The sequence below is a fragment of the Acipenser ruthenus genome, chromosome 47, assembly GCF_902713425.1.
Source record: "Acipenser ruthenus chromosome 47, fAciRut3.2 maternal haplotype, whole genome shotgun sequence".
Lineage (NCBI taxonomy): Eukaryota > Metazoa > Chordata > Actinopteri > Acipenseriformes > Acipenseridae > Acipenser > Acipenser ruthenus.
The window spans coordinates 4,150,480-4,280,113 of NC_081235.1; the positions used below are offsets into that span (position 1 = coordinate 4,150,480).

Below are 129,634 nucleotides of genomic sequence, written 5' to 3' on the forward strand. Positions count from 1 at the left end.
TTCATTTTAGGAACTTTACTAGGCTGAGTTTTAGCATTTGCACTCCTAAAAGAAAATAAATGGCAATGCATTTTAAATAAGCATCCATATTGCATAACAATAAATCAGTCATGGGAGGGGAAGCACGTGTACACAGAAGTATGTGCTGCATATTGCAGATGCTTCTAATTGTTTGGCCAGCCTATATTTCCAAGGTTAAGGTGGTTTGTTAGAGCTGTCAGAGAGCATCTTTTTCACAGACCCTCCTTAAGTCACCAGCAAGGATCAGCACTGTATAAAGCAGAATAATTTTAAATGGTTTGAATTGTGATTAGATTCACCGCGTCCCGGACTAACCGGCTTTGAAAACCGGGGCAGTTATCTCATTTCCACGGCAGAGAAGCACTCTGACAGCCGTCTTCCTCCAGGGACTGTAGCTCTCCGATCTGCGTCACACACAGCAGGTTACCACAGCAACCGTTAACAACCCTCGGGCTCCCAGCAGGACCTGCTAAGCGACTCCGACGTGGCCAGTGAGTATAATAACCCACACTCTTACCGTCACATGCGTGTTTATAATCTTTATCATGCACATTACTAACAGTTTGTCTTCATTACTGAAAATAAAGACCGTTCAATTGGTGTTGGTTGACTGGCTTTAAATGTTAAATTGAGTTGACTTGTACAATTAATCAAAGGATGACGTCATATAAATTTTTTAAAAAGTAGAAAACGAAAGGGTAATAATTAAGGCCTGTTAAAAGTGGTCATTATAATTGCTGTTAGTCAGAATTGAAAACGGTAAAGAAAGACAAGAAAGTTAATAAATACAGTATAATTATATTGTGTAGTTTTTAAGTTTAGTGGTCATCCATCAATTGATATATTATTATTATTATTATTATTATTATTTAATTATTTATTTCTTAACAGACACCCATATCCAGGGTGACTTACAATTGTTACAAGATATCACATTATTTTTACATACAATTACCCATTTATACAGTTGGGTTTTTAAGAGAGCAATCTAGGTAAAGTACCTTGCGCAAGGGTACAGCAGCAGTGTCCCCCACCTGGGATTGAACCCACAACCCTCTGGTCAAGAGTCCAAAATTTTGTAATGTGTTAAAGGGGATCTGAAATTCTGCAAGCAACAGCACTAGACTACATTAGAAGTAGAGAAAAAAAAAAAGTTACAGTGCACAGTTATTCTGTAATTACCAAAGCTTGCCTAATAAAACCTGATTAAAGCCCAAAGTGGTTTGCTCCACCTGGACAGATCAGAGTCGCACACATTCCCAGACTTCACTCAGTTTATTCCCTTCTTGATTAGACTTGTGTTAATTATGCCCCTACCGCTCTGGCACACTGTCTAGTTTTTTTTTAGTGCTGCTAATTTGATTTTTCAAGTTCAAGCTTCTTTAGAGTTAAGAATCCAGAGTGATCCCTGGGTTCCATCAATCATAATTATCCCAGCTTAGTTGATTTAACTGGAGACTGCATACATATATATATATATATATATATATATATATATATATATATATATATATATACGTTATGTCATATCAATAAATATGTCATGTTCAAGTCAATAAATATACCACTCCACAGACAATTGAAGTCAATGGGATCAAGCTTGAAGAAGTCAATAACTACATATACTTAGGACAGTTAGTTTCGGCAACGGAGAACCAAATGTGCGACAGAAGAGTAAAAATGGGTTGGAGTGCCTTTGGAAGATTAAGCATGGTTCTGAAAGGGAAACTACCCTTATGCCTCAAGAGGAAAGTCTTCGAACCTGGACCTTCAATGCAAAAATGACTCAAAACTTACAAACGACTCAATGGAGTATGGAAAGATGCATGCTGGGAATAACAAGAAGAGACAGGAAGAGGAAGGAATGGACAAGAGCGCAAACAAAAGTATGGGATGTTATTATAAGAGCGAAAAAACTGAAATGGCAGCGTGGGGCGGACATGTTGCAAGAAGAACAGACCATCGCTGGACCAAGGAGATACTAGACTGGATCCCAAGAGATATAAAGCGACCAAGAAGAAGACCTCCAGGAAGATGGCAAGATGAAATTAGGAAACACGCCAGAGCAACGTGGATGAGGGACGCGGCAGACAGGCTTGTGGAAGAATCTTGGGGATGCCTTCATCCAGCAGTGGATTGAAAAAGGCTGAAGATGATGATGATATAAATTATATATATATATATATATATATATATATATATATATATATATATATATATATATATATATATATATATATAGTTTGTATCCAATGGAAATGACATCACATTAAGAATGTGTTTGATATCAGCCTTATTCTATATGTTATTTTTCTTTCTGTTAAATAATAATAATAATAATAATAATAATAATAATAATAATAATAATAATAATAATAATAATAATAATAATAACAAACCTCTCTCTTTGGTTATTGTTGCCAGGGATATGTAAGTATAATACATACACAGACAGCAGATACATCTTTCAACATAGAGTTCCTTGGTAATTGATTTTTTCCTCACAGCACTGAGCCACAAGCACTCTCACTAGCTGACTGAAAGAAATCGTTTTTGGAAAAAGAAAATGCTTCGGGATCAGCATAATTTCACGCATGAGAAGAAATGAGGGCGATGCAGTAAAATTCCTTCTATAAATAACACCATTGGCGAATTAGTCAACATAATAACAAGATGTGGTGCAATGAGCGCCCATGCAACTCGGTCCAGACCCCCAGCACACAGCAATCTCCCTGCAAGACTGGGGAGATGGCACTGGAACCAGTCAGGCCCCCACAGGAGATTCTAGCCCCTCTGAAAGCGGAGACTCACAATTCTGCCAAATCGTAGCCTATGTCGATTTTACTTGAGCTAGATTGAAAACCCAGACCTCCTTTAGTAAAGGTATAAGAAGCTATTAAATAAAACAGCATTTCCATCTGCAGCCTGAAACCAGCATGTAGAAATCTCATCTCGTTCCCAGTTTCAAACTGGGGCTGCAGCCGGTTCTGTCAGCAGTTTACAAAATACAATCCAATCTGTGGATTACTACAATCCAAATGTGCAACCTACATTTTCTTCTGCGGTCAGAGATTTAAAAGCTGCCTCTTGCGTCCTTTCTTGGATGCTCATTAGGTAACCATTGTGGAGAGATGGAGTTCTACCAATCCTAACTGGGGCTGACTGACAGAGTCCCAGTTGAAATGGATTTGAAAGGAGAGGGAAGGGGGGCTGTCTATTCTGACCCGAGTCTATAAAGTTATGCACCAGCAGAGATCTGAAACAAAGCACAGCGAAGCAGATGCAGCTTACGAACAGCTAACTGCTTGAAATAATGTCTCTTTAACCAGCAGGGCGTTTGCAGTCTTTCTGAGTAGTTCTGTTACCACTTTATTACACGCTCTCCTGCTGCACCTTTTCACGACTTTACAGCCAGCTGTGGCCATCCAGTCTTTGATTTCCTCATTCCAAAACATAACGTGATCTCCGGTGGCTCCACCTCCTCTGCGCTATACTGACTTTTCCACCGTTGGCCATTCAAGGTCCTCCCTGGGCTTGCTGTTGAATTAATGTCCTGAACATCACACCTAGTGTTTTCAGAGCAATCATACAATCACATAATATATACAAGTCCTTTATCTGGTGTTGAGTCAGATTCCTTCTTTCACTGGAGCTGTTGGCTCGATTCACAGAAGCTGGCATGCCCACTTATCTACACTGGAACCCCGTTGTGTGCATTGAAAGGTCACAAAATCACCCCAGGAAACCGAAGACCACTGTGTCATCACGAGTCATTAAGGACTGGTCTGGCGACCATCAGTTTACTCCAGCATGAGATAACATGGGGGATTAATGGGGATCAAAATCTAGGACCTAAAATAGGATCAGATTAGCCAGTCATACCCATGGAACTCAGTTTGGGGGGAAAAAATCAGCACACAGCATGACAAACCATTGCTGAAGCACGAAATGACTGCACTCGTGCATAATGCATCGTCTCTTCCCTGGGAATCTGACAGAAATATCTCAGCTTTCCAGCCATTTACGCCATTGAACACGCTCTTGGGCCGCGGCGCTTGTCATGTGTGAGCAATAGGCTTGGGACGCGTCGAGTACTGCTCAGCGCGCTCGGAATACCGAAGGGGCTCTTCCTAGACCGCGCGGCCCCAGCATCACGAGCCAGCGGCGGGGTAAACAAGGTCGAGCACAGCCAGGGCTGCAGAGCGACAGCCGAGATGCAGGAGATTAGCTGGGAGACGTTAAGATCAATTGCCACAATAGTTTGCTATAAGCAAAAAGGTTGTTAATAGGATGCGGTAAGACCTCAAAGTTTTGCTCGGGGTCACATTATCTGCAGTACTAATGTATGTATCGGTAAGGGAATTCAAGTCCTTACAACCTAACACTGCTCTGAGCTTCCAGTCGCAGCTTTCATGCCATTTGATAAATCTTGATTTTAATGCATTTTTATTCCATAATTTGGAATAAGTCCGTTTGGAATAGTTTGTAAAAAGAAATGATCATGCCCTCGACCTTCTGACAAATACAATGACTCTGAGGGTTACTGAGTAGGTATATATTTGACGTGATAAATTCGCAGGGGATAAAGTGATCATTTCTCAATGATTACATTTTACAGCCAACTCTCTCAGAATGACCCACCAGTAATTACTTTTGAAACAACTTTAGTGAAACATCAGTCATTGCTGTCGTATTAGATACAGAATCATCGGTCATGACTCATGACTAAAGACATGAAGCTTTAATATTATAGAATGCATGTCAGGGATGCCATTGGTAAAATAAAAGACTCGCGCGTGCTGTAACGTGCGTGCTAAAGATGACTGTGTTTATATATATTGTTCAAGCCCTGCACCTCATGCTCCAGTGATCTTGCATAGTACTGCATTAAAAAGCAACTGCGTCCAAAATACTGCAGCTTAATGCAGTAAAACTGCAAAAATACTGACGTTTATTGTAGTTATTCGAGAGAAAAAAGTATTGTATTATGGTAATTTGACCAAAAATACTTCAGTTTTTTTTTTAATTTACTACAAAAAAACGATATCATATATTTTTTTTAATTATTATTTATGTCTGCTATATGGAGATATTTTGCAGCACTACAGATAAATCACTGCGACAAAAATACTCGAGTCCGGTATTGGTAGACTTTAATAGCTGTTGCTATAGATTTCATAAGGTACTGGTGCTTTAAATTTAAACTGACGTTTATTTTATGCTTCAAGATACCCGTGAGCACAGGACTTGTCTAGTCTCGGTGGGTCTTTCCAAGTAAACCCTTTAAATAATTGAAAATAAAAATACGAAATAAATTACACTGAGAGTGTATCACACAAAACATTCTTGAAAGGGACGTGAGAGTATTATTTTTTTTTATTTAAGGCCTATATAAAATATCCAGATTAGTTACAGTCTCGTGAAACCTGCTGATTACAACCTCAGATATTTACATTTTCATTTCATATTACAGCACGTGCGGTAAAGACATTTAGCAGTACAGTGCTTTTTCCAGACTCATTGTGTTTCATTACAAATGTAGTGTCTACAACACATTCATTACACAAGCCTGTATTGCAGGTTATATTTCAACCCCAGTGTCTTAGGTTTTGTAAAAAGAAATCGACATGTTAATGTGGACACCCAAAATTTTCTCTGCCACGGGCTGATCACAGCAATGAATCCCGGCGAGTGATTGCAACCCCAACCCGCGCTGTGACAGCCTGAGCGTCGTTTCAGCTCCAGGTGTACTGCAGATCAATGCTTTCGCGCACTCACAAGTCTTCGCTAAATAATTACATCGTACGAGAGCTGAATTGAGAAGCACAGCTAAGAAAAAGCAACCCCCGCCGCCTGCCTGTCCTTCTCTCCGTTTTTCGTTTTATTTCTCGTCAAACTAATATTCACAAAACGTTTTCTGCAGCTGGTCATTTTGAACCGCAGGGTAATAAAGCTTATGTAAGATCAATGTTTGCATGATCAACATATGATTGCATTTACACTCCATTCATTGATAGGTTCTTAATTCAAGTAAATGAACCAATGTTGTTGTTTTCTTTGTCTTATAGGCCGTTTTAATAATTTAGGTCAGATGTACCCCTCTTTCTAAAATCGTGTTGACCAGCATTGCAGTTTTTGAAACTCGGGACCTATGTACTTTTTAAATAGTTCAATGGTGTACAACCCCTAACAGGATATCCTCTCAAGAGACTGTCTGGGTCTGAGGCAAAAGCTGACAAAGTGCCCAGAAAGAGCGAATTGTTTTTTTCTGGGCAAAAATGCTGACATCAGTCCCGAAGACAAACTGTTTCTGAGAATCTGAGAAGTGCCGAATGCTTTTAATTCAAACCTTATAACCACAGACAAAAATGCTGGTGTTGATTTCTTACAATGGTTCTGCGGCTGCCTTGAAGCTCAACGAACACGAAATGTAACCCAGCTTTGTGTCTCAAACATAGTCTCTCCTAGCGCTGTGTTCAGGTGCTTTGCCTCTGAGTTCAGGAGCTGCTCTTCGGTTTTAGTTTCCTGTCATAGACAGGTGTGTAATGCAGGCTGGATCAGCCAATCTTTATATTAGCACGCGCCATCACCATCTAGTGCACAGCGGAAAAAAACAAAAAAGAAACTTGATCCACAGTGGCAGATCACTAGATGGCGCTAGATCTTATTTCTATATACCTTTGCTGATCTAGCCTAAGTTGCATATATCTATGGCACGCAACTAATACCGAAGATCAGCTCCTAAATGCACAGAAAAGCACCACGACTTTAAAAAAGCAAAACTAGTATTTTGAGTAATTTCACTCAGAAGCGCAGAATGATTGCAAACATCATGCAAGGTAAGACAGTGACTTTTGAAGTTTCCTACACTTTGAATATAATCCTTCTTCAATAACAAATCCAAAAACAGCAGCATCGTTAACACAAGCAGTGTTGTACCGGCATGCCTCCTCTGTAGGAGAAATCCTGTCCCTGAATGCTCTAGGTCCAGATCAGGTCGAAGCCTCTCTATCACATCACTGAGGTGGCATTGAGGACCGCCCGTGGGGCAGGGTTTTATATTCAATTATTTGGTTTATGGTTTCACTCTCCCTCCTCGGGGAAGCCATTAGAGACTCTGATTTCACTCCCCATACCCCCTGGTCTTTCCTGTCTGAAAAGGCACTCAGAGCAGAACGCAGCGGCAAGCCAACAGAGCCCACGGCACAGGTCTGCCTGTTCATTCACACGGGGGAACTGTCTATCAAAGCAGACAATCTCCTTCCTAAAGACTTCCTCATAGCACAGGCTGGTTAACACAATACAACATGCCATTATTCATCCAATACTGGAAGGCTCCCACAGCCTTATGCAATACATGGGATTTAAAAATGCCAATGCATTTTGTGCAGTTACATCATTTCACTGCCTTTTGAATGTGTAATGACCCTATGAATAAGAATACAGTATAATGACACGCACACCTTTACCACAGATCTATCATATTGAAGTGATGTTTCTGCAGCTGCTATCATACATTTTGTTATGACAGCATGGTTCAGACTACAGGTCAGGTAGCGAGAGTCTACTGTATATGGCCACTTTATTATGAGCTCTGCCCATTATGAGGATTGTATTTTCTTGGAGATATTAACGGTACCTCCACTTGGGTTTACATGAAGTGGAAATTAGCCGTGCACTGCAGAGCATTGCCTCTAGAGGGCAGTGTTGTTGTTAAGTGGAGATTCTGTGAAATGCATGTTCTGCCTTGTACTTGTGGCTGGACCAAGCAGAGGAATCATCGATCTATCTATCTGTCTTTATGCCTGTCTGTTATCAGACGGTCTGTTTCAATGTGTATTATATTTTGTGTATAATCATCAGTCACCTGTTGTGTGTACACATGCATCTTTTGTCATGTTTCCAAAACTACACGACTCTTGTCTTGGCAATTATTAACGTATCCAGTTGCTATGCCTACCGTTAGCCCCTTAGGGCCACATAAACAAAGCATTAAACCGCTTTCAATTAGAAGCAATTAATATGCACGCATGAACTCTTATTTATTGGAAGCTTTTAAATATTTTTTTTAGAAATAAAACAGATGTAGCATGGTTGGAAATGCTTGTAAATATCAAGTAAAGAAAGTAAGTTTGTCAACTTAGATACCCTTTCGTTTGTAAATAACATGTCGATCACTTTCACGTGCAGTCGGTCATGACATGGGGCAAGTTTCACAAAATAAGTTGCTTTTTTCATAGTCGTGTCCTATGGAAACTATCCACGTCCCAACAAGGACGCAGCACACCTGTAGCAATACGACCACTTTGTTAAATAAACTATTGCAACGTGACCAAACACCTCAAGAACTCCAACAGGTCGGCTTAGCTTTAACCCCGCCCCCACATCGTTAGAAGGGACTCGGGGAGACGTCACTGGCAGCTCAACCTACCTCGCGGCTCCACTCGATGCGGATAGGCTAAGGAAAACACTGTTTGAGTATAGATTGGTCAAACGATCTGAGAATCCGCCTCAGCCTCCCAGCCACGCCCTGTCCCTTCTCTGCTACGCGAAGGAAGAAAACACGCCTGGTTGAGAGCGCGCTGTCACAGGGGGAGGGGGGAGAGAATCTGGCTATTTAAACTACATGCATTCGGGGGTAAGTAGACTACACGGTGCTGTTTATTTTTCATTGCACAGGCGTCAAAAAAAAAACATGCATTTATTTCGTTATTGTCATCGTATTGACTTGGGAAGACGAGGCAGTGGGTTGTCGATGTGAACGGTGTAAATCGGGGGTCGCGATTCGTTTTTCGTTTTAATGTGCGGTGGTGCTGTGTGAGTAGGGGAGTGTTTCACATCAAGCGGTCATATGGACATTCACAATGTACCTTTTATTTATTTATTTTTTTAAGAAAAGAAAAACAGCATTTAGTTTAACGCACAGGGGAATGCCTACCTGTATTTCAAGCAAGAACCGCTTCCATATGTGTGTGTGTGTGTGTGTGTGTGTGTGTGTGTGTGTGTAGGTGCTCACAAAAAGAAGTTCATTATGTGTGTGCAAAGATGTCTGATTGAAATTGGTGAAGTGGGGGTAGGGTTTGTTCTGTAGCGTATGTGGGAGAGACATGATCGAGAGTGGATGCAATATACACACAGGCATTGCTTCCCTGGGAAAAAAAAAAACCCGAAATAAACACGATAAGGTCTTGGACAGAGCTAGGCCACTCAAGAATGATTTAAGATGCAGTTTTGTACAGTACCTGAATCAACACACGAAGCGTGATGTAATAAAAACGCCCTACTGCAGCTAGCTGGTGGATTATAATTTTAAAAATGGTTAGATTACATCTATTCACAATGTACTGTCAATAATACTGTCGAGCTACTGTAATATAGTCTTCTAACAGTACTGCTGCAGAGATGGAAACGAGACCCATTGCACAGCAGTTTGATCCATTCCTGGTTTTACTATGAGTTTAATAAAACAACCCTAAGCTTGTTACATATACACTGTGGTTAACCAAGCTCGTATTAAAACCTGGAATGGGTGAAACTACTATGCAATAGGAGTCTTATTTCTATCCCTGTACCCCAAGGCTATATCTGTAATGATTTATATTTTTAAAAAATAACTCTTAAAGGGAAGGCATTTTAGCCATATGAAGCAGGAACATCTCCGTTTTGTATTATCATATAAATAGACTTTTTTTATATAATGAAATGCTACTGTATATAAAACAATATAACAGATATTTAGCTGTGTATTTTGTGGGGGATTACAGGTGTGCTGGAATTGGCTGATATTTAGTTATTCAGCTTTTCTGTTTAGTTCTTGGTATATCAGCGGGTATATCTCATATTTCACTGGTGCCCTTATTGTAGCTAATGTATAACCTGTTATGTCATACCAGCAGTGTTTACTGTAAACTGTTATTGATATAAACAAACAAAAAGCAAGACTTTTAGTGTTACCCTGAGAACTTTGTGAGTTGAGAGCTGTTCAGCAAGGGATGTTGGGTTTTCAGCTGCGTACAGGACACCACACCTTTCATTGAACTGCATGTGTGCGCTGATGAGTGTGATCCCTCTATGGCTCTTGAATGGTGCTCTGCTAGGCTTGGCTGCTGTACAGTACTCACTGTCTTTAATTAAACCACTGTTGCACATGCCTGCCACAGGGCTTGCACCCTGCACCTTCTAATAGAAAACAAGACCCATGCTGCTGGAGCTAAAGGAACTATCCTGCTAACTCGGGTCAGCACACAAACTCTTAACCCCTGGGAGATTAATAGCAAGGTCGCAGTCTGCATTAGTTAGCTTGCTGGGTTGTCAGATTTTTAAAAAAAATAATTTTTTTGCTAGCTGATTTCGAATTCCCTTTTAAAAGAGTTTTATAGTGCTGGGAGAAACATTAGATTTTCGCGTTTTGAATATTCTTTCAGAATTCTAACTTCTATTTGAATATGTAGTTCATATCATGTTAGAGAAACACTCTTCTGTACTGTAGGGTGTGTTCTGCAGTATTTATTTCAGACGTCATGTATGCGTTGGGTTTTGTTTTGGATGATGTCTTTGAAACAGTCATTTATAAATTATTTTTCTAGGAGTGAATGTGAACATGCTAATTTCTGCCTCAAGCTGAAGTAAACTTTTATAAGAGTGGTTCTTTGCGTAATGGTTGAGACTCTTGCTTGCAGTGCAGGGAAGGTAATAAGACTCCTATTGCATCGCAAAACCCTGTTCTGGGTTTTAAAATGAGCTTGACTAGCCCTAGTGTGTAGGTAACAAGCTCAGATGTCTTATTGAACTCCTAGTAAAACCAGGAGTGGACCCAACTGCTATGCAGTGGGAGTCTTCTCTCCATCCCTGCAGTGTTCACAGGTCTGCACGAAACCTCTGCCCTGTCCACCAGCATGAAGAGGACGGCATAAGCCACAGCTGGATTTTAATAGAGCATTTTACAGCACTGAAGGCACAGCTTCGACTGCGTCAGTCAAATATCTGGGACTTCATTGGGATGTAGTGTACACTTGTCTACCATGGAAACGCATGCTTGGGTTATCTGAAACCACAAGGGGGCAGTACACATTAGCACCACCAGCCCTGGTGTGAACAGAGCCTTCAGCCCAGCAGTGGGTTAACGCTCCGGATGGCTGGTGATTTGACTATCCCGAGTATTGAGAGCTTTCCTGGAGGACACACTGTGGATTCTTTCTCATTTGCTTGATATTTACCTGCAAACTGGTTTCAGAGAAGCTTTGCTTCATAAACGATGAATCATTTGTTTGGAGCCTGCGACTGCTTTGTGCAAGGTAGTGGAGTTTGAGGAGCTTGATTGATGTCTTGTTCATAGGTTGCGGTCCTCTGCAGCCGTCCTCTTCCCTGTCAGTCACCTGATCCTTCTGACTCCGCTTCCACCTCCCGGACAGTTTTCCGTTCCTTAAACCCACAAGCAGGGTTGTTAGTTTCCTTTAAACGTGAACACGCTGGGAATGTTTGTAACCAAGCAGGAAAGCTCCAAAGAGAAGCCCTCATTTAAAACCATGTCAGTGTATATGGAAAAGACAATGTATTATTAAGAAATACTGAATAGGAATAAAATCTGGCTTACACTGAACACTTAATACTATGTCAACACTAAGGTGAACACCTACATTTAGCCTGCATGTTTTTGACAACAATTGAAAGATTAGGCACAATTTGAAATGTTTAACACTTGGCTACTGACCCCCCTGGCCCAACGGCTAGTGATTGCCTCTTTAAACTCTGATAGGGTTAACAGCGAATGCATTAGCCCTTCTAACTCTCAGCATCACATGCTCCTCACATGACGTAGCTGTGCATTTTGTGTACATGAAACAAGGGTCTGTGACTGCATTAGTCTTCGTCGGCTGCGCAGTAATCAGACGGCACGTCGAACAAGTGCTTTGGACCCAGCGTTCCTGTGGGATTGTTCAGTATATGTGGGGTCTGCATGTGCGGCAAGGCTAGTTGTATTTTTTAAAACCGATCCTTTTCTGATGAGAATGACATTTACACAGAGCCCCTGTGCTATCTGAAGTATTACCATAAGCTGTCCTCTTTTTAATATAATCTGCTTAAGCTGAAAACCAATTCTGTTAGGCTGTGGCTAATTTTCTTGCGATCTGTTGAATTGGCTGATGCTCCCAGCTTGTTGCTATCTCCCAGCAGCTCCATACTGGGTAGACACTCTGGTATATCTCTCATATGTATCCCTGAAGGGTTTCTAGATTGCTTTTCTGTGAATTTAGCCAGCTTGGTGCCAGCAAGGAAAGCTTCCCCTCACTGTCCTGCAAGTGCAGGGATGGAAACTCCTATTGCATGGCAGTATGATCCATTCTTGTTTTTACTATGAGTTTCACTGTGGCTGATCAAGCTCGTAGTAAAACCTGGAATGGGTGAAACTGATATGCAATAGGAGTCTTATTTCCATCCCTGGAGTGAGTGAACCCTGACTTGTTCAATGAGTCCATGATGAGAAAGAAGGGGCTGGGCAATGTCCCTCTGAAAACTACCCTGCCTCTAGGTGCATATTGCATTTGGCAATTAGTATTCTTATATTTATTAGTAGTTCCTGAGTACCAGATCTGTCTTTTTTTTAATACATTGTGTGTAGGATGCCTCTTGTTATAAGACACATCATTTCACACAGTTTTGGACCCCCAATTTATTGTGCAATAAGAGACCCTACACAGAATTTATTAGCTGCAAAGAAATTGCAAATGCAAATTTATACATACCAAGCAATAACACAAACTTTGATACCTCTGTGCAGTTTATCAGTGCAGCATACCTGCTGTTCAAACACTCTCCAACATGTAATAAGGCATCCATTGCCCCAGTTTTTGGGGTGCTGTATAATTGTGCATGCTATCTTTTTAATAAGAAGACCCAAGTGATTTTTTGAGTAAGTTATTTTCGTTTTCACTCCCAAGTTGACCTCCGCTGGGAATACCTCTGTCCTTTAGAGGTATGTTAATCTTTAATGAGCTGAACGATATCAGAACTCTTTTTAATAGGAGCGCTCATCTTGGCAACGCTCAAAGCAGAAAAAGGATGGAGAAAAATGATCCTTTTTCTACTGCTGGATCACAAATTCTGCAAATATTACAGCTACTTCGGGTTTTACTTAGACACCATGAAGTAGTGATGCAACAGATAATGAACTGAATCGATTACTGATGGCCATGACATTGTCTGATCGATTATTCACCCTGGTGTCCTATTTGGAGCCTCGTATAGATTATAATTATGAGCACAGGCATGTTTTGAGTTGTATTTGAAGACTTTCATGATAATATGTTTTTGCTTCTTGCTTTCCCAGTGCGTAGATTCCATTACTGCGTATATTAACCCTTTCATGCATGGCGACCTCGTATGAGGATGGATAATAAAAACCTTTATATGGGGACGCATGGAAGACGCACATGCATGGCGACCTCGTATGAGGATGGATTATAAAAACCTCTTCTAGTCTTTATATGGGGACGCATGGAAGACGCACATGCATGGTGACCTCGTATGAGCCGGATGGCATTTTTTCCCCATAGAAATCAATGGAAAAAAAAAATCAATGAAAAATATAATTATTATGTGTCCCAAATGATTTTTTTTGTAGGCTGCTGTGGAGAGCCTGCAGGTTTCTTCTTGGTTTTGAATATAAAGAGTTCTCGATCGCTGGCTGCAGCTCTGCCTACAGTGCTGTCGAAGTCTATGACAGACTCTGTGTCCGATGAATCTAGACCAGCGTTAAGAGTTTCACGGCACTCTTTCAAAGCACCAGCCCAGCAAGCTAAACGCCTCGAGTCGTGTCTGACAATCAAACACCGGAGTGGGTTGGGGTCAACATCCTGGCATTGTTTCTCGGGGGCCCTGGGGGGGTGAAGGGTCAGCAGTAAACAGGTTTCTGAAACTAGGGTTCATGGGACTAGTCTTTCATCTCTGGAGGCCTGACCTTGATCAAAGTAAAAATGTGTCAAAGCCAGACACAAGGCATCGCTTCCTTCAGTCTAGGAACTAGTTAGTGGCTGGTTGTAAATCTGTTTCTTTCACGAATATTCAAATGATTGAAGCAACTTAGGTTTGTGTAAATGTACTTACAGGGACGTACAGTAACAGCTTAACTGTGTAAGCTACTCCAAACTGCCCAGCCTCATTTTGAGTGGACCCGGTTTGGTCAGCTTTTCTAAAACGAAGCCCTTATTTCTGCGTGGTAAACCCACAGTTTTTGCTTGCCATTGTCTGCAATAGAAACAGCTCAACTTCAGTTCAGTTACAGTCATTTAGTATTAATTTATCAACTTTAGGAATATCAAAGCAATCATAAGTAAGCCTCTCAAGTTGCTGTAATAACTGGTAGGGTCCTTCATGGATGAGGAACCATCCTGTCTCCAAGAACTAGCTCTGTGTATTCCTATTCGTTCTTTGAGATCAGAAGATGCAGAACTCTTAGTTCATCATAAATGAGCTCTGGGGTGCCTTGGCGTGAGGGTGCTATATAAAAAGGCATTTGTGGTCAGGAGTGGCTCCTCAGTTCTGTGGTTCTGCAATACAGTATAGTTCACATGCACAGTTCCAGGCGTGTAAGGATACCGTTTAAAACCCTAGCCTATTCCGATCAGTCAGTCTGTCCCCCTGCATCAGTAATCATAAGGGTAATAGCAGCCTGTGTGTGTAGGGAATCCCTTTGCAACAGGGGTGACAACAAGACTCCTTTCACCCATTCCAGGTTTTATTACGTGCTGGATGATCCACTGTGTCTAGGTAACAAGCTCAGGTGTGTCTTATTAAACTCCTGGTAAAACCAGGAGTGGATCAGAGTGCTCTGCAACAGGAGTCTTATTGCCATCCCAGCAGCGATACTGTTTGTCTCTCTGAGAACGAGGTGCTGGAAAGAAAGGAAGGCAGGGTTTACAATGTGAGTTGAATCACAAGCTGGGAATCCCAGACAGTACAGTGCTGGCCAGGCGCCACCTGCTGGAAGCAGGTGGGTGCAGCACGATAAGAGGGTGTAGTAGACCTTTGTTTTATTCAAGCTGTGTGTCTATCTTAAACTTAAATTGAAGTGAAGTAAGCCAGGAAAAAAACAGCATTAAACAGACTTTGGGATTTGGCAGCAATACAGAGCATTGTGCCTTCAAAAATACATGAAGAAATACTGCTTTCCAGGCTTGCCTAGAAGGCGGCTCTATAGCCAATGTTGCTGCCTTATCATTTTTCTCTTGCTGAAATTTAAATTGATCCACAGAAGCTGATTTTCATTGATCTCAGTCCTAACAGCCCAGCCTGGAGCTGCAGTTTGTGAATGCTGTCTTCTAAGTGCAGTGGAAACCAATGCAGATTTCAAACATTTAGTTCCTGTCTGAAACACCCGGACTGTTGTCTAGTCTAGAACAGGAGGGCCGGTGCTCCAGATCCTCTCCAGATATGAGCGAGGTATTGTCCTGTATGTACTAGACAGATCCAAACTCCTCATCATCTTACTCCTGTCTGTCTGTCCCCAGGGGAGCTCCTGAAGTCAGTAGCCCAGCTGAAGACAGATCTCCAGAGCAGTGCAAGATCCAGGTAGGGAAACAGCTAAGAATCCTGTTCAGAATGCGCGACACAATGCAGTGAGCTGTCATTGCAGTTCAGTATGTCATTGTTAAGCATGCAATTCTGTCACAGTGATTTTTAGTACATGAAAAGGCCACCAAATAATGTAGGTTTAGCTGCATTCATGTTCAAAATTAAACAGAATATTTTTTTTTTCATCAATAATAAGAACGAGACGTTTAAATTGGTGGTTTCTGGGTAGCCTACAGAGCACTGCCCCTTTAAAAATAAAAACAAACAAGAAAACAGGGAGTTGAAAGGTCAAATCACACAGGCAGTGTCCAAGAAGCGGGGCATCGCAAAGACCAGAAACAGATAAACCTCTCGTTTTATCTACAGTTTGCAGGAATCTGAAATATTTTGTTTAGCAATGATAAGAAGTGAGCATTTATTTTCAACAGACTACTTGGGTAGCTATGAAAAAAAAGTTTCAAGAAATGTCATTAATATTTTTTTGAAGATGCAAGCCCACTTTGTTTCAAAAGATAAATGAACAAGCGCTGTATGCATGCGAAGATCACAACCAAGAGTTTACAGGAACATACGATCTGTTCATTTATATGCTTGCTGAGCTACGAAATACAAATCTCATTCGCTGACCTGCACAGCCACACGTAACTGCTGCGTGCAGACACAACCAGACAATGTACAGATCCTCGCAGGTTTTCAGTGCATGAACATGCTGCGTTTTAAAGGAAATAAAGGCAGTGCCTGACCAAATGTGTTTTTACATCCATTTCCAAGATTTCACAGACTTTTGTTCAAATTCACGATTTCTTTGACAAAATCGTGTCCGTGGTCATTGTAAATGTGTCGGGAGAGAGCGTGCTTGGAGTTGCAGGAAGCAGTGGATGCAGCTTGTTGGAAATGCCACACTTGGGAATTCACAGGGAATGCTGTCGGTTTGAAGAGTGTTTGATAAAAGCTGCAGGAATTCACCTCCAACAGTTTCCTGTTCCCGAGTTCAGTAATGTTACTCGCTGTTAAGTCGGGTTCTGTTTGATGCATAAGATAAATAAGGCGGCACCCTTATAAAAGTTTACCGCAGTAAAAGCAGAGCAGAATGTAATAAACCTGGTGAAAGCATTGTAAAAAAGGCAAGCCATGATTATTATTTATTTCTTAGCTGACGCCCTTATCCAGGGCGACTTATAATTGTTATAAGATATCACATTATTTTTACATACAATTACCCATTTATACAGTTGGGTTTTTACTGGAGCAATCTAGGTAAAGTACCTTGCTCAAGGGTACAGCAGCAGTGTCCCCACCGGGATTTGAACCCACGACCCTCCAGTCAAGAGTCCAGAGCCCTAACCACTACTCCACACTGCTGCCCTGATACATGCTTAGTGTAACCATGATGCATGGTAAAACTACACAGGTACCATGGTAAAGCAGGCACTAGTGACACTAGTGTCTATGAGCCTGTGGACCCCAAGAAACCGGACCGATCAACCCCCCCTCCTTCCCTTTCATTCAGTCCCGGGTCCAGTTTATTTGTCCCTGAATTGTATGGCTGGGTTTGCTTTAACCCGCTGCATCTCATGGCATTGCTGTTGATAATAGGATAGCAACGTTGGTTCTAGGATACCCTCGTGTTGCTGTGGATTCTCTCATCAATAGCTCTAGGTTAATGGACTTTTTTTTTTTTTTAATAACCCAGGCTCAATGCACCGAGTAAGAAAAGCATCTGTGATGCTTTTACACCTTACCTGCAGACATATTTCTTGCCACACGAGGGCACCATTGCTCTATGAAAATATTAGATGCCACGTTAGTAAATGAGCTCAAAGTGAACCCATGCCTTGGTATTATACTCCTATAGGCACTTGTTGTTTGTGGATCCTACCAGTATTTTAAAATCCACTTTTTTTGGCAATACAATCTGGTCTGATTTGTATATCCTTTAATTGTGCATGTGCAGCTATTTCAAAGGCAAAGCTGTATACAGAAATATGTGTGTTTGCTTTTGGGTACCAATTTACAAAGACACTCTCAAAATGACCCAGAGTGTCATCACTTTTGAGACAGTTGCTTGTCAAATGTCAGGTCAGTCATTTTGTGCAGTCTTGGATTGTGCTGGAGAAATGTGCGTGTTTGTGCGTGAGTGTTTCTGTGTGTGTATGCTTGTTGCACTGCTATGATTTATCATATTTTCATATACACCAGCATGGGTCTGATCTGACGTAAATAGGCAAGAGCCTGCATGCTTTGCAGAGCCCACAACGCCAATTAAAAATGATTAATTTTGAGAGATGTATTAATTTTGAGAGAAAAGTTTATTGTATTGAACCCACCCTTACTCCCTCCCAATAAACATCATTCCATCTAAAAGTGCTTGAACTTTGCACAAGAACCAAAGATGTTTGCAAATGATTACTTAATGATGAATTATTAGTGAGGGTGGCAATGGAGCCGCTTCCCTGCTCATTACTGCCTGTGTCTGTGATTTAGCGTGTTTATGTAATGCACCACAGTGGAGGATAATTAGTGTGACATTAACACAACAAACACCCAAGCTCTGAAAGGGAGATGCTTTTCCAGCCCTGTGTGAATGGGTTCTTCTCTTCCTTATTCTCTGTTTCTCTGCCTCTCCAGTCTAGTTCATGGTTTCTTTTTTGTATAATGGTGACTAAGAAATCTCTCTTTGCTGTAACATTGTGTTCTTATCCTTTTAAAAGTGCAGGGCCCTGTTAAATTATTGATCATCAGCTAACAGTTCTAGAGATGTCCAGTTTAATTACTCTCTTTATTGACAAATCTAGACAGAAGTGCAGTTGATCCTTTGTAGCTTCACTGCCAGTGACACCATTTTTTCCGACTAGTACGGTTATTAATAATCATTTTTCAGTACAATAAATAACCCAAGCTTAACAAATTGGCACAAATATCATTATAGATTATTGTTCCAGTCCTATGCTACACTGCAGATTTAGCTCAAAAATAAAATCGCTGTCTGTTTTATTACTTTTAGCCTGACTTCCGTACACTCTACTGTATCAGAAAGCAGACTAGGTTACCTGACCAGTTTGTTTACATCTGCTCCACCCCTAAACATGAGATTCTATATCTCAAGTTTAAAAAAAAAAAAATTTTAATCATGGTTTAAATGATTTCAAATAAAAGGTTTTCACAGCAGGAAAGTGTTCTGTCTGACATCACGTTTTGTTTGTTACAGAAGGTACAGTCAGCTACAAACCCAATTTTAAAGACATTTACAGGCAGAACACTGCCATTCAGCAGCTGAATAGCCTTGCCGTTTTTTTGAATTTGATGACGAATGTGAGCTTCAGGAAGGTGCTGAAGATTCAACTCCTCCTGATGCTGCGGTGCTCTGAATATTTCAGCATTTCAGCTTTTGTATTTGAATGCATTTGCTTCAGTCCTTCTTCCAGTAACTCTTTCCATTTAATCCGGGAGTACTGTAATTGAATTGAGTTTTTAGTCGGGTATCGTAGTTTGATACCGGAGAACGCAGAGCAGTAACCCATTTGCACAGCCCAGCATACACGCTTTCTGTAGGGTTTCCATATGTTTTGCAATGAGGTCACATTCACAGATTTGAATGAGATCATTTGTTCTCAAATATGGCTCAGTTTAATTCCTCACCAGAATTAGCCGATATTTAGTAGCTCGTGGCTGAGCAGCTAACATGACAACAGATTCAAGGTCATGCTCTGTTTTTTCTGTTTTTTGTAAACCTTTATGGCTGGTTTCACAGACCTTGATTAGCAGTAAACCAGCCCTAATCCACGATTAGTGCTGGTCGGGGTGTGTGAAACCAGCCGCTAAGGGTTCGTGATGCTGCATTTTCTGAACTGCGTGCTGGGATTGGAATAGAAGTGCAAGGATTTGAGAAGTCCCGCTTTGTAATGGAGAATTTGGTTGATTTTTTTTAAAAACCGGGTTTTGTTTTAAATGGGATTCATAGAACCTTCTGCCTCCGAGGGTCAGAGGGCTGGATGCCTTGATACAGGATACAGGTAGTGAATCTCTCTGCCTGGACTACCCTGTACAAGAGATTTGTGAAGCCCAGGCGTGGGTTAAATAATAAATGTAGTTGCCCATGCACTGGCTGGCTGGGGGCCTCTCTGTTGTTCATTTGTAATACAGTTAAAGTTGCTGGGAGGAGTACCTGGAGTACAGAAAGTGAACATAAATACATTATTGAGATTCTTGTGTAGAAAGAACAGGACTGAACTAGACCCTGACAAAAACAAGCGTCCTCGCCAGCTGGATTCATTCTCAGCCCTCGCCCACCCCCTCCACACACTTTTCTAGTAAATTTACAATATATATATATATTGCACAAGACTGCCCAGAGCCTGCACCACTGCGAGCAGCCAGCAGAGGGACACTTCCACGAACTTGAACAACACAGCATGTTCCAGAAATGCTTGGTGTAAACTTAATAGGCTCTGATTTGAATACAGTGAAATACAACCATTTTTTTAAAACTAGCAAGAAATGGCTCCTTTCTGCAACTAAGTTTTTTGTTGCGAGTTTAATGCCATTAGTATCGTTTTCATTGGCCTCTGCTATCGGCTGCTAAATATGTTTTAATCATAGTAAAAATTGCATGGAGCAGAAACCATACTATGATAATAGCAACACAGTTCTACCTTGTGTAACTTCTGAACTGTCATTCAGAAGCTGCAGCGCCCCACGCCTTTGTTTAATTGAACATTAAAATATAATTCATTGGCGTCTGTTTATATTCCATAGCCTCCTTTGAAATGCACTTAATCATAAAACTGGTTGATGGTCTAGTTTGTTTAAATCCCCCCCCCCGAAGATGTTTCAGCTGTAATGCGCTGTAAGCTCCTTCCCCTCCTACCTCACTATGAGCCCAAAAGTCATGCAGCAGCAGGAGGTTATAAAGGACACCTATATGTACTGTTTAAGTAAAAGCCCGCCCCCCCCAAGTGATCTACCCAAAAATGTATTTGCAAAAATATTTATTAATTGCATGATAATCACACAATGTTGTTTTCAAACTAAACCTTTGTACTAGAAAAACAAAGTCAGTGTGTGCTTGTTCCAAGCCTGCTGTTTCTCAGTGTGCTTTCGTTTGATTTGTGTAACTCAAGGCAGCTGGGAGCATAGCAGGCTGGGTCCCACACAGCACAGAGTTGGGAAAATACTCCAGAGGTCAGGAAAAGGACACACTTGTGTTGTTTTGCCTTGTAAAACCCTAGAGGCCTTTACCACTGCCCTGAGAAATTCTCTGCGTCTCCTCAAAATTTGAAAGCAGCCCTGCCCTGGTCCAGGTCACGCGATGAGCTGGTTAGGAACAGACGCACAGGACTGACGCACTGAGACAGCTCGGCTGGCACAAGGGACAGAGCCCGGCTCGGCTCCGACTGGTTCGAGGGGTTTATTTTATGGGTGCTTGGTGAAATGTTTTTACAACTTGTGCAACTCCAGCCATAAAAGCACACTGCATCATCCGATTTGTAAGAGTTTGGAATAAGACATTTGTATTGTAAGTGGAAGGAAAAGAGAGGGCTTCTCCCCACCTGCCACATCCTCGTTCTGCAGTACTGTCACACACTCCCATTTACATCAACTGAACATGCAGCGCCACGTCTGTCAATTCAGACTTCAGTAGCTGAAGTCCATGACGTATTTCTGCACTAGGAACAGAATAGTGTTGAATAAGAAATGGCAACAAATTGTTTAATACACATTGCATTTAAGTGGTATTTAAGACCTGCTGTAGGTGTTGGTGTCATGGTAAAGTATATTAAAATGATCTACAGTATGTGGAATAACTTCTTCTCAAGGTACATGTGGGACAGACTGACAGACGCCTCCATATATCATCACAATCTGATACTCCCAGTAATGGCTACTAAATAATTCTAATACCAAATGTCATCGCAATTAAATAAATGGTTTTTCAGATATATGCAAAAGTGTGACATCCAGATGTCAAGTACAAAACTAGTCTTCAGATCACATACCGTATTGTGATATACATGCTGTTGTCATTTACTGACCTGTCTAACCAAACAAGGAAACCAAACCATGAAATCGGACTCTGGAGACAGGCTGCGTCTTTGCCTGGCTGAAGCTCGTCATTCCCGACGCAGTAAAATCAGTTTACAGTGCGAGATGAGAAACAAAGTGGTGTCTGCAACTTGTAAATGTGTGGCTTTGGCATGCCCTTAAACTCTCTCTAAGTGGATCCATCTTAAGAACAGAAGCTGTTGATTACCCGCTGTAGTCTGGGAGTCCTTTTCTGTTCAGACCCACCACGCCCGCACTCTTGTCTGCCTGCAGTTCATGGCTCCTGCATTAGCAGTTAGCTGCTGAGTTTCAGTTCTAGTTGGGAGTCGCTATCCCCACATGAACAGTGGCGGAGACCCCTTTGTCATTGTGCACTGTAGAATTTCTTCTTGTTACAATTACAATGATAGTGACCTGCTTTTTCATAGCCACCCGATTGGCTGAGTAGGGAGACACTTATTTTTCTTAAAACTATGCAAGTGTAGGGAAAACAGGCTGACAAATAGTTTTTTGATCAAAAACACTTTATATGAAAGAAAGGTGTACCCCCAATACAATCACATATTGCTGTGCTGTCTTACACGCTGGGGGCGTGCTGTGCAGTCTGTGGTGATGTACTCTTTCATGATACAAAATACCCAAATGGTTCAGCATTGTGTTGCATTACTGGTGTTTTGTAATGAGTAGAGTAAGGGATAAGCTTGACTCTTGCTGAGTGGCATGGGGTGGGAATAAATCCAATTATCTTATTCTGCTTCACCCAAATGTCTTATTTTTCCTTTCATTAACTTCGTCTATCAACATGGGCTGGAGGGATCTGGCAACATCATTATTCTCCTCCCTGACTCCCGAGAAGCCATGTGTTATTGTGCTGAATTCCAGAACACTCCCGAGTCCCGGCTTCAGCCAGTTTAAATCTGGAAGTACCCCTGCCCTGCCGCAGGGTTACGTTACAAGCATGCTGATGACACTGCGGTGCAAGACCATCGCTGCTAACCACCCTCCCCATCCCTCCCACTGAACCGATGCATTGAGAGCACTGTCGTATTCCAAAGCAAGAAGCAAAACATAGGCAAAGACGAAAAGCCTTCAACCGGAAACACGCATCAGCATATGATTGTACGCGCCTGTAGTAATAGTACAATATATGCATTTCTCAATGTTGTTATCCCGATGCAAGAAGCAAAAATATGTTTGTGAAAGCCTTCAAATACAACTGGAAACATGCATGTGCCCTCAGTATAATATAATATAGCACCAGGACGATTAATCGATCAATCAATGTTTAATAAAAGCCATGGCGATCAATAATCGACTACCTCGATTATGTGCTTTTAAGGTGTGGGCTATATCATTAAAACAGTTTTCTTTTATTTCTTTTTTGGAAGGTTTTGTAAAAAAAATATGCATACCCTCAAAATACTGAATGACTAACTTTAAGTGCATGGGTGCATTCTAAATATAAAGCATGACCTTTCGGTGTATCACAATATTGCAGTTAATAAAAGCAATGCAATCGTTTTTATTTTCAACACTGTCGTTTCCTCTGTGCTACAGCTCAAAATGAATTCTATTTATATACAGAACTATGATTATTAGCAACTCTTAATAGCACTGAATCCTCCAAAGGACCATTGCTCTTTGCTGTTCCTCTGCTGGCTGCTAAAATCTTCGTCAACACGTCATTGATGCTAATGCAGTGTAATTATCAGACGTACTCCTTTTCCAAAGAGAACAGAATGGTTGAAAAGGTTGAAGATTCCCAATGCAACTCCGACTTTATCTTTTAAGCAATCTTCAGGGAGGAAAGAACCAACGTTTGAACTATTAAAAGCAAAAAATAATGCATTTGCTTTTAAAATAGAAATGAAAATCACTGCGTGTTGCTGGGGAGATCAAGATTTCAACCAGACTAAGACTGGTTGAAATAAGACCGCAGCATTAACGAACACTGGGGCTCAATTCATCTGGCAAAATGGCTGTAGATCTAACTGCAAGTCAGACGTGATCGGCATCATTATTATAATGTTGCTTGTCTCTGTGTTTCTTTCATTTGTGAAATGTCTTTAAGCAAAGTGGATTGAATTGAGATCACTTTGATGTTCCAGTTAACAGGGCGTGGGCGCCCGATTTAACAGAGAACATCCTGATTGCGTAGGTGTGCTTTTCACTGCCTTGGTACACAGATGCCCTTCATCTAAACCTCAGGGGTGCGAGCAGTTAACTGCTGATAGAACATGGGCTCCTTCCACCCCTGTGATTTCAGAAATACTGAAAGAAACTCCATCAGTGCATGTCTTCATTGAGACATCTAGCTGACTTCTGGTTGAAGTGTTTGTCATTGACTTCATGACGTTTCTTTTGTTGTTTCTGAGTTCAGCCCTGCTAAGTATGTCATTGCTGTAGATGAACCCTGTGACTTGGATCCAGTTGAGTCAGGCAGGGTAGCAGCCCGCCCCAGTGATCACAGACTTGGGTTTTGTTTTCCCCTCAGGGCCCCTGCCATTGTAAACATGTTTATTTGTTTGTACCATTCTCCTCGGCTCTGAGAGCCCCCGGGTGGGTGGGCCTTCTCAGCCATGTGTTCCCTTGGCACTGCGTCCGTGTTTACATGTGTGTGCCGGCTGTCTGCCAGGGTGGGCTCCCGCGCAGGGGGGCAGAGTGGGAGGGGCTGGAAAATCTCACTTCACTGTTTCCCTACTGGAAACTTGACATGAATCCATTATCCAAGAGAGCCGTGCCACACCCTGCTTATATATAACACTCAGCCTGGGGTATAAAACACGCAGCTGTGCTAAATTTAGAGATGGTGAAAGAAACGAAAGAATACTTTTTCAAGTCTTAGACTGAATGTCTGTTACTATTTCTGTATCTATAACCCCTTCGTAACATACAGTACTAAGAGACGGGGTGATGCTGTTTTTAATATTGCACTTTTAACACTGTGCTTCGTTCTGGGTAACGAGTCAATGCTCACATGATCGCTGTTGGTTGGGGTTGTTTGTGTTTGGACCAGCAGCTGTCAAATTGTGCTTTTTTTCTGTTTTGTTTTTTTAAACAGGCTGCTTATTAAGTCCAGGATTGATTTTGAAATATTACTGCTGATATAGAAGGCCTTGAATGGCTTGGCATCAAGCTACATCTCTGATGTGTTAACTGAATATATTCCTGTGCGAAACCTGCGATCTGCTGAAGCTGGGCTCTTAAGAGTCCCAGAAGCTAGGCTGCAGTGTGTGGGAGGGCATTTTGCTGTTATGCACCCAAGTTATGGACTATGAGATGTGCTGCATGGATTGCGCTATATAAAATAAAGATTATTATTATTATTATTATTATTATTATTATTATTATTATTATTATTATTATTATTATTATTATTATTATTATATTAAATATCAGTATAAGTTATATCTGAGCTTTATGTTATCTTTCACATAGGGTCCTGTCTAACATGCAGGACAGGCTGCAGTACAGTGTGTGTGTCTGTGTGTTTGCAGTACAGCCTGTGTCTGTGTGTGTGTGTGTGTGTGTCTGTGTGTGTGTGTCTCTCTTTGTGTGTGTGTGTGTGTGTGTGTGTGTGTCTCTCTTTGTGTCTGTGTGTGTGTGCGTGTGTCTCTGTGCGTGCGTGCGTGCGCGTGTGTATGTCTGTGTGTGTGCATGCGTGCGTGCATGTGTGTGTGTGTGTGTGCTGTTTCTGTGCAGATGCTTTTCATACTCTATCTTCTGTGAGAGCAGTTTGCCACAGTCCAGGGTGTGCCTGCTGACAAGTCGGATCGTTTCCATGGTGTTCACTGAACTGCTCAACCTGTATTGCAGTGCTCCTTCCCATCCCCCAGATGCAGAACATACCGTGCGTCCTCTTCTCTGCTGAAGGCATTGTGACTGCAGGGAGGATGGCATATTACCCAGCATGGTCTGTGAAGTCAGGTGTGTTCCCAGACCCTCTCTTAATGATGTGTGATCAGGCTGCTGCTGCAGCAGGCACATTGTGTCCTCTACAGCACTGCCCGGGAGAGTTCCAGAACTCCCCCTCCCTCCTGCCCTCTGATTGGCTACACTGACGTCGCACTGTGCATGGAGAAGCAGTAGAGCGCCTCATCATCAGCTCCTTAAGGAGCGTTTCCGGACAGAGGAGCTGGATCTCACTGCTGGGAATGACAGCCACAGCTCACTGCCTGCCAACCTGCCTCTTGTTCCGAGAACCGGCATTTTTCTTCATGCAATACTTCCTGGCTTACCATAAGAGAGGCAGAACCCGATGCTTTGAAATGTATGAATAAATGAATAAAAAATGCAGTTCCCAACAATACTGCAGCAGGCTGAGTCATAGCACTGCATTCTCTCCTCCTTGTGCTAGAGTGTGTGGTTACCTGTAGAGCAGGGATTTGTACTGTATGATGCAGAGTAGCAATATACAGGATATAATACCATATATTGTAGAGTTTCCTTCATAATCCATTCAGTAAATTGTATTACTTATCCCTGCCGATGTAGATACAGAGGCAGCGCTCCTATTTAGTCATATGTATGTGTATGTGTGTGTGTATATATATATATATATATATATATAAACTTGGTATGGATTTCTGGCTTCTAATCATTTAGGCTAAAGAAGGCTGTATCGTCAGTATCCATTGCCTAAATTAATCATTTTCCACAGACATTTGTTTTAAGAAGTTAATCTACAAATTGTTGGTGGATCTATGGAACAAATACTAAATGAAGGAAAATGCTATATTTTAAACAAGATCGTGGCAAAGCATAGTGAAAGCATGGTAAAGTACAGGTAAGCACGGTGTTATCATGGGAAAACCGTGGAAAAAGTGTAAATTACCCTGCATTTTCACTGTGAGCGACTTGTGTAAGAGAGTCTCCTATGTGCTTCAGCCTCTGCTTTGCAGGCTTTCAGAATAGTATGAGGCTTCAGCGTCTGGCCGTGTCCCTGAGTGACCTGACTCCTGGCTGGCACTGTCCCAGGGTTTTGAGACAGGTCAGTCTTGTATACCGCCTTCCCGAAATCCCAGAGAAGGAAAGAAACAGTAAGAGCTAAGATGCGGAATTGGCAGAATTTCCGACAGAGCACAGGGTGAGCTTGGCAGAGCTGGCATTGCGGTAACAGACGCCACAGTGCTGTGTTCAGTTGTCTTAAACTGGTTCCACGTTCCAATGCAGGGGGAACTGATGCAAGGACAGCTTCCGCTAGCATGTTTCACCTGCCTGCGATTTTTTGATATCATTTTTTTGTAATAAACACTGAAAAAGATGTTGTGCAAAGGAAACCAATCCATCGATGACGTACAGAATATCTAGCACACATTCTACTGCACAGGGAGCTTGCTTGCTTGAATAGGCAATTTGAAGGAGTTCCGTATTCAGAATGACTCATTTAAATATTCAAAGAACACAACCTTGGTTCATCGCAGCATGGATGCATTTTCTGGAATAGTATATGAAATAAAAAACACCACAAATCATGACGTTTAAAACTGTTCTGAGCTCTAGACCAGATGAGGGGGGCGGGGAGCAACCTTTAGGAGGAATTTAATTAAACTTCACTGCCAGCAGGGTCTGTTGTCTAAAAGCAATTTACACAATGGCTAAACTATGCAAGAACGTAGTAGAAAAAATGACTAATTCACATGATTTGTAAAACACCTGCAGCTTTAGTATTAAAATACTGTGCCATGCAATTGACATGCAAAGCCACTAGATGGCAGCACCAGACCACATACGAGCTGTGCTGCTGCTCTCCCCTCGTCTCCCTGGGCTGCAGTCTAGACTGGCTGAGCGGCAGAATTCTTTCAGACTTACATCAGTTTGGCTCAGACACTGATTCACTCAGCAGTTTTAGACAGTCTAACGTCTCCAGACTAGCCTTCAAGGAGTCCAGTTCATGAGAGACTTTTGTACCCTTGGCAAAAAAAGAAAACATGATTACATTTTTAAAGAATGTGCATTCCAAAGAAGCAGCACCTTTTTTTCTTGCATTGTATGTATTCAGTTGGTCTAATCCATGCATGACCTCTGTTTTACTGATCTGCCACCAGAACAATTTCAGATACTTGTATTACAGTCTAACCTCACACTTGCAAACTCATTGGGAGTGTGTTCATCAAACTTTTTTTATTTTCAGTAATTTCATGCATTTGTACTAAATGAAAAGAAAGCCTGCTCACCTCTAACCCGAGGAAGAGGAAAGCAGCATGTATAGATCATGCCGGTGTTGCAGCTGTGTTCGTATGGTAAATGCTCTTTTTATGCAGCAGCCAGGATCCTGCTTCATGTTTCACCTGGTGTGCCTGGTTGACCAGTCTCTTCACAAGTGTGGGGTTTGCATCTGTCTCTAGATGTATCCCATGGTTGATCTTTAGACAGCTTGGATGTGGACGGTACTGTAGAATCAGACACGTGTCTGTTCGATGCTTGCTTCCAGACATACTGTGTGAGAGAGTTGGATTCTAAGGGGTTATTAATAATGATAACTATCGGTTCTGAACGTGGTCTGCCACGTGCTGCAGGTGGCTTCTTATAACTTCAGCCTTGGACTCCCAGAACTGGTGCAGCTTATGAATGAACTTTCCTATGAGAATGCAAGCGTATGAATGCAGCCTGCTCCTTCCAGGGCGGTGTGACACTTTCTACACCAGCTGCACAAACGTGTACTTTCATAAAGATTCCAAATGACTGCTTCCATATTCATGAATATTTTGATTGAAACATTTACAAAAATACAAAAAACAATCTGATCAAGTACATATAGGTTCTCTGCTTTTAATGCACAGTATACCTTGCATATATATATATATATATATATATATATATATATATATATATATAGATATATAGATATATATATATATATATAGATATATAGATATATAGATAGATATATATATATATATATATATATATATATATATATATATATATATATATATATATATATATAGACAAAACTGTAAATAGAAAATCTGCTGTATGCACATATTCCCTTGCAACATTCGCATTTTGCTTTTGAGTACCTGGATATTTTGAGTAGATGTATTGCAGCCTATTATTTGTACCAGAATCAATAACCCACCAGCATTCCAGTACTAGAAATATGTAGTGCTCAAGTACTTGACTTTTGTTTGTGTTTTTTTTTTTTTATTATTTATACAGTGAAACTTGAATTGATCGCTCACCAGGACTAAGTCCTGCTTGCACAAGGCTTCATTCAAAAGAAAACCACTACATCTGGAATTAAATACTGTGAATTTAAACTGCTTTTCAAATTAAGCAAAGGATGCTGCAAGAATGGCTTGCTAATGCTGAGTTGCATTTGCCTCCCTCCCTCCCTCCCTCACACCCACACTCCCACCCACACATGTAGCGTAACCTTTTCTTCCAGTCCTCCGTTGAGTGCGGACCCCTACACACCCGCACACTCACACTGCACAGAGAAGGAGAGACGTAAACACATCGTGGTTTCCTTGTTTCTGACCTTTTTACTGGGACCAAGACAGTCTAGATGGAGCTTCTTGTTATAAGCTGAGTCATGTTCTAGGATAGTAAATAACCTGCTGTGCACATCCGGACAAGAGCAGCAGCACAAGGTCTGTTAAAACTAGCAGAGGGGGGGTAGGGGGGTAGGGGGGTGGGGGGTTGGGGGTAGGGGCGGGGTTGTGTCCATACAGCAGTTTGGGGAATTCTAAACAAAACTATAAAACAGGTTGCAAACTAAACATCGAAGAATTCTTACAATATTTGTCGTTTTTTGGTTAGTAGGCTGAAATGAAGGAATGCTTTATTGTGGTGTGTATCTGGTGCTAGTGATATTTCCATACAGGAATATTTTAGATATACTGTATATACTTTTCCAAATGGTGTGTATCCAGGTTTGCTTGCCCCCCCTCTCTTCCTTGCTCACACGGTCCCAGATATACCCTAAACAGAGAATTGTGAGGGTCTGGAACCAACTCCCCAGTAATGTTGTTGAAGCTGACACCCTGGGATCCTTCACTAAGCTGCTTGATGAGATTCTGGGATCAATAAGCTACTAACAACCAAACGAGCAAGATGGGCTGAATGGCCTCCTCTCGTTTGTAAACTTTCTTATGTTCTTATGTTCTTAAATACCCTCAGAGCAGCTCGGTGGACATCACATTCCTTCACACTGCTAGTATAGCGCCGCCTAATCTCACCCTGATTATAACAAGGTTAAAAAAAAAGAAAAGTCACTATTGGGTTGTATATACTATACACTTTCATACCAGAATCCAATTCTTTCATAGCCAGATCATGCATTCAATACATTCATTGCATTCCAGGGATCATCTATAGCACCTGTGATGTAGAAATATGACTACAGCCTTGTCTGGAGGGATGCATTGTACAGTTCCAGGTATAGGGAAGTACTGCGTGCCGTATCTAGAACACCCTCGGGGGCCCCGTGCCTTTATCCCAGTTAAACCATTTCTATAGAAATCCCTCTGCCAGGGAGAGTAACCCTGCTGTCGATACCTGCTTGTGTTTATTGCCTGGGCGCCGCTGACACTCCTGCGGTTGTTTGTACTGAGGGTGGATCGTACGTACTGTACCTTACCTGGACTTTGAAATCCCTGCCAGCTCTCCTGCATTCCAGCAGGCTGACATCTACATTCCTGAGGTGCAGAGTCTCACCAGAGCAGTGCTGTTAATAAGTAACAGCAACCCTGGGGTCTAGAAGCCAGAAAAACAGAAGTTAGTGCACTGAAGCCCTGGCGTCCAAAGTGGAACACCCTGTAATAAAACAGATACAGGGACTATATCTGTTATAGCCCCATTGAATTTGGTTATGATCATCTTCTTGTACCATGCATATACTATACATTTTTGGCTATATCTCGTGAACTATATTTTTCCCCCCCAAAAAAAAGATTACTGCTTTGGGCAATCAACAGAAATTTACTTGCCAGGAGAGAAACTAAAGCCCTGTTTAGAGCTGGCTATTAGACTACAGCTCTGGTGCAGCTGGTTAAATATGTTCAGTTCAGTTTTACAGTGCAAAACAAGACTTTTTTTTAAAGGATGTTATTTTCAAAACATGTACTGTGGTCTTTAATTAGCTCCTGCTATTCAAAAGGAAACAAATTCCCTGTCACGGCATTAAAACAACTTGAGAGTGCTTCAGAGACCTTGAATTATAGTGCTTAGTTGTTTGGTTCGAGCCTTGCAAGATTGGAATAGATGTTTTTCATTTGCAAAGAAAAAAGGAATATATTAATAAACGCTGAGCTATAGATATTTTTCAACATTGATTTTCTTTAAATAGTTTTTTCCACACATCATGCATGGGTCATAAATCAGCTGTTTATGTAATAATAATAATTTTCTGATCAACACAAGTAACCCACCATGTCACTATATCCTGTCTTTATATGACAAAATAAAACAGGTAGAGAAATCCCTTCACGATCAAAATGTGTGTGCTGTTGTCTACTACAGTACATTGTCCTTTTACACGCTTAATGATTTTTTTGTGTGTCTTGTTTGTGAATTCCACATCGATGGGTACTTTGGGTGAACTTTGAAAACGTAAAATTAAGAAACAAACAAACTAGGATCTGCATTAACAGATTTGAAAAGCCAACAGCCCCAGCAAGTTCTGAATCCTACAGTTCATCGGCCTTGAGCTTGATATCAATCAGAACAGATGTACCGTGAGGATCGTATCACTTTGCAATCAGTTGTTACTGACAACAAAAATGGCATCTTGAATAGTTTGAAACGAAAACAATCTCTGTGTACAAAACAGGTCTGGTAGGGGTCGCACAGATTAATTGCTGAATTTCCTATAGGACTCCAAGCTCTTGGAAGATGCAGTTAAACCTGAACTAGTGCTTGAACCTGCCAGTTGAACTCAGATCCGCAGCGACCGTGTCCTGTCGTTGCTGTTCAGTGTACGAAACCAGAAAATAGGGATCTTGAAAGTCTGACATATTTTCCATTATCAAATAGGTCAGCTGTGGTGTGCATATAGTGTGATGCAATGTATGGTTGTTATGCATTCAATATGTATTCCTGCAGTGTAGTGCGTATGTAGTCTTACCCACATCAATGTTGTAGTGCAGAGATTCATTACAAGCTAGTTAATCCTAAAGTTTTAACTTTGGAGCCTGTGTCAGAGCTGCAGTGCCTGAGAGTTTGGGAATACAGCGCACAAATAAAACTAGGATTAAAATACTCTGGAATTGGTTTCATAACCTTTTATAAAACAGTTACTGCAGTAAAATCCTCCCACAGTAATATTGGTTTCTGTTTATTTTGCTTGCTGGCATTCAGTAAGAGAACAGGCAACATGCACAGCCATTCAGCCCAACCGCAGTTAAAAGCATGCTCTAAAACCCAGCTCTCTGCTCTTTTAATACGGTGGTCACCTTTATTAAAGTTTCCCCTAGTAAAAGCACAGTGCAGTGTAATAAAGCGTAGGTAAACCTATGGTAAATGCATAACCATAGGAAAAGCATGGGAGAACTACAGTGCAAATATGCCGTGGGAAACTTTTCCAAGGGCATTTAGAGCTCTCTGCAGCTTGAATTCCTCACTTATCTGTTTATTTTATTGGTCTGGAAAAGGAGAAGAAGAAAACTTCACTACACTATAACTTCAGTCCTTCACCGCCTCCATTAGTTACAATAACAAGTACTATGGCCCACTGCTGATTCCCACTGGCTGTATGATGGGGTCCCATCAGGACTGGAGCTGTGTTGTGTATTATTACCCACCCCTACCCCTCTCTCTCACACACTGTCTCCCAGGTGTGATACCCACGGGGGCCTGCCCCAGCACTGCCACCCAGAGCAGGCTGTTAGATTTCACACCTTGCCTGTCTTGGCTGGGCGTCTTCCCAGGGCAGTTCTGAATCCATGCCCCTGTGAAAGACATTAGGAGATCAGGAGAATGGGGTTAACCAGAGGTGAGATGACCCTCAGCAGTTCTGTGTATAGGTCAGGGAAAGAAAACTGCAGAGTGCTCTAGTAGTGTAGGAAAGAGAACTCCACTCAACACTGCAGACCAGAAAACTAATATCATTTACAAATATGGATATCCCTGTTAATTTTTTTGGTGCTTATTTTTCAGTGCGAGACACTGTTTTGTTGGCATTATAATATGTAAATAGATTTCCGTTTTAATATCAGCAATTTGAAGTCGCTCATCGCAGTTCAAACCAAATTGTTCAGCAGTAAATGTAGGGACTTTTTTTATAAATCAAATAAAAATATGCAAGCAATAAGAAGAGCACAGGCTGCCCCAGAGTTCAGAGATAACGCCTTGCTGTGTGCAGTCCCAGGACCTTTCATTGTGCAATGTAAAAACAGGCCTTATCTTCATTTGGGACCCCTATAAACAGGAGCTGGCAGTGTCTATGCTTCCCCTATCCACTAACCCACTACTCAGCAAAAACACTCCAATGAATAAATAATAACAACAGCCTGTATATTGTATTGTAATACACAAGCAATGTTCAATACAAAAAAGATGTGGATTCATTTAGTGAGGTGTCAATAGAACCCCAATCCATACTACTCTTCATTCAAATGCAGTGCCTGCTGAAGATGCACTGAATTGGGTCCCAGGTCATTGAATGTTTTGCCACGTGGCTGGTAATAATGCTTTTGAGAATGCACATTGGGAATGTAAAGGCAACACTTCTGCAATAAACAAGAGGGATCTGGAATGTCCTGCCCAATTTTTCACACCTGCACCCTGACTGGTTCACAGCCAGAGGTCTGAAGGGGTCACAGAGGTTAGCAGTGTGAATCGCCTGGGTTGAAAGTGGAGGGGGTGTCCTCGCACCAGGAGGAGGTGTGAAAACTGTTAATGTGTTATTATGCCAGCTAATGACACACTGAGTGACTGCGCTGCACTGCTGAGAACTGGGCTGCTGTGTGTGCTTGCACAGTGGCGCTCTGGTTCACTTGTGTTTGCTGGCTGTGTATTTGAAGGTAGGCTCGTGCCTGCTCCTTTCCTAACATGTTGCGGCATGTCCGCTCTGTGTGTCACCTGACTCCGCCCCCCTGTGCTGGAGTGAGGATCATGGGAAAGGCACAGAGTCGGCACCGTGCTGTTCTTTAACCCCGTGACCTCTGTGTGATAATGCACTGCACGCTGTGTGTCTTTTTATTGCGATTACTCAGATGCTGTTTTTTATTGTTAAGCTTGTAGTCTGTGTTCAGGTGCTTTCTCATGAGATCAGGAGCTGCTCTTCAGTTCCAGTTGTCTGCCACAGATATATGTAACATGGGCTGCGTTAGACAAAGTGTCGACGGCACTGAGAACCAGCACCACTTTGGCTCAAGTTTCCTTTTGCTTTGCTGCCAGTACACTGCAGTGGTGTAGATGGTGCAGGTGCTGATACAGTATAAAGACACTGATCTAGCCTGTGTTACACATGTCTATGGCAGGCAACTGTTATTATTATTATTATTATTATTATTATTATTATTATTATTATTATTATTATTATCATTAATTAATAATTAGCAGACGCTTTTATCCAAAGTGACTTACGGATACTAGGGGGTGAACTATGCATCACAACTGCTGCTGCAGAGTCACTTACAATAGGACCTCGGTTTTACTTCTCATCCAAACTAGAACTGCACTCTCCTGAACTCCGATGAAAGCACCTTAAAACAGATTTATCAATACATAAATAAATACAGAAATTGCAATTAGAATTACTCAGAATGGTTGTAGACATCATGAAAAGATAAGGGCATTAATAATTTAAGTCTAAAAAACACAATTATCAACAATGAGTTATTGCAAAAAAATATATACATATATAATGTTGTTCTTTTTTATTTTTTCTTACTAAAGAAAGGTAATACTGTAATAAAGTTCATGTTCTTTACTTAATAATTTTGTCCGATGGGACATTTTGGAGAATTTCTGTCCTTTTTCAAAACCAATGTCCCAAGGTCAGGGTGTGGGTTGAACCCTCCTGCACTGCTCTTGTGTAAGCAGGACCTGTATATATATATTTATAGACCAGTGAACAGTTTGTACCTTTTTATATGTCACGGGAGCACTATTCACATGACCCATATTTCTACTAGAGGTGAACTGATACTTAGCCAACATGTCACATGCAGTGTTTCTCCATGAGGCTAGTGGCATTCCTCTCCTGATCTAACCCCTGATCAAGGTGTCCCTGATATGAGAGCCCTGCTGTGATTGGTTATGTTTACAGAGGGCTGGTCCCCTGGTTGCAGTCAGAGCAGTTCATTGGCTGAGGCAGCTCAGCTGCGTGAGAGTCTCCTGTTCAGGTCTCTGTGTGCTGGCTTGTGAAAGTCCTTGGTTTTATAGTGGGAGGTCAGGTGCATTTAATCTGTGAAGGTTGCTTTTACTATCATAACGCTTTGCAGTGATAGTGCATTGTTTCCTCTCTGTTGTCATTTCTGTATTCGTTTTTATTCCTGTTTGAAATGGACAAGCCCACAGTTCAGAGGTGTAAAACATCTTTGTCTTTTTATAATGTGCAGTAAGGACTTGCATATGAACTGCTGTCACACAGTAAGTGGGTTCTGAAGGCTTTATTAGGAGAGCCCACAGTATCAGGAAGTGTACAGAGCAAAACGAGCTGGTGCAGCTTTCAGATTGTTCCCCCTCTCCCCAACGTTTCCCTCTCGCACTCACTAAACGAGCTGGTGCAGCTTTCAGATTGTTCCCCATCTCCCCAACGCTTCCCTCTCGCACTCACTTCATTCCTCCCCCTGCCCAAAGGTCAGTGCAGACATGGCAACCCAAATAGTCCAAATGCAAAGGCAGCTCAGACCTATCATTTTAAAGGCGTGGTGGTCATGTTTAAAACACAGTGTAACAAATACAAGTCCCACAGTAACTAGCTTGTTGAAAACAAACAGCGTTGCACTTTTATAGCAGGGATCGGATCATGTGGAGAGCAGTGGGGACGATACAGACGACCGGAAACTGAGTGACTGAGCCTTATACAGTACATTCAGTTTAGCCCTTCCTATAGCGGCAACGGCAGACCCTAAACCTGGCTGCCACACTCCCCCGAGACCAGGTGGCTCCTGGCTGCTGCGGAGCTGCAGAGTGTTTGCTGAAAGGGAGAGGGGAGAGCTTGTGGGGTGTGTGTGCTCCACTGAGCTGTTAATGAGAGTGCAGGCAAGAGTAGACTGGTGCGAACAGGAGGCCAAGTCCCACTGCACACTCAGAGAGGAGCCTGTGACTCACGTAACCTTTCAGTTCACAATGACACACCGTGGGGGAGAAGGGGGAGCCACGTGCAGAGAGCCCAGAGAACGGCTTCTTCTGCAGGGACCCGTGCTGCCTGTGATGTTCCTGAGCGTGCCCACACGCAGGGGCGGCAGGAAGCTGGTGGTACACTGCAGACTGCACATGCGAAGGGGGGCTGTGGACACAAGGATCATGCAGTCCCCAGGATGGACACTTGCCTAGATTCCAATCATGTTCACTGTTTTGTGAGTGTTGTTTTTTTTTTTTTGTCTGTGTAATGATCCTGTACTGCACCAGCAATGTGTGCAATCAGGGCTCTGCATAACTAGAAACAAACACATTTTAAATGGGAATAATAATAATAATAATAATAATAATAATAATAATAATAATAATAATAATAATAATAATGCACTTATATAGCACCTTTATAATAATAATAATAATAATTAATAAATTTATATAGCGCCTTTCATCATGATGCCAATGTAAATAGGTAAACAGTAGGAGCTGATGTTTCAAGCTGGGGGGTTTACATATAAGACAATGTCTGTGTACAATATTGCAACATGGAACATACACAAAAATGACCTGCTGTTCAGGATCTTGTGAGTTCATTTGTTTTGTTTTAATGAAGTGAATAAGTTTAGAGGTTCCCAACATGTGGTCTGTGAGCAAATTCAAAGTAAAATACTGCGACTGCATGCCCCCCCCTCCCCCGTACCACTAATCTACTAACGGCACTTGAACAAACAACATGACCTTCGAGAGCACGCTTGTGGTTCTTTATCTGTACATTGGGAAGGTTTGGAGATGTTTCTCATTGCTGATATGTAACCACAGGCCCTGTTCTCCATGTGCTCTCATGACAAGGCATTTACTGTTTTGATTTTACTAAGGTCACAGGATGATGTTAATCACTCTTTCTGTAATCACAGACGTTTTTACTCCAGACCCTTAATGTCATTTTCAATGACAATGTGCAGAAAAAGAAAGCTTGCTAATGTTTTTAAAACTCTTAATATTTCCAATATCTTAAACTGGTATCACAACTGTATAGTCTTAATATCCATAACTATTAAAATACTCAATAGAAGAATTTGTAGTAATACTAAAAAAAATGTTCTGAGTACAATCCTTTGACAAACGTTTTGACTAGAAGTTTTCCCAAATGACATTGAAAAAGACTTCAACTTTTAGTATTACTATAAATGCATATACAGAGTAAATCAGGCATACGCAGATTAGGGTGTCCCCTGTTAAATCTGCAGCACACATCAAAGTGATATGAATTGGTTTCTCTTTGCTTGAAAACAGTTTGCACCTGTATAATGCTCTAATGCTGGTAGTGGTTTATGGGAAAAATCCTCACTGAATTAGAATGACATGTAATCTCGTTCTTAACTGATGAGACGAGGCTGTGGGTTCACTTTCGGGGCCGGAATTTTAAGTTGACTCACTGAGGTTTAGGGTGGGAGTCTTGCAGCACAGACTTAGTAAAAGTGAACCTGAGATGGGCTTGCTGATCAAAGGAGGCTTCAAGCTGGTGCTGGGGGAGCAGGGATTTCAGAGTCCCCCCAGCCTGCCCCAGGCTCACCTGGCGATCAGTAAACCCACTGTTTATAGAAAGCTGACACTTGTGAATGCAGTGGCATGGTAAATTACCAGAAACATTTCTGGAACTGGAATTCACCGTTAAACCAGGATAACCTGTCCAGCTTCAGCCTTGTCAGCACATTGGGGGTACAGCGTGGCCCCCAGGACTTTAACCAGCATAGCCGTGGGAGCTGTCACCACCACATTCTAACACTGTCAGCGTGCTTACAGGACATGCTGCAGGATTGAATGGATATACTGGCATTCCTTCAATCAATAGGTAATGAACCATTCCGTGCCAAGAGGACTGAAGGTGTGCTGGCTCAGTCTGCGCAGTTTTCGGGGTACATGAGAAAATGCTGAATACAGTATTACATCTGTCAACCACAGGTGGTTCCCAGCAGAACCTCATTTTAAAAAAAAAAAAATTATATTTCTGGTTTCCTGATGGTGATGCTCAGAATCAAAGTTGTGGTAATTGGTTTGTCCCAGTGAGCGTCTCCATACGTCTTGCCATGTGTGATGCACAGTATCGGATGAAAGCTTTTTCAAAGGTCTGTGCTATCAGAAGCAGCTGATTCCAGGGGTAAATCTGGACTGTCTAAAACAAAAATGTAGCATCATGCACAGCTGCTTGGGTGTCTATAGTCTTAAGCAATTGAACTGAGTGACACGTGCTACCCCCTGAGACACTACACCCTTACAGACTCCTCATATATATGTTATAAGTCAAGCCCCCATTGGAACCTGTTCGCAGAACACTTATAATGTTGCTGAGTGTAGCTCTCGCACTCAGAATGTCAAAGAATTGTAAACGTTTAAACCACAACAGAAGCTACATAAACAGATGAAATAAGTTAATGTGAGCTTTTCAAAGTGTGCACAAGAAATACACTGTCAGCTTGATTAGAGGAAGCCACCCAACACTTAGGAACATACCTTCTGAAACCCTCAGTACCACCAGGGCAAAAAACTGTGCCACAGCTTCTCTGTTCTCAGCTTCTCCAGGGCTTCTCAGTTTCTATTGAAAGTAAAGGCTGCCTTCTTTCCAAGGGAAACCTAGAGTCTTTAAGCACACCTTTCAGTTACTATATAAAATAACCTCTAAGGACGGACTACAAAACCAGGTTAATAAGCTCAGGAGCCGTCACACGTCTCTATGGCAGCAAGACAAAGGAGACCAACACAGAGAGGCAATCCAGGTGACAGCATAGTTTAAAGACCAATAAAACAATGCTTTAGCGCTCGGAAAGCAGAGCAGTATTGCATGCACACTTTGCAAAGCTTACGTGAACGCGCCACTGCTGTAAGTGCCCACAGGCCGGGCCCGGTACAATAGTGTTGGAGGTGGTATGGAATGTGTGTATGTGCCCCGGCTAGTGTTACTACCTATTCACTGGGCTTATCACCTGGTTCAGGGCTGCAGGGCACGCTTGTTATCACTGACAGGTAAAGAAAGGCCTTTGTTTGTTTTTTAAATTTACAAGCTCATGGAAGATTCCTTTTTTTTTATTAGTTCTGTAATCTGCCACCTTCCCGCTCGTCAGCAGCGGCAGGTCTGGGAATGAAGCGGGCCTTCCCTCCCTGGCTCCCTCTCTTTCAACCCGCTCCTCCTCCCTCCCTTTCTCCCCTCTCCTCCTCCTCCTCCCTCCCGTCCCCAGGCTTGCACATTGTGATACAGGCGTTTTAGATTTGCATAATGGATAATGTCAGTCTAACAGCTTTTTTTTGGCTCCGGTGAAAAGTTTGCGCAGTTAAATGTTTCAAAATCTGAAATACTGAAACAAGCTTTCACTGCTTAGACACTTTTTTTTGTTTTGTTTTGCTTTTTTATAACATTTAAATCCAGTTCAATGCAGACTTTTCTAAAGTTTAGTAAATCTGTCACTTTAACCATGTTGTATAACTTTCTATTTATTTATTTGATGTTAAATCTCATTATAATAAAATAGACAATCTTATAGGAGCAGATTAGTAGGTTGGAACGCTCACATGCTCACACACACACACACACGCTCACACACACACACACTAGTGCAGAGTAGACACGAATTGCCTGTTATTACGTGTGTTTGCTTACATCATAGTTACTGATTTTAAAAACGTTCTTGTATGGCAGGATCTTTTGGATGTTTTGGATGTTTTTGCTTCTGTTAATCTTTTGAATGACTTGTTAGATTGATTTGAAATGCGTGCATGCCTTGGTAATCTACACAAATGCAGATTGTTAATACTAAGCGTTCTCCACAACACCCATCCTCAGACTACAATTACACCTGGTAGCATAATTGCTTTTGAGGTCACGCTGTCGTGATGTACTCCACCAGGCAAGCATCCCTCTAGTTACTAATCTTGTGAGCACCTCAGACTCAAGTATGAATGCATTCTGCACATTCCATGCATCACAGAAAACCTTGCTAACAAAAGCTATGCAGTAGGCTAACCCGTTTCTATGCAAAAATCACCTGATATCTTTGAATAACAGAAAGCGGCGGGCTGTGCGGTACACTGTATTATAAATAGCCTGTTCCATTGTTAGCGAGTAGATTTGCACTCCACACTAAAGAGCCATTCAATTCAGGTCTACCCTGCGTTCCTTTCTGTTCCAGTTCATCTGGGAATGAATGGTTCTCAATAGAGACCTTATTGACGTGAATATCTGTGTTATTTCTGTGTTCTGTACAGCAGCTGCTTTTCCAGGCAATCGCTGATGAAGGCATCAACTGAAACCGATTTGATCAAACCACAGCTGGATATTCGTTGAGCATTTTATAGCACTACTAGGTATTCCCCCCTGGATTGCATCAACCACCTCATCCCGGGATAACCTGGCATAGGTGCCTGACGCATTGCAGGACGATTCCCTAGTGCCTGTAAAATTCTCTGAAAAAATCCCCAAAAGTCCAGCTTTGGCCCACCCCGACTGGCCATTCGTAGTGAAATCAGCCTCCTAGTTTCTTCTGGTAATTGACTCTCTTTTAAAGCCCCCTGTATATGTGGATCCGTATCCCATTAGCACATTAATGTCAACCTGTTGAACTGCCCTACAATGATGAGCACTGATCATGATGTGTCAGTATTATATGTAAACAACACGGCTGTTAACAGAGAGACAGGCGCCTCTCCCCTACCCCTGCCTGCCTCGCATGAAGCTTTCTGCAGACCGCGTGAACAGGAATGGATCGAAGGCTTTTCACCTTGATCAGGTTGAGGTTCTAGATAGGCGGTGCGCCTAACAAGAGCTGGTCCCCCCTCGACACACTAGGCTTTCACGGAAAACAATCACCAGCAGCTGATGCTCACTTTCAAAGTCAAGGCAGACCCAATTAATGGGTTATGCAATACACAAGACTGTTCCTCAATGCATTTCAGCTGGGGATGGTTTTCTGTTATTGTCATGTGGGGTTGGATGGGGTGGGGAAGCCCATTCGTCCAGCCAGTAGATCTTTTTTTGATGTAAAGCTAAATGCAAATAATATGTGAACAGCAACAAACTAGCAAGAAATCACTCTGAAAAATATCGGAACTGCTTCTTCCTGCAACTTCCTTATTTCTGAGTAGTTAGCCTTATAAGACCCTCGTATTGTTACCCTTGGTTTCCTGTTGAAATGTACTTTGTGTGCAATGTGTGTGAAAGGATGTAGTAGGGTGACACTTATTGTACAATCAAAGTGAAGACAGTCTTTTAGTGTAAAGACAGGGTCAATTGTATCAGCTGCTCAGAAGAGCCATACCGTTTGAAGGTTAAACAGAAAACGGGGTTTCAGTAAACTAGTAAGGCGTTAGTGAGGGCTGCATGCATACAGCATGAGCAGGCTGGGCCATGCACATGGCTGATGCTTTATGAATACAACCCCACCCCAGCCTGTTGAACCAGCACAGCATCTGTGTGTAGCTGCCTGCTCTGCATGGATCTGAGGCAGCTGGAGCATCTGTGTAGGGTTTCTTTTAATATGACTGCAAGAGATTTGCATGTGAGCCTTCTGGCGATCTCCTGGGTCTCCCACGCTCCCTTGAAACCCCTTTGGCGTGCACCGTGCAGATGCCAGCAATGATTCGTTTGCATTTTATAAAAGCACAAAATGCACAATGTTCTCCCAAACTACCATTCTGTGCAGATCAGTAGTTCTCTGAAGTAGCCGTTGGATTGCAATTGCTTGCTTTTGGACAGTGATTCTGCATACAAAACATGCACAGAGCGTAAGGGGTTAATACCGTCCAGCCTTCCCTCCTCTTCAGCAGCTCAATGAAATGATCTGATATTAACCTGGACAGAGCAGGCAGTGTGTGTACAGTAGGTCTCTCGTGTGTGCTATTGTATGTGCAGCAAGTGGGCTGTAGAGAAGGGGTGGGGGCTGTGTCACTATGAGGCATCAGAGCAGTGATATCTGTACAGGATCTGTGCATCTCCCTGTTACATCAGCAGTGTGGAGGTGGGCTTGTGCTGATGGTAAGGAGAGTAGGGGGGCTGTGGGGTTTTTTTTTCCGGTAAAGGCATGACGTTCTACTTTTTATATTGCTCACTGGAAGAATTCAAATGTTTGTGACAACAAATGCCAATGCTGCCCGCATCATTAATATTCAAGAGAGTAGCTCAGTGGTTAGGGTGCTGGGCTGCAGTGTGGAAGGTCCTGGGTTTGAGTAGCTCAGTGGTTAGGGTGCTGGGCTGCAGTGTGGAAGGTCCTGGGTTTGAGTAGCTCAGTGGTTAGGATGCTGGGCTGCAGTGTGGAAGGTCCTGGGTTTGAGTAGCTCAGTGGTTAGGGTGCTGGGCTGCAGTGTGGAAGGTCCTGGGTTTGAGTAGCTCAGTGGTTAGGGTGCTGGGCTGCAGTGTGGAAGGTCCTGGGTTTGAGTAGCTCTGTGGTTAGGGTACTGGGCTGCAGTGTGGAAGGTCCTGGGTTTGAGTAGCTCTGTGGTTAGGGTGCTGGGCTGCAGTGTGGAAGGTCCTGGGTTTGAGTAGCTCAATGGTTAGGGTGCTGGGCTGCAGTGTGGAAGGTCCTGGGTTTGAGTAGCTCAGTGGTTAGGGTGCTGGGCTGCAGTGTGGAAGGTCCTGGGTTTGAGTAGCTCAATGGTTAGGGTGCTGGGCTGCAGTGTGGAAGTTGTGGGTTTGAGTAGCTCAGTGGTTAGGATGCTGGGCTGCAGTGTGGAAGGTCCTGGGTTTGAGTAGCTCTGTGGTTAGGGTGCTGGGCTGCAGTGTGGAAGTTCCTGGGTTTGAGTAGCTCAGTGGTTAGGGAGCTGGGCTGCAGTCTCTGAACTCTGTATAAAGTTGTCTCACTGTATAGATGAGCAACCCTTTAATTAGTATGACACATAGCAATTATCTTGCTCGATAATGATGCCTGAAGTCATTTTCTCCTTTGTTATGTTCCCTATTATTAGTCAAAGATCACCCTGCCTATGTATCAGCTACACTGTGTAACCAATCAAGCAGCTCAGTTACATTCACTGAAACTAGGGCTTTTTTACCAGCATTGTGCAAGCCTGAATTGATTAATCTGCACAGCTTTGAAGAAGAGAGACAAGCAAAGGTGTTAAAAGGCTGCAGCTGTCTGTGACAAGCGCGTTTCCGTGGTAACAACAAAGGCCCTATCACTTGTGCAGAGTGAAGTGGAATTCTCCTCTTTGATGTCTTGTACGTGTGTCAGAACCGGACGCACGCTACGCTGCGTGTGTGGGAGAGAGGAGGGGGAGGCCGGTGACGAACCGACGTCGAGTTTCTGATTTGCACATTTTGTAAGTGGCTGCCTCGCTCGCTATGGGCAACAACGCATTTCACTTCCGCTTGTCTCCTAATTACCTGTGATAACTACAAGGAGATCCTCTGAAGGGATCCCATCAGAGTCAGTACTAGCGAGGGAGGGAGCTGTGTCCTGGTGCACTACATCCTGCATCCTATAGCAAGGGCTGCTAGTGTATGACAAGTGCTTTGATCTTTGATCCTGATTTTGTAAAAAACAAAATTAATAATGTAGTCTGAGTTAGATCGCAACCGAATGAAGCATTTGGAGGCAGGTTGCTCTGCTATGCTGTGCCTGTATTGTGAAGTGCACAGCGTCCTGTACATTGTGGGAGATACTGATGAACTTTGGCTGGGCAAGAGGACTGTGAAGCAAAACTGAGTCCATCCAAAGTGCAGAGAAAACACTCTGAAACCATAAGAGACATGGGTCAACTGTACATTTTGAAACATAAAATCCCTTTTATAAATCACGCTTTAACACAAAAAAGATCCACAGGGAATCCCATTATCCGCGTTACTCCTACGACGCGGAATGGAATGTTCTGAAATCGGGTGCTGTCATTGGCTGAGAGCTTCACGATTTATAATATCGGATTCGTTTCACCTTACTAAACAAATAAATAAATAAATCCTGCCTTGTCATTACAGCGCAGTCGTGGGAGAAAAAAAAAAAGGCAGCAGATTAAGTGGACGTTCTGAAATGAGGTTGAGGTTTATTATCATAGCAGCTGCAATGAGAAGGTCCTGTAGTTCTGTACAGTAGGAAAGTGTATCCACTTGAGAATGTGCAGTCCAGGGAGCCTGCCTGCCTGCCTGCCTGCCTGCCTGCCTGCCTCACAGAACAGAAGGGGATGCTGTGTGGGTGAGTGCATTGTTCTGTTCTCGTACACAAGCTGCTCTTTGCTTCAGGCCGCTCACCCCACCGTCGTGCGTAAGGAGGGTCTTGTAGTGCGTTACGGAAAGAGGGGGGGGTGTTGTCATGGTGATGCTGTGGGGGGGGATTACCCTGCGTGTGGGTGGAAGAACGAGGAGAGAGAGAAAGAACCAGAAACTCTACACTGTACAGGAGAGGCGTGTTGATTGGGCTTGTGAAACGTGTCTTTGTGCTGATTTTTTATCAGAGGGGGAAGACCGCAGGAGTGACATTTATCTTAAGGGTAGCATTGTTTTCATTCTGTGTCAGATTGGCTTTGTGGCTAGTGTGGTACACCTGCGTGTAGGTGTGGTACACCTGCGTGTAGGTGCTTCTGAAGTTACGGGTCAGGCAGGGACTTGCAGGACAATGATCTGGGGGAGCTCCTTCACTCTCTGGGCTGGGTTTGAATCAGGCTGGTGAAATTAGTTTGACAGTGTTTACATTAGAGGACAGTGGTCCATGTCACATAACCAGCACGTAATTCAGGACTGTAGTATGTTTTTTTTTGTCCACTAAAGCATGTGAACGTACAGATTTATACCAACAATTTTTTTTATATTTGGCAGATTCATAATTTACTACAGGTCAGCTTCTCCAGTTTTACACAGACAGTTGTTTTCTTTCATAGCGGATAGAGGCAGGTGTGGCCCCCAGGATTACTTCGGATATTCGATTGGAAAACAAAGTCTGTATGAGCAAAACGATTTACAAGCACCACAATTAAAACAAACTAAAACCAAATCATAAACTGAGCCCCTGCAGTAGATAGTGATGTTGGAGACGGGACTGGAGCCTCCTGTTCTCTCTGCCTGTCTCAAGGCCAGTTCAATCTCAGAGTCCCTGGACTGATCTGCCTGCAGCAGACAGGCTGTGTTGGAATAGCTGGGTACAGCAGATTACTGCAACGTGCTGCGTCACTCGGCTACGTCACACCTGGACACCCAGCCTGCTGTTTCCTACTGGAACTCCCATTCTCTTAACCCTTTCAGTGCACGAGCACCTGTGAACACACCTTGCCCTCGAGCACCACGTTTAAATGCACAATCTACTTGGACTCAAGATCCCTAAAGCCTCTAGATGTGTCGCGTCCTTTCAGAGGAAGAACCGAACCCTGTCTCATTTACAGTTTCATTAGAGCAGGGTGGCACTTAATGTTTTAAATAGAGTTTTAAATTGACATGGAAAAACAGTACGGGGGACTCAATACTGGTAGTTCAACTGCACGATAATAAGGGGAGCAGTGAAAATGGTATTGATGTTTATAAAAGGACTGCGCCTGTCTAATATCAGGAACCTGATGCAAGGTCTCTTTAAGTAGGGCTATTTGGTGCTGGAGGGCAGAGATCAAGTATTTTCTATTGAGATCGCATTCCTTTCAAAGTGATTATCTGAGTCTTTGAATATTCCTATCCCCTTCTTACACCAGGAAAGCCCAGACTGAAGCGCGTATTGAAAGCTGCACGTTTCCACTGAACTCACTGGCAGGTTCCTCCTCTGCCCTTATTTGGTCATCCTGTAGTTTCTTCTTCCTGAAGTAGGCTGCCGACACTGTGTGGCAAGATACTGCCTTGGAGTTATGTTACGCAGTACAGTGCCTATCAAATCTGAACCATGCTGTGTATCATAATGAGAAGCATGCCGAATGCAGCTGCAGAGTCCTAGTGCTGCCTGCTTTTATTGCAGATAGAGAAAGCTACAATGACGAGGCAGATTCTCAGGAAGGCATTGGTACAGATTAGGAGCCGTTCATTACAATCACTGATATGAACGAGGGCTTCTTTCCTGCCATGTGATTCTGCATAGTCAGAGGCAACTGTGTCTTCACAAATGAGCAGATAAAGTGGCCTCTGAATTGAAATCTTGTGCCTACCCCTAATCTCATGCAAAGAGGTTTATACACTACAACCCCCGTGCTTTAGTCCTAGAATCTTGTTGCCAGTTTAATTGTCGCTGCAGTGTCCTCCAATCAGTTTTACACAGGCCTGTCTTAGCTTGGTGTATGTTTTCTGTCTTCTGTGCAGTAGATCCTATTGGCAAACAGGCGTTTCTACAGGAAAACGGAGCTGGTATTGTGAACATAGGTTTATAAGGCAGCAACCGTCTAAATGTTATATGCAAACTGATTTTTAAAACTGTTTTAGGGGCACTGGCCTGATTTCATTGACGCTCTCCGCATGACCTTTGAATCTAACAATGCTTTCAACCCAGCAAGACTTGTACCAATGACAATGCACCTTCTGACCTGCTAGCATTTCTATTAATGCCAATACACTTTACCACACTGCAGCAAATACAAATTCACCCCCCTGTGATCAGTACAGTGCTCTTGGAATGAAGCTCCTGGGCTCTGAATCTCTTTCTTTCAGCCTGTCTGGATTCTTGGCACAGGGCAGGTGTGTATTTCACGGACACTTGTGGTGGCTGTCAGTTAACGGCTAACTATAGCGAGTTAGCAAGCTTTCCCTTTCCAGATAGCTGTGTGATGTGTTTCCTTCTGTATGCCTGCTAATTGAAAAGTGGAGTTTCAGTGATCTAATCCTTTTCCACGAAGCCTTCCTAGAAACCCAGCTGCCCCCAGAGGACTGATCCCACCCGCTCTAAAGCTTGGCTTGTGTAATTTAATAAAGTCAAAAGATGATGCAAGAATCCCCCTTTCTGGAATTTTCCTAATTCTCTTGAATGACATTATTTTATATTGCATGCCACTTAATGGAAATAGAGGAGCATTTTAAACACAACCTGAAGAAGTTTCTAGCTAATGAAATAGACTTGTGCACTGCTCTCTCCCTCTCTCGCTCTCACCCTCTCCCTCTCACTCTCGCTCTCTTCCTCCCTTCCTCCCCTCTCTCGCTCTCTCCCTCTCTCTCTCTGTCTCTCTCTCTCTTTCACTCTCACCCTCTCCCCCTCTCTCTCGCTCTCTCCCTCTCTCTGTCTCTCCCTCTCTCGCTCTCTCCCTCTCCCTCTCATTCTCTTCCTCCCTCCCTCCCTCCCTCTCTCTCTCTCTCTGTCTCTCTCTCACTCTCACCCTCTCCCTCTCTCTCTCGCTCTCTCCCTCTCTCTGTCTCTCCCTCTCTCACTCTCTCCCTCTCCCTCTCACTCTCTTCCTCCCTCCCTCCCTCCCTCTCTCTCTCTCTCTGTCTCTCTCTCTCTTTCACTCTCACCCTCTCCCTCTCTCTCTCTCTCTCTCCCTCACTCTCTCTCTCTCGCTCTCTCCCTCTCCCTCTCACTCTCTTCCTCCCTCCCTCCCTCTCTCTCTCTCCCCCTCTCTCTCTCTGCCTTTCTTATTCAATAGGGCAGTAGGCAGCAGTGCATTGTGGGTGGGTCCTTGAGGCTCATGGATCACAGTGTTTTTACTGAAGAGCGTTTGGCGCGCGCGCGTGTCTTTGTTTCGCCGCTCTGAAAGCAGCAGCCCACGTGCTCTTTATCCACTTCACGTCTTTGAAAGGTCAGTTTCCGACAGCCTATGTGTCTGACACTGCACTGCTGCACAGCGTAGTGAGCATTCACCTGCTTGATCCCTGCCCATGATAACGAGCTTCCTTATCCCAGTCAGGGAATGCCTGCTGCAGAGGCTGGGATGGCTGCTACTAGCAGATAATTAAAAAAAACAAAAAAAACCATTTCAAATATTTAAACCTGAGCCGCTCTTAAAGTTTAAGCAGGCGAGATAATCACTGCTGTGATCGGGTACTATAGGAAACTAGAAGAAACTATAGTGTTGCTTAGAATACACACATGCACAATCACACACAGATTCACAGACCACCCCCCCCCCCCACTTAGACACACACATACCTGAATACACACACACACACACACACACACACACACAGCCTCAAAAGCAAGTGCACAGTGTTTAACAGTGGTGGTTTCACTGGGTGGTCACACATCAGACCCATCTGTGTGGCTTCCTTCCTTCCTGCGTTTGTGGCACGCACGAGTGCAGTGCGTCACCAGCTCCACTGGGACAGATTCCAGTGCCTAGCCCCAGTGATCAGGCAGCAGAACCCACTGGGCCTGGTCATGGCTTTGAGCTCCCCCACCCTCCCCTGGCATCACTGCCCTGACCCCTGATGGCTATCGCAGGTAGGGGGGTTGGGTCTGCTCAAAGCCTAGAAAGCTGGCCTATGTTGCCTCTCTGTTTTGGAATATATGAACACCCTGTACTGTACATTTCCAGCCCCTGTTTTTGTTGTTTTTTCAAAACTTGGTGGTCAGTGCTAAAAATAGAACCAGCTTGTTTTCTAAAACTGGTCCCCTCTCTCTGACAGCTTGTGGGTGGAACTGTGTGTGTCAGGTTGCTGTTTCCTCGCTGAGGTGGGGGCCCACGTTGAGTGAGCACGCACAAAAAAGGAAGTCTCCAGGAAATGGCTGAAAATGGAGGAGTTTATTCTTCCACTCTGGAAAGAGCTTTGCCTGGTTTTCCAAAATAGAACCATATAAATGTACTGGGTCAGTTATGAAGTCAGAGCTTACAGAAGGCATGCCTACCCCCTTACTGCTGCAGGTAGTGCCAGGGGGATGACCCATTTAGACAGCTTCAAAGAGGGAGTGATGTAAACAAACTGGACATCCAACAGTGTGTGTCTCTGATGAAGCAGCGAGCCCCAGATATAACAGTGCGTGTCTCTGATGAAGCAGCGAGCCCCAGATTTAACAGTGTATGTCTGTGATGAAGCAGCGAGCCCCAGATATAACAGTGCGTGTCTCTGATGAAGCAGCGAGCCCCAGATATAACAGTGTGTGTCTCTGGTGAAGCAGCGAGCCCCAGATATAACAGTGTGTGTCTCTGGTGAAGCAGCGAGCCCCAGATATAACAGTGCGTGTCTCTGATGAAGCAGCGAGCCCCAGATATAACAGTGTGTGTCTCTGATGAAGCAGCGAGCCCCAGATATAACAGTGTGTGTCTCTGATGAAGCAGCGAGCCCCAGATATAACAGTGTGTGTCTCTGATGAAGCAGCGTGCCCCAGATATTTTCACAGGAACCCATAAAACACCTTGATAAGTAGCATCCTTCAATATTTTTTCTCACAGCGTCCTTTTAAAGTAGTCAGCTGACATTTTTTAATGAAGCTGCGATCATTGTTATTGCAAACCCTTTTCGAAGGGAGCGTTATATTAAGAGGGCTGGGTGAAGGGCTGTATTGACAAGCCACTCTCTTCACTTTCCATAGTGTGGAAAGGTTCCATTAGTGAATAATATTCAGTTCTTCAATAGATAACCATCTAACACCCCGTCACTGTGTGGGGACAATAAGGGAGTAGGCTTGGCATTCTCGCCAAATGAGACATCAGTGAGGTCCCATCTGTTTGCGAATCCCACAGTGCTTTTAAATCTAATTAATACTCTACCATGGGTACTTCCAACGCTTACTTTCAAGTTACTCATATTAATCAGACATTCTGCAGTGTGTAGCCTTCGTAGAAACTGATCCATTTTATTGTTCCACTAAATTACAAGTGTGAGTGTGCGTGGGGGTGGGGTCTGTCTGTGTCTGTGTGTGTGCGTGTGTCTGTGTGTGTTACTATCAGCCCCTGTCTGCTCTGGATGAATAAACTACAGAGATGTATAAGCAGTCTAAGTGGAGGTGCAGCCTGATCCACTTTTGATGCTTTCATCCCTGCACTTTCAAGCCCCTTAGCTTTCATATTCATGTCGGCCCCAAGCTGTTTCACGAGACATGGCCTCGGAGAGGTTAAAGCTCGGGTATCCCCACACCTCCTGTGTGAAAGTCCGCTGATCTCACCAGGGAAGGTGTTGGAGGAAATGTCCATTCTGTGCCAGCTGCAGATGGGGGCCAAACAAAAATGTGTAAAGCCGTTATGATCAGCAGCATTGTGAAACGTGTGCTAATGACCCTTCATTCTCATCTTGTGCTCGCAGCAGGGAAGTTGCTCTGTGTGTGTTTCTCAATGTCAGTTTCCCCACACTGCATGTGACATATTAAGCCTCCTAGGTCTGATCCACCCTGCTCCCATCAGGGAGGCCTGTACGAGCCTGGGGCCAGCGAGTCTCTCTGGAATGTAACATCTATCTCCTGTTTTCTTTCGTTTTTTAGGAACCGTCCGACAACGATCTGACAAAGATCCAAAATGTAAGTAATCGATCTCAATTGAACGTTGTTTCCGGAGTGCATGTGAAGATGCTGAGTGTTTCAAGGTGTGCTCTCGCACTTCCTGTTAGTGTTTCCTGCAGCCAGGGAGGGAGAGTGTGTCTGTGGGGTACAGGGCCTGCTGGGAAAGAAAAGAGCACGAAGACGCCTTCCTTGTTGATACTGACGTTCTGCACGGCTTCCTGTGTGAACTGCAGTAGACAAAGTGCTTTTATTAAATGTGGACAAATAACTCCAGCCATGACCAGAAGCTTTGCATCACCTAGAATCTTAGGATTTGAGACATTCATATAAAACCAAAAAACTATATCAACATAATTTAGATCTTTTTATTTAACATCATGCAATCAAAGAAACTACAAAACGATATTGCGGAAGCCATAAAAGCAGTACAGTAAGATTTCAGAATTTCGAGTTTTCAATTTGTGTCAGTTTTTCGTTAAGTATATGGGAAAACTACAAAGCGGTATGTAATTTAATATGTCAACGTAACATTATTCAGCAGGCTTCATTAGACTTTATGAAGCTAAATGTGTTAATTGTTTAGGGTGATGCAAAACGTTTGGACATAGCTGTACTAAGTGGGTTAAATGCTGTTTAAATACACTGTAAATGCAAGTTACTCTGATGATGTTAAAACAGCTATTAAAGTTACAGGGATCCTAAGTTTTAGGCGGAGGTTCCGGTATATAAACTTGAGGTTAAATTTAACAGCACTGGAAAAGGAAATGCTTCCATTTCAATGCAGATGGCATTAATACAACTATCCATTGGTCACTGTGAGCAGATTGGAAAATGTCATTTATTACAGTCCTGTAACGAAAGCTGCAGAGACGTGTTCGTCTGGAATACAAACAAATCCTTTGGAGCTCGCACAAATAAAAACAAACATGCAGTCAGTCCTCTTCTGTCTCTAACACAGTAACAGGTGTGTTTATTTTTTTACTTGGATGGTGATGGTGGGGTTGCAAACTCTTATCTCATGACACAGGTATAGGTGAGGACCCCTGTTTTTTTTCTCTAATATGCTGTAAAATAAACAGCTGTCCCAACTTCATAGGTCTCAGATTGAATCAATGACACATCTGCTGTTAAGAATAGGCTATATTTAGGCAGAAATAATGTGGACATTAAGGTTAGTTGCATTCTTCCCTGTTATTTCTTGCAGGTGTGCACATACTGGGCTATTTTTAAGCTATCCCGTTTCTAAACTAGATTTTAGGTAATAGGTCAAATACTTTCTCTCGCTTGGTCTGTCTTTATTGTACCTCACGAAGTGTAAATAATAGGTGATGTTTTTAGTGGATCAATCAATAGATTTGTATTTAATAGCCTAAACGTTTTATTTAATAGCCTCACCTCTGCTTGTCTGAGCAATGTAATAAGGAAGAAACGGTTTGTGATATCGGTCCATTTCATGTGCTATACAGCAAGAAAAACGAATCATAATGGAGTCCGAGGTCAAATCCCCATTGACTATCATTGAGCTCGAAAACAGCCTGTTTGCCAGCAGTATCTATGAGGTTAAGAACCACGGCCCAGGCGAGCCGGAACACGCATAATAGTCAAGCGAAGTCACGTGACTCACATCTCCCCACACGGCTGTCTGATTCAGTCAGCAGTCCTCTTGATGTAATGAAAAGAGCATTAGGAACGTCTTCTAATACAAACTGCTTTTTTAAGACGACAGCAACGGTGCTACAACGATGACTGTGTGTAGAAATGTGATAAATGCATTACCAATGTTTTATATGTGTTACTAGACGATCAGTATACAGATACAATGGGAATTGGTATACTAATTCTTGTTTAAGAACATCCTATATTTAGGACTTTGATTTAGGACTACAGCACTGGTTTTAAAGTATATGAATCAAAAATCATTTCAACATTACAGGCATTGAAAATGACTTCTAGTCGAAATGTTTGTCATTGCACTTTAGTACGTTGCTTTTAGTATTTCTATATTTATATCCTTTTTTTTTTTTCTGTTTTTTTTTTTAATCTGCTTGTTTTATTTTACCGGTAGCTTGCCATTCAATCAGACCTTTTCAGATAGAGCTCCTGAAATACCAACGCATCACGGGACACGATACTTCTGTTTTAGTGAGTCACCGCACTTCCCCTGAAATCGGGGTAGAGTTGAATTACAGTGTAATTGGTGTGACAGTTTGATGACACACAAGTTACTGACGCAAAACTGATTTTCACTTGTATTCAGCTGCCATTGTCCTTTTATTTTAGTTGTGCCGTCGTTGATATAATGTAGTTTGACGAGGGCACCTGTGGAAACGAAGAGAGCTTCTCAGTGTGGAATGAAAGAGAAAGCATATGTATTGGTAGTTATTATACACTTGTATGTATTTCGCTCTGAAGCAATATATATATAATATGAGGATGAAGACTATATTTGCATCCTGAGCCATTCGAAAAAAAAGGCATAATACCACAATAGTCAAAAAGTGATAATTCCTCTAGAGGAAAATATACTTGAAGTTTGACCCATTCGACTCCTTGAGACCATCACTTTCAATTCAAACAGTACAGAAATGTTCATTAATGATCAACAAAATGAGAATACGTTTTAAAAAAAAATGATGTAAAGCTGTTACATTCGTATCTCAGAGAAACTGGAGAGGAACGGGAAATTAAAACAAGGTAAAGGCAGTCATCCAAATAAAGCTGAAGCACTAACGGATAACGAGATAGAACGCCTGTACACTGAAACACTACATTTAAAAAAAAACCCAAATGTTCTGCTGAACCTCGTCTTCTTTAAAATTAGCATCACAAGGGTATCCATGTATTATAAAAAATAATAGATGGACCTCTTCAGTGAGTTACAGGAAAACATTTCAAGCTCGGGTTTCTGTGATCAGCTATTCGTCCTTCGGTCTCGTAATTTATGACGTCACAGAAACCCTAGATGGAATAATTTTCTTCTTATATGTGTGTGTGTGTGTAATCCAGAGACCCTCAGTAGCATTTAGAAGCACTGTGTGGATGAAGATTCATTTCTCTGCGTGTCAGAGTGGCTTCCACATGCATGCACATACCTGTGCATCTCACTGTGAGCTGCCTCCCGGGCTCTCTGGCAGCTTACAGTATGCAAATCAGACTCCTCTGTTGATTCTCCACGCCCCGGCGTTTTGCATTTTCCAGGCACTCCTGTGCAGTGTCTGAACAGAGCTGTGCGCTGACCCAGTCACTGCAAGATTTAACACTTCTGTTCTGTTAACAGTCTGAGCCTTTCCACATTTTCCTTTGGGCCTGAATTATAAGTTACCTGCACAAAAGGTGCCTAAAAGCCACTAAAAGTTGTAATGAGTCAAACTGCTCTGCACTGGGAGTCTTGCATTATATGCTGCTTTGGTACTATTAATGCATTGAGTCTAACATTTCAACATTCAGGCTAGTTTGTATGCTTCACTTTTGATTTTTGATGGTGGATTGAAGCTTTTTTAAATTATCATAGTCATTTTCTTTTTTGTTTTATTTATAATTTTATAAGGCATATGCATTAATTTGTGTTGAAATAATTCATTATTATCCACTATGTTTTATTCAATGCTTGATTTCCATTAAGGTTTCTGATATCTGGTACCTGGCACCTAAAAATGTATGTGCTGCATATCAATTAAACAGTAAATCAGTAGAATTTTCTGACAAAATTCCAGTCTGTCTTGTCCTGTGTACAGATGCCATCCCGTGCAGAGAACACCACAACTAATTCCAGTGTTCAAAAATTCATTCTTTCTTAAAATGTTGATGAATTTGACACTAGTTGCTCAATTGAAAATATTACCGAAATTGCTACAAACTCATAAAAACACAGTTTCTCCATCTGTCATTAGCCAGCACGTCACCACAGGGCAGGGCTACCTGTGCAGGTATTTCTCAGCAGCGGACATTTCCAGGGGAGCAGGTGCAGGCAGGCAGGCAGGCAGCTACACCATTCCAGAGAGCACAAAGAAGATGCCCCAGAGATGCAGCCCTGCCTGCAGTGCATCACCACATTCCTATTCAAATCACCTGATGCAAGTCTGCAAACAAACGATCTCCTGAATCCTACACAGAATATCGCTTTATAAAGGCGCCATGCACAACACAAGAAGATATAGTTTTAAGCTGGACAGTCCAACTGTACTCCTGTGTGTCCCGCTGCATCAAGAACTGCCTGCTTCCAACACTGCATGCCTTCTTAAAACCAATGCAATCCACACCATTGGATGCAAAACTTAGATGCATGCAGGAGGCGATGCAGATTGATGGCAAAGTTACTGAATTATGTACAGTAACTCTGTGCCTAAAACTTTCTCCAGCTTCAAACTGCCTTCACATTATACTTAATGTTATACTCAGTGTCATTCCCACCCTATTATACTCCATGTGGAACCCAATCAGCTTGTGAGCCAAATACATGCCTGGTTTTGGACGTACTGTAGCTTCCATGCAGAGTACCGAACTGGTTGAACAGGTGAAACCATGCTTATAGTAAGACCAACATAGTCGCATCATATTCTTGTCTGTTATATATAGATAGATAAAGGAAGCATCCTGGGGAAGAGAGCTTTGCCCTTGTTATGAAAGCCCAAGGCTTGGCTTTAAAGGCATCGCTGCAGTTGTGGTGCTGTTAGTAGGCTGGGCACACATTAAGAAACTTAAGCTCTTGGTTATTAATTCAATGGAATAAAACGTGGTAATTACGCAACACAAAACAATGCACCCCTCGGTTTCCCTTGCTTGCACAATAAGAGTATAAAAACACTCTGGCAGTGCATACTTCTTGAAGGCAATTACTCGGAGAATGCAAGCATCAGCACAGCCCTAGCACGCCTAGTTTGATAATCAGGAAAGCGTATGCTATTGTATTTAAGCCATCAGAGCAGCTCAGGCTTAGGGAATAAGGTCCACTGTGGAGGCTCTGTGACACTTTGTTTCCACGTTCTGGCTTCCTGGTTTGGGATTTCTTCCTGTACAGTGCAGGTCATTTTCTTGTTGCTCAGCTGACAGCCTGGGGTTTCCCAGAGAGTCGAGAGCTGAGCTAATAACCTGAAACTCAAGGTATGTGGAAACTGAAACCAGTGACGCAGATGGGAATCCTGTTTACTCACAGGCTTGTTTAGAGAGGAGGCTGTGTGGTCCAGTGGTTAAAGAAAAGGGCTTATAACCAGGAGGTCCCCGGTTCAAATCCCACCTCAGCCACTGACTCATTGTGTGACCCTGAGCAAGTCACTTAACCTCCTTGTGCTCCGTCTTTCGGGTGAGACGTAGTTGTAAGTGACTCTGCAGCTGATGCATAGTTCACACACCCTAGTCTCTGTAAGTCGCCTTGGATAAAGGTGTCTGCTAAATAAACTAATAATAATAATAATAATAGAGAGTGGGTAGGTACAGTAATCCATGCTGCTGTTTGATGGATACCATCTGTCTTTAGGTGTTGTAACTATAATAAGCACTCGGAGCACTTATGTGTAGGGCCCTATCCATGTTTTGTGTGCCACGTTTTCATGTTTTTTTTACAAAAATTCACATTTCTGTAGCGCCTTTCATCACAAGGATCCCAAAACGCTTCACACACAGAATAATGAACAGTTAAACCATTGCTTTTAAAAACAGTCTAATACAGAATTTGATCAAATCAGAAACCAAACAAGTCATTTAAAAATGTGGTTTTAATTGTAAAATTTGGGAAAACCAAGATAAAAAGCTAGTCTGTAGAAATAGAACAATTAAGAGTCTAAAACACACATTTTTTCAAATTGGAATTAATTTTACGTTGCGAAAGCACGCTTAAATACCCATTAACACTCAAGTGTTGTTTTTGAGTATGGGTTAGAGCAGTACATGCAGCCCTTGTACATAGTGACCAGCTTTAGCTGAGGGGAAGAGTGATTGCTTTATATGCAGGTTTGCATATGTAATATACATTTATATATGAATGACACAGCTGTGTCTTGCACTTGCTTGTTTCACACTGCATGGTGAAGCCCGCTGGTTCTGGATGAGGTCCAGTCTGCTGGAAGCACAATCCAGTCCGAGCTTGCTGCTGATTCTGCTGCTGCTGTGTCAGAAACCTGGCTCCAGGCCAGGCCAACATGACTTTGCTGTTCCTGTTTCCCAAAAATCAAATCATGTAAGCAGTGCTTGTATTCTGACTGCGTTTACCAGAAGAGTGTGGGTGCTGACATGATATCTCTGCCTCACATGACTATGCTGCAAACTCATTGTGCTACCCTGGGGCTGTGATGTGATGCAGGGGGGCCCTGTGAATACACACGCTGCTTGACAAAGTGCAGTGTGTTATCAGACACACAGAGACAATAAGAAGATTGTATGAGTTTTCAGGAGAACGGCAGGCATTGTTGGAACTCCAGATTGCTGACAAGCAGTAGTATCACAGTTTTATCAAATTAACATTTTCAATCTGTGTTACAAATGATAATTTAGGGGATGACACACACACAGACACAAGTGTGCACTGCTATTTGGGGGACAGTGCATTCACAATCTGTCATATTTTTAGGAATCTTAACCCCAAGCCATGTCCAGAGCTTTGTTTTTTCAGGAGTCATTTTATTTGTATGTAATGCTTCTATAACCATGTGACTTTCTTACGGCCAGCAAACTCTCATTACACATCTAGGGGCATTTGAATTGATTCTAAAAATAAGTTATTTTGGAAGATGGTGTTTTTTTCAATTTCAAAACATCCTTCCCAGGACCTCGTGTTTTCAAACAATGCTCTCGCTTTGACCGATTTCCCAAGGAGTGTGTGGGAGTGGGCAGCGGGCCCAGGCTCACATGACTCGGACACTCGCGGCTGGTTGAAAGGTTTGTTCACGTGGCCCAGATCACTCGGAGTCTACACATTGTTCAGGATTTATAGAGTTCTGCAGCATCCTGTCTGTTTTTTTTTGTAGAATGACCACCCCCACCAATATAATGTCCTAAAAAAAGAACTAACAACGTGATGAACTGACAAAAAGAAAATGTAATTAAAATGAACCCAAATAGAAAAAGTCCTTTGCAGTAAGACTAAAAACATGAGACACTGCACAAGCTTGATCATTGATGGTTGATCCTATGCTTTGACAGATCAGTGCATGGCTCAGCACTACCACATTTGAGGTTGATTTTTATTCAAGTAATATAGTCTACTGTTTACTTAAACATTCTTCCACGGTTCAGCCTTCTGGGTACTTTATCAGAAAGAAAACGGACCTGGTTGACAGTCCAGTTTGTTAAATTTCCCTATGCAGCGGTAGTTTCAGCTTCCTCCTCTCTGTGGGATAAACAGGCATGCTGCACCTTCCCAGAGCAACTGCTTGAAAAACACGAGTTTCCACGAGTCTGGTTCCTCTGTGACCAAGACCTTCCACTGCATGCGAGTGAAGATTGTATTGCATTCATTTACTGTCTGTATGTCCCTTAAGTATGCGGCCTTGAAATACACAGTCGCCTCTCCAAATAGTGGAAAATCTTTTCAGTACTTGCTTCTAGCCACAAGCTGAATAGTTCAATGAGTGCAGAATAAGATGAATACACAGAGAACGAACCTCTTGCACACTGAATGTCTTGATGCCTCTAAATAGATCACCATCACCTTGCTTTTAAGATCTGTCAGCCCCACAAGTGCTGTTTCCCCGCTACGCTTCCTGTTCGCTCCCTGTATGGAAGATTTTTACTGAGCAAGAGGGTAGTAAAATAGGGCAACAAGAGCCCCACCTACAATCTAACTGCAGGATATCATAGTTGTTGCCAGTTAAATGCTGTAAATTAAGGTACTTTTGTTGGACTTTGAAACTAAAAGCCCAGAATGTCCCCCTTTTCAATATTTATAATACTGTAAAACATATAAAAGAAATCCCCTAATAATGAAAGCACACTTAGAATCCCTTTCAGTGTGATTCTTTAACATTCCCTTGTGGGTTTCCCCAAGGACTTCTGCATCGCCCTTCAGCTAAAGACCGTCGTTCTCATACCTGGACACAAACCTCACAGTTGGAGCTCTGTTTGGTTGGCATTGATGCAATGCTGCCCAATGCAGTGCTGCCCGGTGCTGGAGCAGGCTGTGTTTGTCTGTGGTTCAGTAGCAGCTGAGCTGGCAGCTCTCAGGTAGGTCCAGCTTATGATCCTCTCAAGCATTGAGGTTTTTGGGGTTTTTTTTGCAAGCCTATGGAAAACAGTTAAAGTTTTTCTTGTGAAGTCATGGCTTTCCCTATTCTCAGCAAACACAGCTAGAGATTGAGATTACACCACAGGCACCCCTCTCTTTCTTATAAATAGTCACTATTCCCTGACGCACGCTGACCCTGTAAAACAGTCGCTGTGTAAAGAGACTCAGGTCTCCACAGGCTGGTTATAAATAGGTTTCATTGTATCGAGTAGCAATGGAGGGAGGGTGTAGGGTAAAAGACTCCAGACAAACCTCCCAAGGGCAATAAACAAGACCTACAAATACTTCAGCACCGGCAGTAAACTGTTCAAGGTCCTTTTGTGCACTTGAGTTGTTTTTCCTGAAGAACAGGATCATGGGGTTAGGGATTAAAATGCAATACCCTTTTTTTCAAACTTCTGTTTTGATTCCTGGTCTAATACAAGTCTTGTATAACCTCCTACTGCTGCAAGTCGGCACAAGAGCATGTCCGTCTCGCAGAGTACTGCAGTGGCAGGTTTCAAGGGGGAGGGAGGAAAAACATGTGTCCCCACAGGGGAATGTAAACAAGGTGGACTGTCAACAAAGGCTGCTTTCTGGTACAGTGAAAAATAATTATATTCATTGTTAATAATAATAATAATAATAATAATAATAAAATATATATATATATATATATAAAAAAAAAGCATTAACTTGTGTGTCATACTCTGTCTTTATAAAACAAAAAGGAAAGTTCAACAGTGTAATGATTACTAAGAAAAGGGTAGTTACCTACAGAGTCACAATAGATTCTTTGACAACTGCCTAAGCAGTGTGGCTGGCTCGGCTTCCACTGAAACTGCTCCCTCTCAGGACTGTGTAAAGCAATAGTAGTTCACATGAAGTCATTAACAATACAGCCCCTTTACCAACTTTGTATATATTGTAAAAGCGTAGTATAAATGTAGACTAGCACCGCTAAGCACAAAGGAGCATAGCATGGTATAACACTGCCATAGCGGCTCCGAGCATGTCTGTTGGTGTTGATTGTGACCAAAACAGAGCTACACTGTACCCCTGTATGAGGCAAAGTGACGAGCAGACACCCTCTGCCCTGTGTGCTGCTGCTTGCCTGTTTCATTTGTCTGTGGTGCATATCTGTACCCTGGACCATACTCCAGGGAGTAAAGCCAATTGACGAACCCATTCCAGATGAGTCAGCTGTCATCTGTCTTCCAGGAACCACAGGGTCCTGTCTGTGACAGTAAAGCCCACCTCTCTCTAGATCTGTAGTTGGCTGTCACCCTGGTGTGGTCATAGCTTATGGTTTACAGTCAGGGACAATGATCTCAGCTACGGAGCTCACATGACTGCATCTGACTAACAAACGACCCCTGACCCCCCCCCCCCCACTCCCCCCCACTCCCCCCACTCCCCCCCACTCCCCACAACCTTTCCAACACAGAACACTTTCCCAGAAAACAAAGCAGGCTGCGGATCGTAGAGTTGGGGTGCTGAGCAGTGTAATGTAAATCCTTTGCCACCATGATGTCACATCCTAGTTCTGTGGGCTGAGCTCAGCTGTTTGGCTGCTCAGCATTTCAGATCAGGAGACGGTTTGTCAGCAGAGTTGATGTCATGTGGGGTGGAGCCACAGGATCCACAGCCCCATTGTTGTTTGAGGGGCCTTGCCCTCTCCTGGTGGGACATTTCACTCGGAAGAAAGTTTTCCTTTTTAGGTCAGAAAAAAAACAAGCAACAGGATTTTTGTTATATAATTCTTTCTGAAGGTATTGGGTTCCCTTAATCAATAAAGAGGCTGTTCTCTAGCCTGTCCTGCACACATGATCTTCAGTAGAGGGGCTAAAACACACATGGAGAGTAGAGACGACAGTAAAACAGATCGCTAGGTTAAAGTCTACAATATACTATTTATTTTTAACTCTATTACCATGCCAAAGCAATCTAAACAAATTAGATTAAGTATTCATGTCAGACACAGTCGTCTCTCATTACCTGCTAGATAATTGACTGCAGCGACAGGTGAAAGACAAGGTCAATCAAATACAGTCTATGTAAATAAATATTTTAAAAAGTCTTTAGGCTGGATCCCTTAGGCTGCTTGAAATTTACATTGCCATTTAAAGATTCTAAAGTGCTGTTAGCTTTTCGAGGGCCTCTGTCGTAGGGTGACTGCTCTGCTGGGAACCTCATTGGCTGAGAGGTTTACAGTAATGTGGGGTGTCCAGGTGGATTGCATTCTGCCTTCTGCTGTATTACTTTATGAAGACTGTAAATGATTTGCATTTTGACCAAGCTCCGGCCAGGCCATGTGACTTCTGGTGCCAGGAAACACTGCCTTCTTATGGAGGGTTGCAGTTATGAGCCACCTTGTATTTACTGAGACCGGGTGCTGGTTTACCCTGGAGACTGTGAGCTTGGGTAGCATCCCCTTCCTGGCAGGTTGCAGGAGTCTTTGGGTCACTTCCGAGAGAGAATTAAAGTCTGAATAATAATAATTAACAAGAAAACAACAACTTTGGAATGGAAACCTTTGGCGATTGAGCTAATCCTTCTGCGATTCGTCATGCCGCCCTGTGCAGAAAACATGCTGACTGCTTGCTTGTGTGTGCGTAACGGAAGAAGCGGTTAGCATTTCACTGGCAGTTGCAGAGCGGGCTCATGGCAACGGTGATGCAGGGAGCACTGGAGAGTGGTGATGGCAGGAATGCTGCTGTACTGTGAAGCCCTCGCAGGAGGAAATTGCTGGGATTCTATGCGGGGGCAGGGAACGCAAGCAAATAATGCAGCAGAAAATGAGCACTGCACAGCACCCCTGACTGAGATAAAGAGGTAGAGCCCTGCTGACAGCAGCAGGAGGCAGTGTGGGCTGCAGGGGCTGCAGGGACAGAACACTAGGCTCTGAAGAGCATCTAGGGCTTCCAAAGGCAGCAAGGACAACAATGAGTCTGCAAGCTTTTGTTCTGGAACTGTAATTCACCATTCCATAAACTTATATACTGCTTCTAATTGCTTCTGGGAAGTCAGGGTGGAGGCTATTCTTTGAAATATCAGCACTTTTATCAAAGTCGGTCACATGTCCTGTCTTGCCCATCCTGATGCAGATTTTATATATGACAGCGGTGCCTTAACATCTGCATAACAAATAATCCAGTCATGGATATAAGCAGGAACTTCAAATAAGACCCGGTGCACATAACTGGCAGGTTGTAAGGAAGTGAGCTCAGCGATGAGACAGGCGCTGCTCTGCTCACTCAGTCAATTATCCACACACCCTGCCACAGTGACTGCAAGATCCTGTTCTGTCAGCAGCAGCTACTGAGTAGTAAAGCAATGCTTCACAGTAACCTGTAATATCAGATTGCTAGCACATTCAGTATGTAAAAACACACAATCCTTTTAACAGCCCTACTTGTTGGCGGAGCCTGTAAATCAGGGTAGCTACTGCAGTAATATTTCTGTATTTTGGACACAGTGGGTTCAGTTTTAATACAGTAGACCCTCGGTAGGGAAAATAACCGTTATACCGAGGAGACTAAAAAGCATGTGCTTTTCTTGCACAAATAAAACACAGTGCATGTTACGATACTTAATGTGTTTCCTGATTCCATTTATTGAACACTGCAGCAAATAGCCTGCATTTGAAAAACAAAAAATAAAGGTACTGTATAACTTAAATATGAAATGCTAAATCGGTATAGAAATATACATTTCAACGTAACACAGCAGAAAAAAATGTATGCAATATGTGGCTTACTGAAGCTGTGTTTTTGCTGTTCTTTTTTAAGTAACCAAAGTAGTTTACACATTATTGATGAGTTGCATGTAAGCTCTCTGGTTCGCTGTTTGCTTACTGCATCGGAAACCAGGAAGAGCACGGTGCAGCAAATCAAATACGAGAGCCAGTTAGTGCGCAGCTGCCTTTATACTCATTAGAGCAAGAGAAATGGTGAATAGGTTACAGTAGAACACAATCCACAGAAAGCAACTTTGTAACCTTGTAAAACCAAATAATTTGGGAGGCATGAATCATGTGCGTTATAGCCAAGGGTGCGTTTAATCTACCGAGGGATTACTGCACTAAATTGAAAGTTTTGCTCCACCTTAGCAACAACTCCTACTACTTTTGTAAATGTCATTTTGTTAAATCCATTTAGACTTTGCACTGGAGAAAACCCTTAATAAATCTGATCATGTAACTTTTCAATACCACCCCAAAGAACCTCTGGTACTGAACCTATTGCAGTGCCTTTTTTATGGATTCATTGCACTGCATTTTACTGAATTGCAAAGTTACTGTGCTCCAAATACTGCAGCTTTTCAGAAGTCCTAGCCCTGTCAACTTGACCTGACCGCCCTGCCGTCTTAGGCTGGTTTTCTCCCTGCTCCTTGTGAAACAGTCCCATGACGTGATTAAACCAGCTTTGTTTCCGCTGCTGTTTCACTTCTCTGTTGCACAGGAACTCAGTGCCACAGCGCTCAGCAGACAGACAGGCCGCTCCAGTAACACCTCTGAGATTGTGGGAAGCACAGGGCTTGAGCAAGGGGGAGCCACAAGAGCAGGGCAGTAAGAAGGAAGCAACAAGAATGTTTTCACACAGTCAGGATGACTGCACACTCTCCCAAGCTGGCAGTAATAAAAATGGAACAAATTAACACGCGGACGTCAGCTGCCTGACCGCCTCTGACAGTGTGGTCTGTATTCCAGTGAGAATGTGACTTCTACGCTGTTGCACATTTATTTATCCACATAAAAAGTAAAGATTGCTTTAAGTCAGGGTTTTCAATCTGCTCAAGTTAATATTATAGTGTGCATTCAGCGTGCACTGTTCTCCCGGAACTTAAACTTTAAATGACTGGTTTCACAGGTCCCAAATAGATGTAAGCAAGATAGTCAGAGATTAGTGTCAATCAGTGTGAAACCAGCCTTCCATGTTACGAAACTGACAACAAACACGATATTGCTTGAAGTTTGCATCGGTACATGAAACTCCACTCTTTACCCAGTTAGGCTGTCTAAAAGAGGTGATCATCCTCATCAGAGCCATCACTACAGAGAGGCAGTGCTGATAAATAAGTGGCCTTTATTACGTCTTTGACTGGATTTCCATGTGCTTTTTTATTTATCTGTCTCAGGGCAGAATTTGTATAAATCCTATTTTGAGATAAAGGCTGCACAGACAAGCCATTACTGAAAGTGACTCATGGTAAAATGCTACTGCTGTTACAAATCAGAGGTCACAATCCCTGCATTTGCAAAACAGAGCGACAGTCAGTGCAGAGATCCAGTGACCCGAATGAGCCCTGGAGAAATCCTCAGCTTGCTGGAAACGTCAGGGAGCTAACTGGCTGTTGAACTGGGCAAGGAGTCCTCTCCAAGCCTACCTCAGAAACACCAGCCTCTCCACAGATAGAAACACGTCAAGCCTTCACAACACAGACGTCAGACGGGGGTGGTTCCTGTGTCCTCCCGCTCGTGAGCCCCTTGATCACTGGATTGCAGCAGCAGTTACAGGCCAGGATACTGATGCTTTGACTAGTCCAGCGCTCACTATTACGAGTTTGTTGGTTACATTTTTGTGCTTGCCGTTTACATTTTGGCTGCAAAATAAATTGGTTTTGCTTGCAAACCAACATTGTCTTTTCCGTTCTAGTTTGGTGCTCGTTTTGCAACGTTAAAGCCGCAGTGATCCACTAAAATACAATTCCTTGCTGTCTTTTTAACTTCAGCTATGGTCAAAAGTTTTGCATCACCCTGTAAAATTTTGCTTCATAAAGGTCGAATGAAACCTGCTGAATAATGTTACGTTAACGTAGTGAATTACATACCGCTTTGTAATTTTTTTTTTTTTTTTAATTGTCTCAATCCTAAAATTCTAGGTGATGCAAAACTTTTGACCATAGCTGTACGTTCCTTTATAGTTTAGATGTCTCTGCATTACAGTTTCCCCAAATTTCCCAACTTGCCAATATGTTTTTTCTTAACAATGCAGAAGCTTAAGCAAAACACCAACACATATGCATGTATTGCAGTTGAGAAACATATTCTTAAATATAGTTTAGTTATGTGGATGCAGCCCTTGTTCTCAAGGTGCATGCTCAGTAGAAGAGAAGGGTTTCTTATCTGGGAATTTTCCAGCTGCAGGGGTGGCTGTTTTCAAACAAGTCTCTTCTGTTGTCCTCCTTTAAAGAAAGAAAAGAAACGAAATGTTAGAAAGTGGATTTCAAACACATCCGGTGCTCATGGCAACTGTAACCAGCCCTGCAATTCAATCCACCCTCCCTCCTGCCTAAAAGCCTGTCTGTGTGCGTGTGAGTTCAGAAAAATATTATATAAATGCCAACCAAGGGCCAGCTGTGCCAAGCAGCTCCAGTGAAAAGGAATAAACATTTAAAAGGGGTGCAGCACGAGATCCTTAATCTGGTGCAGTTTAGAGTTCAGAATATATATTTTAATGCATGGTTATGGTTTGGACAGGCATCTACTGTACAGCTATTGTTTGTTTTAAAATATATATATATATCGCATTGGTTCCATTTCCAAGCACACTGAGCAATGGAGTCAGTCCCTTATGAGGCCTGAGTTTCTAGGAAAATCTGTGGAGAAGGTGAAGGGTCAGGACTGAACTAAAAGCTGTTGTCTGTTTGACTCAGGAAACCGACAGTCATGCTGCAGTCTGCAGTTGCTCAAGTAATCAGCCTTTTGGAAACTATTTTCTTTCAGTTGATGCTTGCATTGCATGCTTTTTCTGCAGAGGGGCACATGGTCAGGTGTTTTCTTTCGGTTGGTTTCTAGGGTTTCCTAGTTTTCTGGTTGGGTTGGTCTTTACAGAGGGTGAGTGTTGGCAGTACACTAGACTTGTCCCTTCAAAACTTCTGATGCATTAGTAAACCATTTAAAACTCAACGCAGCAACAGGGGGACCACTGTGATTAATATTCAGATTACAGAAAACTATTTGGATTTGCCTTTGTTTAGTTGTTTTCTATTTCGATCAACTGCTGCAATACTGTCATCTGTTAGGAGGCTGTGTGGTCCAGTGGTTAAAGAAACGGGCTTGTACCCAGGAGGTCCCCAGTTCAAATCCCACCTCAGCCACTGACTCATTGTGTGACCCTGAGCAAGTCACTTCACCTCCTTGTGCTCCGTCTTTCGGGTGAGATGTAATTGTAAGTGACTCTGCAGCTGATGCATAGTTCACACACCCTAGTCTCTGTAAGTCGCTTTGGATAAAGGCATCTGCTAAATAAACAAATAATAATAATCTGTCACATGTGCAGGACAAAAGCACAAGGGAGAGATGGGCTTTCATTGCTCTAGAATAATGTTTCCCTAATTATAAAACACTTTCTTCATTTGAGATTTTTTCTTCTGGGGGAAAAAAAAAAGCATTTTATATCTAGGTTATTATTGAAGTTGCTATGTTCAGATTAGTATTTAGAATTGCCACAAGAGTGCTTCGGCACTGTGAAAGCAGACAGGAGCTCTCCACAGGACTCCCAAGCATCTCCAGTGACTGCAAACGCTTTCTGTGAAGACCCCTAAAATGTGTAAGCCTTGGATCCAGCTTATCCTGCACGGGTTTGTTTAAAAAGAAGAGCCGATGATAACTTTAAAATGAAAGGGCAGTGTTTTATTCCATACAGCAGAATAAGCAGGACTCACTGTACCTTACTTCTTCATTCCCAAACAAACAACACACAGCGCACCAGCTCATCAGACAGAAATCATCCAAAAATCATTATGAACTCTATCACCAGATTTGTCACAATACAGATAAGTGCGATACTGACTAAAGTAAACACACTTTCTACTGCAATGCTGTTTTAAACCATACTCATTCATATCTCTACACGGTACATATATCTTATACAGGTAATAAGTCTGTATCACAGAAGTACACCATAATTGGGGCATCATTTTCCCCGGTTGTTTTTTTTTCCAGTCTGATACGTTACCGAAGCTTTCCTTTATGGAAACAATCTCATTAAAAACAGCAAACGCAGCACAGCGATGATGATGATGATAACGCTGCAGATTCACAGTGCACAGCACAGAAGATGTTAGGGAGTGGAACGGGTTATTGTTTGGTGGATAATGGAGATGGAAAGCGCTCTACCTTGCCAACAATAACAGGTGGGGTGGCAGCACAACAGGGAAGGGTTTCTACCAGCATCCTTTCAATCGCTGAGGCCCTTCGTGTCGGGTCTCCTTTGTCTCATTAGTGACAATAACAAAATAAAAAATTGGGACAAATAGAACAGATTTTTGCAGACAGATTTATAAAACTTTTGCTCAGATCCAAACAAACTTGTTTCTCTTACAAAACACATGCATGCAGTAATACAAGGTCAACTCAAGCCAACCTACTTGTTCACGATCCTGTTATCTGCAGTATAATATTAATACTACAAGGCCGTAGATATGTATTTCAGAGGACCCTTGTATTAAAACACTGTGCACAAAAAAGCCAGTACATTGTGCCTGCTTTCCACTGCAGCGTAAGGTGTGATCCTTGTTTTACGTTTGTACGTTGTGAGAGATGCACAGGCTCATTATGCATCCAGGTCACAGACAGTTATCTCTGACAGTTCTGTATTAACCTCCTTGATCTCCCTTTGTGAAAGACACTTATCTAACCCTGCAAAGAGGAGACGGAATGTTCAGGCCACGGATTAATTACATTGAGCTTGTCTTGCTGCTGGAGAGCAGCCCGAGGCTGTGTGTGCCGCCTTCTGAGGCATGGCATTGTGAGTGAGTAGCTGAACACAGTGTGCTTAGGGCTGGTTATGCATTGTCCACTTCACATTAATGGGCTGCCATGTCCACACCCAGGCCTCAGAACTTTATTGTCAGTACCTGTTTCTCAGAAGCAGCATCCCTGTCTGTACATCAACAAGGCTTGCATTAGCAGCCACACCATAAGAACAACTCGATGGGTTGGGACATCTTTACAGGTGTGAATCACGATAGCTGTGAGAGTCCTGATGGGATACTTGTAAGATGCATAATTGGATCAAATGATGAGGGGCTATTTTGTTAAAAGACAAACAGCTTATGAATTACAGAGAGTATTTATTCATGCCAATTTATAAAACACACTTATTCTTCATTCAAAAACCACATGGTGAATTGTAATGAGCTCTGTTGTGATTCTGGTCTTGTATCGCGATACAAAGGATTTGTACCTCTATTACGATATGATACATCCTGTGAAGAAAGGATCCCGATTCCTGGATACACGATAAATCTCTATATTCCCTGAGTGTTAAGTTTGCACATTTGCATTGAATGCTTTGTAAATATGGGCTGCTGTGTTTTCTTTCCCTTCATTTTAAATATTAATTAAATGTGTCTGGGCTCCCCTTGCTTTCTTTGCCTGACAGAGAGACTCCCTTTCCAGTTGGAACTCCATTTAAAGTAGTTGTAGCGATAAAAAATATATATATATTTTGCATTTCCATTCACTATATACTTTAGGTCTCCAATGTGCAGTTTGAAAGAAACACGTATAACATGGGTTTTCATTTTAAAACTCTTACTACACTCGGTTAATGAGATTTCTGTTTGCAAACCTTGCTTTTAGCGAGTGCCACACTTGGTGACTTCTCCAGTGTGTTGGAATAAACAGGCTTTACATGTTAGTGTTGTTTTTGCAGGATATACTGTAGGGGGTTGGTGTGCCTGTTGCAGATAGAGAGAGACCCCTGGTACTGTGAGTTCTTTGTAAAGTCAAGATGATTATAAAGCATAATCAGAGACTGTCTAGGTCGACAGTGCATCATTACACAATACTGGCACAGCTCTGTGCAATTAAAAAGATATCGTCTGATTGATAAATGCTCCTCCAGACATGAACAAACCTCCAAAAACCAAACAAAAGATCTATGTTTAGTCGTTGGGCGTGTGCAGAAGAAAGAGAACATCAAACCCTTTGTGATCGCGTAATACAGAAGTGCCCCAGGCTGCAGCAGGAAACCAGCACAGGCACACAATCATATCATTACAGGTTCATTACAGCAAATAAATCCGGATTAAAATCAGAAGACGTCCAGGGGGAAAAACGGGCAGCATTCAGGTACACAGCTACTCTGTAAACACAAAGCTGCTCTTATAGAAGTCTGTAAACAGTTTTCAAGAGGTAAATTTGGATCCGGGAATAGAAGTTCCACCAAAACACTACAATAATGCATGCATTTAACCAGGCGTGGGCAATTCTGAGTGTCAAGAGCAATGCATTGTACTGACATTGGGATTATCGTCCTACAGTATAACCTCAAAGTTACGGAAACATAGGAAATCACGGGTGTTAATTAGACTTAATGAACAGTTAGCATCTTTTAACATAAGGAATAATAATGAAAAAAACATAAAATAAGTATTTAATCCTTTTAACTACAAGGGACATACGTGTTCTACAAATACAAAATAATGCTAACTTTCTTATTTTTGAAACGAGGTGAACGGATCAGGGTTTAAAATGTACTGACAGGTTGGATCTGGTCATCCGAATGGTCAGTTTCCTCCTCGTGATGCTTGAGTCGCTCGCAAATGTATTGTAAGAAGAAACCGTTTGAACAACCACTCAATTCCTTGTGTCCCTTAAGGGGTTAACTGTGTTAAAATCCACAGTGTCTTCAAGTATTTTACATGTTGCTGTGACGGCGTGTTTAATTAATCACATTAACTCATTTGAATTTGACAGACTAAAAAAAGAATGCAGTATGAATGCAAAAAACAGGAATTATCCGGATTAATCTTTGGTGCTGCTTGCTGTGTATCTGTCTGAGTTACATTGACTTTCATTCTGTCTCTCTTTAGTGTTTTCTCTACCGCTGGAGCCTGGAACTGATGGCAGAGAATGTCAACGAATAATAATATAGCACAGGCCAGGAAACTGGTGGAGCAACTCCGCATTGAAGCAGGGACTGAGCGCATCAAGGTGAGGGGACTGTGAGGGGAGGGCTCCACCCCAATCACAGTGCATACAAACCAATCATACACCACCTGCATCGGAGCTAGCCAATCATACACCATCTGCATCGGAGCTAGCCAATCATATACCACCTGCATCGGAGCTAGCCAATCATATACCACCTGCATCGGAGCTAACCAATCATACACCACCTGCATCGGAGCTAGCCAATCATACACCACCTGCATCGGAGCTAGCCAATCATATACCACCTGCATCGGACCTAACCAATCATACACCACCTGCATCGGAGCTAGCCAATCATACACCACCTGCATCGGAGCTAGCCAATCATACACCACCTGCATCGGAGCTAACCAATCATACACCACCTGCATCGGAGCTAGCCAATCATACACCACCTGCATCAGAGCTAGCCAATCATACACCACCTGCATCAGAGCTAGCCAATCATACACCACCTGCATCTGAGCTAGCCAATCATACACCACCTGCATCTGAGCTAGCCAATCATACACCACCTGCATCATCCACCCCAAATTTGTTCCCATCTCCTTTTACGGATCAAGGTTTTGGTTCATCTCAGAGTTTGCTAATCCTAATCCATTGTTTAATAATTGCATGTTAAATGCTTTTTAATGAAATGGAATACCACACTTGGCGCACCATTGTGAAGTAAGTTCATATGAAGGCACATTTTCAATATATTATATCTAAAGCCAGTAAGATGCTGCCCCTCGGAATAATATTGTAACAGCTCCTTCCTCCTTCTAGTTGTTTTATTCCTCTCGGAGAATGTGTCTTTGCTTCTAAATGTGGCCCCCAGTTTTAGCACTGGCACTCGGAGTGCAGGGTGGGCTGTGGAAGCGCGGCTCCAATCCCACTGGAGGTGAGCTGCCGATCTCTGAGGGGACCCAGAGGGAGCCACGCTCTGACGTTAGCGTTCACGCAGGGTTAGGGAACAAAGCAGACAGGTGGGAAAGAAGGACGTTGGCTTGAGAGCAGGTCAGTGGGTTGCTGTTCGAATTGCATTGAGAAACTAACGGGCTGCTCTTATGATTGGCCCAGGTGTCGAAGGCGGCAGCGGACCTGATGAATTACTGCGAGCAGCACGCTCGTAACGACCCCCTGCTGGTAGGCGTGCCCACCTCCGAAAACCCCTTCAAGGACAAGAAGCCTTGCATCATCCTATAGCTCCGCCCCTGACCACGCCCCCGAGGCGGGCTCTGGGGATCTCCAATCAAGACCAACTGCAGCAACAACACAAGTCATTGGACGAAGGGAAAATATCACTTTATGTTGAGTTTCGATAGTGGGAATCTAAACACACACACAAATATATAATAATACAATTTGCTGAAAAGGTGAAGGTGTGTTTTGGGAAATCAAACGGGTTCATGTTAGTGCTAGAAAAGGATAAATAAAATGAGGGCGGGTCGTTTTTCTTTTTTAAAGTGAAAATATTCCGATGATAATTTTTAAAAAGCATGTGGTTTTTCAGCTGGGGGCGGTGCTGATCCAGGAAGTTGTTTCGTTCCGATCAGGGCCAAGTGGGGGAAGAACCCTCCTTATCGCAGAGCTAGTTGGGTCAGATTATGATTTGGTTGCTTCGCGTTCAGTTCTTTTCTCCGTTAGTTTGTTTTGCACGTAGCTTTTTTGTGAAAGTGTATTGCCAAACTGTCGAAGATGCAGCATCCCTTTTTAAAAGGAACTTGAGAGAGTGGTAACACGTTGCAGCGTGCGCCTCTGGAAGTCATGGCAGTCACTGCTTCTGTGCTCTAAAGAGTCACACACTAATTCAAATGGAATCAACCCCTTTTTAATATATATGTGATGGTAATAAGAATAATAATGATAATCCCTAAGAGAAAAACAAAAGCCGAAACTTAAAAACCTGAATTGACTCGACGAGGTGCTTTCTGTAAAGTGCTGCCTGTATCATAACACCTTATATCTTGTGAAGGATGAAACTGGGGTTAGTTTTATATTTGACTAGTTTTTTAGTTGTTGGATGTAACGCAGTGAAATCCGCATTCATCATAATCAATATTATGCTGTTTTTATTATGCTATTGATTCAAGCAGATGGTACCCTCTAGTCCTGTTGATATATACTGGATTTTTATGTATTTTTTAAGCAGTTTTTGGAACCCCCCCCCCCACAGACACAGACACACACACACACACACACACAAAGTGCAATTCAGTGCTGAGTGCATTTAGCAGTTTGAAACCTTTCCCCTCTGGTCTGCCATTCCAGTTCCAGCCCAAATCAAACCAGAAGTCATTTCAACATGATGCTATTAGGGGGGCCCTTTTGAAATGAGTTCTGGTGGTTCTTAACAAGACCTTAATGGGCAGGAGCCCCACGTCATAAAACCAGCATCGCAGTCCTAGGCATGGTGACGAGACCGGGGGGGGGGGGGGGGGTGCACTAAAACCAGCAGCACAGCGGGCATGGATAGGCTGTCTGAAAAGCTGATGATTGCAGTGGGAATGAACTACCCTCCCATACCCTGACAGGTGGGGCAGCAGCGTGGGGGCTAAAGTTTTTTTTTTTCTTCTCTTGAGCACAATGAAAAAGTCGTGCTTAGTTGCCCAGTTCAAATTTGAATTCTTTCATTTGCAAAGCAAAATATGCCGTCACCCATTTATTCCCCTCGCTATGTGCTTCATGCCACGCTCCGCTGCAGCTCTGACGTGAAGACCATCAAATATTAAAGCATCAAGCGACTTTTTTTTTACTGCAGAGACTTCCGTCCTCAAGCCTCTGCAGTAATTAAACTCCACCAAAAAAATAATAATAATAATAACAATTAAATCCCCGTTTTCTGTTTTTCAAGTCCCACTGTTTCATTGTAGATAATAATTGTTCTTAAAGTGTAAAAGCTTACCTGACAGATGCTGCTCGGACCGAGGGTTGCTGTTCCCGATAGCAGGATGTTCAGAGTCATAATGAAGACTGAAATGTGTTTCGTTTATTCATAACAAGGCTGCCACTGATCTGCAGGTATTCAGGTGTAAGTGAGTCTGCTTCCCAAGACAACAGTTCACATAAGAAAGCTGCACAGACACAGGTTGAATCCCACATATCTCCCAGTTAGTAGTAAGGATGATACATTTATAACCATGTAACACTATGTTATAGCATACCATAGCGATTTCATTTATATAGCGTGCTATAGTGCAAGAACCCTAGAGCGCTTTACAAAAAAATAAACAGCAAACCAAAAGAGCTCCAAACAGTGAAAGGCCAAATCAAAAAGATATGTATTGAGCTTTGATTTCAAAACAATATCGACAGACTCCAGATATAATTTGGAAGTGAGTTCCAAAGTGAAGGAGCTTGACAACTTAAAGCCCCTGAAACGATTTTCAATGGAGTTCTTGGAATATCCAAGAGGCCACTGTTCTGTCGATCTCAAAGCGTGGTTTATAGGGAGTAAGAACCATGGATAGCCTTTTAAGTGAAAAGCAGTGTTTGAATGCACTGCTTCACGAGAAGCCAACGTAGTGACCTTAAAACTGGGGAAATATGGCAAATAGATTTAGTGTGTGTCAGTGTTCTTGCAGAGGCATTTTATATGAGCTGCAACCTGTTCAATGAGGCATCAGAGAGACCAGCAAGGAATTACAATAATCAGCCCTGGAGGTACCAGATGCATTTCTGCAATGCCTCTCCAGACCAGCATTTCAAGAAGATTTCTATGTAAGACAGTCATTATAAATGGAAAGTCATTTGTGGCAAGCAAGACCGTGTACAGCTTTGTTTCAGTGGGGCCGTTGATGTACCTCAAAGGTATAAGGACACTCAGAGACCTCATTGTACCTTTGAAGACACTGCTGAAGACTTCTAGTCGAGATGCTTGTCAAGGAATTGTACTGTGCGTTTGTTATAGTGTTTAATAAGAATTCAGTGTTTTAAAGTTGTGTTTAAATGGGTTAGTGCCAGGCAGTAGAGAGGAAGTTCCACAATGCGGTGTACAGGAGTAGTGACTGAAACCTGCTGAGTTAAGGTGCTGACAGGTACAGAACTTGTGGACAGATCCCTGAGATATACTGGAGCCATGATATACACTAAACAGCGTTTTCAATTTAAAAGCCAGTAAGAGCCACGTATCATATAAATACCAGCATAATAATCAATCCTATTCTATTCTCTTTGGGGTTTGCATTATTATTATTATTATTATTATTATTATTATTATTAGTAATATTAGTATTATTAGTATTATTATTAGTATTTGGAAATTTGGTCCTTAGTAAAAAAAGGGATAGTGCATCTTAAAGAAAACTGCCAAAACTCTGTTTTTAGGTTTTTTGTTTGTTTGTTTTTCTAAAGTGACTTCTAAGTGTTCAAATGAGTAGTTGTATTGCTCAATGTATTTTTTTCATGACAACTTTTCATCCTTAATTCGCCACTTCCAAAAGCCCTTTTAAAAAATGCCAAGTCAAGCTTCTAAGAACCATTTCAAAACTTTACTGGGGAAAAAAAAGTACATGTTAATGCATTGAGGGCTCAATCTAGAGGGGAACGAATTGGAACATTCAGACTGATGACATCACATTGGAACGCCCAATCACAGTCCAGATACCAGGTCTGTCATCGGCAGCCTGAGAGAGTAGGCAGCAGGCTTCATTTTCAATGAAGTTAAGTAGTTAAGAGTGCCGAAATGCATTGCCATTTTATTGTAAAGTTTTTATTTTATTTTATTCTTTTAAAAAAAAATGCTGTAAAAACTTTGAAAAATTGAATTTTTAGCAATCCTCACTATCGTGTTGTCACACTGTACAGTATTTGTAAAATAAATAAGGGGGAACCACTTTCTATAGTAAAAGAAACACTTACCATTGCTTTACCTACACTGTAGATGGCCTTTTTATAAAAAAGAAACCACTATGTATGGATTCTCTGAAATGGAATAGTTACCTTTTACTATACTGGAGATCATTTATTGTGAATTGTTCTGTTTTGTAATTCTACCACTTGGTGCGTCTGTGAGGGGTAAGCAGTTCATTTGATAAAGCTGGGAAAGAATTCGACAAAAGTGTGGAAGGCAGTGGGGTTTGAGGAGCTCAGTGGTTAGAGAAAGAAAGCGCTGGGCTGCGGTGTGGAAGGCATTGGGGTCTGAGGAGCTCAGTGTTTAGAGTAAGAAAACGCTGGGCTGCAGTGTGGAAGCCAGTGGGGTTTGAGGAGCTCAGTGGTTAAAGAAAGAAAACGCTGGGCTGCAGTGTGGAAGGCAGTGGGGTTTGAGTAGCTCAGTGATTTAAAGAAACAGTGTTAGACAGGTTTTCGCAGCCTTGGTGTACAATGGGCTAATGGATTTGCATCTCCTGCAATTTAGATGAATTGATTTGACCCTTTTTACTTGTAAAGTAAAACAGAGAGAGAGAGGGATAGTCTTCCTGGGTATTATGGTGTTATGTAAGATCCCTTTGCAGTGCTGACTTATCTGTCACTTGAATGCCACGTGGAGGCAGGCTCCACACAGCTAGCCCACATCGTGGCAGATCCCTTTGTTGTGAGCGTGTTCCCGCGTGTTAGCCTGAAAGGGTGTGGGTTTGATAGCGACATAGTATTAAAGCCTGAGAAAGCGTGCTCATCTGTAACTGTAGCTGCACTGGAATCTAATTTTAGATTCCCTTGCATGTTTTCAACAGGCTGCTTCTGTTAACAAAACAAATCTGTCTGCAGTCATTGTGAGCATTCCCCCACGCTGTTGGTGTGAGATCGCCCATCACTCATTTCAAACCCCCACGACCGCTAGTGATTAAGTTCAGAGAGATGGCATTTAGATCCGTTTAGTCAAGCTTCCTCTGCCAGATCATGTCTCCTCTTATCTTTCATTTTTGTAGCCGGAGAAACGGAGCTACAAACACTGTCATCTGATAACATCGCTGCAATGCTGTTTTTAACGTTGCTCCAAATGTCAAATAATACTGATATTTAGCCCGGTGCTACTAAACAGGTGTATCACACATCATACAATACTTTGCCACCCTGTAAAAATGCCTCTTCTTTTCTGGATGTATCCTAGTCTTAAGTACCCCTCACAGTCTAGTTTTTTCTTAAGGACTACATTTAGACAGAACTTGAACTGCAAACCACATGCAACCTGATCCATTTTTGACTAATAGCAATGTACTCTATAGAGGACCTGCCTAAATGCTGCACTGCATTTTGAAGGAGGCATATCTATTAAATGACACTTGGTGGGAGAGAATTCTGGACAGACTCCAGGTCAGGAAAGCTGCACTGTAGGAGTTCAAAGCTTGAAATGACTTCAAACTCTTAAGAGCTTAACCCTTGTACAGCATCTACTGCAGGAGCTGTCGTGTTGCATGCAGGTCAGAATCTAGTTTCATGCAGAGAAACACCGTGCAGTCCAGTCATAGAAAATCAATTAAGAAAATAGCAAACTGGGGTTGCTGCACCTCAGTGGCGTGCGTCATCAGGAAAATGTAATCAAAGCAAACCCAACATACTGGAAAGCTAAACAAACTAGAGCTATGTCATCTGGAGGATAAACTAAAACATGAAGGAAAGTAGCGTGAGATTGAAGCCTTTTATGTAATTATTGACTTTTTAAATGGTAGATCCTCTACATTGTTAACAAACAAAAAGGAAACTCAGTATTTTCCACAGCTGCAGTGTGCAGAGAGGGTCATTTAGGTGCTTTGAGAGGGAAGAGGCTTGTGATCAGGAAACTGAAACTTGCTGTCGATCCACAGCACAGCATAGAGACAGACCTGTTTACCAGAGGAATTCCCCTTGTTGCAAGAGCTGGAAGTAACTGATCTCTCTGTCATGTGGACTGCAAGTAAGAAACATGAGGCAGTCAGGTGCACTGTTGTGTAGGGGAGAAAGATGACAAATGAATACAGCGACTGTGCCAAACTCCAAGTACTGCCGTTGCAGTGTTTAATCTCCTGTGAGTGAGTCATTAAGTAACTTCTGCCCCTGCACAGTGTGGATTTGTGTGTGTACTTGTTGATCCTACAGTAAGCACAGAGCAGTATTGAATCAGAAACCCAAGTGCAGAATGAAATTGCACATTTGAGGACTGGATCTGCATCGTGGGTTTGACCGCTAAGTCGCTGGACAGAATGTTGCACCAAGTAGCTCAGTGGTTAGGAGCACGGGACTGCAGTGCTTTTAAGGACCTGAGTTCTAATGTTTTAAAGTCTTCATTGTTGTTGCTTATCGGAGTAGTGGAAGGCTGTGGCATATATAGCATTTCATTTTCAAATCCTAAATAGACCAGACTCCTCTTCCTCTTTTTCTCATTTTGTCTAACCTCCCCCACGCAGCGCTGCAGTATGACTTACTTAGGTTTGACGGTTGTAAACGGGAAACTGTTCTATGGAAATATATGGTTATTTTCCTTTTAATGCATGATTTTGTAAGGCTATAGGATCTCATGCAGTTTGCTTTGAACCTTGGCCAATGGTTCAAGTTTGTTCTGAAAATGGATTTTGTTTTCTGTTGCAAAAACACACTGCCAAGAAATGAAAAGATGGTTTGGGTTAAGGAGAGCTCCATATTCTAGAATACCAGTGGATTTAACGGGATACTTCTTTTTTTCCATTTCATATTTTTGTGGCGTTGGGAAAGGGAGTTGTGGGGGGGTCGGGTTGGGGGGGGGCCCAGACCATCTTCTATTGTAACTTTCCCTTTTATGAAGAGCAATTCTGTGTATGTAACTGTGTTTTATCTTTTGCCTTGAATAATAATATGAAGAATTCTTGTACTTTTTGTAACGGTTCTTCTTTGATGTGCCATAGCCCATGTTTCTTGCACAGTGTTTTAATATTTTGTGGATTCGCTGTTCTAAAAGTAGAAATAAAAATGGAAACAAAAACATGTTGTCCTTATTTCAAATTGTTTTCCTATTAAACGAATGCCGTGTTCTGCAGATAATGGGCCGGAGTTTGGTCGCTGTCGGACACACACGCAGTATCTGGGAGCCTGAAGCAGTTTCACAACACAGAGTTGGTGTAGCGAGGAATCAGACCTGGGGTCATCAAGTCAAATTCCACTCCCAAACAAGCTGTCGCTACTACTGCAAAATTCTGTGTGTATGCGACAGATCAGCAGTAAACCCAAACACGAGATTAAAAGAGACTTCGGATCCCAGGGAGCAAAGGAAACAGGGATGAGCAACAAAGGCCACTCCAATCCAGTCTAACAATAAGCACTTAAAAATAATCCTTCAAGTATTCATACTTGAGAGATGAAGAATTACAGTGTAACTTTAAACAAATTGGTTATCTGCATGTAGAGACAATGGGGTCGATACATTGGCGGAGATATATATATATATATATATAGATCTGCCACCATTTCAGATCAATGAATACACCTACTTGACAGAATTTGTAACGCTAGCAAGATATTTTTTTAATTGCAAAGTAAAACTCCACTTTCGAATGCAGCTGGAGGTATCTTGTAAAGCAATCTGTATGTATGCTGGATTTCATAGTACCATCCACGTTGCAAATCCCGTGCACACTGGCGTTTTTAATTGGTGAATTGTACTTATTTCATCAGGGGTGGACCGGGGTTGCCCTCCCCTGGAAAACAGCCCCTGTAGACACTGTGTCACCCTGTGCATGCATCAAAATGTAAAATACGAAATAATTTGATGCTATAAGTTTTGAACTTTGAGTTAATTATTAGGTAAGCACACAGGGAATGGATTAGACACTGCCAAGCAGCCCTCCAGTGGTGACTGGGTCTTTACTCCCAATCAGCCAAGCCCAGGCTGAGCCTAGCACCACACTAACAACAACAGCAACATGCCTGTAACCTGGAGACAGCAGCAGCCTTGTTGGGGTTCATCTCTACTGAGAACCAGGCAAGTTGCTAGGCAACACAAGCGCACACACACCAAGCCATCACTTGACAACCACATGGCTGTCTTGTCATGCAGTCAGGAGATACAGTTCAGCACTAAGCTGTGGATGAATATATTATGACTGGTTAGGAAGTAGGTGAGTGCTATATTTAAAGACTACCTTTAACCCCTTAACCCCCAGCCCTGTTTGAAACAGCTGGCTGTCTTGAACCCAGAACAATTGAATGCCATCGCTGGAGTTTAACTTGCATTCGAAATTAATTATGTTTGCATTTCTCTTTTCATTTTGGAATCCAAACGGATTTTTTTTGCAAGAAGCATGCATGTTGCAAACTCATTTTTGATTAGATTTGCATTTTCTTTAAGCATTTTGTATTATAAATGCATCTGAAACAGCAATTGCAGAGTTCAAAGGTGTGCTTCACGAGAATGTCTTTTCTGCCGCGGTGTGTGCATGGGTATTATTCAAGGGAAACAGAAGCCTTTGTGAAATTTAGGTAAAATAACAAGCGGGAAGTTTCCTTTTTCCAGAAGACGGCATGTTGCAGCCAAGGTGTCAGTGGGTGGTACTGCACACATCAGGCCTTTGGCAGCATTTCTTACCTCCTCCAGTAAAACACGCTCCAGGAACTCCTGAGAAGGCAAAGCTTTCCAGGCATCCACGCTTTCTAAGTATGAACCACTGAAACGCCCATCCATGTTCATTTTCTCAAGTACAAAGTATATTATAATGACTGATTTACAGTGTAGGACTGACAGACAGACATGCATCCCTGAATCACTCTGAAAAATGTGAAATAATGTTAATACCAATTTGATCACGAGTAGAAAAGCAGGTGTTATTGGTTTTCTTTTTGTGGTTCTAGGGCTGGCTGTTTTTGAAAGAAAAAAACAAACTTTACTGCAATGGACATCCCATATAAGGCAGTAAGATATTGTCTTCGACTGTTCGTTTATCTCATTTCCAAGAATGAATTCCATCCGCGTTTAGTACGGAAAGCTGGTATGAGGAAAGCAAACGCTGAAGGAGAGGTTTACTGGAAGTAGGAGCAGAGACAGCAGGGGAGGGGGGGTTAGGAATCAGGAAACGGGAGCTCTTCCAAACATTACCAGTACACTATGGGATTTCCACAGGCACATTCTGATCTGCTTCCAGGGATTTTCTACAGTGAAAAGAAACACAAATGTATTTTCTTCACCCCGTAAACATCCCAAATGAATTTTTGTTTTGTTTGGAGACAAAAACGTTGCAGTCGTGTAATATGGGATTTGTCCCAATTCCATTACATCAGAATTCCAGTACATCTTATCCTGTGCTCTCTCATGCATCGAACAAACGGTACAAGATCTGTCCAAATTGCACAATATCCTGTACAACAATCTAATATTATACAATAACAGGCACCCTTCACATGATGCATAATGTATATTGCACTGTAGCCATATAGTCCTTTAGTGCCAGCTCCCTATATCAGGAATAACCCATTTCTGATACTGCATGAAACAGCACCGCTCCTGTTTAATCCACTGTAACTGGAGCATACCGTGCATTCATCTGTGCAAGACTGGGTGCGGAGGGCAGGTGCACCAGACGCTGCAGATTGATGGCATTTTATTGTTGCTGGTTCTTTTTGCACAGACACATGTGTCCTGGTTAGGGATTAGGAGGACAACTGTTTTCAGGGGCCCCAGTGTAAGCTCAACCGTTTTAATCATTTAGGCACAAGCATTTTAAACCTGCATTTTTCGTGCACAGACGAAGGTAACGGACGACAAAACAGATGATAAATTCAGAGAGAAACTCTGATTTTGCATCAGAATACAGTGCAAGTTGTGCATTTATGAATTTGGTACTGGCACAATAAATGTGAATTCACCAGCCTAAAACTATAAATTATATTAATAAGTTATGTGGTGGCCACCTAGTTAAAACAGCAACATATTCAGCATGAAAAGCGTACAAGTGGGCATCCTGCAAGAGCAAGGACCACTTTATCTATCTGAATACTCACAGGTATATTCACCAGCCACAATGTTACAGCTTCATTATAATCCACTTATTAATGCAACTCTGCAACAGAGGGGGCAAACAATGATGAACAACATCGCAATAACAAGAGACCAGTGCAGGCGATTCCCAGAATTCAATTCCTTCTCAAGAACACGTGCTGATTGGGCCCCCATAGTCGTAACCAAAAAACGCCTCATGTACTATAGTAATGTTTTCAACAATAAAGCTGACACTGAGAAGTGCTGCTTGATTTATCCAGTTCTTTCTGTTTGAACAGTCTGTCCTGGTCAGGGTCTGATCCGCCTCTCAGCTGGTCCGAGGCCAGAAGCTCCTTGTTTTGCAGACAGGAAATGTGTGGAATTCGCGGAATGCAGGTGCGGAGCCAGTCCTGTGCGGGACGCTGCAGCCTCAGTGTGGATCAGCCAGTTCTGTGCGGGACGCTGCAGTCTCAGTGTGGATCAGCCAGTTCTGTGCGGGACGCTGCAGCCTCAGTGTGGATCAGCCAGTTCTGTGCGGGACGCTGCAGCCTCAGTGTGGATCAGCCAGTCCTGTGCGGGACGCTGCAGTCTCAGTGTGGATCAGCCAGTTCTGTGCGGGATGCTGCAGCCTCATTGTGGATCAGCCAGTTCTGTGCGGGACGCTGCACCCTCAGTGTGGATCAGCCAGTCCTGTGCGGGACGCTGCAGCCTCAGTGTGGATCAGCCAGTCCTGTGCGGGACGCTGCAGTCTCAGTGTGGATCAGCTAGTTCTGTGCGGGACGCTGCAGTCTCAGTGTGGGTCAGCCAGTCCTGTGCGGGACGCTGCAGCCTCAGTGTGGATCAGATCCCGGGTCTGAGCGGCTGGCTGCCCTGGTGTGTGTAGAGAGGGGTACTGTAGCAGCTCAGAGGCAGGGTTTGAAACTCACACCAACCCTGCATCCAGTCCTGGGTTTCAGAACGACAGAGCTACCTTGACTGTTCATGGTTCGATCACTTTGTTAATTCATGGTTAGGCCATGTTGACATTAATTTGTACAAGTACTATTTTTCTCTGCTTAAGGGCCCATTGTGAATTCACTGTTCTTAATTTTGATTTATTTTTGATGTGTGAGCCAGGAGTTTGACATTAAGTAAATTGTTGTACTGCACCCTGTGTGATAGTCTAGCTGCATATTCAACAATTTGCTAAATGTTTTTGGGTTAGAAAAATCGTTTTATGTGAAACATGATAGTGTAGTGAAGTTTATGATTTTTGTTTTGTTTTTGTTGAATCGTTGCTGTGTCTGTGTATCCAAGGCAGAGCTGCTGTCAGGGAGCTGCACTCTGTACACAGAGCGATTTGTGTTACTGTAGACACTGTTTTTGTTTACAACAACAGTTTCTTGTTTGAACCCTTTCAGTCCTTTCAGTATCTTAGCACCGGATGTTAACACAAGTGGAAATCACGTTGGAACCTCACAGGACCCTTGGGTCCACTCTGAGGTCGTGTAGAAATACATGTAAAAAAAAATGTTGTCATTGTCTCATGTTTACTAATTAAAGGATTGCCTTTTGAATTGCATAACTTCAGTTCGCATTCTACAGCTTGACAAAAATAATTCAGGACTGAAAGGGTTAAAGGTGCTTCCTAAAATGAGAACTGTCATTTATTTGCATGGAGTGGTAAATTAGTTTCAGCTGTATAAGAGTGTGCAGACCCTTCTCTCGGTTTTAAAAGAACATACTCTGGTCTCAAATTAACTTGTAGATGAGAGGGCTCAGAGAGGGTTATCCTAGATCACCATTGGAGACCAAAGTAAGATACAGCTGTACATGGAAATAAGGCCTGTGACCCATTTCCTTCACTGGATCAAGTCACGAGGCAGTTTCTGTTTCAAAGGTGAGACTATAAGAAACTAAGAACACCGCAGCTTGTGCCTCAGTCACAAAAACAAGGCTGCTATGGAGAGAAGATCCATTGCGGATCACTGACTCCTGACAGCTCACAGGCCATATCCTGTTATGTAGGTCACCATACGATCATGGATACATGTGCTGGTCCACATTAATGTTTGGATAAAAGATCAAACTTCAATGAGAACGGTAGAACTTAATACCATCTGTAAGGTGACATTCCTATTCAATCATTTGCACAGGCATCTATCACGATGCGATATAGCAAGTAACGAAAATATGCCGATCGATCCCTGCTGAATGAATCGCTGCACGGAAGTCAGCTGATTAGCCATAATAAAGTGCTCCCACTTGCCAAGTCTCATGTAAATAGCAGGGAGAAGCTACCAGGTATATCTGTATTTCTGGTCAAGACTAGAAGGAATTGCTCTACTTTGCACACTACTGTTTGACACTGCTGTTTTTAGGCACAAACGTAGCTGCAGGATTTTAAATTGGCAACGTTCTCCTAAAAAAAGGGTTTTACTTCTGCCTGGTGCCAAACGACAGTAAGAGTGGAGCCACCCTGCCTGTCCCTGCCTGTCTGGCTGAATCAAGCAGCCCTTCTGTAACTACAGAGCACAAGACAGAGGGGCGTCCAGGCAGCCACCAAACAGCCCTTATGACAGGATTTAAAGAGTCGACATAATAACAGACTGGAAGCCAATTAAAGCTGCAGCACCCCACAATCATATTCCGTTTATTTTAGTGTCTGTCTGCTAAATGTATTTTAGCTTACAGGTTCACTCTATCAGAGTTGATGGGCCAGTTTGTTTACATTCTCTTTTTGTTCTGAATGAGCGAACCTCGAAACCTGCTTGCCGTTTAGACCTGTTTCTGCTGGCACGCGCAGCAGTAGGAGGTTATAAATTACATTTTATATTTGTACTGTGGAGTACCGCTGAATTTCATGTTTTTATCGTGGGGTCACAAGGTAACAACCTTAAAAAGTATTTACAAAACATTATGGAACGTTCCGCCTTTAATTTAGACCATTTATTGTTTTGCAAGCTGCAATGAGACAAAAGAGAACAAACTGTAGTGCTGTATGTACACCACCTGGCTTAATAATAATAATAATAATAATAATAATAATAATAATAATAATAATACATGTTATAGTGATATTTTAATCCTGGATCACTATGACAATATGTGTGTTTCTGGTGGCTTTCAAGCTGCAAGACGTCCTGAGTGGTTTGCAGCTTAGTATCATTATAATTATCATCACCTATTTGATGTTATTTTTAGTGCAATACAGATATAACCTAGTGACTTAGACTTCTGAATTCCTTAGGGGTTTGTAGATCCCCAGCAACAGGGGGTATAGCTAAAACTCTGGTGCAACTAACCTTGGTACGGACATTCCATAGCAAATGTAATTAAGGTCATGGTGAATTACTGGGTGCATGCTGGTTAGGCTGTATCTTAGAGAACACTTGCTCAAAACTGATCTAACTGCATCTAAGTCATTCCTCGTGCTCTATAGATGTTTACAGCAAACTTTATAGAGTCGATGTGGGCTTTTAAAGTTACTCTTTCAACAATGCAGAGCTCTATAGAGCTTTAGGAAAAATATACTCCACTCAACACAAAAGACAGCTTGTGCTAGCCTGGGCAAAACAATTCAACACAAGACCAGTTAAGCTGCACTGTCTTGGGTATTATTGTTGTAGATTTGTTTCCATGTAAAACACTGAAACTGTTTGTTATGTTAAGCCTCTTAGTGCTGAAACTGACGAAATAAGCATAACTATTTATAAAACTGTAATAGAGCTTTTCATTATATTATTCTGAAGAATACAAAAATAACTCCAGGATTCCAGCATAGCAACTTGAAGAAAAATAATTGAAGACGACAAGGGTAACGTCAGCAGACGGCAGCTCAGGTGAGGAGAGAGGGAGACAGGCTCTCCTGGGTAAATCTTTCAGGGTTTGTTATTAGCAGCATTGTGCTCTGTGTTTTTGGCAATGCTGAGCAATGCGTTCCGCACCGCTCGGTAACTATGGAAAATACACAATGCCCTCTGGGATAACCAGCACAATAAGAGTGTTTCATGAGACGTTTAGCAAAGCACACAACCGCGACTGGGACCTTTATCTGCGCTGGAAGACTGTGCCCAGCAGAACCGAGGAAAAAAACTGACGTCAAGCCACAAAACAAGGAACACAGAAGCTCTTTATTGTCGGAGCAGCTACTGCTTTCTGTCATATAAAGTGCTGACAGAAAAAAAGTTCAGGGCCACTGCTATAAATAGCAGGCAGGCTATCTTCCAGCTTTCTATATTTAGCAGCACTGCACTATATTTATCAGGGCTTTAGGGAGAGGCTTTTATAAGCAGCTAAATTGGGAGCACTGGGGAGTCATTCTGTGTGGTAAGACAGTCTGACTTATTTATGTTTGATATGTTTTTTTTTTTTCTTTATCCCCAACTTGCTGTTTTATTTTATTTAGTTTGGAATAATTTATATGTAGCGCGACCACAAGGAGTAGATGAAAAACAAGGGTGTTTCAGAAGCAACGGTAAAAGACGCCAGGGTTAAAAAAAAAAAAAAGTTGTGATTTTTAAATCGCACAGACTTGCGTTTTTAAATGTGGTTGATACAGATTCCTCTAGTGCAGCGAGAACCATTCTTTTTTTAAGCCCCTCTTTGGAAATAGAAGATTGACAGATATTCTGCATTTGGTCCTGTGCTATTAGTCAAAAACCGTAGCAATGGTCAAATTTAATTTCAGTGTTAAATCAATCGAAAACCAAAATCCACAGCAGGCGGAGGTGGGGGTTGTGTCTAAGCGCCTGTCCGCTTTGTAATCTACATGCAATATAAGCAGGTTTTTAATGTATTTTAATTTCTCAAATAAGTAATATACAACCACCCTTTTGCAGCTGACTGCTTTTACCATGCATACAGCACGTGATTACCATTTCCAATGCTTTCCCATGCATATCTGTGACCCTGACTGCCTGTGTATTACCAGGATTTCATTATGCTTCTACCTGTCTTTACTGCACTGCATATCTCAGTAAACTGTTATAAGAGCAAAGCTATTCGGATTTTAACCACAAATTACAAATAGAGACTCAAACAGAGAAAGGGGGTTCTGATCCAATTGGACTGAAGTCATTTACACACTGGTGATGAATTGCAGTACCATGGTGACAGGTTAGAGGTGTGGTACTAGTTCCAAGTCCATGGTGTTGCCATTGCTGGTACGCTGTGGTCTGCTAATGCTTCTGCTGTAAAATTTCTTTGGGGTAATACATTGAGATTATAATGGGGTCCCTGTGTTTTACTCACTATTCTGTAAGGGCTAATGTATAATACATTCTAATAAATGTTTCTAAATAAACAAACGAATACTTGGCCAGGGCTTCCCCGATTTCCAGGGTAGTCCCTCGCAGTCTTATCTTAATAAAATGAACAGACGCACACATGCAAAGTGACGGGTTTGCATGTGGTTCCAGTGTGCAATGTGTAGTTGCTGTGGGAGGGAGACCCTCAATGGAAACTGTGAGCTGGGGTCTCCCCTCCTGGGGTTCCCTCCCCCGCTCCGCAGCGCACTGGAAACGTTCCTTTGCATAGAGACCGATAACACTGATAAACCATGACAGCTGGGAGCTACACCCCCGCATCACTTCCTCCTGCTTACCACCGCCACTTCCTGTTCCAGCAGGGCTGAGACACGCAGCAGATCTGCAACGTTACAGAGACTGACGGAATAAGAGAGTGAAGAAATCATGAAGCCACTCTCAGCCAATAATGTATACATTTTCAGAGCGGGTATAATAACAGACTCCCATTGCATTAATTAGACACATTGCACACCTTTTGGACAGGTAACTTGCAGTTAAGGCTGAAAGGAAACCCTGGAACGGCTCAAGAACGGCCACACAACCGGAGTCTTACACTTTGCACATGAAATTAGCAAGGAACTACACAGAAACGTCATTTAACTGCCCCTAGCTGCGACTAAGTTATTTCTCTGTATTTTCATGATTCATATAATGATGAACAGCAGAAATTTTGCTGCGTTTCTCAGAATTTGCATTTACACGCTACAGGAAGTTTGCCTGAGCACAATCAGGGGACCAAAGCAGTGAAAAAGAAATGCTTTGTAGTCAAAACTGTGGTTGAAAAAGAAAGAAACAGAATCTGCTGCCTTCTTTTGAACTGCATGGATTTTTCATTGCGTTTTTTAAATTCCTATTCAATTTTTACATATATATGAATACATTGTCAGGGAATCCCCAGGGAAGCGCAGGGAGATTTACAGAGCAGTCCCTCGACTCCCTCGCACAACTAAAAACAAATGCAGCCGTGTATGCAAAAGCGACTGGTTTGCATGTTAGTGCGATACTCACAGTGGAGTCGATATGTGTGTGTAGGGGCTGGACACTGTACTATAATGTATGTATAAATAATACATGGTGTACAGCAGCCCAGTCCTTAGCGCTCTGGCTGTACTGCATTTAACCTTTCTCTTGGTTCAGCTAATTGCAATTTAATCGGACTCCCCAGATCAATAGGCTGCGGTACAGCCAGCATGCCTTCTCTTTTGTCCATTTCTGTTGCGTTGAGTGTTAAGAGGAGGAATCAGCGAGCTGTGCATAACAAACGCAGAACCTGACAGCTGAACAGAGTGAGGGCAGAGTGCGCTCTGCATGGGGATTGGGGTTTGGCACAATCGGCTTGACAAAGGGAGGCCAGATTGCCGAAGTACGGGTTTCATTGAAAGCAACACTGCACATTCAGGACTGGACAATCTGAAGTGTGCCTTGTCATTTGAATTGTATAGGATCAGATCCCCAAACGGGCCAACTGTCAGCATTGTACTGAGCAGCCTCACATGCAGACAGAGTACAGCATGCTGTTGGTTAAAGGGTTTTTTTCTTTTAAGCAGCAGGTCTTGAGATCTCGGGTTCCTTTCTTGGCTTTTATACTTTAAATCATGCAGATATTTCAAAGGCATCGTTATAGCAGTAGAAGTGGTAAAGATACCAACACAAGTAAAGTGACATCGGTGATACTGCTGTAAATGCTGATAAAAGATACTTTTAAAACCTTAGTTAGCACTTAAAATCCCTTAAATCGAGTTATTTATTCATAGTTTTACAACTTGAGCAGGTGTTTCTTCTGCTTTAGTCAAGACACTTCATATAAAGTATAGCGTGCGTGTGTCAAACTCCTTATCTCGGGTTGACTGAGCACACAAAACAAACGGAGGCTGTTACCTGTTTTAGATACAGTAGTGACAAAGGGCACAGGGAATGCTGGAGTAGTGTAATTAAACAGCTCAGCTGCTTCTTTTAAATCTTATCAATATCACAGTGGAAATGCAGCTGCGTGTGAACTAGTCTATTTTGAGATAAATACATTTTCTGTTTTTTATAGGACCCATGTGGAACAGGAACTTTATTTAAAGCCTGTTTTGATCTATTTGAAGGTCCGGCATTCTTTGAAAGTTTTTCTGAATAGGGTTTATATATATATATATGCTGTATATATATGCAGGACAGCATGAGTCTTTGCTGAGCTTGCTTTGTCTTCTGAAGCAGCAGCTGCAGTGTTCTGTGTGTCACTCTGAAAGGAGGAGGAGGAGCCCCAGCCTGCACTGGGGTGCTGCTCTGAACTCATTAATCAGGGCATATCACAGCCCTGAATGGGGCTGCGCTGTCTGCGTGTGCCCATTGTTGCTCTCAGCTCCCACTGGCCCCCAACCCCAACACCTGCTCGACCCGCAGCCAGCCGGCGTGTGCCACATCTCCATGACAACAGGGTCCCAGCCCCACAGAGCCAGCCAGCGAGAGAGTCTACCCTGCGGGAATGAATTCATCAGACACTGCCACAGAACTGAGCTCTGCAGTGGCATCTTTGATTGTATCTGATCGCTCTGGTGCAATACCAGTATCATTATTACATATTAGAGAACAACACTTTTAAAAAAGATATACATAAAAGGTCAGATTTCAAATCTGTTTAGATAAATCATCTCACACTACTAAACGCTGAATTGTAAGATATGTCGATGTACTAAAAAGAAAAATGATTGGACTCAACTTTTCACTTCTTGTTTCATTTCAGCATTTCTGCTTAAGGACAGTCAGGAAATGAGTCTGTTGTCTATTAAGTTCCATACTCAGCATGTGAACTGAAGGACTCTGAAGTTGTGTTTTTACCAGTTTTGGTGTGTAATCAATGTCATTTTATGCTGGTTTTAGTTAATTGAATTTCCACTTACTGGTAATAATGTTTGTGTTGTACTGTTGTTATGATTGATGAAACGGTGGAATAATATATATAATAATGTATATAGTTTTTATTTTACTATATGTATCATTTTCCAAATTGTATTAAGTAGCATATATAAATCACATATAGGGCACCTTGTTTTGGCAATTAGGGTAGTATAATGCACTAATTGTTCATTGGATCAATACTCGCACGTCTGAAAAGCCATAATCCATTATTTGATTAGGTTAAGAGGTTCAACCCATCATCTGTCACCAGTGTGTTTGATCTGGGTGCTGCTGACCAGCTAAAAATAAAACCTAGAACACAAGTCCTTTAACTTGGTTGCCGGGCAGAACAGATCCCTGGAAGTGACTGAATATATGCTGCTAATGACTGGAAATGCAATGACACTGTCCAGTAAAGGAATCACTCAGCCATTGCATTGAGGCCCCTTCTCACTCGCTTCCTCTCTGTAGGGTTTGCACCCAGTTCTGGGTTTCAGAACTACCATCCATTAATTCTATATATTCAACCAATCAGGAGCCAGCAGTTTGGTGCTAAATAAATAGCTCCTCCTCACTTATAGCTGCATGAACAACTCCCATTAATAAACCTAGAGACCCAGCAGTGACTTAATAGGTGAAATCACAGCAGCGTTACCAGCTGGCTGGTTCTGAACCCCAGGAGTAGATGCAGGGCTAGTGCCATTTCAGTTGCTTACAGTAATGCTAGCAGGCATCAGCGATGTGATGCATACACCTTAAAGGTGAACAGGATCTCCTACTGGACTTCATTAACCACCTGAAGTGGCTCTTGGCAGACAGCTGGGGTCGCCCCTGTCCTCCTCGGGTCAGGTCACTTTGCCCCTCTCTCGGTTTCTGCAGACACCGGCCTCCTTTGCCGGTATTACCATATCAATGCTGGTGAGCTGCAGGGCAGGCTAGCTTATCAGCCATACACCCAGCGCAGTGACTCTGTGATAACTACCTGCTGTCCTGCCTGCACAGCTTGAGCTTTACCATGACAATGCACAGCCCAGCTGAGCCGCAGGCCTGAAGCAAAGGGTGCCATAGCACTGCTCTTTATTAAGCACGCAAACCTTCAGCTCATTAAACGCTTATTGCTTTATAGCGCTTCCAAAGGGGCGATTGTAACCCATTTAAAAAGATCTTCAAAAGCTCTCACTGTTTTGTTCCGAAATAAGAATTTCAAATCTGTTTATTAAGGTTTGTTTTATTTTATTTTTTTTGTACAGAAATTAATTATTTAAAACCATTTTTGATTCATTTAAAAAGATCTAGTAGAAACGTGTCTGATCGAACTTATTTTGTTTTGTTATGGAGGATACATATATTAAAACTAGTTTATGAATGAATGAAATACACCATCAAGTCATTCCTTAAGCCACCTACCACTAGGGCTCTAGGTAACCATCATTATTGTGTGCCAGCAAGCATCTGTCGTTCATTGCTCCCCGAACCCCCAAACCCTTATCTCTTTCTGCACAGGATCGGCTGGATTATTAGATTGCCTTCACCCCAGGGAGCCTGGCAAGGGGTCGGAGGTCAGCCCTGAACAATGCAGCAGGTTGGGCGCTCCGACACATTGCCCCGCCCCCTTCTTCACACATCTGCTGTCTTCCTGCATGCCGCGTGTGCCAGTATTTACATTATTTTACATCACAAAGCTAACTCACCCAGTGTGGACCTGAGAGATGACCTTAATTCAGGAAAGAAGTGAGCTGTCTCTCCTCTTAGCCTTCATTAAAGGCAGTGGCTTAGGGCTCTGTGTGGATTGTGGATATGCACTGGTGCAGTCAGCTGCTGCTGAGTTCAGGGCATCTGGTCCCCATATCTCAAATAGCAACACTGTAATAAGTGGCACTTATACACATCACTTTCATATAGAATAAAAAGTATCCCCTAAAGGACTGAAGTCTTTGGTACCCGTGTGAACAGCAATGCTCCAACCCTTATCAGTTTTCTCCCTAGACTCCACGTCAGGGAAGCAGAGTACTCCACTTGCTGCTTTTGAACATGAAACCAATCTTAGAAATAAGAGTGAAATGCAGGATTTAATTTGTGCCAATACAGTGAAACGCCAAAAAACCAGCGCTCTTAACAACAGCAGTGTTGTCGCTCCTGCTCATCAGATTAGACGGCTCACCAACAGCAAGACATGAAACCCTGATCCACAAGCATGTTACTGTAAATCAAGGGCACTATATTAGGTCTAAAACAAAAATGCTATCCTTCTTCCTCAGAAGATCTGGTACCTTTCTGTTTACAAATGAACCCCTGGTGAAATTAATCTATGGGAAATATTACTTGATTCCTGACACCTATTGAAAACGATCATAGCAATGCATGTCAGCACACACGTATAACAGAGTGTAATAAAGCACAGTGAATGCATTGTAAACCATAGCTAAGCATTGTAAATCACAGACAGGTACGCTAAAGCAAATTATAAAACATGGCCAACCATGGCAAACTACGTTAAATAGTGCAAAAATACCTTGGTAAACTTATATAAAGGCGGACACACACACACACACACACACTATGGATAATGGGATACTGAATTACTCTGTGTAGTTTTGCCTTCAAATAAAACCTTTTTACATGGTGTAGCTTTTTAAATTCAGCACTAGTTACCAAGGTAAGCAGGTGTCTGACTTCCAAACATAATGAATAAAGGTACCTTTCTGTCTGAAAAACACACTGCCTTACTAATGTCTAGTGACCACTGCAGGCTTGACCCTTATGGGAATCCTCATACCACATATACTTTAGGTTGTTTACCAACAAGCTGTCCTGCTCTTTAGCACAGTTAAACTTTACAAGGGACTGCCCAACACGATCAAGTAAATGTCATGAAGTTTACTAACAAAAGTTTCCCTCTAAAATGCATATGAATTAAACCGTCATGATTCTTAATTCTACAGGAACTTATTTTAAAGTGATGATTCAAAACGTTCAGCACAGTCGTCAATCTGGACCCTTCCTGACATTTTGCACAGACTGACTCAGGGAAAGTTAGTGGTGTAAAATAAGCAAGCTATTTTTACCAGTGAGAGTAAAGGGTTGAGCAATGCACCAGACTGCCTCCTCCACTAAACACGCAAGCCGCTGTTCTGGGCTTAGCATTGGGCAGCGGCATGCATATCCACTCAGAGGCACTCCTGCTGCTGCCTGTGCATGATGATGATGGGCACTGGTTTTATCACATTGCATTATTATTATTATTATTATTATTATTATTATTATTATTATTATTATTATTATTATTATTTATTTCTTAGCAGACGCCCTTATCCAAGGCAACTTACAATTGTTACAAGATATCACATTATACACATTATTTTTTACATACAATTACCCATTTATACAGTTGGGTTTTTACTGGAGCAATCTAGGTAAAGTACCTTGCTCGGATCTTTCAGTACACTCTCGGGTCAGCAAGTCTCAAACAACAGGCGTCCACAACAGAGCATATCACTTCACATAAAGACACACTGTCTATCATATTAAATGTGTCCCTTAATCCTGTTCAGTTTGAGACTAAAATGCTTTTTTTCTACTGTATTATTTTAAAAGTGTAGTCTTCTGTCAGTCCAGTCTGTTTATTTTCCCTCTAAAGATCATTTGTCAGGTCTCTCTTTGTGGGGTATGCCTAAGGTGACCATGTGGCTCTGTGTTCAGAGGGACAGTTTGGGATAGTTCAGGCTTTTCAACTCGCGAACCAATGCATTCTGGTATGTTTTACCTGTCTCAGGTACCATTCTTACCTTTAAGTGAAGCAGGGCTACGCTTACCAGAATGCACTGGGTTGTGAATTGAAAAGCCTGAACTGTCCCAAACTGTCCCGCTGAACACAGAGCCATATGGTCTCCTTAGGTGTGCCTAAAGATGTGAAGCTAGTCAGTAATGCTTCTTTTAGTTTCCTATTCTGAAGTGCCAGTCACTGTGGGTTTACAAGAATAAACTGAAAATCTGACAGTGCATATAAAACAGGCTATTAAACAGGTAAGAAACTAAATATTACGTCCATTAAGTCTAACGGATGTAGTAAGATCTTGCATTGTGTTATTCTGTAATTACTTCAGCCCAAGTCAAATATTATACTATAATATGTTATTGTTCTATTACTTGAACACTTCAACTTCAAGAGAAAAGCAAAAAAGGATGACATTTAGTTTTGCACTAGTTTAAGTAAGGGCTTCAGTGTTTAAATTGGCTGGTTCTGCTTGCTAGCTGCTTGCTTAGTTCTAGCCATGCCTTACCAAAAAGCATTGGTCTTTACGTCTGCATGCATCCGTGTAAGAACATTTACAAAGGGTTATTTAATGAACTTTACTCAAGTAAATAACCAGCTGTCACGGCATGTGGTTAAAGTGTGCTAAAATATCCATAACAATAGCATGCACTAATCAGGAGACCATGGGTGCTGCCCTGTGCAGAAATTCCGACTAAAGAATCCCACATGGTACCCTTAGATAAGACTTATCTCAATCCGACCCGGTATCCACTATACATCTTCGTTTCATAGTTTCACTCTGCATACATCTCTCGAGTGTCACTTTCCTTCTGTCAAGTAAACCAAAGAAACACAATATGAGTAGCCAAAAAGCTTCCAAACCACACAGCTCTGCCTTGTATATTATCAGGTGTGAGGAACTGTGTATATCAAAATCGATGCAACAACGTAATTGTGTACCGTACGCAGCGGCTTTGTTTTGTTAGATTTTTATAATATAATGTAATTATTTAATCCACCAAATTACCTCAATGCTCGGGCTAAGATAATGTAAAGCTTCACGGATGTGTAAAGACAGGCACAGACTTTTTTATACAAAGGCTCGAACTTGAGTGATCTCAACCCTTTGTTTTTCTTTCCCCTATAAACCCACCTGTGCCAGTATTCCCCAATAGATACAATATTCAATTAAACAGCGCATTACTATGACAGAGTTACTACCATAGATTTGTTTTACTGGCTCGCAGGAAGCTGATTGCACTGCTGTCAGTAGCTGCATGAAACACATTCTTAATGTAACCACCCATTTCCTTTCCATAGACTTAAGAACTCTAACATATAAATGCTTCTCTTTCTTCAGCTCTGATATTAAAATACTGGCAGCTTTTTTTGGGGGGGGGTGGGGGGGGTCGGGGGGAGGGGTCGGGGGGGGGTTACTAGTAGTAGGATTTGTACTGGGCAACCCCCAAAAAGCTTTTCTTTAAAAAAAAATGCAAATATCTGTTTCTGGTAAATGTGGCACAAGAACAGGCTATTCTAGTGAACTGTATGAAAAAATCTTGTTGTTTCAGCTTCTTTATGCATCATAGTTTCAAATTTGCTTTGGTTTCGTTTGTGATCTCATTTTACTCTGCTCTTTTTTCACAAGTCAGATTTCTCTCCTTTATGGGGAAACCCCTTTTACATTCAATATAGCAATGTTTGCAATGATGCATTCATAATTGGATGTAATAACAAATACTTTCTTGTATTCATAGACACAAATAACATATGATTAAATCTGGTGTTTCCAGCTTACCACTATTCTTCGCATTGTCTTTTGACTTATGTTTCTTTGAATTGGTGTTATTAGCTCTGTTGTTTGAATGGATAACAAGGCCAGACTCAACTAGCTGTAGTGACACCACATGCAGACATGTCATAAAATTTGCAGTAATATCATTTTTAGACTATTCCTTTTGAAATATTAGTCATTGTGTGCAGTCTACTTGATTTGAATTTGTTGTTCAGATCTGCTGTCATACCCATCATGACTGAAACCTACAGGGAGATGCAACTTTTATATATTACAGAATACATGTCAGGGATTATTTCTGCGAAACACATGAATCAGTCATTTACAAAACAGTGTGAGTAAAGCTCCCTGTGTTTTCCCTAGTTATATTCTTAGTCTTATGACTAATATTTATTGAAAAGGACATTAGTAACTACAGTTCATATGATAAACACTGATTCATGGGGGTTATTTATAGAAGTTAGCAGGAGGTTTTAGGTTCTGTGAGAACCAATAAATCACTTTATTGGAACCTGTACCGAATAGTGGGTTGGGTTCCTGTTTTCCCAGATCACAGTCTTGACACAACGGGGCATAGACTCCGCAAGGTGCTGGAAGGTGTCTCCGGGGAATCCATTCAGTCACTGATATTTCACACAACTGGTCCAGAGAAATGATGGTAACGAAGGCATTGTTCAAGTTCATCCCACACATGCTCGATTGGATTGAGATCCAGGGATTGCGGTGGCTATGGAAGATTCCTGAGGTCTCTGTCCTGCTCCTTAGCTTGAAATCAGCCATCGCCGTCCGGGTACAAGAGCAGAACTGTAACTTGATCCACAACAATGCCTAAGTAAACCACGGCATTCATTCGTCTTTCCAGAGTAATCCAGGGACCCAGGGGATAACAGAACATGCCCCCCAACGACAGGTTACCAAATGACTCCATGTACACTGGGACAGTTCAGGCTTTTCAACTCGCATTGCAGTGCATTCTGGGAAGTGTAGTCCTGCTGTGAAAGGCACCCGAGTCAGGTAAAAACATGCTAGAACGCACTGTGACATGAGTTGAATAGACTGAACTGTCGGTGGAGTCATATGGTAACCCGAGATGCCAAATCAGGTCCTTATAGAATTAGCAGACAGTGTAGAAAGCAGAGGGGGCTCAGTATAAAACCAAACGTGTCTAAACAGCACCGGTAAAGGTACCATAATATAATGGTACACACTGCAAGGGAAGCTAAATGAAAGAGCAGCAATGATGTGTTTAATCATTTTGCAGAACCAGCAGCATGCCTTCAGGCTTCCTTAAACTGACCTGGCAACAGAGTAAGCATGCATGTGACACTCTATTTATAAGGGCCTTTCTAAACTTGTAATTGTTGCTGATCAAACAAACAAAGGCGGTTGTCGTGCATCGTGGAATAGAAACTCCGTCACACTAAACCAAGCGTAATGCAGACGGTCTTTGATGTGATCTACAACTACGCAATAGTACTTTGATATATAGATAGACGATTCGCATGGGACGTTAGACCGTAAATCCGCCCGTGAATGTACTCCTCTGGGGGCACTACTGGAATTACCTCTGGATTTTGGCGCCGAGAAGGCGAATTTGCTTTAATTTGAAAATTTCTAAATTCACGAAGCGCACGGCATTTTTTTCCTTGCCCAGCAGGGGTCTCTTTACAGCCTCGGGGCAGTGAGAAGATAGCGTGAAAAGACAGACGTGTGACTTTTGCATTCTTGCGGCTGTCTGTTGGTTACTGCCAATTACTACACCCTGGCAATTTGCGTTACTAATAGGTTACTCAGTTAGCACTAATCGATTTAATTGTTGTAACCAGATCGGGTTTAGAACAGTCCTACCATGTACATAAAAACGTGCTATGTACAAACCATGCTATTAAAGTTATCTTTTTAAAAATACAAATATTAAGACATGTGACATTTTTAATTGGTGGACGTATTTCTTTTTTGATAGCTAGATAGATGCATCCCTATCCGCCCATGCATAAACATATGCATACATACATACACTTAACTAAGAAGGCTACAGGACACGGCTAGTGTTCTAAAACATGCATACTTGTAAGGCGTTATTATCTATCATTGAGCTGAGGAAAGGGGAAGGTGGGTAGTCCCGTCTGCATTGCCCGCTGATTATTCACAGCATGGCAGTGCACCTATTAGACTTACTGGCTGTTTAAATTATGCGTGCGTTTTCGTATGTTATTGTTGTTGTCTGCTTTTGCATCTGTGGGTGCATTCTCCTTCCAGCGAAGACATTCCGTGTAGCTTGTGGTCCCCGCCAGCCAGCCACTGACTCACACACTGGCGGAGCGGACGAAAAAGCGAGCAGTCCAGCTAGTTTGTTTGGCACCGCTCTAGCTAAACAACCAGCGTGTTGTCTGCACCTCCCTAATTTCTCGTCCCGCTGTCTGATTTTTTAGCGGCTGCATGACTGATTGGGAGTCGGGGTGGGGACTGCACCAATCCCGCTTCTTCGGAATATGTCTGGGCGAAAAAAAGGCGCCCTTTCCTAAAAATATATCAAAATAATACATACACAAACCCGCGTCCAACACGACACTTGGGCCGATATCAATCACACATGTTCATAACCACGCAAACAATACACAGAGTGAGAGGAAAACAAGTTTGCCTTGTTCGTCTTCCAAACGACAACCCCAGGCAGACAAGCAGACACCCTTACTCATCCCCGGTGTCTCGTTGTTCAGATTATAAACAGAAGCTGCCAAAATTTCAGCTGCAATAAATAATACAACACGTTCACCGTTCATACTCCCCCAGAAAGAAACACACGCACACACATTCACATCTCTCACAATGTCAGACAGACAGTGGAGCTTTTCAGAACTTTCCGGCGCTATCCCACGCCAGCGTGCCCCAGGCTAACACACAAAGATCACCTGATCATTTAAACGTACGCGTTCGCTTTTACAAAAGATAATGGGAAAGTCCAATCGTGTTTTTGAGACAGTATAATGCGAGACATTGTTTTTACACTAAAGAACAGCGCCTATATAATTGAAGTGAGTCTGAACGCTCACGTTGCTGCTTACATTACAGCGATGAATCTCTTAACTGCGTGCGCTTATTAATGTGCTTTACGCGGGAGCAGCCTCCTGCACGGCTACTTCTCTTACTACGACGTCTGCCTTTACTTGTACTGCTGTAGCGTGTTCCGACTTCAATATAACTTATTTCAAAACCAGACACAGGGGATGGAAGTTTCCAATTAAAAAGCATTATGTAATCATGAATTCAAGGTTAACCCTAAACGTATGCTGTAGAACCCTTTAGCAACTGCTTAGCTTAAACAGTATGTCATAATTAACATACTATAGTCCTAAACAGTATCCCTGCTAGAGTATCAGTGTGTAAAAAGAAACACACACAAATAAATGCACTAGAATAAAGCACGCGGATAACTCAATACAAAGCAAATTAGTGTACACACGCGTAATTAGACCACAACACCAAACATTCAAAATCTCCAGTTCAAGTCTGCAGGTGCCTGTATATGGACACAGTCCTACCGACGCTGGAGGCAGTTTCACGGCGATGACTAATAACAATAAGTGCAGGTGTTACCAGTAGATTTCGCTGCACCCAGTTGCTGGACAAAACAATTTCTTACTATAACTGCCTATAGTTCCCTCCTCTAAATTTAAGGCCAGTAAAATATAAAATTCCCCTTTTTTTCCAGAAACCACAAAAAAGGCTGTTTGATTGTTATACTGGTTCTAGTCACTACGTTAAAAAAAAAAAAAAAAGTCCACTAATTTTAAGTTTGTATTTTTTTTTTGAATAACTGTTTTGGAAAACCGAAACACGACGTACTGTTAGTGGAAAGTAAAAAAAATAAAAACGCAGACAGAAGTTATTCTGAGTTGTTTTCCATGGAACTACTGCACGAGTAAATAAATCTTGTTATTGTCGACAGACAGTGCTCGCTGTAACAAGGGTAACTTTATTTGAACAAAATCGCTATTGTTCAGCCTCCGACAGGCTGAGCGAGTTCACAGGACTGCATGAGTGAGTGGCGGACAGATAGGCGGTAGTTACCCCGATTCCAGTGTGCACTGAAGGGAAAGTTCAGCACCTGCTGCCGCCCAGATCAACTCGTGTTGATGACAGAGACAATCGTCTTCTTTCTAGCTAAGTGTTTCAAAGCCCTGTAACAAAAACAGCAGTTACTACAGTTGGGGAATGTAAGCAAACTAGACAGTCAACACAACCTGTACGCTGATGAAGTAGCGCAAACATGTGTTTCCCTTTTAAAATGTCTGGTACTACACTAGGTTAAAGGAATCTCTGTTTGCAAGCCAAGCTTTCAGGCAGGCTTGTACTTCCTTTGTCACTTCACCCCTTCAGCACCTTCTTTCCTGACATAAACCAACCAGCTGCTCCCCTTACTGACCCACATGCTTTGGACTGCTGAGGTGAAAAACAGACTTTTTGAAAACAAGCCAAGCAAACTGAAAACTTACTTCAGCCTAGCGCTGCACCAGATTTAAAATGAAAATCCCTGTGTGCTGTAACATGTGCTTCTTTCAAAACTGCACATTTGAGACCTATAGGGCGAATGGAAATGCTTGTTGTTCACTACAACCTCTTGAAGTGTTAACCGTAACCCCTATCCGTTCTGAAGCACTGGTAAGCCTTCCTCTAAGACTCAGCGAATGACCAGTCTATCGACACAGGCAGCAGCTGGGGAGCAGCACAGAGAAGCCACCACTGTAGCTGCTGTTCTAGTGAAGGGAGAGAGGGAGAGGGTGGTGCTGATTCATGAAGCTCTAGTCTAACAGACCTCCCAGGCCCCCAGCGAACTGACTCACTTTAAAAGACCACCTGTTTCAGGTGTCTAAAGCAGGACAGCACCTGCTTTTATTTAACAATGATTTATGATTTGCATTGTCTGCGTTTTTGAGCCCCCCCCCCCCCCCCCGCCCCGTTCGTCTGAGCACACAGATTCAGCATTCCTGTAACAGACTGTAATATTCTGTGTCTTGTAACCTCTGCTATTCTGACACTTTATCAACTAACTTTTTATAATACAATTTCCTTCTGCCAGATACACTACACTATGGTGATCTACATTGAATACTTCACTTGCTGGTATAATGCAACACAACTGTATAGAATTGAATACTGCAATTATAATAGACAGAATATCGAGTATATTTTTTTAAGGGTATTGATAAGGAATTAACACATTTCACATACAGTAGACTCTGGTAATCTGAACCATGGAATGCAAGCTGTAGAAACTTCAATATACAGACCTAAACAGACACTCCACTCCCCGATCTGTAATCCCCATCACCTTGTTTAATTAGGTCATCGCTGCTGCTGAACCCTCTCGCTCTTTGCGCCCTCCTTAATCCCCACCATGTTGCTAGGCAACCTGTCCCTTGCGACCTACATAGCCACTGCTCTCAGGAGGCCAGCTCCTACAGGCTCCATCCTCCAGCAGGTGTTGAGATAGCTGTCTGTTTCAGACACTTACTCACAATCGTGAGGTTGTTTTTCTATTAAATAATTACGTAACTGATGGCAGTCGTGCGCTTTCCTTCGCTGTGCATGTCTCAAATGGGCAGTTTTGAAAGTAAATAGCATAACATTTAATAAACAAGAAAACAAAAGAAGAAAGTCTTGCACTTTCTTGGTCTTAAATGTCCCGTCCCTTTTAACCCCCCCAAACTTTCCTGTCATTAACCAATCAGCCGCTTCCTCCTGTGACTGACATTGCTTTGCAGCCAGTAAGATGCCTTGACCCAGAAGACACTGCTAGGGAGACCGCGGATGCCAGAACTGAAAGACAAACTATCTTTCTTTAGCAGAGTGCAGCACTAGAGGTTATAAAATGGGAATTCTTTCCCATTTAGTTATTAGCAAAACCCAATTCTAACCAGGGTGTGCTGTTGGAAGTTCACTGTGTTCCAATGCTATTCAAGTACAAGGCTCTCCACACTCCACCTTCAGGCTTCGGCTATGCTATTTTGGAAGTAAGGTTTTTTTACACTCCTCCTCCCTCAACCTCAACAAGGCTGTTCCAATGCAATTCCTGAAATAGCCCTACCATGCGCTTCATTGATTATCAAGATACTTTGTTCCAGTTCTATTTCTGATATCAAGCTATTGCCCACATTCCACCTCCTCCAGAAGGCCCTCTTGTTTGCATGCTATTTCTGAGCTCACATTTCTCTGCAGTGATCAAAGGCTATTTCTGATATTGCACATTCCACATACTGGGGTATTTCAGGCACTCTGCAGCAATGCAGTACCTATGTATCTTTAAGATTGTGCATGCAGTCTTCAATTTTAACAGTTTGTGGACAGGCTGGACGGATCTGTCATTTCTAAAAGCTGTATCTCCCTGTTGCAAGTCAGTTTCAGTTACAACAGGCAAGACAGCAGATATCAAAGACATTCTTTGATACTTAAATCTGAGTGATCTGGGAAGATTCTGTTCCCTTCAAAAGAATACAATAAAAAGAACACCATTCTGATAATATTAAAATGTTAGACGGGGGATTTAGGGGCTGGGGCAGACATATGAAGTGGATTACTTTCATTAAAGCCCATTTTCTGAATGCAATTTTTGTAATCTACCATTGTTGAGGCAACATAATGACAATGTTTTATAAAACGTTTGCAGATAGTAACTATAACTTGGTATCTGCCTATTTGTTTTACACACTGGGTCCAGTTTCAACCCAGCCTGAATCTGTGCCATTGCTGATGTAATAGCCTGAACAGTAGGGCTTTGTGATGCGATTGCTTCTCTACGTCTCCTGTACTGCCTAGACTGCCTGCCAAACACACTATTAAAGGCTCTGTGACCCAGCCACAGCCAGCACTGCAGGAGAGAGCTGGACTGAACCAGAAACAACACTCAAGCCCTCCAGCACAGGTTGAAAGTTTCATTTATAACCTGTGCAAGTAGCGTTAACTTTAACTGCAGCCAGACCTAGACTGACGATCCTGTGCTCGTTCTGAATGCACACAGCTTAACATGTTTGTTGCTATTAAAATAATTCCCTAACTCCTACCTGTCGTGCATTCCATTCTTTATATAGGTCAACATGGGCAGTTGTTACAGACACACATGCTAGCATGTGTGTTTATTTCAAAACATTTGGTATTGCACAAGTTTAAATAAAGCTTTGCTTGCCTTACTCTCAGGAAGTCTGTTAGTGTTTCACTTCCTGGATCACCTTAGCAGGGTCTTTGGGGTTGTTCCACTGGCTGTAAAGCATGTCAGTCAATAGGGGAAGCAGCTGGTTGGTTAGTGGACAGGAAAGAAAGTCCTGGAGGGGTGGGGACAATGACCAAGGAAGTGCAAGACGGATTTTAAAATGAAAATAATTGGAATGATTCTGTGAGCTGCAATCCCATACTCACACTTAAATGATCAGCCGCCTCACCTCCTTTACTGGAGCACAGTATTGATCTTGTTGTCACCAAAAGTACCTGACTTTTTCTTGTAAACTTCATTCGTCATCACAAGCCTCTAATCCCTGTTTCTAGTGTGTTAAACCTAAAGGAATTTGATAAACACCGCCACATAACGTCAAACCCTTGATTCCTTATCCTCCCCCAAGCCATTGGGTTGGGCAGGGAAGCCTCGCTGTTGGGAAGGGGATGGTGAAATCACAGTTCTGTTTTGGAGTTATACTATTAATTTCTTAAATAGCTGCACTATTAGTCAGTCACTTCAAAACAGAATAGCATTCATTTTTGAGGTTAGCTTGCGAATGGTGTTTCAGAAAACAATTAATCCTACTAAGAAATGAATTTCTAAAAGTCTACTTAGTAAAATCATAGCAAAATGTGGTAAAGAATATTACAAAACATGCATGCATTATACAACAGTATGAATTGCATAACCACTGAAAAAACATTACATACAAACAAAATTATTGTGTAAATTTACTGTGGTAAACTTGTTTTGGGAAAAATGTACAGAGATTCCAATTTTTTGTAAGTATTCACTACATTCCACCATTAGTTTAGTTTACTGTGTGTTCTGCTCTGCTGCACCGTGTTGACAGGCCAGTTTGTTTACACAGTTGCAGTTGTAGGAACACGCACACTCTTCAGCCCTCCTGATCAGTAAGGGGCCTGCAGCAGCGAGCCGTTTCAAACTGGGGATACAGGAAACTCAAACAGAACAGGAAATGCAGATGTGCCGTTCCCTCGGTAGCTATACTTTGCACGAGTGAGCAAGCCAGCCAGCCTCACAGCCTCTGCATGTGGCAAGGCTGCAGACAGACATCCGGGTCAGCCCACGTGATTCTAAAGTGCAGGAACATCTTGCACAATGCTACACAAGGGAGCAGCAGCAGAACTAAAAGCAGCCCTCCAATCCAGCCTACTGCACAGCACTGCATTCCTCAGTAAGGACCATTTCTCGCTCCTAGGAATGTGGGTGCTCAAGGTCATGATTCCAGGCAGGGTGGGTGCAGTGTGTTCAGGCAGGCAGGGAGGCTCTGCCCCCTCTCTCCTCCTCCCTCATTCCCAGTCCCTGCCACACACACCGCATTCTTCGCATAGCTTTACACAGCTCTGCTGCCACAGAGCTGGGAGGTGATTAGCAATGGAGAGGCGTGTGTCTCAACGGGCAGCCAGGCAAGCTAGGGAGTCTCCCCAAGAGATGATTGAGATATGTGTCATCTCTAGTGAATTATATTGGAAAACCCATAGATATATAGCAGATTGAGTTTATGCATCCTAGTAATAGGGGGTGGCCTTACTATAAAAGGTATATAGATGTGTAACAAATTAGTAGCATATGTTTTTTGGGACAGGAGATAGTGGCGTGAATCTTGAATACAGGGGGTGCCCTAACATTGAATACAGGGGGCGGTCTTAATATTAAAGGTGCCTTTACATTGCCATCAATTGAAGCAAATCTGGGCTGCAAAAAAGTTGCCTTTTTACCTAAAGAGAGATTTTACTGTAGCTATTGTAGTGCATTGCTCTATAGTTTAATGCTACTTCCTATCAGACTGGGCCCTGTTGACAGTCCAGTTTGTTTACATGCCCCAGTGTTCGTCCCCATTGAAATAAGCCTGCTGCTGTGTCATATGTTACATAGAACCCATTTAATATTTGGACATTTCAACAGTGTTTAATTTTTTAAATAAGATTATTTATAATGGAGTTGATCTTTGTATGAGTCATTTATGGAACAGCACCCTTCACACAAAAGTATGTGCTACATATTGCTATTACTTCTTCTTTTTTCAGCCTCTGTATAATAGGCCTGGCTCTGCAAAGTCATTAAATGAAACTTTTGTGAAAAATGATGTGAAAATGAAACGTGAAACCTTTTTTTCCCTGTAAATGTTTATCTGCCAGACAAGTAAAGTGAAGCAAGTTGTGTTCCCCTGTTGTGCCTCTGAAGTCTGAGGCCCCAGTAAAGACTCAGACAGACCGTGTAGAAATTACTCCTTTGTTGTTTTCTGTTTCCTCCCGCTCTCCCATGTCGTAATAATAGCAGAACTTGCCAAGCTTCCTCCTCTCCCCCTACCCCGTCCCACACTCCTCCCTCCACCCCTCTCTTTCTCTCTCTCACACTCTCTCCCCTACCTCTCTCTCTCATCCAGTCCAGTTTACTGCAGTATACCATCGCAAATCTCAGCAAAACATCTACAGAAAAGATCCATAGAATCTCCTGCGGAAAATCTGTCTTCAATTCTGTGTTCTATTTCATAGTGACTATAGGAATCTGTCAATGTAGGATGGATTTATGTATTCTTGATTCTATTAGTGTTTAAATGTCTGTCAGAAATCTGATTTCCCTTTGAATTTCTATAGATTGCCATATTAGAACAAAGAAGCATGTAAAAGAAATGCATGCAAAGCCTGAAATTCTGGAACTTCTGGATGTGCCTCTGAATCCTATACATATCAAACATACATATATATATGCATACCACATATGAACTGGCACTCCTATTTGAGCTTGACTTATAACATTACAATGGGAAAGGACAGGTGAACTGCAGTGCAAGTTTACAATAGAAACTCTCCCTCTCTCTCCCTCCCCTTAAAGCTGGTTGGACTCCTGCCCTCCCGCCCCTCGCCTGTCTAGGAGAGAAGGGAGCTCTGTGAGAGAGGAGGTGGGGGTGGGTGCTCAGCCACCCCCAGATAGAGCGAGTCATCCCGGCTACAGCCTGCAGTCTTGTCTGCTTCGAAGGAAAACCCCTGCAAAACAACCGGGGTCTGTCTGGGTGGAGCACAGCTCGCATGAAAACAAAAATTAAGCAATTTAGACAGTCTGAGTTTTATTTTTGAACAGGGAAAGTAATGATGACAGGGATGCTGTCTGATGTTTCCCCTGTTTTCAAAGGGCTCAGTGAGTCTTGACTGACTCAGAAAGGCCCCAGAAGAGACTAATTCCAGACAATGCATTCCCAAGGTAAATATGACTCGGGCTTACTGGAAAAAAGATGCCTAGGAAATACTGCTGTGCTTGGAGAGAGTGTGTTTGTTTAGTCAGTCGTCTGGTCTGCAGTGTCACGAGAAATAAAACACCACGATACTTCCTACCAGCGTTCTGTGTATCAGGACTCGTCTGTTTCCTGTGCTGTGCAATACATTATCCTGACATCATATCATATTAATAATATTAGATATAATACTATTAACGTGCCTCCTCCCCTAGCATTATCTGATCCACTCAGAATAATGAGGGTCTAGGGATTCCCTTTTAAAATGTGACCTATGGTAAGTTTACAGTTTCCCCCCATGCTTTCTCCATCCTATGCATTTACCATAGTTTACCATGGTTATACTACACATTTACCATAGTTTACCATGGTTTGCAATGTTTTTTGATATGGTTTACCATACCTGTCTGTGCTTTACAATGCATGCCTATGCTTTACCATATCTGTCTGTGCTTTACCATACCTGTCTGTGCTTTACAATGCTTTTACTGTGCTTTGTTACACTGTGCTTTACTGTGGGAAACTTTTATAAGGGATAATACCCATTACAGACACTTTCTGGTCAGTTCTGTAGGTATTAGGACCTGACTCTACTATCAGGTTGCACCACCGTTTGCCTTGATGAATTTCGGGTAGACTGTTTGCAGTTGTGCTGCTCCCACAGCTGTATAGTGCTGCAGGGATCACATGTCACATCACGTGATCAAGCTCATTTTCATGGCTAATGCAGGGCGATCCCAAGTCCAGTCGGGTAGATAACTCCTAACAAATCATCCAGGCAGAGTATTTAGGAAGGGATTAAGTCATAGAGCACCCTTATAATGTTTACTGCAGTGCATCTGCACAGTTCAGTCCAGGCTTTTACCATTCTTTACCATACTTATCTGAGATTGACCATGCTTGCCTGTGCTTTTACTGCTACACCACGCTATGCTTTTGCTGTGGGATATCACAATTCACTTTTAGAAGTGGAGATCCAGGACACCATTGCAGTGGCATTCATTGCTGGTAATGCTGGGGTCTGCTATGGATTCTCCCAGGGTTGCTACAGTGCAAACCACTGCAATTATAATGGGAAGAGTTTGTGAATCCAACAGAGGAGGAGATGTGCTGCCGGAATGCAGAATGATGTGTGTGTGTGACTCAGAGGGGGCAGCCACTGAGAGTGACGGGACAAGGCAGAGGGGAGAGAAAGTCTGCAGGGTTTCCTGTTTGAAGGACTCTGGGGGTATTGTATCAGAACTAGACAGGAGGCCAGCCCTGTGTCAATAGGACACCGGGAACGATGAGCTCGCCTCGGTTTCTATGGAGAACCTGTATGACACACAGAGCCCTATACTGAAGCATTGTAAGCAGTGGTATTAATCTCACAAGACAAGTAACAGACCCCTTTGGAATATGTGAGCTGGGGGGGCAGGGGGGAGGGGGTTGTTACTAGTTTAGCTTTTTACTTTCACACAATTGCATTTTGGTTGTAAGGATCTTGATAAACTGGTCCCCAAAGGAACCCAGACATCTTTCACTTCATGAGGATCAATATCTAGGCTTAGATTGGCAGATAACTTCGAGTGCTGCAGACATTGCTCTTTTATGATTCAGGGTCTAGTTGTGCTCACACAAAAGCAGGCAGACAGACAGAAAGACAGCCGTCCCATTCCGCCCCAGACAGTGGGTGGGCTGAGGGGCTGATAGTGGTTGCATGCTGGCTCACAGGCTCAGTCTGCCAGCTCTGTCTGGGATACCCAGCTATTATTGCAAAATAGTGAGAGTTCAAGACTGTGTGTGTGCGTGTGTGTGCCTGCGTGCGTGTGTGTGTGTGCGTGTGTGTGCCTGCGTGCGTGCGTGTGTGTGTGCGTGTGTGTGTGTGCTTGTATGTGTGTGTGTGTACATGTGTGTGTGTGTGTGTGTGTGTGTGTGCGTGTGTTTGTGTGTGTGTGTGTGTGTCTCAGTCTGTGTGTGTTTGTGTGTGTGTCTCAGTGTGTGTGTGTGTGTGCGCGTGTGTGCGCGTGTGTTTGTCTAAGGGTGTGTGCGCGCGCGTGTGTGTGTGTCTCAGTGTGTGTGTGCGTGTGTGTGTGTGTGTGTGTGTGTGTGCGTTGCTGGGCGAGACTGCCTCGCCCTGTACAGTGACTGCTCTCTCTCTCTCAGTCTCAGGCAATGTTACAGGATCCTGGCTCCTGTTCAAAGAGCCAGATTCACTACAAGCAAATAATGATTCAGAAGTGTTCTGCTGGCGATTGTTTCACCCACTTCACTTTGCCCCAGTTTCTCTTGTAGCAGTGATATTGGCTGGATTCACCGGCCCCGATTAGCAATACTCTTGAACTGCTATTTAATACTACCATTGCTCAATTGAGGCTAACATATTATAATTTAATTACAGTTGTGGACGGGCCAAAATGCCACTATATCTTCTTATCCTGTGTACAGGTCATCCCGTGCATAGAGGATTGCTGCACATTACAAATGTTAAAAGTCTCTACTTCATCTTATTTTATTATCAAAATGTTTACATGTTGTGTATGTTATGGAACTTTAGGTGCTAATCAGGGTCTTTGAATTTGCAATGACTTGTAAAAGTGAACCTCTTTGCAGTGTTAAATTTCCCATGGTCTGTATAAAGGTGTAAATGATGCTTTCCTTCACTGTGCCTTAAGAAATCCAGCCAACTCCCTCTTCCCTGCTAAGAATATGGAAAGAAACTGAGCAAAATTCCATGTTGTTTGTTTTACAACAAGCTAACAATGCAGCCCTTAAAAAGGCTTAGCATTATACAAGGTCAAAGTATATTACAGAAAAAAAACAAACAAAGGAAAAGGATGGTTCAATGCAAGTCTTTTTCTATTTTGTGGTTCACCCAGTCTGTCGACGCTGTGTGTTGGGTGGAGCTGCTCGATACTGCATCATCGCCCCCTCTCTCTCTCTCTCTCACACACCCTGCCTTCAACAGTGGCTTTAGCTCCAGGATTCTGGCTCCTGTTCAAAGACTATAATAACTCGAGGAGAGGTCACCGCAGCTAGCAATTCCCAGGGTTTCCACACACAGTTGTTAAGTTCGGTGAGGGATTTTAAAGGGGTAGCATCTTTAAGGGTGTGGGATTTTAAAGGGGTTGTATTACTAAACTTCAAAGGGAATTTATTTATTAACCCTTCCCTGGCCTTTTCACAGTCCTTTATGGGGTTTGCAATAATGCTGAGTGGTTCTGGGGTCTGTTGATCCAGTATTGAGTTATTGTCATGTATCTCTAAGTATGTGTTTTAGCATTATAAATGGTTTCAATGTAATAATAATATTTTTATATAGCGCCTTTCATAGTGGATCACCATTACAAAGCGCTTTAGAGGTAGGCTGTGAACTGTGCATTATATGCAGAGTCACTTACAACAGGACATTGATTTAACATCTCATCCGCAGGACGGAGCACAAGGAGGTTAAGTGACTTGCTCAGGGTCACACACAGTGAGTCAGTCAGTGGCAGAGGTGGGATTTGAAATGACCTTAAAATGAGCTGGCCCACATAATATACACATGGGAAAAAAATATTGTTGTGCCATTAAAACTGAAGCAACTTCTATGGTAAAAGTTCCCATCTTATTGCAGACCCTTGTCCTTTTTTTATTATTATTATTATTTATTTCTTAGCAGACGCCCTTATCCAGGGCGACTTACAATTTTTTCCTAAAGACACAGCATTGAGGACCACTCGATTACAGAATACATGTTGATGAGAGGTGTATAACAATTGAATAAATCATGTGGGGAACCTAAACGGCTTTGTAATGCATGTGCATCAGGGCAGAGGCTGGGTGCAAACTGGCAACCCTGCACACCTCAAGCGAGCTTCTTAAAGCAAAAGAACCTCCTCTCACCGACAGGGTTCAGAATCCGCAGCGACAGCCTATCACCCAACACTGCCTGTAACACATGCATGCAAACGTCTATCTGCCTGTCGGATATTGTATTGCACTCAATTCAAGACAACTGTTTAAATGGATACTTGGATGTCTTCCTAGTGTAATGCAAAGTGTTACTGTTAACTTCCATGGTATGAATGGAAAAATCCAGAACAATCATGTCTCTCCTGGCAGGAACTGCTTGTGCTGTCCTCTGTGTGTCCCTGCTGACAGCAGCCTGACCCACGAGAGAGTGATGACACCACAACGGTGGGAGGCACAGGAAGCAGCTAGCGAAGGAAAGATTAATGCCACTGCAATCTCCCAGCACAGCGAAATCACTTCCTCACTAGACAAGCCCTGCTGGAGCCCTGCCCCCTCACAGAGGAGTCTGAACAACCCCACTGGGACGGCATTATAACACCCGGGCAGTGTGCTGAAGAAACCAGGCTGGAACAATTATTGCACAGTGATTCGGATATGGTAGCACGCTGGGACTGACAGGGTGCATTCATGGAACAGCAATGGATTACCTGGTAGCAATCACAGACCCGTAACACTGCAGCTGCCATTGTGATGTCATTGCCCGTTATACAGAGCCATTGCAATTGCAGGACCACTCTCTGTCTGCATTATCACTGATATTAATCAAAACTTTGGATAGTTGGAATGTATTACTTGCCAAAGATCTTAAAATTGCCTACAGCAACTTTTTTTTTTACACTGCTGCAGATCCTTCATCTGCACAATATATATATATATATATATATATATATATATATATATATATATATATATATATATATATATATATATATAGATAGATAGATATAGATATAGATATAGATATAGATATAGATATAGATATAGATATAATTGCACTAGCAATATTTAGGTTCTTTGCTCACCACTATAGATTCAAAATTGTGGTTGTGTGATTGACAGTCAGATCAAGTGACCTTCAACACAGGAAGTGATTATTGACTTTTAATCTAGATTTTATTATTTCATTATGACGTTGAAAATGTCAGTTTTAACCTAGATCTTGGCATTTGACAAACAAGCATAAATTAAAATGATCAACTAGGTAAAGAAACAAATGATCATCAGCACATTTAAAGGGGGGGTGGGGGTGGGGGTAGTGATGCTGATGCTAGTCATCGCTCGAAACGTTTTGCTGTGTGGATGTGGCTACCTAAAATATGGAGCTGAACAGCTTCTGGCTTCACAGTAGCCAGGCTTGGCGGGGTCCTGAAGGGGTCTTAGTGGGGTCAGCAGGTCAGGCCCTGGTGACCCCTAGCTGTCCAGCAGCACCTGGATGGGGTCATGTGACTGACACTCAGAGGTGTGAAAGTTAAAGCTTCCCATCGCTGCTGCCTGGAGAGCGACTCAATAAATCAATAGGCTGCTGGAACGCTCTGTTCCCAGAGAAAAACAATACGAGAGCTCCTCTAATTTCAAAGTACAGGCGGGCTGGTTCACCAGCACCTCATTATAACTTTCCATGATGGATGTGCCCAATAAAGCGTCTTAGTAAATAATATAAGAGGAATATCAAAAATAATAATAGCTTTCAAAATCTAGTAGAATTAACTTAGAAACTGTGTGCCAGCCAAGCCCTCTCTTGGATTGGCACCGCATCCTGGGTGTGTGTGTGTGTGTGTGTGTCTGCTGCAGTCAGGACTTCCTTTGCTGGGAGATCAGTGCAGAGTGCTGGCTTAGCACTGCTGTCAGCTGGGACCCTGCCAGGGCGTGCAGACTCAGCCTGGGAAACAGTAGTGCAGTGAAACTCTTCTCACTCTACTGCTCTGTTCCCAGGAAGCTTGGAGACATCAAAGCGTCTGAGAGATGCAACACGGGCCTTGTTTTGACGCTGGTATTTTGTTCTCCCTTCCAGTCTTGAATTTTCTCCAAAAATGCAGGAACGCAATGTTAAATTACAGAATGTATTTTCTGAGTAGGTGGGCTTGTGCTGCAGAAAGGGTCTGTCAAATTCTTTGGAATGAATGGTCTAGTTGAATTCAGGAATGTCCTTGTAGGCTCGTTCATAATTTGTATTTATTTACTTATTTATTTACTTCTTTGTTCACTTTACTGGTTTAAACTTGTCCCACAATCTCTGCTCTCTCGAGGTCTCGCAAGGCAGACTTTCTTCCTGTAGTAAAAGTTTTGGCAAAACATGAGTTCACTTTATTGTCTTTTCCCTCTCACTAAAATGTATCTCTCCCTCTATCTCTCCCTCTCCTGTTCCCATGACGTGAAGGTGTGAGAAACCCCTCCATGTCTGACAGCTGAGCTCTCCCCAGGAGGGGAGGGTGTGGGGGCGGGGAGAGGCCCAGGCTCGTCAGACCGCACAGGCCCCATTCCTGGGAAGCTGTGGAAGGTCTGCCGTTCTCACAGACCCAGTACCCTCCGCACCCCCCTCTCCACGCTCTGTCAGAGGGAGGGGGTCATAAAAACTCAGGAAACTCCAAACTCAGGAAGGACAGCACGACTCACTGCTCAGACAAGGAGTTGGGAGGCAGTGTAGCCTAGTGTTTAGAGCTGAGGGCCTGGGGGGAGGTAGTGTAGCTCAGTGTATACAGTTGAGGGACTGGGAGGGGGCAGTGTGTCTGTGGTTAGAGTGGAGTGACTGGGAGGGAGGCAGTGTGGTCTAGTGGTTAGAGCTGAGGGACTGGGAGGGAGGCAGTGTGGTCTAGTGGTTAGAGCTGAGAGACTGGGAGGGAGGCAGTGTGGTCTAGTGGTTAGAGCTGAGGGACTGGGAGGGAGGCAGTGTGGTCTAGTGGTTAGAGCTGAGAGACTGGGAGGGAGGCAGTGTGGTCTAGTGGTTAGAGCTGAGAGACTGGGATGCAGTGTGACTAATAACTACAGCTGAAGGACTGGGAGGGAGGCAGTGCAGCTTAATGGTTAGAGCTGAGGACTGTGTAATAGTTAACTGAGTGAAATAGTTCAATTAAAATTGTTGTAGTATAGGAGGAGACACACCTTGGGCAGGGCCCGAAACCCAGGAGACCCTCCTGTTCTCATGCAGCCTGGCAGGCCCCTTGCTTTAATGCAAAACATTAGCAACTCATTAACCAGAGGTAAAGAGCTTTGCACCTGCAGCTCTGAAAGCAAACAGCCCCAGGAGTCAGGCTGACAGATCAGGGCCCCATTCCCAGAACAACACCATCTGAGAGAAAGGTTAAGGGCGGGCTTTTACAGCAAAAAAATACTTTGAACTGCTACAATAATTACTTTTAAAAAGGAAAAGAATAGGTGTAAGTTTCTTGTAATTATTATTATTATTTTTTTAATTCATTTTCAATAAATAACTTTACATTCAAAACGAAACTAGCAACATTTTTCCCCCACCCCCACCCTATGGTGATTAATTCTTTATTTGAATTGCTTAGCTTAAAATGGCTGTGCCCCATGCAGGTTTAATAAACACGAAGGGATGATAGCTCAGCTCTGCAGGTGCTTCCTGTAAAATATTATCAATATACAAAAACATTTGAGTTTTTGGTTGTTTTTTTTTGGTTGTTTTTTGCAATAACAAGCTTGGAGATGGCTTTCCTGTAACCCCCTGCTGCTGAAGGTAGTGACTGGATCGTACCTGTTCAGAGAGTGACAGAGTGGGAAGAACACCTAAGTCACTTTTGTTTGTACACAAAGACAATACAGTAAAATTAAAAAGAAAATGTATCAAACACATTCTGACGACCTGCCTCAGTGGCCTAAGTGTTAATAGACTTTAATAACACTGGTCTGTTTTATTACTTCATGGAGTTTTATTTGACTGTTTCTTTATAGTACTGTGCAGTTGATTCAGTGGTGGTGGTGCATGCAGGCTTGCACTATAGAGAGCTGTGTGTTCAGTGGGGCTTGGCTTCAAACAACAGCTTTCCAGGAACAGAACGCACTCTCATGAACCCAGCCACGCAGGATTCAGCACCATGCTGCGTGCGCCATATCCCATTCACACTCACAAACCTGCTCCTGCGAAGGTTAAAACAGTGCAGACCGAACACTGGATATGACCTGCCAAGCTTTAGAGTCCCTCTGTGTGAAACACAGCATACAAAAAACCTTTGATTGGGATGCCATTATAATCACCCTCCAGACGCCCTCGTGGAACTATTAGGAGACCACAGCATTTGGGGTGTCATGGTATTCAATCTAATGTAGGTAGCTTTAAATGAAATGCTTTTTTGACATTCCCTTTAATATTGGTGTTTGCGTTGCAATCATTCGGTTCTGTCGATTCCCATATTAAGATGTATTTCTAAGTCTTTACCTGCTTTTAACTTGTCCAGAGAATCCTAATTGCCAGGACTGGAACAGCGCTTCTTCATTCCATTCAAATCATGTGACAGCCCCACTTACCCTACTCATATACAGAGAGCAGGAACTATTCAGTCATTTAGGATTCTCCAGACAAGCTCAAAGCCAGGTGAAGGCAGATTTAGAGACACGTGATAATACCTCAATATGGGAGTGACACAACCCTGAACCCGGTTGAAATCATTGCAAACAACGTAAAATAATAGGCAAATACAATTAAAATGCTATTTACAGCTACCGGGACTTGAAGCCTCCCATATCTAACCTCCAGAAAACTGCAGATCAGTGGTGAATTTGTGGTGGCGTGTATTGCAGGTAAAGAGGATGATGCCGGGGGACACAGACGATTCTGGAGGGAGAGTAAGCTGGGCCAGACGAGGCCCCAGTTGAATGCATTTCCACTGCAGCACAGGCCAACCCAGTGAAGTCATCCTCTCAGCCTATTTCTGTATCCAGGAGCACGGCTGCTTCATTTCTCTCAGCCCCGTCTCAAGGCAACACTTTGTGCCATGTCTGTGGGGAGAGGTTTGGAGGAGATGCCAGGGAAGGCAGTGTATTCACGGATGTGGTTCCCAGCTCACCCTACAAAGGGTATTGTCCTTGAAACCGCCGGGATAATGCGAGGCAGGGATGGGAATTCTCAGGCGAGGGGTAGCCCAGAATTGAGCCGCAGACAATGCAGCGGAGAGAGCCAAGTATGGAAGAATGGAGCGGGAGGAAGAGATGGTTTGCTCCCCCGTTTACACTCGCATTGTCCCTCGTCCTGCCACAGGAAGGGCCCTGCTCCGTTCTCATGTCTGCTGCTGTCACAAAACAGCAGGCTTGCTTTCTTTCTGTCACATCAGTGATAGCTTCTAACAACTGATCCGGGTCCCGTTACAGTATAATACATGACTCATAATAAATCACGTCATATTAGTATAAGAGGGTTTGAGATATTCCTAATCTGGTAGCATGCTTGAAATAAACCAGATTGAGGTTTTAAATACCTGTGGTATAAATAGGATGAAAACTAAAGCTTTGATTTGATCCACGCACACCCTGCAGGGATTTCTTTATTGATTTTGCAACCCTGGTAATCCCCCCAGATTGCATCAATCTGTGGTTATCTCGGAATTCCAATAGGATAGATGATTCTTACTGTCTTACAACTTAGAAATCGGACTCATATTTCAACTACCTTTCTGATCCTTTTCTAACCCTGAATTTCAACACACTAGAGACAGAGAGTTTCCTCCAGTCTTTCATTAAATGCTATTTTTTGAAAGGAGAACAGACCATGTCAACATGCGGTACAATTATACCACCAATGTTTTGTCCCATAGTGACGATCTATTAACCCTTACAGAACAACCTTCCCTTAAAGGGATTCAAGCAAACAAAATAATTCCATGAATTCCATTCGTTACATAGGACTCAGATGTGCAGTTTTGAAAGAAACACATGTTATGATAAACACATGTAATAACAATATCTCTGCTTTTACTTATTTGCTCACCTGGAGGGTGAAATTGTCCCCACCTCCTCATTAACCAACCAGCTGCTTCCCCTATTGACTGACATGCTTTCAGCCAATAACATGCTTTGACCCAGCAGACACTGCTGGGGTGAAATAACCTAGGAAGTAACAGATTTCCTGCAAGCAACACATAGAAACTGAGAAATTTCATGCCCCTAAGGTAATACCGCATAGCATGTTTTCAAATGAAAATACGTCTTTGCTATGACATGTGTTTCTTTCAAAACTGCACATTTGAAACCCACTGTACAGTATGTAGCCAATGGAAGCGCAAAACAAGTGTGCTTTTAAAGCATGTTTTTGTCAGCTATTGTCACTTTAACAAAAGGGAAATGCAGACAGTGGCACACCAATGTCAATGACACTGTTATGTGTGAAGGAGCGATGGTAGCTACAGTTACATAAACCTGCAGAACAGTACCACAGTGTCCTTTCCATGGTAATGTATTGCAATTATAATCCCAAGACGTTTTATAAGCAGACAAACTGTGCTGCTTCTTCATCTCTACATGGATTTCATACCATTTGGATGAAGCCTGAGGCGTCTCTATTTCCAATAACTGGTCTCCTTCTAACACTTGAAATGCTTGCATAGCTAATCATGAATACAGGCCCTGGCTCCCCTCAGGGTGACAGCGTGCCTTCTTTAATTCCAAACACCCTTTTATAGGATGACTTATAAAGGCCACGCATTTCACAGAAAACAGAATAATCACAAGGGAAATGTGTTCATCTTGGGGATTCTAAAAATAGTACTTTTAAGAAGCCTGATACCTTCAAAAGCTCTCATGGAAAATAGCTTCTCCATAGAAAGCTATTGAAAAACACATAAAAAGAGGCCAGATCATGCTTTTATACATATATAACTATACATATACATCTGTAAATAGTCAGATATTGAAACCTTTGTCTACACTAGACTCTTTATAGTGTTCTCCATTTCTATATTCAAAAGCTAATAGTGATATACTGTATTGAGTAGCTCAGTCCAAAAGTTCTGAATCACCCTATAGATTGATTTAATTTTGCTTCATAAAGTCGAATGAAACCTGCTGAATAAAGTTACGTTAACATATTGAATTACACACCGCTGTGTAGTTTTCTCTATACTTAACCAATGTGACATTTTGAAATCTAACATGAAATACTGTACTGCTAGTATGGCTTCCGGTAGACTTTTTTGCAATATCATTTTGTAGTCTCTTTGATTTCATGATGTCAAATAAAAGATCTATGTTCATATAGTTTATTTTTATTTTTATGATCTCTCGAATCTTAAAATTCTAGGGGATCCAAAACTTTGGAGGGAGAAAGCGTTTGGCTCTACAGGTAAAAAAAAAAAACCTTCAGGGAATGTTAACAAACTGGCCTGTTAACGTGGCCTGCTTTCTTTCTTATTTATTTATTTCTTTATTTTACAAAGCAGAGTGAACAGAAGGCTAAACTAAATAGATTGTAGTAAACAGGTACCATAGCTTTAAATTATAACAAAAACAAAACACATACAGTATATGAAAAAGCTGTTTCAGGGGGAGTGAGGTGTTTAAAATAATGAACTTGTATACTGTATTTGACAGTAGGGTCACTATTGTTCAGTAAGTTATCAACATGACTCATTAGAGTGAGACTGCTATTGCTGCACAAGCAGCTCTATACATGTCCTTGATTTCATTACCTTACGTCAGACGCTGGCACAGAATCATCAGTGTGTGTTTATTTACTAACAAGTGGACCAGCAGAGCCCGGCTGGACATGACTTCAAAACATGCGTCTGCCGCTTTCTGGTATGAACAAGGACAACTGAACTGTCACTCGAGGGGACGAGTTACGCTTGTCTTTGCTTAGCGTTCAGTAATATTCAGCAAAACACAACATGTTCATGACATCAGTACATGCGTCTGCAGTGCCCTGGAGGGCTCAAGGACAGCTGAGTGCTGTCACTGATCTGCAATCCTCATTACACTGAGCTCTGACCTGCAGGGAAAGCCATTTCGATTTCCTATTTTCAGCTGCTGTAACATGAAGTGGAGAGATGACAGCAAAGTACTGGATTGCTTTGGTTTTTGACAGCACTGCAGATCTGGAAAGAAAAGCAATGGGCTTCTATGTCTGGCGTAATCACTGACCATGTGAGTCGTTGCACAGTGAGCATGCTTCAGTCCTGCCCTGGACTGGAGGGAGCACCCTTTCTCTTAGGGAGTGAGGGAGGGAGCAGTTCAGTCTCCATGCTTCAGACCTGCCCTGGACTGCAGGGAGCACCCTTTCTTTTAGGGGGTGAGGGAGGGAGCAGTTCACTCTCCATGCCTCAAGCCTGCCCTGGACTGGAGGGAGCACCCTTTCTCTTAGGGGCTGAGGGAGGGAGCAGTTCACTCTCCATGCCTCAGTCCTGCCCTGGACTGCAGGGAGCACCCTTTCTCTTAGGGGCTGAGGGAAGGAGCAGTTCACTCTCCATGCTTCAGTCCTGCCCTGGACTGGAGGGAGCACCCTTTCTCTTAGGGGCTGAGGGAGGGAGCAGTTCACTCTCCATGCTTCAGTCCTGCCCTGGACTGCAGGGAGCACCCTTTCTCTTAGGGGCTGAGGGAGGGAGCAGTTCACTTTCCATGCCTCAGTCCTGCCCTGGACTGGAGGGAGCACCACTTTCTCTTAGGGGCTGAGGGAGGGAGCAGTTCACTCTCCATGCCTCAAGCCTGCCCTGGACTGGAGGGAGCACCCTTTCTCTTAGGGGCTGAGGAAGGGAGCAGTTCACTCTCCATGCCTCAGTCCTGCCCTGGACTGCAGGGAGCACCCTTTCTCTTAGGGGCTGAGGGAGGGAGCAGTTCACTTTCCATGCCTCAGTCCTGCCCTGGACTGGAGGGAGCACCACTTTCTCTTAGGGGCTGAGGGAGGGAGCAGTTCACTCTCCATGCCTCAAGCCTGCCCTGGACTGGAGGGAGCACCCTTTCTCTTAGGGAGTGAGGGAGGGAGCAGTTCAGTCTTTTACTGGAAAGCAAAATGCGTTGAAATGAACCCGGTCACCCGCCACGTCACAGTTCAGTCATTCCAGAGAGTTTCAGTTTCTTCAGCTCCGCTCCTCACGTGCGCAAGGTTCAGTTGTGATTCTCGGTTTCTTCAGCCCCTCCCCCGCATCCCGTCTTTGGTTCAACTGCAGTATTTAAATCGCAGAGAGTAGAGTACACTCGCATTTGTTGTTACGCATCTACAAAACACCGTCGAAGTTCAAAAACGGGTCTTGTTTTTATGTTGTTGTTTTAACAACATAAATTACAATCTGCACAAAAGCAAAGCAAGCCGCTGCACATCTAAAATCAAATGCAGGGTTATCGTAATAGGACAGCAAGGTTGTCGTGTGGGTTGTTTTTCTCTGAATTTGCCCTTCCAATGAGCTTCATTAAAATGTTTTCTTTCCTTTTACTGTTTTTTTACCACGGAGTTTCCCTTTTAAAGATTCTGGTCAATAAGTGGGCGGCTTCCTTCATGTTGGGAGAGTGAATAGAGTAACTGTGTATAACCATCTGTTTTCCTTGCATCAATGCTGAATGACTCATTGCTAGCATAACAGCACACAAGCTCACAACAGGACCTTCATGTGGAAGGCTTTGATATGGCAATGTTTATTGTGGAGAGAAAATAGTCCTGAGTTGCACGGGGAAGCCTGGGATTGAAATAAGACTCCTATTGCATAGCAGTTGTACCCATTCCAGGTTTAAATACAAGCTTGATCAGCCACAGTGTATAGGTATCAAGCTCAGGCATGCCTAATTAAACTCATAGTAAAACCAGGAATGGATGGAACTGCTATGCAGTGGGAGTCTTGTGTCCATCCCTGGTAGCCTGCTTGTTACAATTGCAGAAATGAAATTTATTAGGGCCAAGGTGGGTTGGATTATTACTGTCAGATTGTTAATTTGACTTTCTCAGTGTAACTGCAACACAAACCCTGCACAAAATATTGAATGCGCATGAACTGTATGTTATTGTAAACGAAGGAGAGGGCTGGTTTTCTATGACTAGGGGGCAGAAGAGCATTGCATACCAAAGTTTGGATAATCAAGGTTTTATTGCGTGTGGATTATGTATTAAACCTATCTGCCACGCTATTTCATCTGCTCCATCTGGACTCTTCACACAGTCCCTCACCTCGTTTTCACACAGGCTCCCAGCTCAGCAGCCCAGCTGTCCCCTGTGTATCTGTGTGGCTGCTCGTCAGGCTGACAGCTGGGCTCTCAGCCTTGTCAGGAGTGCGCACTCAGCAGCCTTGCCTTTCCCAGGAAGGTCAGTGCCATTCCTGCATCTGTTGAGCATGTCCCCACAAAGACACTGCACAAAACACTGTGGCCAAATACAGACAGATATCCCCGAGCCCAGATTCTTCAAAAAACAGGGATCTGTATGCGTCCGTCTGTCTGTCTGTCTGTCTGTCTGTCTGTATGTCTGTCTGTCTGTCTGCCTGTCTGTATGTCTGTCTATCAGTATGTATGTATGTCTGTCTGTCTATCTGTATGTCTGTCTGTCTATCTGTATGTCTGCCTGTCTCTCTACCTGTCTGTCTGTCTGTAAGTCTGTCTGCCTGTCTGTCTGTCTGTATGTCTGTAAGTCTGTCTGTCTGTGTCTGCCTGTCTGTCCGTCTGTCTTTCTGTAAGCCAGTCTGTCTGTCTGTCTGTCTGTCACGCTCCTGCCTTGATTTAACTCTTCACCCAGCTTTTATCATACTCCAAATAGATGTTTCATATTGCCTTTGGCTATAATCTGATACTCTAGCTAATATTATGCAAATATTTTCAACCTCCCAGGTACTGTGAGATTATTAGGGGATTGTGAGGACCTTTTGTGTGTGCGTGCACTGTTTTGTGTGTGTGTGTGTGTGTCTGTGTGTCTGTGTATTCTTACAGGATTTTAAATGCATGCCAGAGGGATTTTTTAACATTCAAACTACATGCCCTGGAAGTAAAAAATCTGCAAACTGGCCAATGAATGCATTTCTAATGTAATGCAAATGGGTTCATTAATGGAGTTTAGTTTTTGCTATTCTGAAAGCAAACCAGAAAGAATCTAGAATGAATGAAAATGCATTCTTCCAAGCAAAGACTTCTTGACAAAATAATCAATGAAAATAAAGAATCCTAAAAGATATACCAAAATGACCAAAATAAAAGTCTAACGAAAGACTGCGAAAAAAACAAACCAAAAGAAACCAAAAATATACAGATACAGGACCTTCTCCAGAGGAAACCGTGGCGGTCTGCTGCGTCTTGTCATTTAGCTTAGGGTGCTTTACAACCTGGTCTTTGGCTGATGAATTATATTGTTTTGTAGCATAAGCACTGTACAATAAAGTTCAATACAGTACAGTGCTATAGTGGCTGCAGACCTTTGCCTGTGTAAGAGAACAGTTCTGGTAGCTCAGCAGATAATAACCTAAATCTGCACTTATGTGTTTACATCCTGCCAGCCCCCAAGCCCCCTCCTGTCCCATGGCCCTCCCTGTTTTTCTGCTTGTTTTCAGAGTTTTTTCCAGGAATCCCCTCTCTGCTTGGAGCATCTCAGGGACGTATGACTGTGAGTTACTCAATGTTCCCAGCCCGAGTCCGCTCCTCTCCCAGGATTAAGTGCAGCGGCAGCAGCCAGGGTCAAAGGGTCTGTGGGGAGAGCTCTGAGAACTGCTGAGCTGAGCAGGGAGAGACAGAGAAAGAGAGGGAGGGAGAGGGAATGATAAGGTCACAGATTGAGTTCCTGTGAATCTGCAATTCCAGTGTAGTCAACAGCTAGCTAAAACTGTAGGGTAGCTGTGCAGATGTAACGGATAAACTGCATTTACATTTGTGGGGTAATTAATGGCAGTTACAATGCAAATCTAGAATGTGTAACCCCAATGATCTTAAACTGCAGTTGCAATCTTGTTAACTGCATAGTGCTTTCACTTGCCATTGTGTCTCATCTGGGGAGGAGCTGACAGTGAATGCTTCTCCATTCCTGCCATGCACGGGTGACTGTGTTGATAAGGGCTGAAGCCATTACTTCATTACTGCTCGTTCAGGACCCTTGCCAGAATCCATCCCTATTAGACCAGCACACAGCAGCTGTGATAATACAAGCCTGCCAGTGAACTGAGTTCAACATCTAACTGCTTTTCTTTAGCATCTAAATGTCTTCTGGCTCCTAGTTTGCATCTGTCCACTGTTTAAGGGACCTGTTCATTTGATGGGGGCAGATCTAGGTCCTGTTTAAATCATTGAAACTGGACAGTACCTGGTTTCATACATATTTTTACATGTATATTTATATATTATATTTTTATAGACTGAACCTTGGAGACAATGCGTCCTTTTAGGATTGGAACTCATCCTCAGAACTGTGTGTCTCAGTGTTCTTAGAACATTCATCTGTAAGTCACTGTGCAGCTTTCAGACTTGAACAGCATCTACCTGGCTATTGCACCATGCTATCTGAAGAAGGCCGAAGCCGAATTATTTCTCTTCTTCATTGAGTGTTCCTAGTGATTGATGAGTATCCTGTTGGATTCTGAATCTCCTTGGATATAGAGCTGTTTGCTGTTTTTGAATTCTCTGTACCAAAATATACTAAATAGACTAACATGCACTATTAGATGTCTGATTTTCACTTTGCGATGGGATGTGGAATGTGCTGTACGGTATAATAATAGTCTTGTGTTTTATTGCCTACAGTAAAAGTGGTACAATTGTGACACTTTTGTTTTTACAAATTATTTTGTTAAATGCAGAATAAATATATTTACTTTAAAAAACGAAACCCCAAAACATTGCCTGCGAGAATAGATTTATATACAATAGAATAATGGTGTATTAAAAACAAATAATATAAATTAAACATATGAAGCTCTGTAGTTATTCATACCAGAATTTTTATTTATTTATTTATTTATTTATTTTGTCTATCTCGATGCAAAGACATTTGATCATCAATAAGTCTTGGGGCTTGCCAGTAGTTTAATATTGATGGCTTATCCAGTGTAACATCACATGTTCATGGAATAGCCCAGTGGATGTGCTGCATGAAGCAGCCCTGAGCTGAGGTAGAAGAGGCTACAGAGATCACATTGCACTGTCCAGGATCACCACACTCAGAGATCACATTGCACTGTCCAGGATCACCACACTCAGAGATCACATTGCACTGTCCAGGATCACCACACTCAGAGATCACATTGCACTGTCCAGGATCACCACACTCAGAGATCACATTGCACAGTGCAGGCTCACCACACTCAGAGATCACATTGCACAGTGCAGGCTCACCACACTCAGAGATCACATTACACTGTCCAGGCTCACCACACTCAGAGATCACATTGCACAGTGCAGGCTCACCACACTCAGAAATCACATTGCACAGTGCAGGATCACCACACTCAGAGATCACATTGCACAGTGCAGGCTCACCACACTCAGAGATCACATTGCATAGTGCAGGATCACCACACTCAGAGATCACATTGCACAGTGCAGGCTCACCACACTCAGAGATCACATTGCACTGTCCAGGCTCACCACACTCAGAGATCACATTGCACAGTGCAGGCTCACCACACTCAGAAATCACATTGCACAGTGCAGGCTCACCACACTCAGAGATCACATTGCACTGTCCAGGCTCACCACACTCAGAGATCACATTGCACAGTGCAGGATCACCACACTCAGAGATCACATTGCACAGTGCAGGATCACCACACTCAGAGATCACATTGCACAGTGCAGGCTCACCACACTCAGAGATCACATTGCATAGTGCAGGATCACCACACTCAGAGATCACATTGCACAGTGCAGGCTCACCACACTCAGAGATCACATTGCACTGTCCAGGCTCACCACACTCAGAGATCACATTGCACAGTGCAGGCTCACCACACTCAGAAATCACATTGCACAGTGCAGGCTCACCACACTCAGAGATCACATTGCACTGTCCAGGCTCACCACACTCAGAGATCACATTGCACAGTGCAGGCTCACCACACTCAGAGATCACATTGCACAGTGCAGGCTCACCACACTCAGAGATCACATTACACTGTCCAGGCTCACCACACTCAGAGATCACATTGCACAGTGCAGGCTCACCACACTCAGAAATCACATTGCACAGTGCAGGATCACCACACTCAGAGATCACATTGCACAGTGCAGGCTCACCACACTCAGAGATCACATTGCATAGTGCAGGATCACCACACTCAGAGATCACATTGCACAGTGCAGGCTCACCACACTCAGAGATCACATTGCACTGTCCAGGCTCACCACACTCAGAGATCACATTGCACTGTCCAGGCTCACCACACTCAGAGATCACATTGCACAGTGCAGGATCACCACACTCAGAGATCACATTGCACAGTGCAGGATCACCACACTCAGAGATCACATTGCACAGTGCAGGCTCACCACACTCAGAGATCACATTGCATAGTGCAGGATCACCACACTCAGAGATCACATTGCACAGTGCAGGCTCACCACACTCAGAGATCACATTGCACTGTCCAGGCTCACCACACTCAGAGATCACATTGCACAGTGCAGGCTCACCACACTCAGAAATCACATTGCACAGTGCAGGCTCACCACACTCAGAGATCACATTGCACTGTCCAGGCTCACCACACTCAGAGATCACATTGCACAGTGCAGGATCACCACACTCAGAGATCACATTGCACAGTGCAGGATCACCACACTCAGAGATCACATTGCACAGTGCAGGATCACCACACTCAGAGATCACATTGCACAGCCCAGCCTGAGCACTAATCAAAATGCACTAATCCAACGCAGTTAACCTCCACATTAAAAACAGAAGGGGTTTGGAGATCAGTTGGATTGAGGTAACAAAAACGACGGTTCCCGTCAAGGGGCCAGCAGTGAGCTCAGAGGATGTGTCCGCTTCTTGCTTGGCAGGCAGGGCGATGATGTCATCTCAGTAAGCATGGCGGAGGGCCAAGGGCAGCACACACTTGAAGCGCTGGGGTCCGGTCACGAGTCCAGGGGATTACCGGTGATAAGACAATCAAAGGGAACATATTGTGATACCCAGGGCCAGGAAGAGGGATTCACACAGACAGCCGGGCGGCTTAACCGCGCCTCCGTGTTTAAAAGGGTCAAAGCAGCTCTTCTGTGTCCAAACGAACTCCACCCTACCTTTCTTTGTGTCGCCCTGCCTCTGTCGTGATTTTCGCACTGTGATGGAAAGTGCTTACGCTATATGAAAATAGTCTTGTATTGCATTGCTTACAATAGGGGTCCACACCATGAAAGTGCTACACTTTTTTGGAGGGCATGCCAGTAGTCCGATATTGATGGCTTTTCCATTAGCTGCTAGAGCAATCAGAGCAATTTCAACACAGTGGGCTAGGAATTAATATTGCTCAGTGGCCCTGATACTGTAGCACAGTGGTACTGCGAGATGTTGACTGCATGTATTTCTTTTTTATGGCACACTAACCTCATCAGACTGTTGTTTGAGTTTTAGATGTTTTATTGCAGGCTGTTTTAAATCTTTCTTCTTTTGTGCGCATCAGTGATTTTATAAAACAAATCTAATCATATCATTTGTTTTACCTTGTCATGCTTATGTAAGTTTATTAAACAGTAAATCGCGTTGTTTGCTGTGTTTCATCTTTAATGACTGCACCACTGAGTTGTAGGATCTGTCAACCATAACCCAAGCAGTTAATAACACAATGCAATTATCTGAAAGCGAGCTTGTTTTTTCCTCTGAAACATGTGATATGCAAATGTTCAGCTGACAATGTGTGCTGTTTGAAACCAGTAACTGTGAATTTCAGCAAGCAAATGATTTCCTAGAAATGAATGGAGGATTAGTACACCTTTTATTATAGTTCTAGCAATCGCCACAAGTGTAGCTTTAGGATGTGTACACCAATATGAAATACACTGCATTGTGTAGAGCATAGCATAGAGCATAGCATTGTGTAGAGCATAGCATTGTGTAGAGCATAGCATTGTGTAGAGCATAGCACTGTGTAGAGCATAGCATAGAGCATAGCACTGTGTAGAGCATAGCATTGTGTAGAGCATAGCATAGAGCATAGCACTGTGTAGAGCATAGCACTGTGTAGAGCATAGCATAGAGCATAGCACTGTGTAGAGCATAGCATTGTGTAGAGCATAGATTTGTGTAGAGCATAGCATAGAGCATAGCACTGTGTAGAGCATAGCATTGTGTAGAGCATAGCACTGTGTATAGCATAGCATTGTGTAGAGCATAGCACTGTGTAGAGCATAGCATAGAGCATAGCACTGTGTAGAGCATAGCACTGTGTAGAGCATAGCATTGTGTAGAGCATAGCATAGAGCATAGCACTGTGTAGAGCATAGCATAGAGCATAGCACTGTATAGTGCATAGCATTGTGTAGAGCATAGCATAGAGCATAGCACTGTGTAGAGCATAGCATAGAGCATAGCACTGTGTAGAGCATAGCATAGAGCATAGCACTGTATAGTGCATAGCATTGTGTAGAGCATAGCATAGAGCATAGCGTTGTGTAGAGCATAGCATTGTGTAGAGCATAGCATAGAGCATAGCACTGTGTAGAGCATAGCATAGAGCATAGCACTGTATAGTGCATAGCATTGTGTAGAGCATAGCATAGAGCATAGCATTGTGTAGAGCATAGCATAGAGCATAGCACTGTGTAGAGCATAGCATTGTATAGAGCATAGCATTGTGTAGAGCATAGCATAGAGCATAGCACTGTGTAGAGCATAGCATAGAGCATAGCACTGTATAGTGCATAGCATTGTGTAGAGCATAGCACTGTGTAGAGCATAGCATAGAGCATAGCACTGTGTAGAGCATAGCATTGTGTAGAGCATAGCATAGAGCATAGCACTGTGTAGAGCATAGCATTGTGTAGAGCATAGCATAGAGCATAGCACTGTGTAGAGCATAGCATTGTGTAGAGCATAGCATTGCCACATCCTATTCATGAAAAGTACAACTATAGAAGAATCAAAGTCACATTTTGTTCAGATATTAAGGAAAAGTGTTTGCATTGGTTAGATTTTCATTGACATGTGATTTATGATAAGGTCATGTGTACAGCTCACCCTGTCACTTACGGTATCAGTCTGCTATGGCACTTTCGCTTCACAGACCTCTTGCCCACCCAGAGACACTCTGCTACCATAAGGGACAGGCTCAGCTGTACACATCACCCTATATCCTTCATCCCCAGTAGCAGTCTCTAGTCTCCATGCAGTTAACCTTGCCACATTAGCACGCACATGCCAGCATTTCCTCTCTTTTCACTTGACAGGAACTCAAATGGTTTTCTATCTCTTTGGTGATTAGGATAGCAGGTGAGAGCTGGACTATTCGGGTTATGAATGGCGGGCTTTGTGTTTGAAGAGACCCTGGCTAATTTATTACAGTCAATTACACAGCTGAAGCCTGGGGAGGCCAAGTGACACAGCACCGCAGGTCACACTGTGGGCCGGTGAGTCAGGGAGGGGGTGAGCTGGGATGCACGCCTAGGATTATTCTGTGGCTCAGACCGCTAGACTCCTCTGGTTGGCCGCTGTACAGCTACTTGTTGGTGAGGCTAAGGCAGCAGCCACATGCCTGTGACATCATGGGCTGCAGATACCCCTGACTGGAATGGGTTGTCTGGGTGTTAGCTCTTTGTGCCAATTAACCACAGTCTGGAGAGCGGGTGCGAGGGGGTAAGCTCTACAGTTTCACCTTCCCTAGAAAGCAAGGGATACATACTGTATATACAGGGGCTGGACTGAGATATAGAGTTAACCTGAACCAATACACAGAAACCAGGAGCAGAGAGCACAGCTGGGAATGTATTGAAGATAGACAGAGGGTAAGAGACACTTCTTTGCACAGAGAGTGGAATGGATACTCATGTTGGTGATGCTGACTCACTGAGCTCTTTTAAGACCCAACATGACCCAGTTTTGAGATCAGTCAGCTAGTAGGAACCGGGCGAGCACAGGTGGTCCGAATGACCTCCTCTCGTTCTTATGTTCTTATGCAGCAGTGGGATTTGGGATAAGTATGCATTGAATCCCTTTGGCTCTGCACAAACACATGCTTGCTCATTTACTCGTGCTGGTATCTGCAGAGAGTTCAAGGGAAGGGTCGCTGTGGTTCTGAAAGCTGAGTATGACTCTCCCCAACAGCAGAGTGTGATAAACAGCCTCCAGCACACACAGCTGGCCCTGAGTCTCAACAGGCCCACCTCCCCTGCCCTCCCCTCAGCACTTCAGCCCAGCTGGGAACCCAAGTCCATTCCTCGCTGCAGTAGAAACAGCAGAGGTTCTCTGCATGGTTAAATCCTAGTGAAAGAGTAGTGAAGTATAGTAAAGCATGGTAATCCACAGTAAATGGTATGGGGAGACTGAAAAAATAACCATGCAAATTTGGTAGACTTCTATAGACTCTTTATTGCTTTGTAGATTACCTTTAGGACAAAGAAGGATGAAGGATGAGGCACCTGGAGCTCCACGACAGCTGTGCACTGTTTCAGCAGGTCATCTGCAGGGCGTTCTTCACACAGTGGTCTGTGTGCCAAGATCACAGACATGTGTTACTACATCTTTATTTCCTGAGCTGTGATTCATTTCCAGTATGGTTTTGGAAACTGATAATGTTGCAAAAGTCTTTTTTTAGCAAAAAGGTTGTCGTTTTGGACACCTAAGAAATCTATTTTTCATTGATCATTTTTTCCATTACTGTATATGGAGAAAAACATTGCATATGGGTCTTCTGTATGTTCCCTTTATTAAAACCACAGCCCTGTTAATTATTAACTTTCACTTGCAGTTTGACACTCTTTCTGTTTCTGAATTTGATGCAATAGAGGCTTCAGCAGTCAAGTTAAACTCGACCTGTGCACGTGCCTCTTGGTGCACTTTTCATTAGCATGTATCAAAAAGTTCAGGCCAAAGCTGCAGTAATACCTTTACCAAACGATCTTTCATGGCAGTTGTTTTGTACAAAAGTTACAAGACTGTACTTTGAAGCCATACTTCCTGTCTGTGCATTGCAATACCATTTCAGTGTGCTCCTGTATCATTGCTGTGGTCTGCTAATGGTTTTTGCTATGGTGTCTTCAATACGCTGGCATTACAATGCTATCCGAACAGTAGTTTTCAATTGTGTCTGAAAGGGAATCATATATAATCATATATAATCATATATATATTCATTTGGTGTGCAGACATGATATGAGGACTGTGTTTCAGTACAGTGCAGGGTAACCTGACCTGGAGTTTCAAACAGCAGCATCGAAAAAAAAAAAGAACTTCAGTTTGCATATGAAGTGGGCGCTTACGTTTCCTAGTAAAATGAGTGCCAGCCCGTGGCTCTGGGCTGCGTGCAGCAAGGCCCTCCCAACCTGTAAATTATGAAGGTTCATAACAACACACCAGAACGTTCCATAACTTAACTTCCATTCCACTCTGTCCTGAACATTCCAGAACTTAACTTCCATTCCACTCTGCCCTGAACGTTCCAGAACTTAACTTCCATTCCACTCTGCCCTGAACGTTCCAGAACTTAACTTCCATTCCACTCTGCCCTGAACGTTCCAGAACTTAACTTCCATTCCACTCTGCCCTGAACGTTCCAGAACTTAACTTCCATTCCACTCTGCCCTGAACGTTCCAGAACTTAACTTCCATTCCACTCTGCCCTGAACGTTCCAGAACTTAACTTCCATTCCACTCTGCCCTGAACATTCCAGAACTTAACTTCCATTCCACTCTGTCCTGAACGTTCCAGAACTTAACTTCCATTCCACTCTGCCCTGAACATTCCAGAACTTAACTTCCATTCCACTCTGCCCTGAACATTCCAGAACTTAACTTCCATTCCACTCTGCCCTGAACATTCCAGAACTTAACTTCCATTCCACTCTGCCCTGAACATTCCAGAACTTAACTTCCATTCCACTCTGCCCTGAACATTCCAGAACTTAACTTCCATTCCACTCTGCCCTGAACATTCCAGAACTTAACTTCCATTCCACTCTGTCCTGAACGTTCCAGAACTTAACTTCCATTCCACTCTGCCCTGAACGTTCCAGAACTTAACTTCCATTCCACTCTGCCCTGAACATTCCAGAACTTAACTTCCATTCTACTCTGTACTGAATGCCAGCCAACAAACCTTGTGAACTCCAAAGAGAAAAACAATCTTAGCTGGGAGCTCGTGTTTTGACAGTGTATTATGTTTGTGATGTTGTTAGGCAAGGTCTGTTTATTATTTTTTACTGGCAGCTCGTGTGGAGCACAGTCTACAGCTTAGCATGCCTCCTGTGTTAGCACACACATGCTTGTACACTTTATACTGAAATGTATTGATAGGGAATTATAGGGCAAGAAACTGTAATAACACTGACAATGTCTTTAGACCACGAATGCACGGATCACTGTAACTAACTTTTATTTTTGAGCTAATTTTTCAAATGGCTGTATTGCAGTAAAGCCACAGCACCCGTGCATTCTTTGAAACAAACAATATATCATATTCTGCACAGTGAATGATATGCATGCAGCTTCAGTCTGACTCTATATTATTTATTGTTGTCTGTTTTTCCACGTGCCCTTTTCTGCACCTAAAATCTCTAATAATAGTTTATAATAAGCCAACAAAGGTGTTGCACAGTTTCGGGAACATCAAACTGTTTCTTGTACATTAAAACAGCCTTGATCTGCCAAGTTTCCTTTAGTCTTACTGGCAGTACACTGCTGTTACAGATGCTGCTGATACTTAACATAAACAGACTTTTTGACTGATCTAGCCTGCATTATGTATGCCTGAACTGAAGAGCAGCTCCTGAACTGATTTAAAAAAAAATGCAATTTTTGAATAATTGCAAATAGAACCACTCAGAATGACGTCATGACAGAACCAATGGAAGCTGCCTTTTCTTTAGAATAATTCCGGATTTGAAGCTCTGTCGCTAGGGCCATGTACTGTGTGGAACGGTGTAGCAACCCAGTCCAATGCACTTGTTTTCCGTACACAGGAGTTTGCACAGTCACTCCGTTTGCAGAGTTAGATTAGCTAGTCAGCGCTGAGTTGCGTGACTGCAGAACAACACACATAGGGAGGGGTGGAAAATGACTATTTTCCATTCTAGCTAATCCGACTTCTTTTTTTTTTTGCATCCCGGATCAGAAAAACAAGGTGCGTGTCTAAACCTGAGGCCGGAGCTCGTTACCTGCTGATAAGAGATGATGGAAAGCTAAGTGATTTAATTAAAGTAAAGAGCATGAATCCTGTCGGCAGCCACGTGCAAGCCAGCAGTGACGACAACACAATAACAATAACAACGGGAGCTGTGGAAGCGGATGCAGCATCACTTTCCTAAGAGACCAAGGACAGGGTAAATGGCCCACGCTTTTTTTTCAGGTCGCTCTACATAGTGGATGTATCTGGAATATCACTCCAGTAGTTTGGAACTGGACTCGTCACGCGTTATTGACCTGCTAAAATTAGCACATCAACAAACTTGTTTACAGCACC

At 42.8% G+C, this 129,634-nt stretch overlaps 1 protein-coding gene across 3 annotated transcripts; it reads left to right on the forward strand.

Moving 5' to 3' along the window:
• Positions 1-8,528: 8,528 nt before the first annotated feature.
• LOC117401393 (guanine nucleotide-binding protein G(I)/G(S)/G(O) subunit gamma-7) lies at positions 8,529-77,180 on the forward strand. Of its 3 annotated transcripts, XM_034912341.2 has the most exons (5): positions 8,533-8,659; positions 15,528-15,588; positions 50,169-50,204; positions 69,205-69,325; positions 70,388-77,180. In XM_034912341.2, the coding sequence occupies exons 4-5, from the start codon at positions 69,245-69,247 to the stop codon at positions 70,511-70,513; spliced, it is 207 nt and encodes a 68-aa protein (XP_034768232.1). In that variant the 5' UTR covers positions 8,533-8,659; positions 15,528-15,588; positions 50,169-50,204; positions 69,205-69,244; the 3' UTR covers positions 70,514-77,180. The 3 variants fall into 3 exon arrangements, with proteins under 3 accessions (XP_058869799.1, XP_034768233.1, XP_034768232.1); XM_059013816.1 differs by lacking the exon at positions 50,169-50,204 and having other exon boundaries at positions 8,529-8,659; XM_034912342.2 differs by lacking the exon at positions 15,528-15,588 and having other exon boundaries at positions 8,532-8,659.
• Positions 77,181-129,634: the final 52,454 nt, after the last annotated feature.

Bases quoted from the DNA above. Each gene is read 5' to 3' on its own strand.
- LOC117401393 (XM_059013816.1), top strand. From the start codon at position 69,245: ATGTCAACGAATAATAATATAGCACAGGCCAGGAAACTGGTGGAGCAA. The intron at 69,326-70,387 runs GTGAGGGGACTG...TGATTGGCCCAG, and splicing joins CAGGGACTGAGCGCATCAAG to GTGTCGAAGGCGGCAGCGGA.